Source organism: Silene latifolia, chromosome 10 (genome assembly GCF_048544455.1).
Source record: "Silene latifolia isolate original U9 population chromosome 10, ASM4854445v1, whole genome shotgun sequence".
NCBI classification, from domain to species: Eukaryota; Viridiplantae; Streptophyta; class Magnoliopsida; order Caryophyllales; family Caryophyllaceae; genus Silene; species Silene latifolia.
The window spans coordinates 147,887,634-148,031,812 of record NC_133535.1 but is presented as its reverse complement, the minus strand read 5'-3'; the positions used below and the strand labels follow the sequence as shown (position 1 = coordinate 148,031,812).

Genomic DNA, 144,179 nt, shown 5'->3' with positions numbered 1-144,179 from the left:
AATTAAGTACTTATAAACCGGTGAAGAGTGCTAAAGCTCCAGGGGCTTCCTCGTCAGGGAGTAAGTTTTGTATATTTTTATTTTGAAGATTTTTATTTTGGACATGTGTTTATATTGCTGATGTAGAGCCTCGTCGTGCAGCCACCAGGGCTTCTGCCAGGATATCTAGTTTTGGTCTTTCCCTGGTGAAGGCAGGTGTTTCCCAAATCACAAGGGAGAAGTCTAAGAGTAGTGTGGCCACATGGAGTGACAATGCTGTACAAATTCAGGAGCCTGTGCAGCAAGTACAGTTGTCATCCCCTGAGAAAGTTGTGGATGAGGATGGTCGTCCTGAAAAGAGAAAAAGGGTAGATGAATCATCAAGAGGGGTTTATGAGGTTAGGGGGGTTAGGGCTCGGTTGGATGAGGTTCAGTTTGCTAAGGAACATATCCAAGCTCAACCTTTTATGGTTGATGACCCTTATTACTAGTATCAGGCAGAGGATTCTTCTGCCCGTGCCTTGGTTGCCATGTATCGTACCAGGGATTATGCTGCCAACCTGATCACCATGCTTCAGGAGGTATTTTCTTTTTGTCTAATTTTGTGTGGGTATTTAAGTATTTTTTTTGGTGGCTTAAACGGGTATGTTTTCTTTACCAGAATGTCAATGATATGCTGAGGGGTGCCTGCCAACTGGATTCTGTCCACAGCCTTAAAGATACCTTGAATTGGGAGGTGCAGATTCTGAAGAAGGATGCTGCAAAGTTTAAGGCTGAATAGGAAGCATCAAAGGCAGAGAATCACTCTTTAAAGGAGGATAATGAGGCAGGAAAAGCTCGGTTGGTGGTGGAGTCTTCTAAGCTGAAATCTGCTCAGGATGCCCTGAAAGCTCTTCAGGCTAAATTTGATACTGTTCAGGAAGAGTTGAAGGCTGAGAAGCAGGCTATACAGGAGCAGCTTAAAGTAAATGAGGATCTGGCTGTTGAAAGGGATTTGGTGCAGGTCAGGTATAAGGATGCTGCTACTTATTTCTTTGGCAGGGGTCGTGTGGATGCTATAAAGGAGCCTGTCGAGGTTAGACCTTTTTGGAATCCTAACCAGGAGTTCGCCAATCTCAATACTACTTACCCTGAGCTTTGTAAACTGCACGTTGATGAGGAAGTGGACTCTCCACCATCCAAGGAGAAAAGTGGCGATGCTGAGGAAAGGGGAGATGATGAAGGAGAAGAGGAAGAAGAAGAGGAGCCTGTTGATGAGGGGATTAGTTATGCTATAGCTTCCAAGGCAGGTTGATTTATTTTTTGTTTTGTCATGTTTTGGTTTGTTTGGTTTGGCCCATCCAGGGGGGATGTTCCCTAGACAAACAATTTTTTTGTTTTTGGTTTTTTGAAGCTTGTTTTGTCTTACCCCAAGAGGGATGTTTCCCTGGGAAATTTCATCATTTTGGAATAAATATATCATCTTCTTTTCCCTTAACTTCTTTGAATGGCTTGACTTGTGCCTGTAAATAATACATTTGACGTTTTTTGTTAGAATAATGCTTGTCAGGAGGACTTATGGCCCTCATTCCGTTTTTAGGAAATGATGGCTCTGTTGCCTGTCAGAAGGGCTTTTCTGAGAGGGGGTGGTTGCCAGTAAGGAGGGCTTATGGCCCTCAGCCTGTCAGGAGGGCTTATTTGGACAAGTAGTCTGGTATATTTAACCATTGCACTTGTTTTTTATGTACTGAGCTCAGTTTAGTTTTTAGGTCGGGCAGACAGGTGCCAAATTTATTGTAAAGCATTTCAGGAATGCTTTTCAGGTTGGGTGGAGTGGCCCTCAATCCTGAATATTTGTTTAAGCCTAAGTGCAGTACGTAACTAATGAAAAGAAGGCGTAAAACAAGTTTCCAGGATTCAATATAATAGGATATAAATAAGCAGACTAGGCAGAGCTAAAAATAACAGGCATGTTTTCAGGCAAATTAGAAGATAGCAGGAAGACATATTTTGTAGGGGATTTGCTATAATATTCTAGTTAAACATATAAGGAGTTGATAGTTTTACCTGTTTCTGGTTTAGACGTGAAATAACTTTAAGTGGGAAATGTTCCAGGATCTGGGGATCATTTCTCCGTCCAAAGTTTGCAGCCTGTAAGCTCCTTGTCTTACTATTGTATCAATTAGGTATGGTCCTTCCCATGTGGGAGCTAGCTTGCCTGCATTTTTCTCTCTGGTGTTAGGGAAGACTTTTCTTAGGACTAAGTCTCCTTCCTTGAATATCCTGATGTTGACATTCTTGTTGTAACTTTTGGCTATTGTTTGTTGGTAGGAGGCTATCCTGACCTTGGCTGCATCACTCAGTTCTTCAGTTAGGATCAGGCTATCTTGCAATAGTGGTTTGTTTTCCTCTATGGTATTTAGGCTGCTTCTGGTGGTTGGTACATGAATTTCTGCTGGGATTACTGCTTCACAGCCATAGACCAAGGAATATGGGGTCTGGCCTGTGGTTGTTTTAGGTGTAGTTCTGTCAGCCCATAGGACTAAGGGGAGTTCTTCAGCCCATCTTCCTTTTCTCCTCTTTAACTTTTTCTTGATGACTAATTACTACTTTGTTCTTGGATTCGCTTTGACCGTTATTTTTAGGTAACCTGGTGTGGATGTGACCAGGTTAATATTCCATTGTGCACAAAAATTTGCTGTCCTCTTTCCCACAAATTGTGTACCATTGTCACAGACTATTTTTGAAGGTATTCCATATCTACATATGATATTTCGTTTGATGAATGATATGACATCCTTCTCTTTGACTTGCCTATATGAATCTGCCTCTATCCATTTGGAAAAGTAATCAGTCATTGCCAGCATGAAAACTTTCTGTCCAGGTGCTTGAGGTAACTTGCCTACTATATCTATGCCCCATTTCATGAATGGCCAGGGGCTGAGATGGAGTGTAGTAGTTCTGATGGTTAGTGGATATAAGGGGAGTGAATTTGACAAACTTCACATTTAGAGTTGTATGCTATGCAGTCAGCTCTCAGGGTTGGCCAAAAGTAACCTGTCATGAGAACTTTACTGTCCAGGCTTCTTCCACCTTTGTGATTTCCACAGTATCCATCATGTATATCTTCTATAACCTGTTTAGCTTCGTGTGGTTCCAGGCAACGCAGGTAAGGTCCAGCCTGTGACTGTTTAAACAACATGTTATTGATAATGGTGCAGGTAGAGGCTTTGATTATTAGGGCCCTCGCTTCGTTTTTATCATTAGGAAGTATCCCCTGTAAGAACCAATCATAGTATGGTTTGGTCCAAGAAGTTGTGTCCTCGTGAATGGGATAAGTTTGATCAGGCCTTTCTATGGTTGGTTCCAACAGGTGGACAATGGGTATTTTATTAAACACAGCAGGGCTGAAGTTTGATCCCAGGCTGGCCAGGGCATCAGCTTGGGTATTTAGGTCCCTTGGTATTTGGTCAATGTCAAAGGAATTGAATTTTTTGCAAAGGTTTTTGACATACTCTAAATAAAGTACCATTTTTGAATCCTTTGCTGCATATGTTCCTTTGACTTGATTGGAAATTAAGAGAGAGTCAGTTTTTACCTTGAGGTTTGCTACACCAAGTTCTATGCATACCTTAAGTCCAGCTATCAGGGCTTCATACTCAGCTTCATTGTTTGTAGCTTTGAATTCAGAACTAATAGCCTGTGCAATTAGGTCTCCCTGTGGTGATTTCAATCCTAGTCTGAGGCCAGTCCCTCTCATATTTGTTGCTCCATCTACATGTAGGGTCCATTCCTGGTCTGATTTATGGGTGTCTAGGTGTTTGACCTCTTTTATGAGGTCTGGTTCTAGGGTAGGACTGAATTCAGCTACGAAGTCTGCTAATGCCTGGGACTTAATTGATGTCCTGGGTTCAAAGGTTGTGTCATAGGTGCTGATTTGTACTGACCATTTTACCATTCTGCCTGATAACTCAGGCTTTCTCAGGACATATTTGATAGGCAGGTTGGTTCTGATAATGATTGGGTGACTTTCAAAATAAGGTCTAAGTTTGGTGCAAGACATGACTAAAGCAAGTACGTATTTTTCAAATAGACCATACCTTATTTCTGCATCTAGGAGACTCTTACTTACATAATAGACTGGATGCTGTTAGCCGTCAATCGCCTTGGTCAGGACTCCACTTACTGCTGTCTCTGTGACAGATAGGTAGAGCGTCAGAGGTTCTCCTTTGTTTGGTTTGGCAAGTAGTGGAGGTGTTGTCAAGTATGCTTTAAGATCTTGGAAGGCTGCTTCATGTTCAGGCAACCATTTGAACGATTTGTTTTTCCTGAGGAGGTCATAGAAAGACCTGCATCTTTCTGATGATCTGGATATGAATCTTTTCAGGGCTGCAACTCATCCTGTCAGCTTTTGAATGTCTTTAACTGAGTTGGGATATTCTAGTTCCAGTATAGCTTGTATTTGTTCTGGGCTGGCTTCTATTCCTCTTTTGGTTACCATGTATCCCAGAAATTTGCCTGAAGAAACTCCAAAATGGCATTTGGAAGGATTGAGCTTCATGTTGAACTTTTCCAGGATCTTGAAAGCTGTTTCCGGATCCCTGACATGGTCTTCAGCCTATTTTTATTTGACCACCATGTCATCAATATAAACTTCCATTGTATCCCCTATTTGATCTTTGAACATCATATTGACCAGGCGTTGGTATGTTGCCCCTGCATTCTTCAGGCCAAAGGGCATTGTTGTGTAACAGTATATGCCTCTTTCTGTGATGAGTGTAGTGTGTTCCTGGTCAGATGGGTGCATCTTAATCTGGTTGAATCCACTTGAAGCATCCATAAATGTTAGGAGTTCATATCCTGCTGTAGCATCTACCATTGCGTCTATGTGAGGGAGTGGAAATGGGTCTTTTGGGCAGGCCTAGTTTAGGTCTGTGTAGTCTACACAAACTCTCCATTTACCATTCTTTTTTTGTACTACTACCACATTGGCTAGCCAGTCAGGGTACATGACTTCTCTTATCATCCCAATATCCAGTAGTTTGTCCACTTCTTCATTAATAATAGCATTACGTTCAGAGGCAAACTTTCTTCTTTTCTGTTGCATAGGCTTATAAGATTTGTCAATATTTAGTTTATATAATGATATTTGCATCTATACAAGTCATATCAAAATGAGACTAGGCAAAACATGAAGATTTATTTTTAAGAAAGCTTACTAATTCTGGCCTGATGTTGCCAGGGACATCAGATCCTACCAGTACATGCCTGTCAAGATACTCAGGGTCTAAAATTACTTGATCTGTCTCCATTTTGGTTTTTGCCACATAAGTTGTCCTGACAGGGTACTGTAATTGCTAGGCGAGAGACTTACCTGCCTTGGAGGGTTTCAATGACTCAGTATAACATTCCTGGGCAGGTTTTTGTTCACCTTTTATGGTTGCTACTCTCCATTCTGTTGGTATCTTGATGCATTGGTGGTAGATGGAGGGTATGGCCCTCACATTGTGGATCCATGGTCTTCCTAGGATAACGTTGTAGGAGGACAGACAATCCAGGACTCCAAATCTTTCGTATGAAGAGACACCTTCCACATATGTTGGCAGCTGTATTTCTCCTAGTGTATTCCTTGTTTCTCCACTGAATCCTACTAGGACATTAGACTTCTTTATGATTTGACTTTCATCAATCTTCATTGCTTTAAGGACATCAAGCATGATCAGGTTTACTGAGCTGCCTCCATCCACCGAGATTCTCAGGACACGTGCAATTCCTATTTGCATGGTGAAAACCAGGCTATCATGGTGTAGATCAGGAATACCCTGCATATCAGTGTCATTGATAAGTAGCATTTTAGTTGTATTTTGCCCCGCATTTATACTTTATTCTGACTTGATTTTGTGTGCTTAATTGTCTAATAAGCTCATTTAATTACTAATTTATAATAATTAGTCGTATTAGTTTATAATTAATAATTAATTGTATTTTTGTAAAATATTAGTATTATTATTATATTAATTTAGTGTGCAGGCAAGACGGGAAAGAGCGTCGGAAGAGCAAGACGAGATTATGAGAAGAAATGGCGGAGGTGAAAATAGGCTAAACTTTGGAAAAATAAACTAAGTAAACAATACAACCATAAATTAACCCATCTTCAACTCCACCTTCTAACCACCTCCGGCCACCGTGGACCTCACCTATGACCACCACATCAGCCCATCATCACCAGACCAGAACCGCCATCCACCGACAACCACCACGGCGACACCGACCAGCAGCAGCAGCCCGCATTTCTTCCCCTTTGAAGCCCTCACGCGCCTCCCTGTTCCTCTATGCCAGCCCACCGGTAGCCGACTACCCACACCGGTAGGCACCAACTACAAATTCTCTCTTTTTGCTCAATGTCTCGCTACCGGTGCATCCACCGGCAGCCGTCTCACTGGCACACAACACCTCTTTCATTTTGTGCATCAATTCTATGTGCTCTCTACCGGCAAACCGTCTGCCGGCAAACCGGCTCCCACTACACGCCTCCATTAATTCGCCCTTTGCTCCATGTGCTTGCTACCGGTGCCCAGGCCGGCGGCCGGCGGGCCGGCAGGTACCCCCTTCTCTGTTTTTGTCCTATTTTTGACGGGTTAGAATGTTGTGCGTGATTAGTTTTTTTGCTTGGAGGCATTAGTGAGGCATTATTATTATTATTATTATTATTATTATTATTATTATTATTATTATTATTATTATTATTATTATTATTATTATTATTATTATTATTATTATTATTATTATTATTATTATTATTATTATTATTATTATTATTATTATTATTATTATTATTATTATTATTATTATTATTATTATTATTATTATTATTTTTATTTATTATTATTATTATTATTAGTAGTAGTAGTAGTAGTCTAATAATATTATTAATCTTATTATTTAGTTTGTATTTAGTAGTAGTATAAAACTAGTATAATTAGACCACTACTTATTTACTTACACACATTACCACATGAGAATTAGACTAGAAAATAGAATTAGAATAGTTTAGCTTATTTTCCTCTCTAAATATTGTAGAACTCTAATATTTCCTCTCTCATTTTGATTCAATAAAAAGTTGTAATCTTTCTTCAATTATTAGTTTAATTTTTCTTTTGTTTAAGTAAGTTCTTCAATTTCTCAATAGTATACAATTAGTCATTTGGGTTGTATTTGGAAGACAAGAAGAAATTCATCTTCCATTATTATCCAAGCTTGTTCCTTTCCTCTTTATTGGTATAATTCTCATCTATTGTTTACATTACTTTCATTAGTTTACATTTCTTATGTTGTTTAATTATTATTCATCCAAAGTTACAATCTTTATCATGTTTACCATGTTTGTTTGTATTTTGTTGGAAATTGTTGGTAATTTCTCATCCATAAAATGTGTGAGTAGTCTCATCTAAGGTCATGGGGGAACTTGGGTGATTAAAAGGGGTGAATTTGGGTTGTTAACCTTTTAAATTGAATAATTAATGGGTTTTACTCTTGTGCATATGAAGTGCTCTATGAAATGTTTGAACGAAAGTTTGAGTCTTTTATTGGCATGTTTAACTTATCTTGGTGCATTGTGCTATTAGATGGTTTTAGAAGTGTTTAAATGAGATGCTTAAATGAAAGTTGGAGCCTTTCTTAGACATATTTGATCCATCTTGGTGCCTATGCTATTGGATAGTCTTTATGCATGTTTGTGATGAGTTTATCTCAACTAAGTGAAAGCTTGTTTGTAAACCCTTACTCCCATGCCTATGAAATGTTTGATGGATTGCTTAAATGAGAGTTTGAGTCTTTCATTATCATGTTTAGTCTATCCTAGGTCGAAAGATAATGGAAGGCCTATATGGCATGGTCGAGACGAGTTTTTCATACTAAGTATGTGACACCCCTCGTTGAGGCAACTAGATATAACTAGTAAATCGTGGCGGAAACACGAGATTTTTAAAACTTTTAAGACTTCTAATGAAGTCCAACGCGAGGTATCACCAACACGATAAATAAGTCTAGATAGTTAAGTTTAAGTTTACAACACAAGTCTATTTATTGGGGAAAAGATATCCCACGAATTAACATAAGTTCGAAAAGTAGGTGAGTCTATTATGTGATAACTAAATAAGGTCCGAGGTAAGAACTCGCTAGCTCACACGGTCTTCCCCACTTAAGCTTCATCACAAACCTGTCATTCATAATAAATATGAAAGCCACAGTCAGTGGGGAGTAACTCAGGGTTCTCCCAGCCACAATATGTCAAAATACAAGCAATTAGGAATTTAATCAAATAAACAAGCATGAGAGTAAATACTTACGGCATTACGAAAATCATGATTAGTGGGCACAAGTAAACAGGAATGGTAAAGCACAAATGAGAGAAGAATTATTAGGTCAAACTGTCACATATCAACCCGACTCAAATGTAAGACAATTACAAAGTATAGACTCAAACAAGACAACCCTCTAGACTCCAACCTCTTGGTAGGACGACGATCATAATACGGTCCTAGTCTAAACCTGGCCAGACTCTCGGGATGGACGACACCCGATTCGACAAACGATACCAAATCGTATCCAAGACTCGAAATATGGTACACCTAACCGTGCCCGAAAGTCGAGTAACCTCAAGCGGAACCTTGTCACCTAACCGTGACCCCCGGTCCGAAAAAGGCGGAAGGAAAAATAGCCCAACTCGGAAACAATGGCACCTAACCGTGACCCAATGTCCGAGGGCAAATAAATAGGGAATGTCGAGTAGTCTCACAATGTAAAACGTCACACTCGGGTCCGAACAAGAACCATAACCATTATGCATGATCATAACATTAATGAGTCTTAAAGTAACCAATTATCGATAGGAAAGAAGATGCATGCATAGCTCAATCATTATTAGAAGTCGCAAGTGAAATAGAACAAACAGGGGACTCCCAGCCGGGTGGTGTACCGGCCGCCGGGCCACCGGCTGGGACAACATGCCAAAGTCAAAATTTAAATAAAACTTACAGTGCACTCCCGGTAGGTCAAGAGACCTGGCCACGGTCAAGAGACTCCGGTGCCGGGTCACCCGGCTGGGAATACGGCCAAATTTCAAAAACACATAAAACCTTCAGTGCGCTCCCAGCCGGTCAGTAGACCGGCTGCCGGTCACCCGGCTGGGAATACGCCCAAAACTCAAAATCACCTAAAACCTTCAGTGTACTCCCAGCCGGTCAGTAGACCGGATTCTTCCCGAAACATTTTTCGAATACAAAAATTCAGTATCTTCCCAGGCTGCCGGTCACCCGGCTGGGACTACAGGCTTTCTAAAATGTGCTCAAAATTTACAGGGATCTCCCAGCCGGTCAGTAGACCGGCTGCCGGTCACCCGGCTGGGACTACAAACACGCGGATTCCATGCAAAACACTTCCAAACCATTTGAAACCAACAAAAATCGTTTCCCATCAATTGTTTACGTATCCTAGCATGATTCTAACTCGGAAAAACAACATATTTGAGCATGTGAATGGGTAATTTCGGATTCAAGAGATGTAGCATGAGATTTTCATCCAAACATGTGAGAATTGCAAACAAGCATGATATTCAACATCCAAATTAGCACCAATCATGAAAGATACAACTTTTAACATTCATATGAGATTATAACTACATAAAACCACACAATTCTAACATAAAAGTCGAGTAACCCATCACCGTTACCTTTTTGCACTTCAATCTTCTAAAGACTCGTCAATGATGTAGCTATCCTCCTCCGGGTTGTCCAAGTTCTCCCCTAAACACAAAAATAAAGGTATTAAGTCAAGAATCCACATCCTTGTAAGATGAGAATTTCGAAATAGAGGAAAAGATGGCGACTTTCTTACTTAGAAAGAAGGGAAATGAGAAAAGGAAGAGAATGGCGCGAAAAGGAACGAGATTGGTGAAGAATTGAGTGAGATATGGTGGTTTTAGGGTTAGTAAGGGAAGGTCCAACAATGGAGATGTGTTTGTTGGGAAATTTCAGAAATTAGAAGTGAGGGAGATGAAGTTGTGAGGGTTTAGTTGAGGTTTTGTGTAGAGAAAAGAGGGGGAAAAAGGCCCATGAGTCAAGTTAAGCCCAATAACTCAAAATGAGTCGGTATCCACTAGAATTTTCGTCCCAAGTCTACTATAACTCGAGACGGAGAATAATATTATTAAAATCTACACTATTATTACCGTTACACGGCTATGGCTATATTTTATGAAAATAAGCTTTAAATAATAATTATTTAATAAAAATTACTTAAAAGTTTATTTAAAATATAAGGAAAGGGCGGGGTGTTACAATCATCCCACCTTTTAAAAAGTTTCGCCCTCGAAACTTGAAACGAAAAGGTATTACCTTAAGAAAACAAACTAGGGTACTTGACACGCATGGAAGCCTCCGGCTCCCAAGTCTCTTCTTCTACATCACCACACTTCCACAAAACCTTCACCAAGGGCACCACTTTGCTCCTTAGCTTCTTCTCCTTCTTATCCAAGATACGAATCGGTCTCTCCTCGAAAGAAAGACTAGACTCAAGCTCGGGAATCTCATTTTGCAACACATGACTAGGGTCGCTAATGTATTTCCTAAGTTGAGAAACATGAAAGACATCATGAACTTTACCCAAACTCGGGGGCAAATCCAACTTATAAGCCACGACACCAATCCTCTTTACCACTTCATAGGGTCCAATGTACTTCGGACTCAACTTCCCTTTGACTCCAAATCTCTTTACTCCCTTCATCGGGGACACCTTCAAGAACACTTTATCTCCAACTTCAAATTCCAAGGGTCGACGGCAAACATCGGCATAGGATTTCTGGCGATCTTGGGCGGCTTTCATTCTTTCACGGATGAGCTTCACTTGATCAATCGTCTCGGCTAACTTGTCGGGTCCTAGATCACGGACATCACTTGCTTGATCCCAACAAATCGGACTACAACATTTCCTTCCATAAAGGGCTTCATAAGGGGCCATCTTGATAGAAGCATGATAAATATTGTTGTAAGAAAATTCCACCAAAGGTAAGCTCTTCTCCCAACTAGAATGAAAATCAAGGGCACAAGCACGCAACAAGTCTTCTAGAGTTTGAATTGTCCTCTCGAATTGTCCATCGGTAGCGGCATGAAAAGCGGTACTCATCAACAACTTACTACCCATAGCATCTTGCAAAGCTTTCCAAAATCTTGAACAAAACCTCGGGTCACGATCCGAAACGATCTCCTTAGGAACACCATGGTAACGAACGATCTCTTCAACATAAGCACTAGCAAGACGGTCTAAACTCCAAGTCTCTTTGATAGGAATGAACCTAGCACACTTGGTCAACCTATCCACAACAACCCATACGGCATCCTTTCCACCAACGGTCTTAGGCAAAGCCATCACAAAATCCATGGAAATGGACTCCCACTTCCATAAAGGAACATCCAACGGTTGTAGCAAACCACCGGGTCTCTTATGCTCAATCTTCACTTGTTGACAAGTAAGACATCTTCCAACATATGACACGATGTCATTCTTCATGTTAGGCCACCAAAACTGAAGCTTCAAATCTTTATACATCTTGTCTCCTCCGGGGTGAATCGAATAAGGGGAAAGATGAGCTTCATCAAGAACTCTCTTCCTCAAATCAACGGCATCGGGTACGTACATGCGTCCTCGGTAACGAAGGTAACCTCTAGCATCAATCTCACAATCCTTTGCTTTCCCTTCAAGAAGCTTGGCTTGAAAACTTTTAAAGGTAGCATCGTCCACAAGGCTATCTAGAATCTCACGGTGAAGAACGGGTTCGGCAACTATAGCACCAAGATAATCAAAACCACTCTCTACAAGTTGCAAACTTAACTTACGAAACTCGGCACAAAGGTCATCGGGGAGCACACGAATGACACTCAAGGAATGAGTAGACTTCCTACTAAGGGCATCGGCAACCACATTTGCCTTACCTTCATGATACAACAACTCCATGTCGTAATCATTCACCAATTCCAACCATCGTCGTTGTCTCATATTCAAATCCTTTTGGGTGAAGATATACTTCAAACTCTTATGATCGGTGTAGATACGGCAATGGACTCCAATGAGGTAGTGTCTCCACATCTTCAAGGCATGAACAATGGCGGCTAATTCCAAATCATGAGTGGGATAGTTCACCTCATGAACTCTCAATTGTCGCGAAGCATAGGCAACAACTCTTCTATTTTGCATGAGAACACAACCCAAACCCATCTTAGAAGCATCACAAAACACATCAAAATCAACTCCATCCTCGGGCAAGGTCAACACGGGGGCGGTAGTCAACCTCTTCTTCAACTCTTGGAATGCACCTTCACAAGCTTCGGTCCACACAAACTTGGTCTCTTTCTTCAAAAGTTGAGTCATCGGTCTAGCAAGCTTGGAAAAATCTTTCACAAAGCGACGGTAGTAACCCGCCAAACCCAAGAAACTACGGATTTCACCAACATCGGTTGGACTCTTCCACTCGATCACGGCTTCAATCTTCGAAGGATCTACCATGACACCATCCTTAGATATCACATGGCCTAGGAAAGACACCTTAGACAACCAAAATTCACATTTGGAGAATTTGGCAAACCACTTTTGACGACGGAGGATTCCCAAAATGATACGGAGGTGATCGGCATGCTCGGCTTCGGACTTGGAAAAGATGAGAATATCGTCGATGAAGACCACAACACACTTGTCTAAGAACTCACTAAAGGTCCGGTTCATTTGGTCCATGAAGATAGAAGGGGCATTGGTTAAACCAAAGGGCATCACCTTAAACTCGAAATGTCCATATCTCGTGCTAAAGGCGGTCTTAAGGATATCGGACTCACGAACGGGGATTTGGTGATAACCGGATCTCAAATCAATCTTGGAAAAAGTAGAAGCACCTTTGAGTTGATCGAACAAATCTTCAATTCTTGGTAGAGGATACTTGTTCTTGATGGTAACACGGTTAAGCTCACGGTAGTCAATGCAAAGTCTCATGGATCCATCTTTCTTCTTCACAAAGAGAACGGGAGCACCCCAAGGCGAGGCACTAGGTCTAATGAATCCTTTCTCAATCATCTCATCAAGTTGCTTTCTCAACTCCTTCAACTCGGTTGGGGCCATACGGTACGGGGCTTTAGCAATCGGACCGGTTCCGGGTACAAGTTCGATAGAAAACTCAACATCACGCTCGGGAGGAATCCCGGGCAATTCTTCGGGAAAGACATCGGCGAACTCACAAACCACGGGCACTTCTTCGATCTTTGGTAAGGAAGGGAAGGTAGAAGTCACCACGCATAGAAAGATTTGGTAACCTTTCCTCCTCATACTCATCAACTTCAAAGCGGAAATCAACTTCACACCTTCTTGGGAACGGACTCCTCTATATGACACACGAGTGCCTAGCGGACTCTTGAGGCGAATCTTTTGGTCTCTACACTCGAATCTTGCATCATACTTTGACAACCAATCCATACCCAAAATTACATCGAATTCCTCAAGGGGAAAACGAAGTAGGTTAGCGGGGAATAAGGTTCCCGAAATAGAGATAGGAATGTCGGAGAAAGTGAGGGAACAAGAGAACATTTCTCCGGAAGGTAAGGATATAGAAGTTTCCTCACTAGGAATTGGTTCAATGGCTAGCTTTTCGGAGAATTTGGAAGATATAAAAGATAAAGATGCGCCGGTATCAAATAGAATAAGGCAAGGTTGATCAAAAATTGAGAACATACCCGTGATGATATCGGGATGAGCGGCGGCGGCTCGACTCGACTCATGACAAAGATGGTTCCTCTTGGCCTAGCATTTGGAGTAGGAGCATTCTTCTTCTCGGGGCAATCGGCAACACGATGTCCGGGCTTCTTACAATGAAAGCAAGTCAAGGGCTTGCCATAACATCCAACTCCGGGGTGTAGAGCTTGTCTACAATGGTAGCACTTACGGTCCTTCTCAAGTTCATTGGTTGGTGTGGGAACTTGTCCTCTAGATTCTTGAACTCTTGGTCCTTGTCCTCCATGGTCTTGCATCCTTGGCACAAACCTCCTCTTGTTGGCATAGTTGGAAGTAGAAGGCACAAATGGTCTCTTGCCATGAAAGTTAGAACGATAAGAATGAGAAGAGGAGTGGGTTTTAGAATCTTCCTCAATGGCCTTCAGAGAGCTTTCGGCCCAAATAGCATCATCATAGACTTCCACAAAGGTAGTTGAGCTTCTTCTCACCATGCTTTCCACCTTAGGATTCAACTTGTTCTTGTAGAAGTAGACACGATCCTCTTCATCTTTCACGAACTTGGAGGCATAATGAGCAAGTTCATTAAACTTGTCGGTGTAGGCTTGAATTGATAGCTTCCCTTGCTTGAATTCCATGAATTCCTTCAATCTTTGTTGCTTGAGCTCCTTAGGGTAGAAGCGGGTTTCCACAAGTGACTTGAAGCGGCTCCAATCGAAGTTGGGGTCTTGAGTAGCGGTAGGACCGGTCAAAGTCCACCACCTATCGGCTTCCTTCACAAGAAAGTGAGAGGCTAATCTCACATTGTCCTCCTCTCGGGCATCAAAGAGAGAGAAGTTCTTCTCCATATCACGAAACCACTCCGAGAGAGCAACGGGATCCACTTCACCACCATAGGTCCTAGCCTTGTTCCTTGCTAGTTGACTTGCAATCCAAGCATAACTTCCTTGACGGTTAGCTTCGGGTGCAGGGGGAGCGGGTTGAGCATTTTGTTGATTAGCAAGTACTTGAGTGAGGGCTTGCATGATAGCATTTTCCACATTGGTCGATCGTACCATCTTTTCGCACAAGAGCAAACAAGTTAGAACCTATCACAAAACATACACAAAAAGGCTACCAACTTAGGTCCTTAATTCTACCCATCTCTCATTCATTATTCAAGGTCAAGTAAGAATTTTAAGTTGGGGTACACGTGTGTGCGTCGGGAGCAATATATGCTCTGATACCAACTGTGACACCCCTCGTTGAGGCAACTAGATATAACTAGTAAATCGTGGCGGAAACACGAGATTTTTAAAACTTTTAAGACTTCTAATAAAGTCCAACGCGAGGTATCACCAACACGATAAATAAGTCTAGATAGTTAAGTTTAAGTTTACAACACAAGTCTATTTATTGGGGAAAAGATATCCCACGAATTAACATAAGTTCGAAAAGTAGGCGAGTCTATTATGTGATAACTAAATAAGGTCCGAGGTAAGAACTCGCTAGCTCACACGGTCTTCCCCACTTAAGCTTCATCACAAACCTGTCATTCATAATAAATATGAAAGCCACAGTCAGTGGGGAGTAACTCAGGGTTCTCCCAGCCACAATATGTCAAAATACAAGCAATTAGGAATTTAATCAAATAAACAAGCATGAGAGTAAATACTTACGGCATTACGAAAATCATGATTAGTGGGCACAAGTAAACAGGAATGGTAAAGCACAAATGAGAGAAGAATTATTAGGTCAAACTGTCACATATCAACCCGACTCAAATGTAAGACAATTACAAAGTATAGACTCAAACAAGACAACCCTCTAGACTCCAACCTCTTGGTAGGACGACGATCATAATACGGTCCTAGTCTAAACCTGGCCAGACTCTCGGGATGGACGACACCCGATTCGACAAACGATACCAAATCGTATCCAAGACTCGAAATATGGTACACCTAACCGTGCCCGAAAGTCGAGTAACCTCAAGCGGAACCTTGTCACCTAACCGTGACCCCCGGTCCGAAAAAGGCGGAAGGAAAAATAGCCCAACTCGGAAACAATGGCACCTAACCGTGACCCAATGTCCGAGGGCAAATAAATAGGGAATGTCGAGTAGTCTCACAATGTAAAACGTCACACTCGGGTCCGAACAAGAACCATAACCATTATGCATGATCATAACATTAATGAGTCTTAAAGTAACCAATTATCGATAGGAAAGAAGATGCATGCATAGCTCAATCATTATTAGAAGTCGCAAGTGAAATAGAACAAACAGGGGACTCCCGGTAGGGTGTGTGTACCGCCGCCGGGCCACCGGCTGGGACAACATGCCAAAGTCAAAATTTAAATAAAACTTACAGTGCACTCCCAGCCGGTCAGTAGACCGGCTGCCGGTCACCCGGCTGGGAATACGGCCAAATTTCAAAAACACATAAAACCTTCAGTGCACTCCCAGCCGGTCAGTAGACCGGCTGCCGGTCACCCGGCTGGGAATACGCCCAAAACTCAAAATCACCTAAAACCTTCAGTGTACTCCCAGCCGGTCACCCGGCTGGGACTAAAGGCTTTCTAAAATGTGCTCAAAATTTACAGGGATCTCCCACCGGTCAAGAGACCGGCCACGGATCCACCCTACTGGGACTACAAACACGTGATTCCATGCAAAACACTTCCAAACCATTTGAAACCAACAAAAATCGTTTCCCATCAATTGTTTACGTATCCTAGCATGATTCTAACTCGGAAAAACAACATATTTGAGCATGTGAATGGGTAATTTCGGATTCAAGAGATGTAGCATGAGATTTTCATCCAAACATGTGAGAATTGCAAACAAGCATGATATTCAACATCCAAATTAGCACCAATCATGAAAGATACAACTTTTAACATTCATATGAGATTATAACTACATAAAACCACACAATTCTAACATAAAAGTCGAGTAACCCATCACCGTTACCTTTTTGCACTTCAATCTTCTAAAGACTCGTCAATGATGTAGCTATCCTCCTCCCGGTTGTCCAAGTTCTCCCCTAAGCACAAAAATAAAGGTATTAAGTCAAGAATCCACATCCTTGTAAGATGAGAATTTGGAAATAGAGGAAAAGATGGCGACTTTCTTACTTAGAAAGAAGGGAAATGAGAAAAGGAAGAGAATGGCGCGAAAAGGAACGAGATTGGTGAAGAATTGAGTGAGATATGGTGGTTTTAGGGTTAGTAAGGGAAGGTCCAACAATGGAGATGTGTTTGTTGGGAAATTTCAGAAATTAGAAGTGAGGGAGATGAAGTTGTGAGGGTTTAGTTGAGGTTTTGTGTAGAGAAAAGAGGGGGAAAAAGGCCCATGAGTCAAGTTAAGCCCAATAACTCAAAATGAGTCGGTATCCACTAGAATTTTCGTCCCAAGTCTACTATAACTCGAGACGGAGAATAATATTATTAAAATCTACACTATTATTACCGTTACACGGCTATGGCTATATTTTATGAAAATAAGCTTTAAATAATAATTATTTAATAAAAATTACTTAAAAGTTTATTTAAAATATAAGGAAAGGGCGGGGTGTTACAAAGTAAATGCTTGTTGGTTAGCTCTAATTGACTAAAAAATTAGGATCAATCATAGGCCTTTATCATTACCCATTTATTGTTAACAACCTTCTCTTCCCCGACTTACCCAAGTGAACCCAAGGACCTTAGCTTTCATCCATTTGATTAGAAGTAATTTCATTTAGTTTAATTTTATATCTTATTTTCATCTTAGTTTATAATCAATCAACTTTATTTTATTTGACTAAACTAGGATTTAAACCGACCAAGTATCTAACCTCCGCCATCTTTGTGTTCGACCCCGATTAAATACTACTTTTTAATTGGGTTTTATAAATTGTTTTTGGTACCGGAAGTGACGGCAAAAAAAAAACCCGGTCATCAAAATGGCGTCGTTGCCGGGGATGGCGCTAAGTTATACTTAGTTAGTTAGAGTCTTAGTCTTTAGTTGTTGTTTTCTTGTTTGAGTAGTTACTTGTTTCTTGTAGAGTGAGTGTGTTATTGCTTACCCCTAATTCCTCAAAGCACTAGGAGACTAACGGTTTGTTGAAGTATATGACTAGAGGAAACGGTAATCCTTTGCTTAGTGACCCGGAACCGGTAAGGCTCTTTAGAGCTTTAAGAAGAAGGACCTTGGCAAGGATTGGGAATTCCGACTTGGCAACTTTAAACTAAGCTAGCACATCCACCCAAATCTCACCAAGAAACCTTTACCAAAGAACAACCAAACAACATAATTGATCCCTTATTACAAAATACTTTCACAACATACAAGTCCCTACAAAAATACCCACCACAAAGCCAAACATGAATCAACAAAGCTTCAACCAAGGTTACCAAGACTTTTACCAAGGGAACCAAGCCAATCAAGGGTACCAAGATCAAAATTGCAATGAAAACTATCAAAGTTTTGACCAAGGGTACCAAAAGCAAAGGTACAACCAAGTTTATCAAGACCAAAATTTCAATCAAAACTATCAAGGATTCAACCAAAGCTTTGACCAAGGCCAAAGTTCAAATTTTCAAAACCGGTACAACCATGACTCTCCTTTCTCACTTGCCAACCAATCCTCCAATCAAGAGCCACCACCTCAAGCAAGAAATTTCTTGGGAGATGCTCAATATGACAAATTGTTTAAGATGATAGAAGACTTGACAAGTTCAACTCTACAAAGCATGAATAGCTTCTCCGCCCATCAAAAAATTCTTGAGACCCAAGTCTCCGAACACATAAAGGAACTCTATGCCTCTCAAAGTACCCTTATTCGTCTAATGGGTTCCAAAGCTCTTGTTGACCCTCAAACACCACCGGATGGATTTTTAGGGCAAGAGAAAAATGATAGGGATCCTATGGAGGTAAATGAGATGAATACTATCATTGTGGGAGGAGAGGTGGCAATGGAAGAAGCATGAATGTCCCTTAATCTTGCTAACGAGTCAAGGCCAATATCATTTGAAATGAGTGAAGAGAATGATGACCCGATTGTATCAACTACCCCCGAAATTGGTGAACATAGAAGGAGTGAAATTGATGATGAGTTTGTTCTTGAAGAAATAATGGGGATAGAAGTTGAGAGGCGAAAGAAGTTGAAACCGATGATGAAGAAGAAGAAATGGTAATGTGGGAGGAAAACTCATCGGGAAAACAATAAGTTGGTGAGTTGGTTATTGAGGAACCCAAGGGTACACTGATAAATAGTATTTTAGTCACTTTCTACCCCGCATTTATATCTTATTACGACTCGATTTTGCGTACTTAATTGTCTAATTAGCTCATTTATTTACTAATTTATAATAATAGTCGTCGTTATATTTTTAATTAGTTGGAATTTTTATTCAATGTTAATATTAATATTACTCTATTATAATAAAGTGTAGGTAATGAGGAGAAATGAGACGAAAATTGAGGAGCAAATTGGGCCGAGACGAACAAGACGAGGTTCGAGATAGAAGATGGATCGACAAATACAATACAAATTTAGGGGAAATGGGCCAAGTCAAATTCAAACAAAGCATGACCATATCAAATGAAATCACCCGTCTTCGTGTTTGTTTTCCCTGACCTTCAACACATCACCATTACTCAATTATCCACTCCTCATCACCATTTCACACCAAATTCATAATTAAACACCAATTTTCATTCCACCAATCCATTACCAGTTACCACCTTTGCTACTTTCCGTTTTTCATTCCACCATCATCACCCACCATTCAATTTCTTATACGTCATCATCATTCATCACCATCGTCATCAACTCACAATCAAATCAACATGGATTCGTCATGGCTCGAGCAATGACTCTGTTTCCTCTTCAATTCGACCATCGCAACGACCTCATCCATGATCCATCACCAGACCTGCAACCAACCCGTGCACCACCATCATCATTCCTCATCACCATTTACAACTCCTTTGCTTCTCCTATGAATCCCAACCTCGACAAAACAACAAGCAGCAGCACGCCAAAACCCAACATATCATCTTCATCATCTCTGCCTCACCGTTGTCACCATTTTTTGCAGCAACTCAGAACCGCAACCGAGTCCATCACCATTATTCAACACCGACCTGCTCGTGCTTCCGTCACCATGGCAGCAGCTACAACCCGACTTCTTGCTCAATTCGAGCAACCCAGATCGCACCTGCTCCTAAGCTCCACTCTCCTTCATCATCCCGTATTGCACCACCAACCACCTTCACCTCCATCATCGTCACTCTAATCAACAACAGCAACTCCACCATCACCAAAGCACAATCAGATTCGAACCCGGAATCGAAACGAGTTATTTGGAAACCATTGTTCTCTATGCCGGCCAATCGGCAGTCGACTACCCACACCGGCTGGGAATACATCAGTATTTGGTCCAATTGATTGTATGCGCGCTACCGGTCAAGACCCTGACGGCCGGCCTACCGGCTCGCAATACCAACAAATCACAAATTGTGTTCCCAGACGGTGCCCCGGCTGCCGCCCCCTTCACCGGCTCCCACTACCACCAAATTCATCTCAAGTTTCCAGAGAGCTCCCTGCCGGTGCCATCACCGACCGCCGGTGGGCCGGCTGGGCGTCTCATGCTGCGTGATTTTCAATTCTGCTCTCTTTGTTTTATTTTCGTTTTATTTAATCACTTTTCCCCTTTTCAATTGTTTAACGTGTATTTGTGTTAGTTATTAAGTGAGATTTAGATGATGATGATGATGATGATTATTATTATTATTATTATTATTATTATTATTATTATTACCTCACCTCATATAATATACGTAGTTGCTCATTCATGTACGACTTTTACTCATTCATGGACTTTTTTTCATTATTTTTCCATTGTATGCCCTTCGTCTAGAAATAGAAAAAAAAAACTCTCTAATTCTCTCCCTTACAAAATTAATCAAATCGACAAAATTATTCAAATCCGTCAAATTACACATAATTATGGATGCTAATTCTCGTATCGATCAAGTAATAATACTAATTCTTAATTGTATTAATTATATTATATCTAATTAACGAATTGATTTACACTAATTAAATTAGGGTTTGTCCGTCGCCGGCGTTGGGGCGAGGGACATCGGCCGTCGCCGACCTTGGGCAGAAGTGCGGCATCCGTCGGTTGTTGTGTCGGTTACGATGGTGATGGCTGGGTAGGGGGTAGAGAGGGGCGCCCCAAAATAAGGGTTTGTAACACCGACGCCCACGCCGACGTTGGGGTAAGGGACGTTGCAGTCACGGTGTCTGGTGCCGGTGTTGCTACCTGCTGGTGGTGGCATGGTAGGGGTGTTGAGGGTTGTTGTCAACTTAGTACATGAACAACAGAACGTAGTCTGCTTGTTTGATTTTTTCAGTTTCCTTTCTTTTTTCCTTTTTTGCTAATTGTAATTTTAACTATTTGATCTTTTTTGCTGAAAGTTTGCAACTTTTATGAAGAAGGTGTTTTTTCTGCTACTTAGACAAATTCCACAAGATAGATTTTCATAATAATTTTTTCTTATTGGTACATCGAATTATTACAGAGATAAAATCAAATCACACTTTGTAATATTAATCAAGCATCCAAAAATGGATCATTTACAACCTATGCTAAGAGAATAAACTCTAAGCAAGACAATAACACACTAATGCAACATCAACTGGTTTATTTTCTAGCCAAGTACTATCTCTACTGTTGTCTGTTGACAGGAAGTTTCATCTTAGCTTTGATCCTTTTTCTAATCTCAGTCAGCACCTGCTTAGCAATGCACTTAGGCCGGACCAGAACTGAATCCACTCTACATTTGTTTATTTGCTGCACGATATATGATAAACGCATGCCAGAAAACCAGCCACATTAGTATGTATCTGCAGTTTAGTGCTACTGGCTCTGCACCAGGAAATAGCATTCCTCACATTATCCAAGGACATCAAGACTAGTTAATCAGAAGAGTTAAACTAGATCAGACCAGCAGCAACATTTCAGTAGAAGTAGAAGTAGCAGCTGCATCATTGCATTTCATTTTTAACAGCATATCATATACTCGGCCTTCACCATCATGTCACATTCAGTAACCCAGAATTAGACAAACTTTAACTTCTTTAACCACCCATTATCAGCATTTTTCACAGGGACTTTTATGAGAGATGAACATCTATCTTTCACAGGTAATTTCCAAAGGAGTGGGGATGATCCGCTATCTTTATTCGATAACAACTACTAGTAAGCTTCCTCTATGGATGGAATCGCAAATTTGTAAGGCGCCAATAACAATCTAATTGGTGACCAGATACACCAATAGGAATAATTTTGTAACCCCAATAGATCAATTTTACTTCAAAGTACAGTTTGGTCCGGTTGTGTTATGCATCAATCGCCGTCTCGGGGGTGGCAGGGTGGTCCGGTGGTGTTAGGGAAGGAGATGTATGAGGTGTGAGGCGGATCTGTAAGAGCGTTTGATGGTCGGTCTGAGGAGGTCATCAAGACCGACCGTGGCGCAGGGGAGACGGTGGTGGATGGTGGCTAATGGGTGGTGGTGATTGGATGGTGGAAGTTAGAGTGAGAATATTGAGAGAAAAAAAAAATCGGGATGAATGAAAGGAGGGGTATAATGGTCATTGATGTCCATGAAAGAGTAAAATCCGTCCATGAATGAGCACCACCCATAATATAATACCTCTCATTACTCTACATTACACAACTTAGATTACCTTACATTTACCCTCAATTAGACTACCTTAGAAATTTGACAAAAATTAGTTCATCTTTCTCTCAAATATTTTAGAACCATAGTTAGAATATTTCTCCTCTTTTAATTTTCCTCTTACTCAAGTTGTAATCTTTACTCAAAAATTAATACAATTGTTCTCTTGTTTATCCAAGTTCTTCATTCTTTCAATCCAAGTTTTCACCTTTTGTAATTAAGTTGGTATAATTTATCTTCCTTATTTCATTTGTTTACATTTTGTTTTTCTCTTAATTCTTGTTTAGTTGTTCATGTTAGAATACTAATTCTTGTTGTTTAATTGATGCTAATCTCTTTCTTGTTTATCTTTTCTTCGTTTTCCATTGTTGTTGCTCTCAAAGATTGAGTCTTTAACTTTCTTGTGTCAAAGATGGAATCTTTGAGTTGCTTCTGTTAAAGGTTGTGTCTTTTAGTTTAATTCTCACCCATCTTTAGTTTAATTTGTCTTTGTTCATAATTTGTGTTGGATATTTGCATGATTAGTAATAGAATTTGTTGTTCCACCATGTTTATGCTTGAAGATTCCATCTTTACTATTATCTTGTCTTAGTAGAAATGATTAGCGAGTAGTCTTTTACTAGGACTCGGTTTAAGCCAACATGAGTAATTCCATTAATTGATTCACATAGAGGCTAATTGTTGGGGGAGATTAGTAAGGGTAGTCTAGAGGGTTGAATTGATTTATGGACCGATTTTGGGTAATGTTGATTTAGGACCCTTGTCCACCAACGAGAGTTGGTTAGGTTGGGAATCGGGTACCCGGAATTTGGTCCTATCACTAACCTAGGTTGAGACCGAAAGGGAGAACCAAGGGAGGGTACCTCTAGACTAGCGTTTGAAATCGACCTCCGAGAGGAGGAGTGGGATGACCCGGAAAACGATGAGGGCTTAATGACCTTAGCCATTACTAAGCCACCTTGGGAAAATGCATGTTCTTAGGGTAGCCGGGTGTTAAGCTAGGGATTCCGACCTTCGAACCCTAGAGGGGGGTTGGTGGGTAGTTCTAGTGTCCTATTTCGAACCCGAGAGGGGGGTTTTAGGTGAATTAGAGCCATCTACTCCTTGCTTGTCTACCCGAGTGATTAGCCTAGGGAATCGTAATGTGGAATTATGAATCGTTGTGGGAGAACCGAGTTCTAGGCTTTTCTTATCATTTGATTTACAACTTAATCCTTTATTGCTCGTTGTTACTTCTCTTTTTTAATTACATTTTAATTTGTTAGTTTAGTTGTTAGATTATTATCATTACCTTATTATTGTCGACTTAGCTAAGCCTAAGAATTAGAACGATTAATACTCTTCCTAGCTTCTCGTGGGATCGACCCTCAATAGTGTACAACGACAATCGTGCACTTGCGAGGTATACCTTGATACCATCATACACCAAAACCTTCTTATGTGCCACCTTTGCCTTTTACTCAAAGGGTGGAAGTGACCAATTGAAGACTCATGTGTCGATAAGTTCTTTAACTTGATGAAAACGATGGAAGTCACTCTTCCATCCACGGAAGAGACACCTCATTACACCAACTTTCTTGAGGAAGTTATCTCAAAGCAAAAGAATATTTATGATGATGAGGAAGACCTCCCACCACCAATTCCTTCTAAAATTCATGAAGATGAAGTGTGTGTCAACGACAAGTGTGGGGAAGAGGTTAGGACTTTGGAAATGGAGGTTGATGAATTTGAACTTGCCATACTTGGGGAGTTGAGTAGCCGTGAGAAAAACTATGATATTTGTAGTTTTGACACTAGCTTGGAAGATATTGAAACTCTCCTCTTTGGAAATGGTTCGGTTCATTTGGAGGGTCAAGAAAATGAGGATAAAATTGACAAAATTATGAACCTCAATGTTGAGAAGTTGACTCCTCCACCTCCCACCTCCTACCAATTTACTTGCCTTGAAGAGTGTAGCTCGGTCACTTCATGCAAAGAAACCCCAAAGAAGATTGATGAAAAAGGGGAGGGTGAAGTGTTGATGATAGAAGATGAAAAAGGAAAAGAGGAGTGGAAGCTTGAGGTTGGAGAGGATCACCCAAATGTCATCCCTCCCAAATTTGATTCTAGCACTAATACCCCTCCGAAAATAAAGCCAAGGGTTGAGAAGAAGAAACCAAAAAGATGGAGAAAGAAGGTGAAAAGAAAAGGGAAATTTGAGCCAAACTTTGAAAATGAAGAAGTTCTTGTCCGTGACAAGAAGAAGCTTGAAGAAGAAATTGCTCGGAAATGGTCAGAAGTGCACCATGCCCTAAGCGGTGTACATGAAGTTTTGTCAAAGCTTGGGAGCTATTGCTCCATGGAAAAGTTTGAAGTTGGTAAGGGAATAGCGGGATTCCAAGATGGTGATCCCGGTTGATTGAAGCCTCCTTGATGAAGAGGTTTGGTGGAGTTACTTAAGAACCACCGCATTGTATATAAATTCTCCTCCTTTTTAATTAAGTTTTTACCGCATTTTGAATTTAGTGACATGATCCGATTAGGAGTTAATCTAAATTAGCTCTTTTTGTATTCATGTAGTGTATATTGTATTGTACTTTCAATTTAGCATGTAGGATAGTTCACGCATTACATTCATTAACCAAAAATCACAAAATTGGAAAAATTTCAAAAATATGTATTTACTTTTCGAATTTCCTCCACACATTTATTTTCATCATGAAATATGTAAATAAATAAGTGTGGGGAGGACATTCTCAAATTTTAAAAATACAAAACCATGTTATTTATTTTCAAATATTTAAAATCAAAAAAAAAAAATATGTTCTTTTAATTTCTTATTCTCTCCCTATACTTTGTTCCATTGAGGACAATGTAAATATTAAGTGTGGGGAGGGAAATATTCACTTTGTGAATATTTGTTTATATTTGTATATACTTGCTTGTTAATTTGAAAAAAAAAAAAACCTAAAAATTGAAAATTTTCAAAAATTCCAAAAATATTGCATTGTTTATATTATATATATTGCATTTGTCCTAACCTTTTTTTTATTGACAACACATGAGAGCATCGGAGAAGACATTTGGTAAAATTCTTCCAACCTTTTCTCTTTTATCCTTCCCTTTCTTTTTGTATATATAAGCATGGAGGAGGACGGGATATGTGATGTGGGTGTTCCCTTTGGGAATCGTTTTGAATATGCTTGTGTTGTTGGTGTGCTGTTAGGACTAGATATTGTATGAATTTAGAGTAGATAGAAATATATGTGTTCACTCTTGCATTCACGTAGTTTGTTCATATGATTAGTTGCATCCATACACGTTGCATCTTATTTGTAAATATTTGCATATGGAGTCTTAATGTGGAGGGCATATGTTGTCAATGATGTTAATTTGTTTTGCCCGTGTCATTTCCCTCTTGATAGCTCGTACCTCTTGATGACACATGTTAGAGTTTTTGCTTGCAAAAACCCGGAAGTCTAACTTAACAACCAAGTTGTGACCACCTTGTGAGACCGTATTAGGCCCGAGACTTGACCTAGGACCGACATAGCTACTAAAATGTGAGGATAGAGCCTCCATGTGACCGGTCCATCAAACCGGTCCCGTTTAGGTCATGTGAGTAGTTCTCCTTACGTGGTATGTCATGTCAAAATGCATAAGTATGGTGCTCATTCCTTACCGTAGAAGTGTCGGTGTGCATATTGAGACAATTTTGTTCAAATAAAGTAACCTCACAATAGCCAAATAAGCTTTTGTTATGCCCTTGAGTCAATTGTTTCCTTTTGTTAACCCATTTTGAGCCTAAGCCTTATCATATCTATTGCCAACAAAATAACTACATCCCATAAACAACTCACCTTGGTTGAGTAGTTCGTTATTGTGGTTCTTTTGTGGAGTATATTTCGGTTGAAATTTTGACTCTTCTTGAGGTGTATGATCTTAATGCCACATGAGTGAAATGCAACTTTGGCTACTTTTGTCTAATAAGAGGTGAACAAGTCGTGAACAATGCAAGAAAGAAAATTAAATAGAAAAGGAAAAAATGAAGAAGAAAAACAAATAGAAAAAGAGAAAAATGAAATGAAAAAGCAAAAAGAAAAGAATGTATATTTTTGTCTTAAATAAAGGGTTGGTAATTTGCAAATTGAGTTTGTTTTGAAGAGGATTGAATAATTTTTGGAAATGACAATCTTGTCATATTTTGTGAAGGAATTCATTTGCATTGGTTAAGTTTAGTGAATCGGTTAGATGTGTCGACTACTCAATCTGATAGCCTCACATGTCATAAAACGATGTTTGCACCGATCCCTTTTCACCTAACCCAAGCCCCATTACAACCCGATTGTCTCTTGTATGTGCATCATTTGGCATTTCTTTTGCGGATATTGGATATAGTACCATATTAGATTGCGGGCATGCTTTGTAAGTCGAGTTAGGAGAGTGATTTTGGCTACTTTTTGTCACAAAAATCACCCCGTTCTTTTATTTGAGTGACTAGTGAAACCCGTGAGAGTCGGTCTTTGGTCTCCTTTGGTCAAGGGTTTGATATGGAGTCGAATCTTGCGTGTGTCGTGTCAATCTTGGGAGTATAGCTACGTACTTCCCCTTTCCCGCCTAGAATTTGTTTCTAAGGCACCCCGTGTTGTCAATGTTGGTTACTTGGCTAGAATTAGGAAGTCGGCACCTTGGTAAGACCCGGAGATGGCATCCTCCACTAATGACTCTCTTTGTTCGGTTTTTGAAAACAAAACGGCCGCTTAGATGAGGAAAGCGGTTTGGCTTTTTGTGATGCATCTTATATGTTGATTCGTGCTTAAATGTTGGATGTGTCAAAATTTTCCGCAAGCCCCCACTTGCCTTGCATCAGAATGCATACCTCATTGTGTTTTGGTGTGAGTTGAAGGGACGGAGAAGGCCCGTTAATTTCCTCTCATCGGATATTATTAGTTTAGCTAGTCTTTTATATTAAGGGTCTCAGTTTAGTTTAAATGAGCTTACTCGAGGACGAGTAAGGTTTAAGTGTGGGGAGATTTGACAAGTAGCATTTTAGTCGTATTTTGCCCTGCATTTATACTTTATTCTGACTTGATTTTGTGTGCTTAATTGTCTAATAAGCTCATTTAATTACTAATTTATAATAATTAGTCGTATTAGTTTTTAATTAATAATTAATTGTATTTATGTATAATATTAGTATTATTATTATATTAATTTAATGTGCAGGCAAGACGGGAAAGTGAGTCGGAAGAGCAAGACGAGATAATGAGAAGAAATGGCGGAGGTGAAAATAGGCTAAACTTTGGAAAAATAAACTAAGTAAAGAAGCAACTGCTAAATTTGATCAGAAGGTCTTTGCTGAGCTTTTACTACCACCTCCGGCCACCGTGGCAGCCACCACTCACCACCACTGACCACCCTCCACTTCCAACATCACATCCCAACCATCCACGACCACCATGGACCACCGCAACAGCCACCACGACCTTACCTTTCCCCCTAGCCAAAACATACAATTATAATCATTTCATGCGGCCATATTTCAACCACCACCAAAGCCACCTCCAGCCGCCGTGGGAGCCACCCATAACCACCACTAACATCCTCCCACTTCCAACTTCACAACCCAACCTCCCATAACCACCATTGACCACCGTGGAAGCCACCACAAACCCTTCTTCCACCCCCGTCCGTAAACAATACAACCATAAATTAACCCATCTTCAACTCCACCTTCTAACCACCTCCGGCCACCGTGGACCTCACCTATGACCACCACATCAGCCCATCATCACCAAACCAGAACCACCACCCACCGACAACCACCACGGCGACACCAACCAGCAGCAGCCCGCATTTCTTTCCCTTTAAAGCCCTCGCGCGCCTCCCTGTTCCTCTATGCCGGCCCACCGAGAGCCGACTACCACACCGGCAGGCACCAAATACAAATCCTCTCTTTTTGCTCAATGTCTCGCTACCGGTGCATCCACCGGCAGCCGTCTCACCGGCACACAACACCTCTTTCATTTTGCGCATCAATTCTATGTGCTCTCTACCGGCAAACCGGCTCCCACTACACGCCTCCTTTAATTATCCCTTTGCTCCATGTGCTCGCTACCGGTGCCCATGCTGGCGGCCGGCGGGCCGGCAGACACCCCCCTCTCTGTTTTTGCCCTATTTTTGACGGGTTAGAATGTTGTGCGTGATTAGTTTTTTTGCTTGGAGGCATTAGTAAGGCATTATTATTATTATTATTATTATTATTATTATTATTAGTAGTAGTAGTATAATAATATTATTAATCTTATTATTTAGTTTGTATTTAGTATTAGTATAAAACTAGTATAATTAGACCACTACTTATTTACTTACACACATTACCATCTGAGAATTAGACTAGAAAATAGAATTAGAGTAGTTTAGCTTATTTTCCTCTCTAAATATTTTAGAACCCTAATATTTCCTCTCTCATTTTGATTCAATAAAAAGTTGTAATCTTTCTTCAATTATTAGTTTAATTCTTCTTTTGTTTAAGCAAGTTCTTCAATTTCTCAATAGTATACAATTAGTCATTTGGGTTGTATTTGGAAGACAAGAAGAAATTCATCTTCCATTATTATCCAAGCTTGTTCCTTTCCTCTTTATTGGTATAATTCTCATCTATTGTTTACATTACTTTCATTAGTTTACATTTCTTATGTTGTTTAATTATTATTCATCCAAAGTTACAATCTTTATCATGTTTACCATGTTTGTTTGTATTTTGTTGGAAATTGTTGGTAATTTCTCATCCATGAAAATGTGTGAGTAGTCTCATCTAAGGTCATGGGGGAACTTGGGTGATTAAAAGGGGTGAATTTGGGTTGTTAACCTTTTAAATTGGGTAATTAATGGGTCTTACTCTTGTGCATATGAAGTGCTCGATGAAATGTTTGAACGAAAGTTTGAGTCTTTTATTGGCATGTTTAACTTATCTTGGTGCATTGTGCTATTGGATGGTTTTAGAAGTGTTTAAATGAGATACTTAAATGAAAGTTGGAGCCTTTCTTAGACATATTTTATCCATCTTGGTACCTATGCTATTGGATAGTCTTTATGCATGTTTGTGATGAGTTTATTTCAACTAAGTGAAAGCTTGTTTGTAAACCCTTACTCCCATGCCTATGAAATGTTTGATGGATTGCTTAAATGAGAGTTTGAGTCTTTCATTTTCATGTTTAGTCTATCCTAGGTCGAAAGACAATAGAAGGCCTATATGGCATGGTCGAGACGAGTTTTTCATACTAAGTAAATGCTTGTTGGTTAGCTCTAATTGACTAAAAAATTAGGATCAATCATAGGCCTTTATCATTACCCATTTCTTGTTAACAACCTTCTCTTTCCCGACTTACCCAAGTGAACCCAAGGACCTTAGCTTTCATCCATTTGATTAGAAGTAATTTCATTTAGTTTAATTTTATATCTTATTTGCATCTTAGTTTATAATCAATCAACTTTATTTTTATTTGACTAAACTAGGATTTAAACCGACCAAGTATCTAACCCCCGCCATCTTTGTGTTCGACCCCGATTACATACTACTTTTTTTAATTGGGTTTTATAAATTGTTTTTGGCACCGGAAGTGACAGCAAAAAAAAAAAACCGGTCATCAGTCATCAAAAGTAATTTGGGGTAAATTTCTAGGTTTAAAAGGAGATTTCATTTTTGACTCCCTGACAATTTTCTTTGCAGCTGAACTGGCCAGGCCACAAATCTCAGATCCTCCATTGATGAATTTGACCTCATTGATGGGTGGTGCTGGGGGCAGGTCACGTTGTTGCCTTTCTGGGTTCTTTCTTGTTCCATCATCTTCCTTGTTCTTTGTTGGCGTCAGGTCTTTCAGATATCCCTTCTTTAGCAGGTAGACCACTTGTCTGCGCTTTCCCAGGCATTCTTCTATTGTGTGCCCTATATCCATGTGGAATTCGCACCATCTTGTAGTATCCTTCCTTGAGTTGGGGTTATCTGACTTCTTTGGCCATTTGACAATGTCTCCCATATTGTCAAGTCTCTTGATTAGTCCTGCAATATCAACAAAGAAGTTATATTCTTGGATAGGGGGATAAGTATAGGAGTGACCTCGTTGTTCATGTATGTAGTTAAGTTCTGATCTGTCAGGTCTTGTGTTAGGGGATGGCCTGGAACTGCTCCCTCTGTGGTTGAAACTTTTTCTGTTGACTTTCTCATATCCTGAATTATTGTCATTGTTGTCTGACTTGTAGCTTTTATCTTCTTCCAGCCGAATATAGCCTATGGCTAATGCCTGGACATCTTCAAATGTATGACAGGGCTTCATGGTCATTGCATCGTAGAAGTCACTATCCAGGGGTAGCCCTTGCCTGAAAGCTTCCACGGCTGTTCCAACATCACATCTGGGATTGCCACCTTTTCCTTGTTGAATCTTGTCATGTAGGATCTAATTGATTCACCAGGCTTTTGCTTGATCCTGTATAAGTCACTGGATCTGTTCTCAAGTTCCCTGCTGTTGGCAAACTGATGGTTGAAGGAGTTGACCAGGTTGGCAAAGGACTTGATGCTTCCGTTTGGCAAGTTTATGTACCATTGCAGGGCAGGCCCATTCAGGGTTGTCCCAAATCCCTTGCACATGAAGACTTGTCGTAGTTCACTGGGAATAGATGCTGCCAACATCCTTTGCTTGTAATAGGCTACATGATTTTGTGGATCTGCGGTCCCATCATAGATTCTCATTGAGGGAACCACAAATTTCTTTGGTAGGTCTATTCTTACTATTTCATCCACAAAGGGTGAATCAACATAACTTTCTGGATTTACTTCCTCAATTGGGGTAGGGACTCCAGGGATCTTTTCAAATCTTTCATGGAGTTTTTGGATTTCCTAGAGCATGGCCATCATGATTGCTGTATTGGTTTGATCTGGTGGGGTTTCTTCATTTTGGATTTCCTCTGAGTCTGTCTCTTCTCCTGCTTTGGACTTTGGTGGAGTAGGAGTGCCAAAGTTGGAGAAATCAATGTTCCTGATAATTGAGAAGAATGGTGTGCCAGGTTGAACTTTCAACTTTGATCCCGAAGTTTTCTCTCCTAGCCTTAGTTTCAGGTTGGATTCTGATTCCTTTAATTTTACAACTTCAGCCTGGGCCATTTTCTGTTTCAGCTGTTCCATTTCCAACAATTGTTGTTGGGCGGCAGCCAGTTGTTGTTCAATGCTATCTCCTGTCATTTCTCAAGTTTTTGTGTTATTTGGTTTTTGGGTTTTGATTATTTTTGAGCTAGATGCCCCACGGTGGGCGCCAATTGTTTTGGCGGGGATTTTTCGAATGTAAACGTCCCAGGGGGAATTAAGAAGGGGTGATCTAACTCAAGTAGTTTGCCTGACTAATATTGCTAAGTAAATAAATAAGTAAAAAGAAAAGACACAAAGATTTTATACGTGGAAAAACCCAAGGAATAAGGGAAAAAACCACGGGCACCAAGCCAGGAGAGATTATTACTATGATTTTAAGTAGCCTGGCAGAGTATTTGTATATCAGGCGTGACAGGCTAAGGATATTGCTAAATTATGTTTTGAATACAAGAATGAGAGTGATAGTACGAGTATGCCAGTGTGTCCCTCTTGTTTTTGACTTCTCTTGTATTTATAATAGCCTTAGGAGCGGTTTTTCGAAGCTTGTTTAGGGTTTCCTGGTAAATAGGACTCGTGCCCTATTTACCCGGAAGTAGTTGATTGACCTCTTCAGCATTTCAGCCGTTGCTCTTGACCTTTTCTTCCATTATTTCCTTTTGAATAAGTCTTCTTTATTTATAAGGGCTTTACTTATATGGCCTGATCGTGCCTTCCCTGTCACCTGTCCAGCTTTGATGGTGTTATCCTTACGCTTGACATGGTTTTCTTTCAGGCCAGACCTGGTAGTTGCATGTCCTGTGCTTCTCTCCTGCTTGGTGCCTGTCTATATACTCTCAGTGCCTAACTTGAAGTACTTCCTTCTCAAGTCTTGGCTTTAAACGTTGCCTGGTCTTTGTCAGGTCAGGCAGGATAATTCTGGGCCCAACAATGGTGATGTCCAAACATCAGAAAACAGAATTTGAAGTGGAGCAGTAGTATTAATAGAAGATTCTAAAAACGGAAGTTTGTGGCTTTTGCTAACATTACAAGAGTCACAATGACTAAACTTTAAAGAAGGAATGGCGATATTAAAATTATTGCGTAAAAAATTAAAGATAGTTGCCGACGGGTGTCCAAGCCGATGGTACCACGCATGAGAATCCGTAGCAAGAGCGGAGTGAACAACGCGAGCAGGAGGTGTCCAATGATAGACGTTGTGACTATTGCGGCTGTAGAGAAGGGTTGTGGTTGTCCGAAGATCCTTAATAAGACAAGAAGAGTGTGAGAATTGAGCAAAAACATTATTATCAAAACACAATTTAGAAATTGAAAGAATATTTTGTGAAATTGAAGGTACATAAAGAACATCCTTAAAAACAAGAGTAGAGTGAGAAGTAGTAATAGTGAACGAACCAATATGGGAGATGAGTAAGGTGGAACCATCGCCTATAATAAGCTCGTCGGAACCGTCATAGGGAGTGTGGAAAAATAATTAAATTGGTGAGGTCGTTGGTTATGTGGTGACTGGCACCACTGTCAAGGAGGTACGAATTGGGTTGTGACGGACCGGTGATAGCAGCAGTATGGGCCGAGGCCTGTGGAACACGACCGTGATTGTTTGGGTTGTTGTTGTTGGTGTTGTTGCGGAAGGTGGTAGTGGGTGGTGGGAAGGTCACAGTGGGGTAGAGAGCCTAAAACCTGTAGCACTGGGATATGACGTGTCCTATGGCACGATAAAATTGGCACTTCCCTTTGAATGGATTAGGATTCGGGTTTTGGGAAGGCGATGACTGGTGGGGAGGCTATCTCTGGTAGGAGCGGTTAGATGGTCGATTGTACACAGGAATGGCTATGGCAGGATTGGCTGTGGCTGGGAACGGGACAGCAGGGGTGGTGTGTTTGGGTGAGAGTTCAAAGTTGATAATTTTTTCATGGAGTGCTTCAAAAGTGATGGGTTCATCGCGAGCACGAATAACATCGATGATGGGTTTGAAAAGGTCGTAGTCGAGACCATGAATGGTTTTGTCGATAATATCCTCATTATCCATGGGTTTCCCCATGATGGCGAGTTGGTCAGTACATGCCTTGATACTGTGCATATACTCAGTCACGGTTTGGGTGTTTTTGGCAAGAGAGGAAAGGCGTTCCTGGACTTGCAAGATATGACCGCGAGAGGGGTTGGCATAAGCGGTGGAGATGATGGTCCAGGCATCATGGGTTGTTTTTGCTTGAAGAACAAGAGGAGTGATGGTGGGTGGGATAGTGCCGAGGAGGGCTCCAAAACGAAGCCTATCCTGACGCTTCCAGGCGGTGTAAGCAGGGTTGGGGGTGACCTTTTTGTCAGCGGGGGTGAGGGTTTCTGGTGGAACTTGGGTTTTGCCATTGAGGTAAGAGCAAAGGTCGTAACCAAAAAGGATCGTTTCGATTTGGGTCTTCCATGGGAGGTATGTGAGTGGGGTTAGTTTCTCAACCATGGAGAGGTTGACAAGGATGAGGGGAGTGGCAGGGTCGGCTTTGTTGTCAATGATGATGGACGAGTTGGTCATGGTGGCGAGTGAGGATGAAGATCGGTGATGATTCTAGGGTTTATCGAGTCGGGATCGATGAGAACACTGATACCATATAAAGAAGAGAATTAATTGAAAGATTTTTATTTGATATATAATTGAACAATACAATGGCTCTATTTATACTAGAAATACAATTGAAATATGGAAAACTATAAGATCTAAAATATCTACGGAAACCTAGAATATTTACGATTTAGGAAAACTAATAACAAGGAAAGAAATATACAAGATATTAGAAACCAAATTTACAAGAAAAGTATCTACGAAGATATCGTAGATTTAATATCTCCAATATATTTTGGTGGGACTGCAATTTTCCAAAGCTTTTTCCAAATTGTGGGAGACTCGCTTGAGGACGCCATCCCCTTCTCTCGTTCTTTTAATCCTCTAATAAAATGGTATCCCGACTTAACAGAATATATTCCATTCTTAGCTTGACTCCAGACCAAAACATCACTCTCTTGACCCGAAAAAATAGGGATTTGCATTACCTCATTTACCTCAAACTCGAGTAGATGTTGTCGAAGTAGCGCCTCATTCCAGCCCTGCAAGTTATCGCTTAACCAATCAGGCACTCCGTTATTATCCATACCATTCGTCGGAGAAATGATTAGAGCCGAGGCACCTAGCGTCCATCTATCTTGCCAAAATCGCACCCTTCTTCCGTCATCAATAAGCTCCTAAGTGCCAAATGTTAAACCAAAACGAATGCGGAGTATTAGATTATCAAAATATTTAATTAATTAGTATAAGCTAGTTTTATATTTCAGTGTATTATTTATAGATTTTGAACTGATAACTATTAGTTTTTCAAATTTCTCATCATTACATTTTGATTTAAAAAAATTAATTTGAACGACAAAACTAATCAAGCAACCAATGATATCATTTTGATATTTTAAAGAAAGCATTTTTTTTTTACTATGAAGCTAATTGTATCGTTTCATAAATTTCTCAAATTATTTTAACTATTTTTTGGTCATGAAGCTAGCTAGTAATAATAGTTTATAATTTTGTTTTATACAGAGTATGTATAGTTTATAATTTAATGAAAAAATTATAATTTATATTATTTTAACGAGGAGATTATAATTTTAGTTTAATGAAAAGCTTATAATTTACCATTATTTAATACTCCTTTCGTGCAGGTCAATTATTTACCTATTCCATTTTAGAATATCTTTAATAGGTAGTTCCGCACTCAATTTGGCCATCTACTTATCATTCAATAATGAGTTCACTCCACTTTTCTCGATCTTTTTGCCAAAATCAAGTGTCAACAAATGACCAAAATGAAGGTAGCAACATTGGCTCACCGAACAACTTAAAATCTTGTGGAACATATGAATACATTCAAGTAATTCAAGGAAGTAATTTCAGCAAGGATGAACTTAACAAAACTAAATGTAGTACTCTTTCTTAGTCTGAATGTTGATTTTTTTTTTGGACATCAAAATTAAGGAAATGAATTTGGACCACACAAAATACCCTACCCCACATGGAATTGAATTTGGACCACACAAAACTTACTAAAAAGGGAAAAAGGAACCAACACCCGATTAGCATGATAATGGAAAGGGGAACCAACACTCAAACTAGGAGGAAATAGTTTATTAGTTTATACCAAGTAAGAATATTCAAATTTGAGTATTCCAGTCGTTTACGTGACCTATAATGCCACTCTGTGAAAATTCACATGCAGTATTACCCTTTTAAACAAGTCTTCATGGCAAATTCTCAGACGGTCATTTTTTGTCGGTAGTTTTAAACGGATATATAATGACCATTTTATAGTTAAATATAACTACAATAATATAGTCAGCATAATAACTTATGCTAACTTGTTTTTTTAATAGTGACTACATTAGCTGTAAAATAATTACAAAATTTTGTTTTTTTACTTCAGGACAAAATAACCTATCTGAAACAAGACCAACTGTTATTCGAAGTATTAAAAAAAACAAAAGCTAGTCCATAGTAGAATAAATCAAAGTCAAAGAGTCTAGTGTTTATTTCAGCAAATTGTCTTGGAAAAATCTCCAAGTCAAATAAGGACCTAACTGAGAGCAAAACTTGAATTATCTTTCGCACAAAATTTCTTTGGTACGTGCATATTTTTCTAACGTTTAAATACAACATTGTCAATTTGGTTCCAATTTATTCTCAAAATTCGACCAACAAATTATTTGACATATATCTTGGAATGAGTCCAACAAGAGCACAAGACTATTATTATGACCCAACTTTTCTTCCCTTTCACTATGTTTTACATTTTAATTATAAGACGATTTTATAATAGAATTGCTGAAAAAGATTAGATAATAGTTTAGTTACAAACAGCCCCAAATATGACTTCAATGCATCAAATAAAGAAAAAAAGGAACATCCATTTCGGCACAATACGGATCAGTTGATCACGATTCACGGATTCCCTTGATTTTTTTTTACTATAAACATAACATTTCTATTCATTTTGCATTTTTTTTTGTACTTAATTTAACATGAAAATCTTCATAAAATCAAATGTAAGGATTTTCCAGGGAATTTCTTTAAAATTTCCAATTATCTCCGCGCATCTAATTATCTACATAGTATTCTTATTGGATGTTACAAATTTTCTTTTTTCTTATTATTTTTCTGACGCGGGGACCGCCATGATCTCTACATAATTAATTACACTCTTCTTTACCATCTTAATTTTATTTACTTAAGATTACATTTACACAAAATCATACATTATATAATTACACATTAATAATTTACAACTACGAAAAATTAATAAAATTTTCAAATAATCGTCCTCCTACTTCTAACCTGAACAAATAAAATATGAACAATGCATATTGATTAATCATCCGTAATGAGTACGTAGATAAATTCATTGTGTAAATAAAAAAAAATCAATATAACTATTATATTCCAACATCACAAATACAGAGTATATTATTTCTTAACATTTTAACAACAAAATATATTGATATGTCATTTTTTTAAATTTTCATACATAAACAATGTAGTAGAGGTAGATAAAAAAATCGTAGAAAATAGATTACTTCGTAAGAGAATTTTTTTTTTAAAATCGAAAATATATAAACTTTCAAATAAATAAAAGCAAATATAAAAAGAACTAAATATAACATAACCAGTATAATACAAGTAGATTTGAAAAAGTTCCCGTTCCAAATCGAAAAAAATATAAACTTTAAAATAAATGCACAGAAATATAAAATGGAGGAAATATAAGTTTTGTATCATATTTACAAGAAGTTCTTCCGATTATTCACTTTAATTAGCTTTAATGTTAAAAGTCAAATCCTTTAAATTGAATGAGATGAACATATGAAAAAATACTTAAAAAAACAGAAATAATTAAAGACAACAATATTTAAATAACTTTTTTAAAAAGGTCTAAAAGAATCATAATTATTCATAATAATTGAAGAATAGTGAAAAAAAAAAGGAAAAACAGTGAATTACTGTAAAAAAAATAACAATACTGCATGGAAAAAAAAGAAATCAATAGTCGGAAATACATAAAGATCGATCTTTTTGTATCATACAGATAATTTCGATAATTGACTGCAAATGTCGTTATATAAGGTGTGAAGTAAATTTTGAGGGCAGATTTGATGTGAGAGATTTTTCAATCGGAACTTGAAGGGAATAGAAAGATACCTTCAAGTAAGAATGAGGGTATAAGATGAAATTGAGAGTGGACGGATTTCATTTTTATTTAATATTTGGGGGAGTTGGAGAGATGATGGAGGTGACGGTGGTAGTGAGCCAGGGAGATATTAGACTCTCATGCTTTGGAAAAGCACATTTTGAAAAAAAAAATACTACTCACATATACAACTTACGTGCAATGTTCCTGAGCCCCAACCAGGGTGATATCCTCGTGATAGTGGTTCGAAGAATCGAAGCAACGACTGATAGATTGAATCGATTATTTTAATTACATTAATGATGAAAACCATTGTCGTAGATGAAAACAGTTTTTTCTTTAATTGTACATACGTTATATGTTGGTTAGTTACGTTAATGATGAAAAACAGTATTATGTCATCAGAATGAAGACCGCTACTGAAATTATGAAATTATATTACATCAAATCTTGAATTATGGACTTATTTATAATGTTACGGCATTGCACATTTAATAACACTCATTTATATGATCATGTATCAATAATAACATGTGTTATTACGACCCGTGCATTTTTTGCACGGGTTTAAAACTAGTTTGTTTTATAACTATGAAACAGCCCCACATTACTCTCGTAATAATTTCATAATTTTATACTCGTACGTTAATTATTCATTTCTTTTCAATCAACTAAATCAACCCCACATACATCTACGGAGTAATATTTTGTCTAACTAATCCCAAAACATTGTCCTCATTGAATTGTATTATTACACCTACCAAAACAATCACAACCTCGTTATAAACTTTTGTTGCCTTGCCTTTGACGGTCAAGCTAGACTCCGTACACTAAGTCCATACATGCCGTTGAATATTAAAAATTCCAGCATCCAACTTTGAAGGGAACATTTTCAAGTCATAAATATTGCAATTTTAAGTCCAAATTCCAATATTCCATAGCCACCGCGTGAATGACTTCATGCGTTTTCTACAACTTACCTACTCATTACCCAACTTATCTTGCATGAAACAAACACATAACACATGACACATATTCAATCCATATGATCATGTAAATAGTTTTAATAGGTAATTTGATCCGTCCCATTCATTATTCTCCATTTACCATCCAATAACAATATAGTAAACAGTTCTCTTTTCTCGTTGGTTTTTATGTCAAAAGTAAAAGTAAACAAATAACCGAGATAAAAAGAATAACTCATAAAATTGACGCATTCAAAATCATGAAGTATCCACTTACGTACGTACTACTACTACTACTCATGAAGTACTCCGTATTACTCTTGGTCTACAAGCTAATTAGTCATGCCACTTATTATTTCTCATTTTATTTTTCATAGTCAAACTATATCCACTTAGCTTGTGCACTACGTATATTACAACTATATAAACCGTCACAACTCACACCTCTTGGTAAATAACTCACATAATAACCCATAACCCGTAAAATTTCCGATCCATAAAAACACTCGAAACTAATTAAATATCGTGTTGAGATCCTCTAGAGTTTATAAATATTGTGTTGAAACCTTAATTAAGTAGTATGGAAAGTTGCTTAATGAAATTGATCATCTTCCTAGCATTGTTCACAAGTTTGTACGTTTCATCAGTGGGCGCGACGAGAATACTAATGGAAGATTTCAATAGCCCTGGCCATGATAGCCTTCCTTTGTATGAAACCGCGAAAAGCACCGTTGCTCGGTGGCTTCAACAACTAGCATCTGGTCCTAGTGATGGCGGCGGTGGCCATTGATTTCTAGATGTTTTGAGCTTGGAAGCGTCACTAGTGTCAGATTCAATTTTTATTTTTTAGTTCTTTTATACGTTTGAAAAAAAATATTATTATAAAAATTTCAAAAAATTTTAATTGGTTTTTAGCATAAAATTCAGCACATTGAGTTATTATGTAGAAAATTTTAGTTTTATGATATTTTGATGATTAGGAAAGGTGCATTATTACTTAGCTACATTCATTTTAATTTATTCTTGTATTTTGTAGGAATATTATTTACATAAGATCATGCATATCGATTTATTTGTAAGCACATTTGTAATGTAAATTATGTTACTGAGTAGTATATAAAACCAATCTTGGGACTTCAACCATCGGTTTAAGCTGTTGGTATGTAATTGTTGGCGTACAGAAATATCATCATTAGCAAACTTCTTATTCTTTGCACATTGCTCGCGGGCACACGAAGTATAATATACTGTACTTTTAATTTTTTCGAGATTACATATAGTTTGATCACTCTCACATATTCACAAAGGCTAAAATAACGGAATGAAAACTTTACAAGTATTTGAGTTAGTTTCGTGTATGAGACAGTCTCACACACGACTTAATAATGATAATATAGCTAGCTCACCTTCCCCCACCCATGGGTGAAATGAAGCGAGTTGGATTGTATAAATCCGAGTCCTTACCACCAGTAGTGTTACCATCATCATCTTCTCTAATTCTTACAAGATATTCATTTTCGTCTTGCTGATCAAATGTCGGTCCATTGTTATCCCAAGGGTGCCTTCCCATGCTTTTAATTCGCTCTAGTTCCCTCGCGACTTCCTTCATGGTAGGTCTTTCATCTCCTTTCAACCTCAAGCACCATATTCCTAGATTCGCCACCTCCTTTATTTGCTCCATTTCTAGCTCATTGCTCCCTATGTTTCGGTCAATGATTACAAACAGACGATTCCCTTTCATCCTAAGAAGAAAATGCATAGCAAGACATATCTCTCAACTTCCGGCCTTTGGTAAGATATTGCCTTTTGCCTAGTTAATAGCTCGACCATTACAACTCCAAAGCTGTAGACGTCACTTTTTTCAGTCAGTTCACTAGTTTGCATATATTCAGGGTCTAAGTACCCAATGGTTCCTAAGACCATTGTGGCCAGTTGATCTATAATATAATAAAATAAATTATAATAATTAAAAGATTCTACACTTTATTTTTTGCATCAAAAAATATTATTTATAATACTTTCCTAAATTAATTTTTAAAAACTCTACCTTGATAATCATCTGATGTGGGATAATTCAACTATTTATATGTAGTATATTCACCATCTAAATTATTTTTCAATATGGGACAAATAATATACATAGAAAAAACATCATATCATATATATGTATAGAAAAATTGTACGAACATAGTATAATATAAATTATGCTGAATTAAACATTTATAAAACGATAAACATTTATAAAACTTCAAATTATGTACATATAATTATATTATCTCATTTTCTACTCAATTTTAATAAGTTTAACAATAAGGTATTTGTTTTTTAATATTCAAGCTGGATTTTTAAATAACGAACATATATCAGCAGTATACTCATTATATAAGAGACTTAAATGTAACATTGAAAAATAATGTATGTGTGAATGAGATGGTGTACTTTTTAGTATGAGATGGTGCACATATTATATTTATGATAAAAAATAGAAAGAAAAAAAGTACGAACATATTATAATATTTGCTCATTATTAATCGGATTGGATATCGAACTAGGTGCGAATGAGATGGTGTACTTCTTAGTATATTATTTGTCCCACATTGAAAAATAATGTAGGTGTGATTAATATGTATTGTATAAATAATCGAATTGTTCCACATCGGAAAATTATCAGAAGTTGGGGTGATCCTATGATTATATATAAGAGTCATTTTGAAAACTAAGTATCATTCCAAAATCTTTTGAGTCTCTTAAGTATTATTTTAGAGATCTTTTAATGGAGTTTCTATTATTATATCTACAATAGCGAAATTTATTTATAATCAATAAACGGTAGGTGTGTGTATTTATCTTTTAATTTTTTTGAAAGAGAGATTTTAATCATATGTAAACAAATGATTAGATGTAAACATTAAAGTCTTATTTTTTCCTTTATAACTAAGTTAATTACCCGTTGCAACGCACGGACTTTCAACCTAGTATGTAATAAACATAATTAAACTAATAAAGTAACAAACTTGGATTGAATTAACAAGTAAGACTAACATGAAAACTCTCTCTCTTCCTTTGTTCCCTCTAAAAAACCCTAGCCTTCATCAATCAAATATGGGGCTTCCATCGACTATTGGTCGATGGTAAGCCCTCCAAAAAGCTTTATTTATCAATTTTTAGCATGAAACTTTATGAATTAATCAATAAAAGTCTCCCTTTTGGTGAGATCCGTTTGTCTGTCTCTATTTTCGGAGTTTTTTCCGTCCTTGTTTTTCCAGGTTTTAGTTCTATTGGAAATATAGATAAGAACGGCTTGGTCGTTCCTCATATGGTGAAGATGCGGAAGATCAGTTTTGTAATAGATTGTTATATGGTATTACATATGTTGTCGATTTGTTGGTTGTACTCAATTTGGTCAGATGAAATCGTCTCTCGTCAAGGCTCAAGATCCTACGATTCTCTTGTGAAAAGCTGTTTGCGGCGATATGATAAAGGACGTGCTTTGGAGCAATTCTAGTTTACAGATCTTTCTTTGAACAAGATTTTATTTTATTTGGTTTTAGTCGAGTTGTATCCGTTCAAATTTGACACATGTTGTAGATGTCGTATAACTATTTATTAATGAATTGATCTTTTCTTTCAAAAAAAAAACAAATAAGACTAACATAAATAATGAAATGAAAATGATAAGAACAATAAAAAAAGAGATGAGAAAATTGTACCATATGAAAGGAGATTGCATAGATGGGATAGATCTATAACTTGAATACAAAAAGATTAAACCTTGAACCGAATTGATGAACTAAATTAATATCTAATTAAACTAATAAGGAGGAGAAATAAGAGGAAGATTTTATTTTTACGACCTACTGTTTTTCTAACTACTGCCGTCTAAAATATTGTCTGCCTCCGATTGTTTCGTAAATTCCCACCTTTATACACTCTTTCACAATGCTAATAAAAACAACACATGAAACTACCAAAAAAACCCACTTTAAATGATCTGGGCTTTGTTTTCTTTCTTTTGAAATGCAGGGGCAAGACCGTCAATGAGAAGGAGTAGCTCAAAATAGTTTTTGAACCCGTGCACTGCATGGGTAGCAACGGAAATAATTATTAAAAGTAAAGACTTATGTATTTTTTTTAGGGTTTTTCTACATGATACCCTTGTATTTTTTCAAATTTTATGTGGTACCCCTTGCTTTTTAAAAATATCAATGGTACCCCTAAACTAAATGAAAATATCTTAAAATACCCAAATTCCTCTATTCCGCTCCTTTTAAATGTTTAGTCTTCACATTTTTTATTGATTTTTCGACAATAATTTGTCATATTATTAACATAAACATTGTTTAATCAATCGAAAACATATTTTCTTTGTAAAATTTAACTGTTTAAAAACGTGATTTTTTAGTTTGGGTATTTTTGAGAACATCTAACTAAATTTAGGAGTACCACTGATGTTTTCAAAAATGAAAGGGTATCACAATTCGAAAAAAAAGGGTATCACATAGAAAAAGCCTTTTCTTACTCCCTCCTATTCTACATAAACTTCTCTCTTTCATTTTTCATCTATTCACAATACCTTCCCTATTTCCCTATTTAGTAAAGTTTTATACTTATTTTAATCACCTTACCCCACAACAATACCCCACCTCATCCCACAACAATACTTATTTTAATCACCCACAAGAATACTTATTTTAATCACCCCACCCACAATAATATCGGTCCAGATTCTCTGCATTACTTGAAAAGAAATGGACGTCCATTACTTTCGAACGGTCCGGATTATATCTTGGAATGATCTAATGGTTGTAATTATTTCATAAAAGTAATGTTTTAATGAATGGAGAGAGAAAATATATTAAAATAAGAGTGTATTAGAGAGGAAATGGAGAGAAAGTAATGGAGAGGATCTAAATTGCAATAATACCACGCAAAAACTTCCCTCTCTCAATTACTAAACCCCGCTACAATACTTTACCTTATTTTAATTCATCTCCTTAATTCTAGTGCCCCCACGAATATGGAGGTTTATCTAAAATATGAGGGAGTATTAAATAAGTAAATTTATAAAATTTTAATTTACTTATCCATACATTTTTGATAATTTTATGCTGCTTAATTATATTCGTAGTACTCTACTTTTTTTCCTCGACTTTTTAATTTATGCGACATATGTTATTTTTCTGCCCGTTATCATATCAATGTTTTAGTTCTAATACGCATGTGAGAAAGGATCATTAATATTATACATATCATTATTCAAATGACATCTAAATTCAAAATTAAATTCATTGCAAATTACACGATCAAAACTTATATGAATCTACTTTGTTTTATTCTCGGCCTAAATCCTTTAAATGAAAAGAACGTACAAATTTCTAGCTAATTAAAAAGAACTCTTTGCCTTTGCCTTTGTTCTTGGTTGATTTATCATTTTATATTTCAATTGAAGTTGTCTTTCATCCAGTATTGACAATCGACATCTTAGTGATCTTACTATAGTCCAACAACTCTAGTATATCGTATAATCTTAGGTAAACCAAATAGTAAGATTTTCCCCTAAATTCTCAATCTTGTTTATCCATTAACTTATAACACAAACTAATTGTCGATTCACTTGCTATACACTATCAATATATATCAAATCATTATTAAATTGTTCTCTTACAAACATAATATTGAAGTAGATATTATACTATCAAATAAAGAGCAAAAATATTGGCTTATTTTATTGAGTATTCCATACAATATTGTGAGTAGTAGATATTATACTATCAAGTAGATATTATACTATCAAACCGTTATTATAGTAAAGCAAGCTATTAACTAATTCCAATTTTTAGAAATTTACCAATTTTATCGCACAGTATAAAATGTAAAATTATCATGTACGGAGTATGTTACTACAATGACGGTTAGAGCAAATGTTTCCATATTTCTTATATGAGATTCGAATCACTTAAATTGACATAATTATATTCAAAATTGCATTTAACACATGACAAAATATTTCTTTTTTTCTACTTTCACATCCGAAATATCTTTGAAGCATGTTTAAAAAGTTGACATTTTTATTAAATATATGGAATAAATGTGAACTTTTTATAATAGGCAATCAATCATGAATATATCTTAAAAACTTTATAGTGTATAAATGTACGCATATATTGACATAAATGTGTAAGGAATCTTCTAGTTAAATTTTGGATGACAATTAATAAAATTGTATAATTTGTATTTCCTTATTTATGTTAATCATAATCTTACGGTGCTATGAAATATACTTAGTATGCTGATGTAATTAGGTGTCTAATAACTGTAATTAGCTGGCAATAACAGAATGTTAGAAAGTTGTAGTAGCTTGTATATATAGAATCCTACACTGTATATTTCAGTTTAAGTTAATAATAACACACTCTTTTATTTACCTTTTGTCTTTCTCTCTCTACACAAAATATCCAGATATTATTTCTTCAACATTTCTTGATCTTCAACAATGGTGATCACATCATTCATCAATGGCGTCATGATGATTTTAGCTTCATCAGTTTCACATGGTATCAGAGCAGGTTTTACCTGACTCTTGATCGCCATTTTCATTTTTTTTTCTCAGCGTATTAATTCTTCGTATCGTTTTTCGAATTTTTCTGTTAATTCTCAAAGAAAATACAAAAATATTCTTCTTTTCTTTCAATTTGTTGCTTCCGCAAGTTATTCGAAGTCGAATTTCAGATTTAATTGCGTTTTTGTCTCGATTAATTCAATTAGGGTTTACTAACTGAAAATCCTCTTTTTTTCTCAAATTCTGAAGAATTATCTACTTATTTTCAAATCAATTACTTTCATCATGCCTGATTCGGAACACTCAGCTACTGGTACTGAATACAGTAATCCGTATGACGATCCGATGTTTCTCTCGAATTCGGATTTTCCTTCGATGTCGCTAGTTACTACGCCCTTCGCTGGTAAGAATTTCCTCAATTGGAGTAGAGAAGTATTGATGGGAGTCGGAGCGAAGAATAAACAAGTATTTCTTGATGGAACCACAGTTATGCCGTCTCTTACTTCTCAAAGGCATCAACAATGGTTGCGTTCTGATTATATGGTTAGATGCTGGATTTTACACGCTCTTTCACCTGAGATTAAGGAAGTTTTTGTGACAACAAAATCTGCAAGGCGTTTGTGGCTTGATCTTCATGAAATGTATGGTCAGACGAATGCACCGTTGCTCTACCAGTTGAAGAAAGAGATTAAGAACATTACTCAAGGTTCTGATCAGTCTATTGTTGAGTATTACAACAAGTTAAAGCGTCATTGGGATGATATTGAAGATCTTGAGCCATTTCCTGACTGTTCTTGTGGTGTTATGTCGAAGTGTACTTGCAATATTCTCAAGAAAGTTCTGGAAATTGCCTCTAGGGAAAGAGTTATCACTTTTCTTATGGGATTAGATGATGATTATGACAATCTCAGGACGAATGTCTTGTCCATGGATCCATTGCCTAGCATAAATAAAGCTTATTCTCTGGTGCAGCAGATTGAAAGTCAGAAGTCCTTCACCAAGCTTGTCAATGCTCAAGTTGATTCTAGTGCTATGGCTGTTAATCGTAGCAAATCTCAAGGTGGTTGGAACAAGCTGGCAGATAACAAGAATTGGAATGTTTGGACCAGAGAAAATGCTCCTAAGGATGGTGTCAATGGAAGTCAAGTCAAGAAAGGAAAGCGCTGGTGTGATCGATGTAACAAGAGTGGACACACAAGAGCGACCTGCTTCATTCTTCATCCTGAACAGAGAGAGCAATATAATGCTCGTTTTTCTAATCCTCAGTTCACTCCTGCTGCTGCACATAATGTGCATAAGGAAGATAATCCTCTTACTTATGCTGGTGATAATCAGGCTGTGTTTGCAGCTAATGCTTCATCTGCTGTTTTTCCTAATGTTGATGTGGATCCTAAGCTCGTAGCTGCCATTTATCAACACATGATTCAGTTCAAACAGCAAGGACATATGGGATCAGACTATGTTGCAGTCAATTTTGCAGGTACTTCTATTGTCACTAATGCTTATACTTCTAGTTTACAATCTTCTGCTAGTACTTGGATAGTTGACTGCGGTGCTACTGATCATATGAGTTCAGTCTTAGAATTATTCACAAATAAGAAAGTATTGACTAGACCTATTAGGGTGAGTCTTCCTGATGGTACAGGAAAAATTGTGAATATCACAGGAGATGTGCATCTTAGTCAGCATTTGGTATTGCATGATGTGTTTTACATAGCAGATTTTAAGCACAATCTGTTGTCTGTTGGCAAGTTATTATCCATCAGTGCTTATTCTATAAGCTTTAATATGGATGGATGTGTCATACAGGACCATCAACATAAGGTCAATGTTGCTGTTGGAATAAGAGAAGGTGGCTTATACAAGTTGAAGTCACAAAAGGATTATAGTAATTTGCAACACAGTAGTTTACAAGTAGATGCTATTGATGTTTGTAAGGATAATAATTGTTGTAATTCTGGTATAAATCTGTTACATGCCAGGCTAGGGCATTCATCTTTGTCAAAAATGAAACACTTGAAGTTTGTTAAGTGTAATGGAATGGATAAACTTGTGTGTGAAACCTGTGTTTTGGCTAAAATGCACAAGTTACCTTATAATAGAAGTGATTCTCATGCATTATTCCCATTTGCTTTGATACATATTGATTTGTGGGGACCGTATAAAAGGGCCTCTTTTATAGGGGCAACTTATTTTCTGACCATAGTGGATGATCATACTAGGGTAACTTGGACTTTTCTTCTGAAGGATAAATACCAAGTTCACCAAACTATTAAGGATTTCTTAGTTCAGACTGAAGCTCAATTTGGTTTTAGTGTTAAGATAGTCAGAAGTGACAATGGAACTGAGATAGTTCAAAGAGCATGTGACAGACTATTTTTAGACAAAGGGATTGTGCATCAAAAGAGTGCTCCTGGTTGTCCTCAACAGAATGGGAGAGTAGAGAGAAAGCATAGACATTTAGTTGAAACTGCTAGGGCTCTGTTAATATATGCAAATTTGCTAAAGTTTTTTTTGGGGAGAATGCTTACTTGCTGCAACTTACATCATCAATAAGTTGCCTAGTTCAGTATTGTCCTGGCAGATACCAACTGAATTGTTATTCAAGAAACCTATTACCTATGATGAATTGAGGGTAATTGGATGTATGTGTTTTGCTCTTACACTCTAGGGATAAATTTGATCCCAAGGCCAGAAAGTGCATTATGCTGGGTTATCCTTTTCATCAAAAGGCCTACAAACTTTATGACTTAGAAAGTCATAAGATCATTATAAGTTGAGATGTGGTCTTTCATGAGTCTGTTCTCCCTTATAAACTTGCCTCTTCTCCTTCCAGAGAGCCACTACACAATCCTGTCATTCAGCCTCATTGTGCTGAAGAAGATCTTAATCCTGTTATACCCATGATCTCTAATACCAATATTGTGACAGATACTGCAGTCCATGTTACTTCATAATCTTCACCTATTTCTCATAGTCCCATGTCTTCCATAGACACTGATTTGTCAAATGTACATCAGAATAGGATGCAACATAACATTACTCATGTCCCTCCTAGGACTTCAACTAGAAATGTTCAGGTTCCACCCAGACTTAAAGATTATGTCTGTCCAATTCTTCCTCATAAATCCATTAATCAGGACTCAACTGATCTTTCTTCTGAGCCTACTTCTTTTTCTGCACATCAAGTATTTCTCTCATCTTCACATACGCCCCTCATACCTGAACCAACATCTTACAACCAGGCTAAGAATGACTTAAATTGCGTTAAGGCTATGGATAAGGAGCTGGAAGCCTTAGAGGGGAATGAGACTTGGGAAATTACAACTTTGCCTAATGGTTTTAAACCAATAGGTTTTAAGTGGGTATATAAGGTCAAGTACAAGTCAGATGGCTCTATTGATAGGTATAAGGCTAGACTTGTGGCAAAGGGGTATAATCAGGTTCATGGGAAGGATTATAAGCATACTTTTAGCCCTGTGGCTAAGTTCACTACAGTCAGAGTGTTTCTAGCTATAGCAGCTGCCTATGGGTGGCCTATTCATCAACTTGACATCAATAATGCATTCCTTCATGGATTTCTTGATGAAGAATTATATATGACACCTCCAGAAGGCTATAAGGCACTCTTGCCAGGTCAAGTGTGTAAACTCAAACGATCACTTTATGGTCTTAAGCAAGCCTCTAGGAAATGGAACCTAGAGCTCACTAAGCCTCTTCTTGTTCAGGGGTTTAGTCAGTCAAAGAATGATTATTCTCTATTTCATAAGAATTCTGCCAACAAGTTTACAGCAGTACTTGTGTATGTGGATGATCTATTAATCTTGGGAAATGATTGCTCTTTTATTACATCACTCAAGAAAGCCTTGGACACAACATTCACCATCAAAGACTTGGGTCTCATCAAGTATTTTTTGGGTCTAGAGGTAACCTGAACTGAAGATGGTCTATACTTGAATAAAAAAAAAAATGTAAATGACATACTTCATGATACTGGCATGTATAATTGCAAGCCTACAGCCTTTCCACTTCCAAGAGGATTACAATTGTCTACAGATACAGGAGATGTATTAAAGGATCCTGAAATGTATAGGAGACTGATTGGGAGGTTGCTTTACTTAAACCTCACAAGGTCAGATCTTTCATTTGCGGTTCAGCATCTTAGCCAGTTTGTTTCTTGTCCTAGACAACCTCACTGGCAGGCAGCACTTCATGTGGTTCGATATCTCAAGACTTCTATTGATGCAGCTTTATTTTACCCAGTTGATAATCACTTTACACTCAGAGCTTTTACTGATGCGGACTGGGGTACTTGCAGTTTCAGCTGCAGATCTGTTACAGGTCAATGTGTTTTCCTAGGGAATGCTTTAATTTCCTGGAAAACTAAGAAACAGAAGACCGTTTCTAAGTCTTCCGCTGAGTCAGAATATAGGGCTATGTCCTATACTTCAGGAGAAATAGTATGGCTTCAAAGACTGTTGCAAGATTTTAATATTCAAGTGCCCACACCCATACAACTTTATTCTGATAACAGGGCTGCCCAACACATTGCAGCCAACCCTGTTTTCCATGAATGTACAAAGCACCTAAACATTGATTGCCATTATGTGCGAGAGAAGGTGCAAGAGGGCTTAATTTCTACAGCTTACGTTCACACAGGTTCCCAAATTGCTGACATCCTCACTAAACCGTTGGGCCAGCAACAGCATCAGTTTTTGTCAGGCAAGATGGGCTTGTTGTTTCATACACTACGCCCATCTTGAGGAGGGGATATGAAATATACTTAGTATGCTGATGTAATTAGGTTTCTAATAACTGTAATTAGCTGGCAATAACAGAATGTTAGAAAGTTGTAGTAGCTTGTATATATAGAATCCTACACTGTACATTTCAGTTTAAGTTAATAATAACACACTCTTTTATTTACCTTTTGTCTTTCTCTCTCTACACAAAATATCCAGATATTATTTCTTCATCATTTCTTGATCTTCAACAATGGTGATCACATCATTCATCAATGGCGTCATGATGATTTTAGCTTCATCAGTTTCACAGGTGCAATAAAGGACATTAATAAATATTTTCTAAGATGTCCAAAATCAACCTAAAAATATTTTACGTGATTGCCTCTATTTTTATTTTATTTTTTAGAAATTCGGCAAATTACACGTGGCATATGAATAGGTGTTGACACGTGGCGATCAAATAGGTTGATGGTTGTTGCTTTAATATAATATAATATAGTATATGATGATAAACAAAACGCAGCACTCAGAGTATGAAGAAACGTGAAAACGATTTGGAAGTGAATGATGATTTCTTATTATTCCTCAACCTTGTACAACCTATGCTTATATACATAAAACGTATCTTTTAATATGGTAAAATAATCTCGACATATAATACTACAATATATATTACTTGCTATACACTATACACCATATAATTTCCATAGAGTAGAGGACAAATGAAAGTCAACCTTTTAGGTCGACCATGGTTGTTCAATAAAACCGAGGAGGCTGCAAGTACTAGGTCTTGGAGTCGCCTTCGGACGCTTGATCTGGGATGAAGGAGTTGGCGCCTATATCGCACATGGTGGGCGGTGGTGCTCGGAAGAGGGAGCACGGTGGTTGCGTGAATGAATTGAGAAGAGGAGCTCGGTTGATGACGGTGGATTGATGATGGTGCTTGATTGGTGAATGTGGGGTTGTCATGGTGATGTTGTTCTTGCAGGTTGTCATGGGTTTGAGCTGCTGCTTGTTAGAACACATTAGATTGATGATGCCAAGTCCCCTTGTTATTTGATTGTTTGTTCTTAGTTGAAATAATTAGTGAATGAAGCAATCAAATGGACTTTCAACAATGATTCAAGATGATCAAGTCATTCAAGGAAGTCAAGACAATGATACTTTCCAAAGCCTTAGTCGATATATGTAAGAGTAAGTGTAACATTCTCATTTAAGTCAAGTAATGGCAAAACCATGCAACGGTCTGTTCACTGTCACCGTGGTTTTCGGTACTATCATACGGAGGAGTTTTCGTCCAAATGTTTTTAAGTGTCAAAACTTTGCAAACTTTAAACCTTAAACATTTGAATTTTCAGAAACTTGAAAACAATCTGAAATTTTGGAGTCACAAGCCCACTTGACTAAGCCTCTAGATTTGTGCAAACACCTTTTACCAAAATGGCAAAGAAGACTTGTCAAACTTCTAAAGTAAGAAAGGCTTTTTGCCATTTCGGTAAATTGTCACATGTTGAGTGTAGAAGCTTAAGTTTTCTGATTTCTTAAGCCCCAAGCCTACAAGTCTAACACTTACCATCACTCAAAGCTATCATTTTTATATTGGATTTAATTTTTCAAAGTGTACTTACCTAAGACTAAATCCACTATAAATAGAGTGTCTTAGTCACATTTATTTCTTAAGACTTCCAAAGCATTTATTGTAAAAACCTTGCAAATCATTTGTGCATTGAAAGCTTTGTTCTTCAAGTATTTGCAAAACGTTTTTCTGATTTTAAGTCTTCAAAATTGTTTTCGAAAAAAGCTGTAAAACCTCCAAGTATCAGTTCGCTGTACTGTGACATGATGAGTTTGTTCCATGATTCTCGTGTTAAATCTTCATTGTAATCTCCATGTTCATTTAAGTGAACTCTTGAGATTCAAGATTCTGTAACACCTTGAGATAGAACCCATAAACTCTTGAAGCGGAGTAGCTTTAAGTTTGAGTGCAACCGGAGTAGGTTGGCGAGTTATTTTCATTGTAAGGGGTTTAGTAAGTTTGAGTAAATTTCTAAACAAGCAATAAAATAACGGTTGGACGTAGGCCTCGGAGTAGAGGCTGAACCAATTTTTAAAAATGTCGTTTGTTTGTTCATTTACTTTTACGTTCTTTCACTTTGCTATTTCTCGCATGTACCTAATCAAGTTCTGTGTCACAGTCACCTATACCGTGACATAGAACTGCTGTACCTTCTTGTGAACTTACATTCAATTAAGTCTCTCAAGTTTTGTACTTCTTTATTCTTAGCTTAAAGTGATTAATTAACTAAGTTGAGAGTAAAATTTTTAAAAAGGTACACCTAATTCACCCCCTCCCCCTCTTAGGTGTTAATCGTTCTTAACTCTTCAATTGGTATCAGAGCCTTGTGCTCTTGATATTGGTTAAATCCAAAGAGTTGATCCTATAGTTATGGACGATTCAAAACACACTAAGTATCCCATTTTCAAGGAAAAAACTATGCCTGGTGGAAACATCGCATGGAGCACTATGTCAAAAGTGCGGACTATGAATGTTGGTTAATCATTCAAAAGGGTCCCCTCAAAATCGAAGTGACTAATGCTGATGGCACTAGCTCCTTGAAAAGTGAGGATAAGTATGTTGAGGCCGACTATAAGAAAATCGAGAAAAACTCTAAGGCCATGTCCATTCTTCAATATGGGATCGGTGACCAAGAGATTAATCGTATATCTGGATGTGCTTCGGCCAAAGAGATTTGGGACACCCTAAACCTTGCCTATGAGGGAACGTCACAAGTCAAAAAATATCGTATTGATCTTCTCATGCAACAATATGAGATGTTCAATATGGACCGAGATGAGTCAATTAATAGTTTGTCTTCACATTTTTCTAGTATTGTCAATGACCTTAAGAGTTTAGGTAGGAGTTTTCAATCCGAGGATTTAGTCCGTAAAATCCTTCGTAGCCTAACTGAAAAGTGGCAACCGAAGGTTACGGCTATTGAGGAAGCTAAGGACCTTTCATTGCTCACCCTTGATGAACTTATGGGCTCACTTATGGCTCATGAGTTAACTCTCATGAAGCGTTCTAGTGAAAGCTCTAAAGGGAAAGGACTCTCTCTTAATGCTCTCTCAAGTGATGAGGAGGATGAAGATGATGAGTTTGCAATGTTCACTAAAAACATTGTTGGCATGATCAATGGTCGAAACTCTCAAAGGTATATCAACAACTCTAGTAAACGCCGTTTTCCTAAGAGAAGATCTAACTCCACTGTTGGTTGCTTTAAATGTGGTGATAAAGGTCACCAAATCAAAGAATGCCCAAAGTGGAACGATATCAAATCTAAGGAAAAACGTGACTTTGCAAAACGTGATTACAAAAACAAGGTAATGACCGCTATTTGGGGCATGTCTGATTCTGAAGAGGACGATGTCCTTGAGGATGAATTAGATGCCAAACTTAGAATCTCGTCTAGTTCCTCAAAAAATACTTCCAAATCATCAAAGAAAGAAGACATCAAGTGTCTTATGGCTCACTCCGTGGATTCAGACTCTGATTCAGACCATGAGGTAATTAAGCTCAAGAAAAAGGTTCGATCTTTCTCTAAAGACAAAGTTTGTCTCCTCCTAGATCAATTCATAGATAAGTGTCGTCTCCAAACTAATAAGTTGGAAGCTATGCAAATCGAAATTGAGGACATAGCTGAGGAAAATGTAGTTCTTAAAGAAAGTCTAAATGAGAATGATCAACCTAGTTCCATGTTGGGTCTTGAAAAAGAAATCAAAAAACTTCGAAAACAAAACTTGTTTTTAGCCAACAAAGTTGATGAAACCAGTGCAACAGATCCTTGTACTGTTGCATCCAGTTCTAAAGGAAATGTGTCATCACTAACACAAGAACGTGACCAACTTTTGATTGACTTAGCTACTTGTCACAACGAAAAAGATGATCTTGTTAAGATTGCTGAAATGTTAAATGATGAGTCTAGTCATATCAAAAGTGCCTTAGAACGAGCTCAAAAACTAAATGATGACCTTCTTGCTCAAAATGAGATGTTAAAGAAAGCTGAACAGACTCATGCCACAGAGGTTTCTACTGTGGCATCTGATTCGAGAAAAGAAATAGATACTCTCACGGAATTCGTGTCTTCTTTAACTAAGGAATGTGACACTCTTCTAGCTGACCTCAAATTATGTCAAAGAGATAATAAACAATTGGAACAAATTGGGATGTTACTTAGTGATGAAGCAAGACTTGCAAAACAAGCGTTTGACAATTTAGGTAAATTAAATCTTAATCATCTTGCAAAAATCGAAACATTAACTAAAGAGCTTGATGAGGCTAAGATGTTCTACTTAAAATGGGAAGGAAGTCAGAATGTTTTGGAGTTTCTCTTGAAACAATCACAAGAATATGAAAAATTTGCAAAGAATGCTAGACTTGGTTTCAAATGCAACAAAGAGCACACACTTTGTTGCACTCGAAACCAGGATCCAAGTCAAACCGACTTAGAAGAAGAAAGTATCTTTGGTCTTCCGAGTACATCATTTGTAACTATTGTGGCAAAACAGGTCATGAGTTTAATGGTTGTGACAAAAGAGTCCGTGACTTAGAAAGAAACACTAAGAATGCTAAACAAGTGTGGATAAAGAAAGAAGAAGTCAAAAAGGTCGTTGTCAAGAAGGAGCCCAAACTTGTTTGGGTTCCTAAACTAAATGTTTGATTTCTTATAGGCATTAGTGAGGGGCAGCAGCAATTGGTACTTAGACAGTGGATGCTCTCGTCACATGACGGGAGATGAAAACCAATTCCTCTCGCTAGAAGCCTACGATGGTGGCATGGTGACTTTTGGCGACAACAAGAAAGGTGAAATCATTGGTATTGGAAAGGTTGGTAAGTCAAAGTCATTATGCGTGGACAAAGTGTTGCTTGTCAAAGGTTTGAAACACAATCTCTTGAGCATTTCACAACTTTGTGATCGAGGTAATATTGTTGAATTTCTTGCTAGTGAATGTAGAATCATCAATGGTAAAACTAGAGAACTCATACTTGAAGGTAAACGTGTTAAAGACGTCTATATGACTAACTTGTATGCATTGTCGGGTCAATCACTATCATGCATGAGTGTTCAAAAGAACGACCCTTGGCTTTGGCACAAACGACTTGGTCATGTAAATGCTAAGACACTTAACACCCTTAAGAAACTTGATCTAGTTGACGGCATTCCTAACATTAAATTTGAATTTAAATCACTTTGCGATGATTGTGTTAAAGGAAAACAAGTTAAGTGCTCTTTTAAATCCAAAAAGGTTGTTAGCACCTCCTTACCTCTTGAACTCATTCATATTGATTTATGTGGTCCCATGCGAGTTGTGAGTAGAGGTGGAAGTCGTTTTATTTGTGTCATTGTAGATGACTTCACAAGATTTGTTTGGCTTCTCTTCTTAAGTTCTAAGGATCAAACATTTGATGAGTTCTTAATTTGGGTCAAAAAGGTTCAAAACAAATTTGGATATAAACTTGTCTCCTTAAGATCCGATCATGGAACCGAGTTTGAGAACTCGTCATTTGAGTCCTATTGTAATGAGTATGGTGTTAGTCATAACTTTTCGGTCATAAGAACCCCACAACAGAATGGGGTTGTGGAACGAATGAATCGAACTCTTGAAAATATGGCTCGGACCATGCTCATTAGCTCTAAGGTTCCCAAGAACTTTTGGGCCGAAGCCGTAAACACATCTTGTTATATTTACAACCGTGTCATGATTAGAAAAATCATTGAGAAAACTCCCTATGAACTACTACGAGGAAGAAAACCTAATCTTTCACATTTAAAATGCTTTGGTAGTAAATGCTTTGTGCACAATAATGGAAAAGACAACCTTGGCAAATTTGATGCTCGTAGTGATGAAGGAGTTTTTGTTGGTTATTCCGATCATAGTAAAGCATATAAAGTCTATAACAAAAGGACTATGAAAATGGAAGAAAGCGTTCATGTAATATTTGACGAATCTAGTCTTTTTGTGTCAAACACACAGGTTGATGATGAGGATGATGAATATGATGATGATTTTGAGATTGGTATGATACGGCATGAAATGGATCAAGTGGTAGAAGAAGGTGAGCAACGATTGGAGCCACTTTGTTGCATGAGGAGGATGTGCAAAATTCGGGGGAACTAATCGTCCTCCTACACAAGATGATGCTACCTCATCCAGGGGGAACAAGGATGGTGAAGAACAGCCCAATCTAATCATAAACGAACCACAATCACCTCCTTCAAACATTCCTCATGCAACAGTCCCCTCATCATTGCGGGCATTTAACAAACCGAATCTTCTAACTCACTTATCCCCAAGAAATGGAAACACCAAAGCTCACATCCCCTATCAAACTTAACCAGTGACCTAACCTCTGGAATAAAAACCAGATCATCGCTTCAAAATTTCTGTGCACACAATGCCTTCATCTTAAAAATCGAACCAGACCATGTCACAAAGAGCCTTGATGATGAATCTTTGGATGATTGCAATGCAAGAGGAATTGGAGCAATTTGAAAGGAACAAGGTATGGCATCTTGTCCCTAGGCCCTCCCAACGTACTGTAATGGGTACACGGTGGGTCTTTCGCAATAAGCTAGATGATGTTGAATAAATCGTAAGGAATAAAGCTAGACTAGTGGTGCAAGGTTTTAACCAACAAGAAGGAATTGATTACGATGAAACCTTTGCACCGGTAGCTAGGCTTGAAGCCATACGAATGCTTGTAGCTTTTGCGTCTTTTCAAGGTATAAAGCTTTTTCAAATGGATGTCAAAACCGCATTTTTAAATGGATACCTTGATGAAGAAGTGTTTGTTGAACAACCTCCGGGCTTTATAAACAACGAGTTTCCCAACCACGTTTTTAAACTAGATAAAGCACTCTATGGTTTAAAACAGGCTCCTAGGGCTTGGTATGATAGGCTTTCAAAGTTTCTATTGGAAAATGGTTTCATACGTGGGTCCGTGGATAAAACGTTGTTTATCAAGTCACAAGGAGATGAACTGTTGCTTGTGCAAGTATATGTCGATGACATTATTTTTGGTGCAACTAACAATGTTCTTTATAAGTACTTTTCTGATTTGATGACTTCGGAATTTGAAATGAGTATGATGGGAGAACTTGGATTCTTTCTTGGTCTTCAAATCAAACAATGTGAGAATGGAACGATGATTCATCAACAAAAGTACTTAAAAGAAATGCTAAGTAAGTTTGGGTTGACTAATTCTAATCCCATGCCTACACCAATGGTGTCTAAAGTCAAGCTTGACAAAGACGAAAACGGTAAGAGCATTAGTGAAAAGGTATATCGAGGTATGATCAGTTCCTTACTTTACTTAACCGCTAGTCGACCCGACATACAATTTAGTGTGTGTGCTTGTGCCCGTTTCCAAGCAAATCCTAAAGAATCTCATTTCAAAGCCGTCAAACGGATTTTGAGGTATTTGATTGGAACACAAGGGCTATATCTTTGGTACCCAACTCACTACGAACTTGATCTTGTAGGTTTTTCGGATGCGGACTATGCCGGTGATACATTGGATAGGAAAAGCACCTCGGGCATTGCTACTTTCCTAGGACCGTGTCTCATTTCATGGGCTTCGAAGAAACAAAACACCGTTGCATTGTCCACGGCCGAAAGCGAATATGTGAGTGCCGCTCTATGTTGTACACAAATTCTTTGGGTACGTCAACAATTGCATGATTATGGCCTTACTTTCGAGACTACCCCTATTTTTTGTGACAATACTAGTGCAATTAATATATCAAAGAATCCTATACAACACTCACGAACTAAACACATTGACATACGACATCATTTTTTACGTGATCAAGTTGAGAAAGGTCATATTTGTCTAAGCTTTTGTAAAACGGAAAATCAAATTGCGGACATTCTTACAAAACCGTTAGAAAGAGAACAATTCGAAAGACTTCGGTCGGAAATTGGTTTATTAGGTGACATACCGCTAAATTAAATTATGTCTTTCCAATGATTGATTAGAAGGAGGATTTACATGCAATTAAATGTTAGTTAATATGGTAGAATGCATGCAAATGTCGAACAAATGTAACTGACAACCGTATGAGTGCACTTGAGTTGTTTTTGCATTGAGCTTCCAAAATAACTTTATGTCCCATCACTCCTAAAAACCTACACCCTAGCCTCACTCTATCAACACTCAACCGTCCCTTCACCTAGATTAAATACACCAACCCATCATTTATATCCATGTTTCCACTAATGCTTCCTATTACCCACTAAATAAACAACCAACCCTCACCTTTTTCGGATTCCCAAAAACCGCCATTAACCTCCCTTATGTCCTCTCTCTTAAAATGCCTCCAAGACTTTCAAAAGAATTACTTCAACTCAGAAATACCTTCAATCCAAAATACATTGCCAAGAAAAAGATGGCTCCCAAAACCGCTGCAAAACCTGATGAAATCATCTCTGCCACTGCCAAACCAACTGTTGCACGAAAGAAGACAACCGCCAAAAGGGGCGGTGGTCGTGGCAGAGGAGGAAGAAGTAGGAATCCTCCTATTTCTCTCCAACTTGATGCTGATGTGGATATTGACACCGATGAAGAGAACTCCGGTTCTAAGGCAAACAAAAATGAGGAAGAAATTCAGAAATCAAATGAGGTTGCCAAAACCAATGAAAAAGAAGAACAATCAAGTGAGATTAAAGGAGGGGAACTTGGTAGTGAAAAATCAAAAGAGGGAAATGAAAGTAAGGAAAAATCAAAAAGTGAGGAAAAATCAGAGAAAGATGAAGAGCAATCAAAAGAAAGTGAAGAAAAATTAGAGGGAAACAAAGAAAAGGAAAGTGAAGAGAAATCAGAAGGAGAAAAAGAAAAATTAGATGAGAAAAATGAGAGGGATTCAGACGGAAAGGAAAGGAAGGAGGATAGTGATGTTGTAGTTGAAAAGAATGATGATGATGTGCTCTTAAAGGATTTGGTGAGTGACACTTTAGAAAAGGATAAGAGGAGTGAGATTGATGCAACGGAGGCCTCCACTGTTGAAAAGGAAATCGTTTCCAATACTGAAAAAATCGATTATGAAGTTGTTGATGTGGAAGATCGTGATGATGCCACAGTGGTGTTTGATGATGGGCTTGACCCATTATTCTCAAAACCCGCATCACGAACCCGGTCCAAGAGAAAGATGCTTGAAATATTTGGTGATGATGACGAGGATGTGACCCCGGAGGCATCCCCTCCAAAACCCAAGGTTACCCAAAGAAAAAGGGGATCCGGATCAAAATCAAAAGCACCCAAAAGGGCTCGTTATCAACGGGATTTACCGAGCATAAATGAGGATGAGATCATTGAGGAGAAGGTGCCTCTCAACACATGCATGGACCTTGTTATTGCTCCTTTTGCCGAATCATTCAAGAATGATATCCTCAACCATCTCAATTCTCTTGATCTCCCGGAGGAGATCTTCAAGATATGCCACGGTATGCTGCTTTGTTGCTTCCACAGTGGACGTCGTTATAAGAAATCTTGGTATGACACCTCTCCTGCTTTTAAATATTTCAAAGAGGCCATGTATGCACAGGGTTGGGTGAATCCGTTGGACAAATATAGCCCCATGTACTTGTCCGAAGTCATCCAATTCTATGCAACAGTCAAGGTAGATGTTGAATCTGGAACTCTCTCAGCCTTTATCAATCAGAAACCCTTTGTCCTAACCATCGACCAACTTGCTGCTTATCTTGATATTTGTAATGTCGGGCTTACCTCCTTCCCCAAACGTGATTGGGGTGAAATTGATGAGGTTACCTCTACCCAGGTCATGAAGGTTCTTCGACCTCATGATGATGATGGCCCTACTAACATATATGCCTTTGAATTAACCGCACCCATCCGGTTCATCTTTAACCTGGTTTTTCGTAACCTTGTCCCTTCCAACAACAGCCGTGGGAGATGTTCTCTTCTTGACATGCTCCTAATTCATCACATTGTTAAGCACAAACCCATTAACCTTCCTCGCCTTATGTTTCACCGAATACTTGAGATGTCCACTGAGTTCCAAAACGGCAACTTTGACAAAAATGCCGTGGTCCCTTATGGTATGTGGCTCTCGATCATCTTTATGAGGGAGGGGTTAGTATTGAAAGGAAGCCCTGCAATTGAGAAATTAAGCGATGAAATGACAGGGCCTTCTTTCTCGGATGAACTTGGAGATTAAGAATGGCAAATTGGAAAGGAAAAATCAGTCGGGTTCTACAGTGGGTTCTACCGTTGAAATGGGTGTGGTACTAGCCAAGTTGGATGAGCTCCTTGGGATTGTGAATCGGCTGGTCAAAGAACAGGGCAAGTTGAGGGATGAAGTTGGTGATCTTCGCACCATGAATGAAGATCTTCTTGAACGTCTTCAGAATGCGTCCTAAACTCATGCTTCTTTAACCCGTCCTTCCTTTTGAACTTTGGCTCTTTGTTGCGTTTGTTTTAAGACACTCTCTTGCACCTTCGGTTGTTTGTTTTTTATCTTGCTTGAACTATTTGCGCGTGTTTTAATCGTGTTGCTTGCCTTTTGAACATGTTTTCTCCTCCTTTGACGATGTCAAGAGGGGGAAGTAGTTTAATTATGCCATGTGTGATCTTCTAACTCTTAGGCTAACGTCCACCTTAATTATGTCTTAGCTTCCATGATTAGATGTTTTACTTTGGCCAAGCATGTTGCACCTTTCGAATACCTTGATCATGTTTATTAATTATGTTTATGTTGAAATTGACCAAAGACCGACTAACCATGGGCTAAGGGGGAATATCACACATGTTTGGACTTGTCATCATCAAAGGGGGAATTTGTTAGAACACATTAGATTGATGATGCCAAGTCCCCTTGTTATTTGATTGTTTGTTCTTAGTTGAAATAATTAGTGAATGAAGTAATCAAATGGACTTTCAACAATGATTCAAGATGATCAAGTCATTCAAGGAAGTCAAGACAATGATACTTTCCAAAGCCTTAGTCGATATATGTAAGAGTAAGTGTAACATTCTCATTTAAGTCAAGTAATGGCAAAACCATGCAACGGTATGCATTGTCACCGTGGTTTCGGTACTATCATACGGAGGAGTTTTCGTCCAAATGTTTTTAAGTGTCAAAACTTTGCAAACTTTAAACCTTAAACATTTGAATTTTCAGAAACTTGAAAACAATCTGAAATTTTGGAATCACAAGCCCACTTGACTAAGCCTCTAGATTTGTGCAAACACCTTTTACCAAAATGGCAAAGAAGACTTGTCAAACTTCTAAAGTAAGAAAGGCTTTTTGCCATTTCGGTAAATTGTCACATGTTGAGTGTAGAAGCTTAAGTTTTCTAATTTCTTAAGCCCCAAGCCTACAAGTCTAACACTTACCATCACTCAAAGCTATCATTTTTATATTGGATTTAATTTTTCAAAGTGTACTTACCTAAGACTAAATCCACTATAAATAGAGTGTCTTAGTCACATTTATTTCTTAAGACTTCCAAAGCATTTATTGTAAAAACCTTGCAAATCATTTGTGCATTGAAAGCTTTGTTCTTCAAGTATTTGCAAAACGTTTTTCCGATTTTAAGTCTTCAAAATTGTTTTCGAAAAAAAGTCAGTAAAACCTCCAAGTATCGATTCATTTGATCTTTGTGACATGATGAGTTTGTTCCATGATTCTCGTGTTAAATCTTCATTGTAATCTCCATGTTCATTTAAGTGAACTCTTGAGATTCAAGATTCTGTAACACCTTGAGATAGAACCCATAAACTCTTGAAGCGGAGTAGCTTTAAGTTTGAGTGCAACCGGAGTAGGTTGGCGAGTTATTTTCATTGTAAGGGGTTTAGTAAGTTTGAGTAAATTTCTAAACAAGCAATAAAATAACGGTTGGACGTAGGCCTCGGAGTAGAGGCTGAACCAATTTTTAAAAATGTCGTTTGTTTGTTCATTTACTTTTACGTTCTTTCACTTTGCTATTTCTCGCATGTACCTAATCAAGTTCTGTGTCACAGTCACCTATACCGTGACATAGAACTGCTGTACCTTCTTTTGAACTTACATTCAATTAAGTCTCTCAAGTTTTGTACTTCTTTATTCTTAGCTTAAAGTGATTAATTAACTAAGTTGAGAGTAAAATTTTTAAAAAGGTACACCTAATTCACCCCCTCCCCCTCTTAGGTGTTAATCGTTCTTAACTCTTCACTGCTGCTGTTGTTAGCATGGTGATGTTGATGCGTATGGTTGTAAGGGGTTGATGCAGAGGAATGATGGACTGAACTCAGTCGTACCGCTGCCGGTTGTCAAATTGAGGTGATCCGACTTCCGAGCTCAGGGATACGGTGATGATGGTGGTGAAAATACGAAACTGGTGAATGATTGAATGTTGAGGTGTGAGTGATGATGAAATGGTAAGTTCGAAAAGGACGGAGGGGTACTCGAGTCAACTGATTGTGGTTGATTAATGGTGATGGGTTGAATGGTAGTGATGATGTAGAGGTATGGTGAATGTTGTTGGAAATGCAGGAAAACGAAGCAGCCAGGGAGCAAAGTGTGTGATTTTGGTCAAGTAAAAGGCAAGCTTTAACTTGGCCTTGGTTGCCTCATTTGCTTTACACGATTACTCAAACCCGCCTTAATTCCATCTCAACCCGATTTACTCTTTACTTTCCGCCTCATCTACAAATTGAATTATTTAAATAATAATAATACTAATATCATATAAAAATCCGACTAACTATTAAATATAACTAAGACGACCAATTATTATAAATTAGTAAATAAATGAGCTATTTAGACGTTTAAGCACACGAAATTGAATCGGAATAAGGTAATAGGACGGGGCTAGATCGTCCTAAATTAGGACGATATCAAATCTCCCCACACTTAAACGTTACTCGTCCTTGAGTAAGCTCATTTAAACTAAACTCTGACCCATAATATAAAGGACTAGGTAAACTAATAATATTCGACAGAAGGCAATTAACGGGTCTTCTCCGTCCCTTCAACTCACATTGAAATACAATGAGGTATGTATTCCGATTTAAGGCAAGTGGGGGCTTGCAGAAAATTGGACACATCTTGACATGAAGCACATAACAAATTACAAGATGCATCAACAAAAGGAATAGCCACTTTCTCATCAAGTGGCGGAGTCGACTAAAATTGTGGCGGAGCCAGGATTTGAACTCAGGGGGGGCGAAAAATTTTAGGGGGGGCGAACGACTAATTTTATAAGACACCCCAAAAAAAATTCGAAAAATTTAACTAAAAACTTCGAAAATTTCATCCGCCAGGGGGGGCGACCGCCCCTGCTAGCCCCCCCCTAGCTCCACCACTGACTAAAAAGGAACAAATTTAAGAGCACATACTCCATCGCAAATACTAGTTCAACAAATCACTAAGGCTAAGAGGATGGTACTAAATTACCTCCAAATTGTGTTAAACTAGACTACTTTCGTCCTCAATTTCCAAATACTTTCGTTAAGAGCGATCAGATGGCATGGAATGATGATCCCCATGATGCTAGTGAACATATTAAGTACAAACTTGTCGCCCACCACATTGTTCCTCTGATAGTTTCAAAACAGAGAGGGACATTTTATATTTGCAGGTTAGTTCATCATTATTTAATACTCGGTATTTCTGTAATACTGAGTACATTAAACGGTGTTTTCAACAATTTAATATAATTGAAATTTAAAACCCCTTATACAAGTACGTTGAAGCATTGACCTTCATGAATATCTAGAACTACAACTCTGAGAATTATTAATAGCAGGAGGATCTCCAGACGTGACATTTACCATAATACCCTTACAATCCACTTCGAAATTTTGTGCATTCAAAGATGACGTCATAAATACGTCAAAAATAATATACCCCATCCCACTCTCAACCGTAAAATCAAATATAGGACCTTTCTTGAGAGACACGTTAAGTGCCACCGGTTGCACGTTCAAAACGGTAACGTTATGTTTCCGTTGTGTGAATCCGGGAAACGAATCCGTGGCCAGACGTTGCTTGTCCTTGTAGATGTACACCCGAATACGTCTGTACTTGAGCTTCAATTTGTGGTTCGGGTTGTCGGCCGAAGGCCGATGTTAAAGAAGGCGGTCAGGCGTCCGTCAGATGTTAGATTAAAGCCGTTGACCGAGGCGTGATTGACGGTGAACGTTGGGCTCTTAGGCTTGACCACTTGGCGGTAGATGATAGAGGGCATGAACAAAATAATGAAAAATACAATTAGAGATAAGATGGTCCATTTCCAGCAAGACATATGAAACAAACTCCTAATTTTTTTTTTGCAGAATTTGTGTTGGGTTGAAGATTCGGAGATATAAGTATACCCTTACATGTTACGGAGTATATAATGTAGGAAATATTATAGTATTGGATTGGTGATTTATGAGATAGAGAATGTTAATAATTTAGTGGCTTTCAAGAAAGAATGAGTAAATGCAAATTAGTGGAAATGTTTGGCTGGAAAAAGAGGGAGATGTACTACTTACCTACATTTATCATTTTTAGCGCAAATTCTTATTCGTAACGGCAATATTCGCCACAAGTTTGTGACATATCGAATAAAACTCATTTGTATAAATAATGATACTGAGTAAGTTATTTGTGACTCCCTAATTCCTATGGACTTTAATTTTTATCTTATCTACTCATGTGGGTAATAATTAATCCGTCACAATATACATTATTTTTTTAGGATTATTTAATGTCAATAATCCATCCTAAGCCTCTTCTTCCCCATTTAATACATCCTATTAATTATCCTATACTTATCCTATCTTTACTACTCCCTCCTATTCTACATAAACCTCCCTATTCATGGGGGGCACTAGAATTAAGGAGGAGGATTAAAATAAGGTAAAGTATTGTAGTGGGGTTTGATAATTGGAGAGAGGGAAGATATTGTGGGGTATTATTGTGGGTGGGGTGATTAAAATAAGTATTTTTGTGGGGTAAGTTGATTAAAATAAGTATTGTTGTGGGGTGAGGTGGGGTATTGTTGTGGGGTAAAGTGATTAAAATAAGGTATTGTAAATAGATGAAAAAGGAAAGAGGGAAGTTTATGTAGAATAGAAGGGAGTATCATTTAACTTATGCTACTATAGTGAAAGGGCAACCTGTTACAAAGGTTACCCTTCATTTTAAACTCCCAAAGACTTCTTAAACACAACTTTCACCCACTTTTGTTTACTTTTAACCTTTCACCTCCTTTTTTCATTTGTCCCTTAATTTCTCTTCCGTTTTCATCTTCTTCATTTTCATTCAAATGAATCCCCATTATCGTCAATATTGAAGACGCATTGAAGGTTGATATCTGCACATTCAAGCTGCACCATAGATAAGGTATGTATATCTTACTTGAGAAATATTTTAGGGTTTCCATTTAAATATTGCGCTTACTTTTTTAGGGTTTCTATTTAAATACTCTGTTTCCCTTTTTTGTTTTTCAGTTACTTTACACTTAGGTTTAATTATATTTTTATTTTGTACCAAATGGTTTAGGGTTTCTGAATTGATTTTCATTTTTTGTTTAGGGAAATCCAATTGATTTTGCAAATGTCAAATTATGGTATGGAGGATCATTTGCTAGGAATGAAGTAGGACGGTTGTATAGGGTAAGATATTTAGGACGACTGCTGTAGATGAAGATGAATTTTGTTAGTTTACAATATTGAATTGAAGAGGCAGAAAAATGTGGTAGGTTTAATAGAAATTCTGATGCAATTTTTTGGTTTATTCCTGAAGTGGGATTACAAAGGATATAGTTGATGACATTGGTGTTGGCGGTATGTTTAAATATGCTGCTGAACACAAGTTTGTTGAGTGCTATATGGTCCCGATAATGAACTGGCCCACTTAATACACATGCTAGAGGTGGTTAGAGGGGGAAGAAATGCTGTGTAACACCCCCTTCTTACTAGGCCAAGGTAATGGGAGGATGTTATCATCTCGGTTTCTCGAGGCGGTGAAATCGAAGTTGTAATTAAGAAAAAATTAAATATAAATAAGGTATTTAGTGAATTACATAACCATAAATGAAATAAACGATAGAACTCATGACTACTCTATTCTTCTAATGAAGTGACACTCGGCTCCAAGTCCAAGGCTCGTCTTCCACGTGACAGTAACTCAACCTGCTCCCCATATGATCAAAAATATCATATGGATCGACACACGCCACCTCGGAAATAGGTGACAATTACACAGACACATAACACGCCAGTTTTAATACTTTAATACGAGACACAACATAGTATATAAATATGCAACAAGCTAAGATGTAAATGAGATACAAATACCATGTCGGTACCGGGACATGCCCAGACGTACCGGGTCCGGAAGCCAACCGGATCACCTGCCACAGACGTCGTGTCTCACCCACATGAGTCCCTCCTAACTCAAGCCATTAATGTGCACACCCCACATGGAGTGGAAAGCTCCAAAAGGCGACCCAAGCGTAAGACGGTTTCCCAACCGCCTTACATCTCCTCAAAAACCAAGTACCACAACCAATGACCTCCAACACAACACAACTATAACCACAAATGACAAATGGAGAATAACACTAAGCATATAACCAAATCATGAATTCAATCCCAACATGTTTTATAACCATTTTTTTGTTATAACCAAGTTAATTAACCCGTTGCAACGCATTCTACCCTACAATAATATGAAACCCTTTATTATTAGTTACTAATTACTCATATTACATAAGTTAATTACTAATTAATCTCCCCTAGTAAAAGTCCCAAATTGAGATTAACATAAACAAAGGAAATCATGGTGAATTTGGTGGGTTCAATCGAAGTAATAGTTGATGAACAAGAGGCTTGAACCAAGCACGCAACCTATCACGCATCACATTACCGACTTGAGCTCAAACGACCCTATAATATTTCCTTGTTACCCATCTCGACCTTGATTATACCCACTGAATTCAACCATATTAAAAAATAGAGTTGTTCATTTAAGAGAATGTTATACTATGTTGTATGATTTTTCTATACATATATATGATATGATGTTTTTTTCTATGTATATTATTTGTCCCACATTGAAAAATAATTTAGATGGTGAATATACTACATATAAATAGCTGAATTGTTACACATCTGATGATTATCAAGGTAAAGTTTCTAAAAATTAATTTAGGAAAGTATTATAAATAATATTTTTTGATACAAAAAATAAAGTGTAGAATCTTTTAATTATTATAATTTATTTTATTATATTATATTATATTCAAGTGATATTTCTAATTTTTATATAAAAACATACATTTTATTTGGTAAAAAATATCGTTAAAAAAATTATGAAAATAATATAATTTTATTTGTGGTAACAAATATTATCATTAAAGTATAGATTTCATATAATTTGTTAATATATAAAAGAATGTGTACTTCTTAGTATGTTATATGTCCCACATTGAAACATAATCTATTGTGATGAATATACTACATATAAATAATAAAATTGTCCCATATCGAAAGATTAACATAAGTTGGAGTGATTTGAAATGGAGTTAGATAATTAATGGATCTTAGAGCCAGACAACGGTGCGGTCTGGCCCAGTCCGGCCTAAATTTTCGGGCAAAAGTATGGCAGCCTGTCCAGCCCATGTATATGTATTAAAACATCATTCCTAACTAGCTAATCCCAAGTATATGTATCGAAAATAAGGGAAATTCCCACTAGCACCCCTCTACTATGGGCTAATCTCACTTGTACCCCTACTTTTATGGAATGTCCACTTGTACCCTCTAACTTCCTAGTTATTCTCACTTATACCCTTTAAGTATAGTAAATGATGAATATTGAGGATTAAGTGGGGAAGAAGGATAAAAGATGAATGTTGAAGATGAAGTGGAGTCATATAAAATGAATTTGGAGGAAAAAATTTGTTTGTTAGAGAGAAAACAAATATTTCAATTAGGTTACTCTTCTCCATATTGTTTACGTAGCCCTTAACATACGGTACTTAATACTTCTTCCCCATTTTATAATGACATGAGAGAATTCACTTAACATCTTAATTATTGGTGCTAATTACTATGGTCACGATTCCTATGTAACTAGAATGTTGGGGTGTGATACAAAATAAAGGTTTCCATAAACCATTAGGACTAGTTTATTTTCTAGTTAGATTATTACTAGTTTATTTATTTCCTAATTCCAGTTAGAATAAGTAAGGTAATTCTATTAGATTTAGGAAATAATTAGAGTCGGTTTAGGCAAGTGTTTTGATAAAATTTAGCTAGTATTTTAGGTAGGTTTGGCTTGTTTAGCAAGTCAGTCTATTAGTATAAATAGGGAGTCGGTTGTATTGTTTTATTTATAGATTGAGAATTAATAAAAAAAAAACAGAACTTTGCTTTGCTGCGTGCAATTGTGAATTTCGGATCCACGCGTTCGTTCCAAGCTTTGTTATTGTTTGACGCGTTTTCAAAGTCTTAACCCGATTGATAGCAATAGGTCTTGCGATTCAATCACCATTGTTCGATCTATAGGTCTAGATTGCGCAAATATCTCATTGTTTTGATTTCAAGACGGATTTCGAAGCAAATATCCTTTTTAATTATTGTTCGTTATTCTATTAAATCGCTTCCGCACAAATTTTTGTATCATAAATGGTATCAGAGCTTCGACTCTTGATTTTCCTAAATCTAGACGGTCCTAGGCGTGTCAAAGCCAAGTTATCAGTTGAATTTCTGATTGCGATTGGAGTTCAAGGGTTAAACTTGAACAGGTAGTTCGAGGGTTAATCGGTTTTGCATCTCAGGAGCAAGGTTCTAGTAACTTGCTACTTAAGGCGTGACGGTTTCAAAAAAAAAAAAAAAAAAAGGAAGAAGACATGTTAGGAGCGAGTATTCTCGTTTGAAAGCACCTACGAAGAGAATGTTAAGTTTGATCCAAGATTACCTCCTATTTTCGACAAAAATAATGATAATGGCAGCAATCAAATTGAGTCGAATTCAGAAGAGGAAATATCAGAACCTCAAGAACTTAAACATGACGGAGTCGAGTCGGATTTCCAGATTCGGAAAAAACAACAATCGAAGACTTATCTCCTTACTTGTTTTCGGAATTGAGGTCAATTCCTTTTGAAGAGGGAGGGGATGATGCGATAATGGATCGGAACGATAAGGCTAAAATAGACATGAAAGATCTAAATGCCGAGACAAGTCAGTTTGGTGTGATTGGAGCCAGAAGAAAGACGCATAGATTGCTATTACAGAAACGATTCGAGATAAAGGCTAAGGATAAAATAATTGTGCTAAACACTTTAGGAGAAGAGGCGTTACTTGGTGGTCAAGGTGGCGAGGGAATAGGAATCTTACAAGTATTAGCATTGTACTAGTCCTAATTTATTTAGGAGCGAGTATTAAAATTTTCTTAATCCTAGTAGCGATAGGTTTATTATTTCCTAGTCGTAGTAGAATATTTATTTCCTAGTTCAATTAGAAAGTCTAGTTTATTTACTAAATCTAGTCAGATTAAAATAAGGCAATTATGCCATCTAGTAGTCGGTTAAGGAGTTGTTTCCTTATTCCGTATAGGAGTCGAAGTAATTAGCTATAAATAGGAGTAATTGTATTCTTATTTTCATAAGATTGATATTGAATAAAAACAGTGAGTTTTTCGTTTACAGTTGTAAACATCGGTTCAACGAGTTCGTTCCAAAGTTGTTATTGTTTGACGCGTTTTCAAGCATTAACCCGAGTTATAATCAATAGGTCTTGATTATAGTTCACCATTGTTTGTGTTATAGGTATAACCCGAGCAAATATCCCATTGTTTCGATTTCTAGACAGATTTCGAAGCAAATATCCTGTTTTCATTATTGTTCGTTATTCTTTAAACCGCTTCCGCGCAAATTTTCGTATCAGGGTGTGAATTTTCCTTAAAACTAGAGGTTAAAGTGAGATTAGTCTATATTATAGGGGTATAAGTGAGAGTAACTAGAAAGTTGGAGGGTACAAGTGGACATTCTTGAAAAATAGGGGTATAAGTGGGATTAACCCATACCAGAAGGGTACAAGTAGGAATTTCCCAATAAACAAACTAGTTTAGATCCTGCGCAATAAATGCGCGATATTTAAAAGTTTTATTTTTAGAAATATATAAATAAATTTAACTATAAAACTATTCAAAAAAAAATTGAGTAATGTTATGAAATGTATATATTTATAAACAAAATTAATGAAATTGTTTATAATTTTTTTTATTAGCATATCATTTGGTTACAATTTAACATACAAAGAACGGATTTTTTATCACAAATATTTTAGAGACAAATTTTAAATAAGAGATTATATGAAAATAGGAAAGTAAATATGAGATTTTATCAAAATAGGAAATGAAGTTTAGACGGGAAAACTTGAAGCTTTTCCTATTCATTTAGTAAATAGGGGATGTTTGAGACAAAGGGAGTAGTATGTATATACGGAATATTTCTTACCTGTGCAGCCGTGAGGAAGGTACGGATTGCCAGTAAAGCCAGCTTTGCAATCGCAACGATAGCCATCTTGGCCAGGCTTTAAATCCGAGCAAATCGTATTGTTCTTACACAAGCAGCTTCCCTCCACTTTAGCAAGCGACTATTTTGTGGAAATATATTATCCATATATTACCTAAATATATTTGAATATATCTTCCATATTTTCTATCATATTCTTGTGAATATTATTGTATTTTGTATCATTGTAATATTATTGTATTACGTTTCTTATTCATTCAATAATACCCAGGCATTCAAGCCTTTCCAATCTCTCTGTTTCTACCCTTTATCATGGTATCAGAGGAGCAGGTTTGGTCCTAGCATCCGTCACATTTACAAACCCACGAAACAATTCTTTTTTCGATGACGAAAATCGGAGGAGATTCTGATAGAGGAATGGGTGGCGAAAGTACCTTAGACAAGATGACAATACCGCTTTCGTCGCCTCTGTTTCTTCATCCCTCCGACAGTCCGAGTCTCAAATTGACTCAGACCGTTTTTAATGGAGACAATTACGACCTCTGGGCTGACGCGGTATGCAACGGACTTGATGCCAAGAATAAGTTAGGGTTAGTTGACGGTACCGTCGCAAAACCTGACGGGTCAGAAGATAGTAATTATGAAGTCGTGGCATGGCGTCAATGCAACGCGATGGTGAAGGCTTGGCTCCGCAACGTGATAGACGAGAAATTACATCCAAGTATCACCTTCTCGGCCATAGTACTCGAAATTTGGAAAGAGTTGAAGGAACGCTATTCGGCAGGGAATGCCCCTCGTGTTCACCAACTCAAAAGTAAACTGACGGAATGTCGTCAAGGGAATCGTTCTGTCGCGGATTACTATACCCATCTCAAATCCATATGGGATGAGTTAGCGAATTACAGCCGTGTACCAACTTGCACCTGCGGTGCCGCCGCTGCTCTTGCCAAAGAGAAAGAAGAAGAGAAAGTGCATCAATTCATTATGGGACTCAATACCGCTTTGTATGACCATCTTCATTCCAATTTGCTAATGGAGGATAATCTCACCTCCTTAAGTCGGGCCTATGCTCTCGTTCTAAGGGAAGAGCGGCACAAGGCAGTTACTCGGGTCCGTGAAGAACAGGCTGAAGTAGCCATGGCGGCTTGCACTGGTGGTGGTCGTGGCAAAGGAGCTTCTTCGGAAGAGGAATCACATGAGTATGAACCACCGCGCTGCACCCATTGCAAAGAGTGGTACCATACGGAAGAAAACTGTTAGGAAAAACTCGACATTAATGGTAAAGGAAGAGGCAGAGGACGACGAGGTGGTCGTGGCAATGGTCGTGGTGGACGAGGCAGTGGCTATTCCAATTCTAATTCCAACCAAGTTGTCAATGCCGCCACCACGAGCGAAGGGGAGTCATCGAAACGCGATTTGACAGTAGATGAGGTGGAGCAGCCACGGATTCTTCTCGCTGCCAAGGCTGATGGTAAAGAAAAATTAACAGGTACAAATTATATAAAATTAAATGAATGGATGCTTGACGGCGGTGCCTCACACCATATGACGGGATGTCGAGACTTGCTTAAGAATCAATGGCAAAGGGAGCCATCTACGATAGGATTGCCAGACGGATCCACTATTATAGCTCGAGTACATGGCACGGTTTTGTTAAATAAATCGTTCGATCTAAAGGATGTCTTATATGTTCCGAATTTAACTTGCCATCTCATTTCGATTCAGCAGCTTATTCGTGAAAATAATTGCTTTGGGACTTCTAATTCTGATTGTTGTATAATACAGGACCGGTCTTAGAAGAAGGAGATTGGACGAAGTGAGCAGCGAGACGGAGTTTATTACATGACACGAGTTGAGGAAAGAGTGGCACGGACAACTGTCGATGAAGGACGGGTATGGCATAGAAGACTAGGTCACCCTTCAAGAAATGTTTTACTGCATTTAAGAACTTTACTGAAGAAAACTTTGCCTTTTAATTCTGACTTTATTTGTGATCCTTGTTGTCGAGCCAAACAGACCCGTTCCCAATTTCATCTTAATAAAAAGAGACATGACATTTTGTTCCATTTCATTCATTGTGATATATGAGGGCCGTATCATGCTAGTAGTTTGTCCGGGGCAAATTATTTTTTAACCATCGTTGATGATCACAGTAGGAGTGTTTGGGTGCATCTTATGAAGGATAAGGGGGAAGTCGGAGATTTGATAAAATGTTTTTGCAAAATGGTAAATACACAGTTTGGGAAACAAGTCAAAATTGTTCAAAGTGATAACGGTACTGAATTTCTTTCGGGTCATTTAAAACAATTTTACAGTGAGAATGGCATGCTTTTCCAAACTAGTGTAATTGCACCCCTCAACAAAATGGAAGGGTGAAGCTTAAACATAGGCACCTCTTAATAAAAGCTCGGGATCTCCGTTTCCAAGCTAATTTACCCATTGAATTTTGGGGGGAGTGTGTCTTAACCGCAGCCTACCTCATCAACCGAACACCCACCCAAGTCTTGCAAGGCCGTACTCCTTACGAGCTCTTGCACGGCCATCCACCGGACCTCGACCATTTACGTGTCATGGGATGTCTTGCATATGCTCACAATAAACAACGACCGAAAGATAAGTTCCAAGAGCGAGGGATACGATGTGTCTTTATTGGGTACCCTAAGACACAAAAAGGATGGAGGTTATTTGATTTAAAAACACGTCGTCAGTTTGTTTCATGTGATGTTAAATTTTACGAACATGTCTTTCCATATACTATTGAGAATGGTGCATCTCATAATGAGCCTAAGATAGACATGGAAAGCACACAGGAAGAAATTATTACTTATGATATTGAACAAATGACTTCTGACAACGTACCAAACAATCCAGCAACTCCTTCGATGGATGAAGAATTTATTCCTCAAACAAACGAGCCCATAAATGAAGGGGCCGAGGAGATTGACAGTTCAGTGAATACCGAGACTGATCACGGTGAGAGTGAAGTCACCAGGGAGGAACCGAGGCTTGGGAGAGGAGAAAGGGAAAAGTTTGAGCCCGCATGGAAAAAGGATTACATATGTAAATCAACTCGTGTCATACCTGCTAAGAATGCTCACACGTCCCAAACTCCGTCTTCCACGAAAGGTACTCGTTATCCAATAATCGATTATGTCACAAGTAGTTGTTTTTCAGTTTGCCACAGGAATTTTATAGGAGCTATTGATGCGGTCAAGGAACCACGAAATTATTTCGAGGCCGTAAAGAAAGATGAATGGAAGGTTGCTATGGCAAACGAGATCGATGCACTTGAAAAGAATGGCACCTGGAGAATTGTTGACTTGCCTAAAGGAAAGAGACCCATTGGGTGCAAATGGGTCTACAAGGTTAAGCATAAAGCGGATGTCACCATTGAACGGTACAAGGCTCGATTAGTGGCGCAAGGGTTCACTCAAATCGAGGGAGTAGATTATCACGAAACATTCGCGCCAGTAGCTAAGATGACCAGCGTTTGACTCTTGTTAGCCGTAGCAGTAGCAAAGAGATGGACAATTGCTCATTTAGACGTGAATAATGCTTTTCTTCACGGTGACTTGAGTGAAGAGGTTTACATGAAATTACCGCCAGGATTTGAAGCCAATGGTTCAGGTAAAGTATGTCGACTTTTGAAATCTATTTATGGTTTAAAACAGGCCTCGAGGAATTGGTTTGCCAAGTTGACGAATGCGTTAAAGGGCTATGGTTTCACACAATCAATGGCAGACTACTCGCTTTTCACTATAAGGAAGGACGGTCTTTTTCTTGCTGTTTTAATCTATGTTGACGATATGACAGTTGTAAGTGATGATGCCAAAGTTTGTGACGATCTCAAATATTTCCTCGATCAAAAGTTTGGGATTAAGGACCTTGGTCGACTTAAGTATTTTTTGGGTATCGAAGTTGCACATGGAGCCACGGGTTTATTCCTTAGCCAACGAAAATATGCTTTAGAGATCATCAAAGAAGCTAAAATGGAGGGAGCCAAACCCGTGAGCATCCCCATTCCCCAGAATCATCAACTATCTCTCGCCAAGGGCCAAATTTTGAAGGATTCAATTATGTATCGAAGATTAGTTGGGCGTCTTGTCTACCTCACCATTACCCGACCTGATTTGGTGTATGTGGTGCATACCTTATCTCAGTTCGTTCAAGCTCCACGAAAAGAACACTGGGATGCAGCACTACGAGTAATCCGTTACATAAAAGGCAATCCAGGAAAAGGTATTGTGATGCACAAAGACGCGGTGTTCCAGCTACATGGTTATTCGGATTCTAACTGGGCACGGTGTCCTTTGACAAGAAGGAGTCTCACGGGGTATTTTGTTTCGTTAGGCAAGACACCAATATCATGGGGAGCTAGAAAGCAGCCCACGGTGGCTTTGTCGAGTGCCGAGGCAGAATATAGAGCGCTTGCAGCAGTCACACGTGAACTCATTAGGGTTAAATCCTTCCTTGCCTCTCTCGGAATTTCCCACAAACATCCAATGAAAGTTTTGTCTGATAATAAGTTAGCTTTACATATTGCTAAAAACCTGGTTTTCCACGATCGCACAAAACACATTGAGATCGACTGCCATTTTATTCGACAACATTTGGTTAACACAAATATTTAAGCTATTCATGTGCCGAGTAAGGAGCAAATAGCGGACCTTTTCACTAAGGCTCTTGGTGGTGAGGCGTTCGACTATTTACAGGGTAAGTTGGGCATTCGGTTACCCAATGCTCCAACTTAAGGGGGAGTGTGGAAATATATTATCCATATATTACCTAAATATATGGGAATATATCTTCCATATTTTCTATCCTATTCTTGTGAATATTATTGTATTTTGTATCATTGTAATATTATTGTATTACGTTTCTTATTCATTCAATAATACCCAGGCATTCAAGCCTTTCCAATCTCTCTGTTTCTACCCTTTATCACATTTCTTGGTTCTGATTCCCCAATTGAACACTATTGGAAGCTTATGATAATCGGTATAGTACCCGGAATTTTGAGTCAAATTACTTTTCTTGAAAACGAACGCATCATTCGCGACAGGATATGCTACACTACATGGGCTGAAATCAACCAAAGTATGGTTAGAAAAGCTCGCAACTGTGATCTTAATGTTGGTAATAGCATCGGGTAATGAAGCTTCACAACAACCAATGCCATTACAGTCATCATCGACTACATGTCGTAAATTGGCACACTCTGTCATGCAACCGATGGAGTATGACTCACCATGGCGGATACCGTAGAACCATGCATACGTGTCGCAACCCGTGGCAATCAATTTGTTTTTGGTACTAGAAAGTGTGAGTATTCCCAACTCTACCCGTCTTTCGTATCTCGATGTTGACACGCCTCCATCATAACAATTGAATGAAATTTCGTTATTGACCCGTATTTCGGGATCTTGAAGGGAAATGTTTAATGTTTCAAGGTTTGTACCTGTTGAAGATATTATTCCGTCCAAATCTCACAGCTAACTCCTACCTATAATTATGCATACAATATTGCACATATTATCTCTTTTCCTTATTTATCTATAATTTAGTATTAGTCAAATGTAGTTATTTTGTTACCTTGCTTAGCTCCACAATTAGTGGGATTTATATCTTATTCACATTGTAACTATTAGTATAAATAGCCTTGTAAAATACTCTTATATTCATTCAATACAAAACCAATCTTCTTCTTTACATGGTATCAGTTTCTATATCGATCCTAAACCTCGTCTTCCTTCTTGTTGTACTCGGCACCATACCCATGGCCAACCAATCAAACGCCCTCATTCCCAATACAGACGAACCCACAAAACCCTTCCTTTCTGTCGCATTTCCTAATTGCACCCGTCTCACCAAAACCAATTATCGTTCATGGAGGTTCCAAATCATACGGTTTCTTCAAGGTCTTGGCCTATTTGCCTTCCTTGATGTATCCACCCCACCACCACCTCAAACCATCACGCCAGAACCCACCACCACGAAGCCTAACCCTGAACCCATTCCAAATCCCGCCTACAATACATGGTTCCGACAAGATAATCTCATTCTTGGAGCTATTGCAGGCACACTTCACGATGCTATCGCTCCCATAATTCTCGATGCAAACACCTCTCGAGAAGTATGGACTCTCCTTGAAACCACCTATGAAAATCCTTCGAGGGGTCATATCCTTCAATTGAAGGATCGTTTTCGCAGCATTACCCATGGAGACAAGTCCGTTTCCGACTACCTCTTATCTATCAAGTCATGCGCAGCCCAACTTGCCCAACTCGGAAAACCAGTTGATTCCGAGGACATAACCCATCAAATCCTCAATGGCCTAGACCAAAACCTTTATAAATCCGTCATTGATTCAGTTCGAGCCCGTGATACACCAATCACATTTGAAGCTTTACACGAGAAGTTAATCCAACACGAACTTCTCGTCAAAAACCAAACAACCAACACACCCTTCACTCCTTCGGCTCACGCTGCTACCACACGACCCTACTACCAACAACCTCGCCATCACCAATCCCAATATCAATCTCGAACCCCAACCCACCAAGCACAACAACCTCGATTTCCTACACAAAACCAAACTCCTACCCAAGACAACAAACCTTTTCTTGGACGTTGTCAGTACTGTCGAAATAAAGGGCATGTCATCAGTGATTGCCCCGATTTTCGACGGGATTACCCAATGGTCAAATTCCCACCACCACTTACCAAACAACCTCGACCCCATGCCTACACCGCTACTGTCCCACCGCCCTCCTCCACTTCCTTTCTCATCGACAGTGGTGCTTCTCACCATGTCGTAGATGACCTCACCAATCTCTCGCTCCACGCACCATATGACGGAGCTGATGACCTTATTATAGGGGACGGTTCTTCTCTGCCAATCACCCACCATGGTTCTTTCTCTTATAATAATCTTTTATTTAAAAATGTTTTAGTTGTTCCTACCATTTCCCGTAAATTGCTTTCCGTTTCACAATTTTGTAAAGATAATAATGCGGTTGCCTTATTCTCACCCGATTCTTTTTGTTTTAAGGCACTAGCGACGGGAACCATCCTACTCCAGGGCCGATTCCATAATGGCACCTACGAATGGCAACCACAACTTCGAGCCTATGCCGTCACCTCCACCACTTGGCACCATCGACTTGGGCACCCATCCACTGCCACGCTCAAGCTTTTAAATTCCAATTTTAATTTTAGCATTTCCGAATTCACTCATTATACGGCATGCCTTATGAATAAAAGTCACAAATTACCTTTCTCCGTCACCACAATTCAATCTCACGCCCCTCTTGATGTCGTGTTTTCTGACGTTTGGACGACACCTCTCTTATCTCATGACAATTTTAAATATTACATAATATTTGTTGATCACTTCAATCATTATTTTTGGATTTATCCGCTTAAAAACAAATCCGACACTCACATCACTTTTCATCGATTTAAAGCCATTGTTGAAAATTTTTTTAACAAACCAATTCGCCAATTTTATTCCGACAATGGCGGGGAATATAAGAAATTAACTCCCGACCTCCTCAATGATGGAATTACTCATCTAACCTCTCCACCTCACACGCCCGAGCATAATGGGTTTGCGGAGCGCTGTCACAGACACATTGTCGAAACCGGGTTGGCTCTCCTCACTCAAGCTCAATTACCCACTACCTTTTGGCCTTATGCCTTCTCCACTGCCTCTTACCTCATAAATAGGCTCCCTACTCCTACCCTCAACAACAAGTCACCTTACGAAATCCTTCACAAACAACCGCCCAATTACATGAAACTTCGTCCTTTTGGTTGTCTCTGTTTCTCGTGGCTTCGACCATACACAAACCATAAACTTGATAACCGGTCCACACCCTGTATCTTCGTAGGTTACTTTACAACACAAAGTGCATATCATTGTTATGATCCATCTCTCAAAAAGCTTTACACATCTCGACATGTTCGTTTCGTCGAAACCGAATTCTCATACCCCTCCCTATCGAACACTGCCGTCAACCCCACTCCCACCCCTGATCGTTGGTGCACACTTGCCTTACCCCTCCTCGATACCTCTCTGCCTCCCATCGAACCCTCTCCAATCCCAGCCACTGACCCCATCACTCCTCCCACCTCTCCTCGTTCTCCCACATCACCTCCCTCCACATCCACTGCCCCTATTGACACACCTATTTTGACCCCTGTCCAAACACCTCCTACTACCGCAAACTCACCTCCCACACCTCCACCACCCCCTCCACCACCCTCTCACGGTCATGGAACTCGCCTATCCCACAACATCATTAAACCCAACCCCAAATATGCAAAGACCGCTGTCTCAACCGTCACACATGTCACCCCTAATACCACCAAACAAGCTCTCATCGACCCTCGTTGGCATGCTGCCATGATCGATGAATACCAAGCCTTACTCAAAAACCAAACCTGGGTTCTCGTTCCTCGATCTCAAGCACAAAATTTGATTGGTAGCAAGTGGGTATTTCGCGTCAAGTACAACACTGATGAAAGTCTTAAACAATATAAGGCCCGTCTAGTAGCTAAAGGCTTTCACCAAAGACCGGGTATTGACTACTCGGAGACCTTTAGTCCCGTTATTAATCCAACCACCATTCGTTTGATACTCACCATAGCCGTTACACGAGGATGGCATCTTCATCAAATCGACATTAACAACGCATTTCTTCAAGGTACACTTACTGACACCGTTTTTATGTCACAACCCACAGGTTTCATTGACACGGACAAACCGAACCATGTATGCAAATTACAAAAAGCCATTTATGGCCTCAAACAAGCACCGAGAGCATGGTATACTGAACTCAAAACTTATCTCACTCAGTTCGGGTTCACCAATTCCATCTCCGACCCTTCATTATTTATTCTTAATTCACCACAAATTAAATTATTTGTTTTAGTTTATGTAGACGACATAATCGTCACTGGACCAAATCAAAACCATATTACCCAATTTATCACTCAAATATCGACCAAATTTTCGTTAAAGGACCTTGGCCCTCTATCCTATTTTCTCGGCATTGAGGTGACCCCTAAAAAATCCGGCCTTCACCTAAAACAAACAAAATATTTGTCTGACCTGCTTCACAAATATAATCTCCAAGATTGCAACCCAGCTACAACTCCCATGCTTCCGCACCCGCCACTGATAGCTGACTCCAAAAACCCCATTGTCGATGAAAGTGATTATCGTGCAATCATTGGTAGTCTCCAGTACCTCTCTCTAACCCGTCCCGATATATCCTTTCCCGTCAACAAACTTGCACAATTTCTTACCCACCCAACTGCTTTACACTGGACTGCCCTTAAACGACTACTCCGATATCTTCGTGGCACGCTTCACATGGGGATTCACCTTTCCAAATCCTCTCCACTCTCATTACATGCCTTTTGCGATGCTGACTTAGGTGGCGATAACTCTGACTATGTATCTACATCTGGCTACCTAGTCTATCTTGGCTCAAACCCCATTTGTTGGTCATCACGCAAACAACGAGCTGTATCTCGTTCATCAACCGAAGCCGAATTTCGAGCTGTGACCGATGCAACCGCTGAATTACTTTGGCTACTGTCTCTTCTACTTGAACTTGGAATTACAGTTCCTCACTCTCGTTCCATCTATTGTGACAACCTTAGTGCTACCAACTACTCCTCAAACCCCGTCTTTCACTCTAAAATGAAGCATCTTGCGCTATCCTTTCACTTCGTCAAAGAGCAAGTCCGTCTTGGCAAAATTCGTGTTCAACATATCAATGGTGACGATCAGCTTGCAGATACACTCACTAAGCCGCTCCATAAGGCCCGTTTTCTCAATTTATCTCACAAGATTGGCCTTCGCTCTCGCCCGTCCATCTTGAAGGGGAATGTTGAAGACATTATTCCGTCCAAATCTCACAGCTAACTCCTACCTATAATTATGCATACAATATTGCACATATTATCTCTTTTCCTTATTTATCTATAATTTAGTATTAGTCAAATGTAGTTATTTTGTTACCTTGCTTTGCTCCACAATTAGTGGGATTTATATCTTATTCACATTGTAACTATATATTAGTATAAATAGCCTTGTAAAATACTCTTATATTCATTCAATACAAAACCAATCTTCTTCTTTACAGTACCAAGGATTAGCTATGGCGGATCGTAATGAGTATCATTACATGTTAATTTCATTACAGGATAGAAGTCTGGATTATCCTCGTCAACAAAATAACAACCATCTTCTATACCAAAAGGGTATGGAATGGTGACGTTTCCACACTTAGAGGTACAATGTGGCGCGATCACAAGTGACGAAGGCGACCCCACTTCATCGCCTGCTATAAATGGTGTTAATACCAAAGTAATGAAGATTTTCAGGGCAAGGTTTTGAATTGCCATGAGTAAAGGGTTTGAATTTGATATGTTGGTTTGGGTTATCATACAAATTTTAAATTTATGTAAGGTGAAGAGATGGTGGACTTTGAACAAATCCGACTTGGCAAACGGGCAACCAGGTCGGGGTGTTTCAGGTCAGTTCGGGTGGGTCATTTCAGGTAATTATCAAGTTTTTCAAGTATAATGGTCAGTACGTGTACAACAATAAACATTCTGGTAGGGTTAATTCGGATTCCGAGTAATGATTGAGTCTTCAGTTCAGGTACGAGTTTAATTATTCGAGTTGGTTCAGTTTTATCAGGTCTAATTGCACGGAGAAGAGCTGGTCATTAGCGAAACTGCGAAACAATAACAAATGAAGCAACTTGGCTATGATGTTAATAGTACAGTTGAATTATTATCTTGATCAAACTGATTACTAATTCTGTAGGAACTAGGTACAAAGTTTGATGAAGTCTTATACGGAATTCGTCTCCTTTTAAAAAGTCCACTTAGCCTATGCCAGACAGGGCTGAGCAAAAACGGATATTCGATCCGGATTTTAAAACCGGATCGGATATCCGAATTTAAATTTTTCATTTTTCTTGATCCACACCCGACCCGAATAATTCGGATATCCGAAAATCTGGAATCCGAAAATTCGGATATCCAGATTACGAAAACCGGATTCGATCCAGATTTAAATGTATAGTAAAAATTCCACCGAGGCAGGTGGGATTGGGCTATTGGCAGACTAAAACTAAAGGCAGTTGCGGTCCATTTCGCATCTTGCAACCCACTAAAAAAAACGTGTTCGATCGCATAAACTACAAGTCTTAATTGCATAAATTACAAGTCTTTATTACAAATTTCAAAACTAGTCTAAAAACTGCATAAACTAAACATAAAGTTTTCCTTTTTTTATATATATAAATTTTTAGAATTCGGATCGGATATCCGGTTTTAAGAAAATCACAATCCACATCCGATCCAGTTTATTGGGGAAAAACCGGATCGGATATCCAATTTAAATGGTATCCATATATTCAGATTTTTTTTCGGATTTCGGATCGGATCTGGAAAAAAATTTGGATCGAATATTTTTTACTCAGCCCTACCAGACTGCCAGAGCAACATTTTAAGGTTTCTACGATCTAATTTACCCCGTTGGACAATGAAAAATTCAAAAGTTCTGGTTAAAATTTTCGATTTTTTTTTCAATGTTGTCTTGTGTATTTTTTTTTTCGAAATTACCATGAGTTTGAGCGTGTATAAGGTAAATACAATTAGAAATACCATTACTTTGTGTATTATCAAAGCTTAGAAAAGATTGCTAGGATCCTTAAGAAACATTTTTAGGATCCTTTATGTTATAAGCTAAGATACTACAATATAATCAAGTGATTTATGTATTTATACATCAAAGAAATCAAAGAATTCAATACAACCGGAGTTTTCATACGAGACATTCTCCCTTTAAATCTTATTACCGCGATTTTTAGTAAATAAACCTTATCTACCACCACCTAGGGGAGAAACGAAGCTTGGTGGATTGTATAAATCGGAATCAGTGCAACCGGTATTTTCATCGTCGTTTTCATCAATTCTTAGAAGGTATTCACGTTCTTCTTCATGTGTTTGTCTAACATTATTTTCCCAAGGGTGCCTTCCCTTTCTTTTGATTCGATCTAGTTCCATCGCGGCTTCTTTCATGGTAGGTCTTTCCTCACCTTTCAACCTCAGGCACCATCTTCCTAGCTCGGCCACATCTTTAATTTGATCCATTTCTAGCTCGTCGTTTCCTATGTTTTGATCAACAATGTCGAACAAACGATCCTCTTTCATTTTAAGAAGAAAATGCATAGCAAGACATCTCTCAACTTCCGGTCTTTGATAAGATACTGCTTTTTTCCTAGTTAAAAGCTCAACCAGCACGACTCCAAAGCTGTAGACATCACTTTTTTCAGTCAGTTCACTCGTCTGCATATATTCAGGGTCTAAGTACCCAATGGTTCCTAAAACCATTGTAGCGAGTTGATCTTGATCAACAGGACACAATCTTGACGCCCCAAAATCGGCCACCTTAGCCGTGTAATATTCATCTAAGAGTATATTCATCGTCTTCATATCTCGATGAATAATAGGGGTTGAAATGGTAGTATGTAGATACGCCAAAACTTCAGCAATTTCCGAGGCTATCCTAAGACGCATTTGCCATGTAACATGGTATGCTTTTGAATCATCGTTTAAGTGATCATATAATGTACCATTGTTGATAAATTCATACACTAGTAGCGGTACTTCAGTCTCCAGACAACATCCTATCAACTTAACAACATTCCTGTTGTTGATTTGCGACAACACGAGAACTTCATTGATGAATTGCTCAACTTGATTCGGATCCACCTTCAGAGATCTTTTGATTGCAACATGCTGGTTATTTGGTAACAATCCCCTGTAAACAACGCCGTATCCACCTTTTCCAATTATGTTCATGTCGTCGTAATTTTGAGTTGCATCTTCTAAATCCTCTGCTGTAAAAATCTTTAGAGCATCCATCCTAGCATGCTTTTCGCTTAAAATTAGGCCTCCATTTTGACGGAAGAAACTTTGGCGTAGTTCTTTAAGTTGTATTACTCTGCGTCTCCAATATAAAAGAAACCCAACCACAAGCGAAATTATGATTCCGCCACCAACACCCACAAGTTTAATCAAGTACTCGGATTAAGTAAGTACCTCACTGTAGTACCTTCATTTGACTTTACACGGTCTCCGAGACAACACTCTGACTGTACTTTTGTATGTGTATACACTAATTACACCTTTTGTTGTAAATATATATTTTCTTGTAAGATATTTTGATGATAAATATAAACATATTAGTTTGAGAATAAAGTTTTTTATATTTTTCTATTTAATTATGGTCAAAGTTTTACAACTTTGACCCTGAAAAGTCAAATAGGAAGGTTTTTGTGAAACGGATAGGCTATTACTATTTATTCTCCTAGAAGTAGGGATGGTTGACAGGCTAGCCGTATACCTACCAAAAATAATCAACTGGGCTAACTAATATAGCTAGGGAAGTCGGATCGATCTCCACAGAGAGGCAAGATATCTGTAAAAGGTCCGTCTATTTGGTCACAAATGGGGGGGGGGGGGGGGTTGTAATTTGATTTTCTAAACTAATAAAGGCTAAGGGAAAGAGTAGTAAAGTAAGAGCAGTAAGGCAAGAAAATGTGAATAAGGTGATCAATAAAGAGGGAACATGTCGGGATTTCGGTTCACTACGGTAGTCTAATGACTCAATTGCAAATAGTCTAGATAATTTACTGTGAGACGGATGTTGAAAGGTCCTTCCGGTTCACTTTCTATCCTAGATTTCCACTAACTTAACTTCCGTCCTCGTCAGGGTGGTCTACTGTTCATAGCAGGTCTATTTAGTCCAATCTTCTGATCCATGATTAAATTCAACCAGATTAAAAGGTAACTTAGAAGCGTGCACTCAATTAAGTCGGTATTATAATTAAATGGCCATGGGTACAGATTCTCACAAATAAGTCATCTAGCCTATTCGCTACATCATCACAATTCTACCATAGATCCCCAACATGAATGAATTTAGCTACTCATGCTATTAATGTTGTCAATATTAATAATAATGAAATAACTAACAATAAACATGTTGCAATAATAATGAAATCGCATAAATAAAACTAGGGCAGAAATTAAGGAAGAGAGAATAAGGGAATTAAAGCAATAAATGATGAGATTAAGACTAAAAGGAGAAAAAGATTACAATAACAAGAATTCCGGCGTAAAGAACAACGAGATCCAAGCAAAATAACCCAAGAGCAAAGTTTACAGTAGAAAAGTTTAGGGAAAGATTAAGAGAAGAGAGAGTAGCGTAATAAAAGTGTTAAGCAGCAAAGAGTGATACTAATGACCTAATTATTCGAAGCTTAAATAGAAAATAACGAAATCCACTAACAAAAATAAGCAACACGGGTTAATTAAGGCCCGTGAAACTCCAAACCTCTCGATCGAGTAGTTTGTGACAACTCGATCGAGGACTTCAGCATATAAAACACTCGAACGGGCATAAATGTTACTCGATCGAGGAAACCTGATATCCAACATTTCGATCGAGTGCAATAAAGTACTCGATCGACCTCCTCAGCGTATAAAAGCACTCGATCGACTAAGAAAAGCATCCGATCGAGTGTTCTTCCTCCAAAATCAGCTCCACCTCGTTGCCGACTGCTTCGTTGACCATTCCTTCACGCATCCCAATGCAATGTCTCGCTCTAAAATTCCCGAGTCCTCAAAATGCATGCAAAACGGGACGAAAAGGGTACGATTCCACCACTTTCAGGTTCATTCCTACAAAATAGACAAAACAACCCAAAGTAGCCATTTCGGGGCATAATGGCATAATGCAATATAAAACAGTACAAAAGTACATAGAAATACGTGCAAAAATAGACTAAAAAGACTATATAAAATGCACGTATCAAATCTCCCCAAACCGAACCTTTACTCGTCCTCGATTAAAATAAATGCAAACTAATGGAACGGAAATGAAAACTCAGAGCTAGCTATAACTTGTCTACTTGAACCAATTTAATGCAACAAAGAGAAATGGTTACAGCGACAACAGTCAATACGCAAACGAGTTATAAAATATCCAGAAATAAAGCTGACCTATCGACCTTGTAAGACCAACAAAATCGGACTCTCACGTGGTCACTCTTCTCTCATGAAACAAAGGGTGAATTATATGTAAAAGAGAGAAAGAGAATCAATCACTCACCTAAAATGCGACCTACATAGCATGCATGCAAAAAAAAATGAAAGACGGTTCGAGTACTAATGCACACATTCCAACCAACAATGTCTGTCACAGCCGAGGGCTTCCAAATAATATAGGAATAGTGAGGTTCAGGTGAGAAAAGGCGAAATCAATTATGGAAGTGTGGAGGTAAAAGCGTCAAGCTAGTTCCTAAACAGGACCATATAAGACCGTCCGAATCTCAACTGGCTGAAAATAAACACAAGTGCCCTTCACTTGGCACACAACTCACCATCCAAAATACACTATCTCCTCAAAAAATGTAAAAATAAGACGGAGGAGTGAGACCGTCACAAGATAAAAGTGAACAAAAACGGTCTCAACTAGGCAGACGATATAAACAAATGATAATTTTTCATACTTTTCTTTCTTTTCTTCCTCTGCCTTCACGTGAATTTTGATTTTTCATTTTTTTTCTTTTTTTTCTTCATTCATGTTTTTCATCTTTTTTTTCAATCTCTCTTTTTTTTTCATTTTTTTCTTTCTTCATCCTCCACCAACTCCAACAATGAAAATAGGCCAAACCGCAGACGGAATACTCATACCACAAAAGACATACTAAACTAGCTTGACTAGGCAGGCTCAGTTTTGGATGTAGCTAATGGGTCAAAAAGGCTAAATTTGGCTTAAGTGGAGCTAAATGGGCGAAAAATGTAAGAAAGGGGAAAATTTGCAAGCACCTCCCTGCATGTGACACCGACCACAAACCCGAATGTATGCATTTTAACAAGAAATCGAATGTCATAAATGTGCAAAAATAATGAACATGCTATGCAAGGAGTACTACTCTCAATTCCTATGTAAACCGGTCATGAATGTCACCAGTTATTAGGCTTTAAAACTCATAATTTATGGAGTAGTTTGCCAATTTATCAGGTCAAGTCTAAACGGTCAGCTAAATTTGAACAAAAACTCGTAGATTATGTGTAAGCTTTAGCTAATAACCGTCAATGAAAGTGCAAGGCTCAAGTAAAAAGACAAGTTAAAGTGCAATATCATCACGGAAATCAACCGTTCCGACTCAACCTATATGCAAAAATAAACGTGAATATTTTATTAATTTTTTGAAATTTTCTAATTTTTTATCACTTTTTTGAAATAAATAAATACAATGCAAGCTGAAAATAGAAACGTGAATGCAAAACAAATGCAAATGCAGACTCAAAGGATGCATTACCTTCCCCAAACCAAAACGGACAACGCCCTCGTTGTCCTCCAGCATACACCAGTAGATATATACAGGGGAACGGGAATATACAACCAATAAATGAATGAAAACAATAAAATAAAAAGGAGACAAAAGAAAATAAAAGAGCGATAATGAACATACAAAACACGAACTTCTCCAAACCAGCCAGAAAATTGGGGAAGTGAGTAGACCAGTAGCTACTTGTCAGCCTCCTCTGTCACGTCCTCCACCGTCACTGTGAAGTCCGGGTCCTCCTCATGCTCTCTCCTCCTCACCTGCTCAGCCTGAGCTCTCGCTGCCGCCGCTGCTGGGTCCTCCTCCTCCTCCTTCTCCTCCTCCTTCTCACTACTAGCTGACTCAGGGTACCACTCAGCTGGGTACCTGTAGAAGGACGGATGTGGCCAACCCTCTGGAATTTGGTACTCATATAAAGGAAACATAGCAGGAGCTATGTCCCTCTCCATACGAGCCTGTCTCTCTACAAGCTCAAGCAACAAACTGTCACGGCGCTCTTGGTCCATGACCGCGGACGCCTCAAAGGGTGGAGGAGGTAAAAAATTAGCCGGGAAGACCGGCGGTGTCTATGTCTGATCGGGTGCAGGAGTAGGAGTAGGGATCGGGGTAGGAATGCCCATGGAAGTCTGGCCACCCATGGAAGGTGTGGATCCCTCTCCGGTCTCAGGTCGATGCTGCTTCCTAGAGGTGGCTAAAGTAGGAGGTGGTCGGAGCGGTAGGTGAAACGTGGGTAACGGTGGTGGTAAAACACCCTGTACAACAGTGGGCAAAGGGGCGAGACGAGGAAGGGTGGTGCAAAGAAGGTCTACAGACAAGGAACCAGAAATCTTCAATGTCTGGTAGTCGGAAGTCAGCCAAGTCATGGATAACATAGAAGCTAGGTCCAGGTACCTATCTCCAGGTATGTACGGTAAGTCACGAGGGAAGGCAGGGAAGAAATAACGGGCAAGAAAGGTGGCTATGCCACCGCAGACAATGGTGCCCGTGATCTTCTCCCCCTGAGTCTGAAAGTACTGGGCGGTCAGGTAAGCAATGTTGAGGGCAAAGGGGCCCTCGCTGTCAATGTTCAGGTACCCGCCCAGAATAGAAAGCTCGGTGTTAGTCATGTTGTTTGGCTCCGTACGGCCAAAAACAGTACTCCCCATCAGACGTAGGAAGTAACGAGCAGGGGGAAGGTGGACCTGAACGAGCCGACGCTGCTCGTAGGTAGTCTGTGCCAAAGTCTGCCATAACTGACGGAGAACCTTCCTAGGGGCAACAATGTCGTCCGTAAAGGAAAGTCCAAGTCGAGTCCCAAACTCCTCTAAAGTAAACGAAAAGGTCCGGTTAAAAAACCGGAAAGACACAAAAGCACAAGTAGGGGCAGCGTCGTGTGCCCCCGAGGAGAAGGTAAAGGAGCTGAAAAACTCAAGAGTCAGCTCCCTATAGGTGTAGGCACTCATGGTCGCAAGCCCAGACATCCCCGTACCCCGTAAAAGCTCACACATCGGCTCGTAAATACCGAGCCTCTCAAGTGACTGACGGTCACAAAAACGAGTAGGAAGAAGGTCACAGACAAGCAAAGAATAAAATATAGTGCGATGAATACCGTTAACAAAAATTACCTGGGGGTAGTCGGGGTGCGAGTCGAGGGAGTTGTCCCCTCGAATAGTAACACGGCCAGCAGAACGGCCACCGGTAGGTGTAGCTCGTGCACGACCCCGACCTCTAGAACCTGAAGTAGAAGTCCGTCCGCTGACGGAACGAGGTACTAGAGCCGCCCGGAAAGCAACTGTGACTGCGGGTGACCACGCAGCATGGGTGGTCACCGTACCTGAGGTACTAGCTGTAGCTGCAACATAAGAAGTAACAGAGACCGACACAGTAGAAGAGGAGCTAGCAGCAGTGCTAGCAGCGGTGGCTGTGATGGAAGTGGAGGCTGAGACGGAGCTAGCAGCAATGCTAGGAGCAGTAACAACGGTACCAGCAGCACTAACAAGGAAAACAGGAGTAGCAGCTGTGGTACTAGCAGGTGTGGAGATGGTAGTGGCAGCAGGGACCACCGTCTCAGTCAAGGACGGACTAACAGTCGAACTGGAAGAGGACATTGAGCTACTGTCCATCCTAATCAAGTAAGGAAGGGGAGTGATAATGAATTAGCGAATACACAGCGGAATTCCCCAAAACAGTCGAAATGTTCGACTAAACAAACCCTAATTCCCAATTTTACCTCAAAAACTCGAAGCAAACAGATAATCAACGATAAGGTAAAGGGAAACAATCATCAATTGGAGCAATTTAGATAGAAAACCCCAATTTCAGTCGAAATTTTCGACTAGCATAAACCCTAATCGCAAATTACCTCAATAATTCGAAATAAAAACAATTAAACAACAATGAGGCAAAGGGAATACTTACTTGATCAAAGAAACCTACAAAGAAGCAATTAATCGACAAAGGACGATGCAAATTAAGCGATTTTCGAGCAAAAAACCGCAAACCCTAACTCCTCAATTGACCGCAAAAACCAACGATAATCAAAGGGAAAATAAGGGGGAAATGACGATTAATTAGCAATGAAGAGTTTGTAGGTGTTTAATTTGGCAATGGGCAAAGATTTAGAGGGAATTTGGGGGTTTTTAATCGTGCAAAATGATGAACAAAGGAAATAATGAAATTAGATTAAGGAAAATAGAAGTTAAAGAGAACTTCCTGCGCAGGATTTTTGATTTCACTCGATCGAGTGATTTGAAATCAGTCGATCGAGAGACCTGTCTTCAAATGACTCGATCGAGTAAAATTCCACTCGATCGAGAGATCCCTCTTTTTGCCAATTCGATCGAGCCTTTTGAAACCACTCGATCGAAGCTTTTCCTACATAATCCTCTCGATCGAGTACAAAATGTACTCGATCGAGTGCTTTTCCTCTTATAGTTCATCCAAATGCGTGATTATTAGCCCAAACCTGCATAAAAACACTCGCAAACATATCCCGATATACCAAATCACAAAATTAGCAGTCTATAGTCTTTCTAACTATGCTAAAAATTATCTAAATTCTAATAGTCCTAAAAAATGCAATAAAGAAATCCAACGGAAATTTAAAAATAGTTTTCACAATTTGTTACATGGGGCATTCCCCGCTCATTTCCCAAGACAATTCAGTAGCCCTATGGAGGGCTTCTGACTGGAGGACGTCCCTTCAGCATCATTGACTTTCCTCTTCATTCTCCACGAGTTTGAATTTGAACCAGTAGGAGGAGAATAGTTGACGTCCACATACGCACGCACTTTTCTCGTCCCTTTTTCCTTCTCACCAGCTTTGACGTTGTCACCCCCAATTTGGTTGATTTTATTTGCACAACGACCTTTGACAGCTCCTACATCTTTTTTATCTGTGCCTGCAGCAAGGAAAACAGACGAATTCTCCTCCTTTTTGCTCTCAATCTGAGGCGGAGGGGTCACAATAGCAGCACAAAATTCCAAATTTTCATCTGGAGTGTCAATAGGGGAGTAAGTAGAGGAAAGGGCAATTCAAGGTTGAGCTTGCATGAGAGCCCTTCGAGACTTGGACTAATGGAAAATTAATTCCTTGTCTCCTACCTGAAATGTTAATGTCTTGCCCCCCGACATCTATCACTGCACGGGCAGTGAATAAAAATGGCCTCCCTAAAATAATAGGGGTATGAGTGTCCTCGGGAATTCCCGATCTTAACAGGTATGTCCTCTATGACACCTAACGGTCGTGATATGCTACGGTCGGCCATCTGTACAGTCATGTTCGTGCAATTAAATTTAGTCAAACCAAGTCTCTTGGCAAGGGACAAAGGTAAGACGCTCACGCTAGCACCAAGATCGCATAGTGCGTTATCAATCAAATGGGTACCTATGTGGCATGGAATCGAGAAACTACCCGAGTCTGACTGTTTAGGAGGTAACTCTAGGGCAGTCCCTACCTCGGTCAAAGCTACCGTCTCGTGATCATTAATATGCCTCTTACGTGATAAAATTTCTTTCATAAATTTAAGGTAAGAGGGTACCTGTGTCAGCAACTCGGCGAATGGAACAGTGACTTGTAAGCTTTTCAGGAGCTCGGCAAATTTACCGAACTGTTGATTGGCCTTCGTGTTCTGTAATCGCCTCGGGAAGGGCACGGTAATAGGTATCTCGAGCCCTTTGTTTCTCTCTTCCAACGTCTCGGCTGGATCAAGCTCCTTATCACTCGATCTTGACTTTTTACCTCTCGATCGAGTCCTTCTAGGTGAGATATCACTCGATCGAGCACTAGAAGGCTCTCGATCGAGGTCTTTATTATTAGCATTGTTCGATCGAGTAAAATTGCCACTCGATCGAACAGTTTCCTCAGCAATATCACTCGATCGAGTGGTTTGGACTTCTCGATTGAGTTTTTCATTATCCAGTTCACTCGATCGAGTAATATTTCCACTCGATCGAGTCCTTTCTTCATAAGGTTTTCTCGATCGACCCCCTGAAACCAGTCGATCGAGTATCTTCTTCGTGGTTAACTCCTTTTCAGCAACGGTTGACTGTTCATCACCATGAGTATCCTTCCTCGGGTCTGAATTCAACAACTTAGGAACGACCGCTTCTCAAATTAATTAAATTCACCGTCTCATATGGATTCTTATCAGCCTGGGACGGCAGATGACCTTGTTTCCTCGTGAACTGGTTCGCGGCTAACTGAGCAACTTGAGTTTCAAGTGACTTGATGGATGCATCTTTTTGTTGGTCATTTAATTGCCATTGCTTTGTCAACGACTGCAACATGGTCTTTAACTCAGCTAACTCACTTACCCCACCTGAAGATGATGCACCTTGATTGGGAGGAGGAAAGGAAGGAGGCTTTTGGAAGCCTTGTTGAGCCTTGTGAGAAGGGACATATGGCTGTTGCTGCTGTTGCGGTGGAGGAGTGGGATTGAGCACATTTTGACTTGTCCACCTCAAGTTGGGATGGACTGCCCCTTGGTTATTATAGTAAGAACCTCCTCCTTGCCTGTATTATTGGAAGGCAAGAACTTGTTCTTTCTCTGTAAGACAGTCAATATCAGTATGACCGTCATTGCTTCCACACCTCTCACATGTGACAGTTTCCTATAGTCAACAGATGAACTGTCTGTTGTTCTCCAGCATTTTGCAGCTCCAATCGATCAAACCTAGCATTCATGGCTTTCAACTGAACCACAACTGCCTTATCAACCGCGTGAACCGTCCGAATACCGTCCTGATGGGTTCCCATATTCAGCACAATGGGTAGCCATCTCCTCAATAATGCCCCATCCCTTATCTTCATCAACGTTTTTCTGAAATCTTCCTGATGCGTGTCCTAAATATGATGTTATACACCCTCTTTTACACGCATTTCAGAGCTCAATTATGTAGTTTATGCTACTATTTTCCCTATTTCCGTTTACTTTCGTGTTTTTGTGTAATATTGCAGAAATGTGAAGAATCCAGCGGAAATTGAGCCGAATCCGTCCCCGAGTACTTGGCATATTATTTGACATGAAGTACTTACTCAAGAAATGAACTTGGCGCGCATTTCAAGGCCTGGAAATAGATTTATGGAGAAATTAGAAGCGGATTACCAGCTACAGTGGTCTATAGACTGACCTACATGGTCTATAGACTGTCAGAATGCTGAACAAAAGTCTGCAGGAAAGAGGAGCAGTCGATCGACCGGTCTGTGTGGTCGATCGACCACCCCACGATCTGACGCGCAAGATAAAATTAGAATTCCGAAGCCCATTGTAATTAGGTTTTGGGAATAAAAGTTATGTGACACTTCTATATAACGTAACTCCTTCCTACTGTTAGAGATATCGAATTAATTAGGGTTCAATACACAGAGAAGTTGAACTTTTGATTATTTCATGAGTTTAGATTAATTTTCCGTCAATAAAGTTTTCTTTTGCATTGGGTTTGATCTTTTCTCTTCAATTCTTCTTTACGGTATTCTCTGTTCCTTTGTTCAATTTCGCTGCTTTAATTCTTCCGTAGTTTAGAATTGCTAGTTTAGATTTCCCAAAGCCAAATATTCATTGCATGTTAGTTATTTATTTAGTTAATTTAAGTATGAATTTGTTTGCTTTATTTGTTAATTTTCGTGCTGTTATTATCACCATCATGAGTAGCTAAATCCTTTGTGCTAAGATGTAGGGGATCTGTAGGTTAGACGGTTTCGACATAGGCGACCTGTTATCGGGCTCTGGTCGATCGACTGACATACATGGTCGATCGACCACCGCGTGTTAGATTTGCTTCGACTTAATTAATTTAATTGCTATATTTGACGAATCGAGTGCACGCGACTAGTTGAATGCTTAGTAATTGACCGACCTGATAGATCGAAAGATAGGGGAGGGAAATAGACTACTTAATTAAGACGACTAAATTAGCAAGATCGAGAGATAAATTAATTTAGATTTTAAGTTTCATTAATCAAGAACGAAAGTTAGTATTAGTGAGAATTAGGGACCCGTAGCTTAGGCCGAAAGGTTTCTACCTGTTAAATTGGACCGAGAGGACGTTTTATTTTCCCGTCTAACATGTTTAAAACAGTTTACTTAGAGTTGCCGCCGTCGAAACTACAGTGAACCGACCATCTTAGCATCCTTTTTATATTTGTTTTCATCTATTTTCATCTATTGCTCATTTATTTACTTTAGTATAGTTTTAATTCGATTGCTTTTAGTTATAGAATCGTTCAAATCAATCCCCCCCAAAAAAACTGTTACCTTAGACTAAAATTAGACAGCTATTGATTGCATCGCCTCTCTGTGGTTCGACCCTGACTGCCACTAGCTTCTGTTAGTAGTATTTAGGTTATAAATATTATTTTTGATACTAAACGACGGTATCACTTCCATTGGATGAGGCGTCCAGAATAGGTCTATGGTCGTCATATAACCCATTATAAAATTGGTTACATAAAAACCATTGATCAAACCCGTGATGAGGAAGAGACCTCACCAATTTCTTGAACCGACACCAAGCTTCATAGAATGTCTCGTCAGGTGCCTGCTTGAAACTTGTAATTTTTCCCCTCAGCTGATTAGTGCGTTGTGGAGGGAAATACCTTTTGTAGAAAGCAAGTGCGAGAGTCTCCCAATTGGTAATACCAGCAGCTTCTCGGTCCAAATCAGTCAACCACTCACGGGCTGAGTCAGTCAGAGAAAAAGGAAAGAGCACCTCTTTAATCTTGTCTTGAGTTACTCCCTTTGTAGCGGGAATAGTAGAGCAATAATCAGTAAAGACCTCCATAGGCTTCCGTGGGTCTTCACTTGCCACACCCCTATACATATTCATCTCCACCAGATTGATGTAAGACGAACGGATATCAAAAGTGTTGTCGTCCTCAGTCTGGAGATTGAACCCCTTAGGAATAGAAGATGCTTTAGGCTCCGAATGACTTGCAATATTCGGCAACTTTACTGGTTGGTTAGCAGGAATGAGAATGTCTTCTTCTAAAGACTGATCTTCTGCAAATAGAAAATGTTGTAGCTCGGGTTCAAAAGTACTCAAGTCTTCCTTTCGGCGTTCTTTTTGCAGACATAGTCTATGCCTAAAGAGTCTCTCTGGCTCAGAATCAGCTGGAACTGACTCCAACCTGTTTGACCTGGGCATAAACAGCACTGAAAGAGATAAATGAGAACTGTCTCAAGGAATAAAAATTCCCTGAGACGGATAAAAATAAACAAAACAGAAACATATAGGGCTATTGTCTCCCCCCGCAACGGCGCCAAAATTTGACAGGCTAGTCGTATACGTACCAAAAATAACCAACTGGGCTAACTAATATAGCTAGGGAAGTCGGGTCGATCTCCACAGGGAGGCAAGATATCTATAAAAGGTCCGTCTATTTGGTCACAAATGGGGGGTTGTAATTTGGTTTTCTAAACTAATAAAGGCTAAGGGAAAGAGTAGTAAAGTAAGAGCAGTAAGGCAAGAAAATGTGAATAAGGTGATCAATAAAGAGGGAACATGTCGAGATTTCGGTTCACTACGGTAGTCTAATGACTCAACTGCAAATAGTCTAGATAATTTACTCTGAGACGGATGTTGAATGGTCCTTCTGGTCCACTTTCTATCCTAGATTTCCACTAACTTAACTTCCGTCCTCGTCAGGGTAGTCTACTGTTCATAGCAGGTCTAATTAGTCCAATCTTCCGATCCATGATTTAATTCAACCAGATTAAAAGGTAACTTAGAAGCTTGCACTCAACTAAGTTGGTATTATAATTAAATTGCCATGGGTACAGATTCTCACAAATAAGTCATCTAGCCTATTCGCTACATCGTCACAATTCTACCATAGATCCCCTAATCCCAACAGCTACTCATGCTATTAATGTTGTCAATATTAATAATAATGAAATAACTAACAATAAACATGTTGCAATAATAATGAAATCGCATAAATAAAACTAGAGCAGAAATTAAGGAAGAGAGAATAAAGGAATTAAAGCAATAAATGATGAGATTAAGACTAAAAGGAGAAAGAGATTACAATAACAAGAATTCCGGCGTAAAGAACAACGAGATCCAAGCAAAATAACCCAAGAGTAAAGTTTACAGTAGAAAAGTTTAGGGAAAGATTAAGAGAAGAGAGAGTAGCGTAATAGAAGTGTTAAGCAGTAAAGAGTGATACTAATAACCTAATTATTCGAAGCTTAAATAAAAAATAACGAAATCAACTAACAAAAATAAGCAACACGGGTTAATTAAGGCCCGTGAAACTCCAAACCTCTCGATCGAGTTGTTTGAGACAACTCGATCGAGGACTTCAGCATATAAAACACTCGATCGAGCAGAAATGTTACTCGATCGAGGAAACCTGATATCCAGCATTTCGATCGAGTACAATAAAGTACTCGATCGACCTCCTCAGCGTATAAAAGCACTCGATCGACTAAGAAAAGCATCCGATCAAGTGTTCTTCCTCCAAAATCAGCTCCACCTCGTTGTCGACTGCTTCGTTGACCATTCCTTCACGCATCCCAATGTAATGTCTCGCTCTAAAATTCCCGACTCCTCAAAATGCATGCAAAACGGGATGAAAAGGGTACGATTCCACCACTTTCAGGTTCATTTCTACAAAATAGACTAAACAACCCAAAGTAGCCATTTCGGGGCATAATGCAATATAAAACAGCACAAAAGAACGTAGAAATACGTGAAAAAATAGACTAAAAAAACTATATAAAATGCACGTATCAATGGTCATTAGTGTGGGTTGTCTGGGTCAGGGATGGGCCAGGTCAAGGTTTGGGAGACCCGGAACTGGCCCGGGTCGGGGCGGTCGGGCCGGGTCAAAAGTGACCCGTGAGGCGGGTCTCGGGCGGGTTTTTGGGCAGGCCGGGTCTAACATTTGGGGACCCGGAACCGGTCCGGATATAGGACGGGTCGGGCAGGGTCCGGGCCAGTCGGTGTCGTCAACGGGTCACAGACCGGCCGGGTCCGTATTAGCATGGCTGACCCCACTAATGACCAGCCCTACCTAGAAGTCATATCAAGATCTATATGGTCTAACGGAAAAAACCTTCATAACTCAATCGCGTTACCAATTGACACCTTTGGTTATCTTTGTGAACGCGTTGTCACGTGAATCGTGATTAAATATATTACATAATACAGTACCGTTCTTACCTACGGTGATGATTGAGGAATCTATTGATCGAATACGAAAGAGGGGGGGTGAATTGAGTATTAAAAACGATGCCCACTTTTTTGAGATATATGATGTAAAATTAATTATTTGATTTTATTGGTTAAAATCAACTAATTAATTATACTAATAAGCGTAAAATCGAAATAACAAAAATAAAGAAAGAGAGAAAGAGAGACACACAGGATTTTTGAAGTGGTTCAGTTTCACAAGTCGAAACCTACGTCCACTATTCTCGATTAAAAATTTTTAGTACCTTTCTACGGATTACAAAAATTATCAATCCACTCGTATAATCAACTATATGATTATAACTCAGATTGAGTATCGCTAAATACTCTAGATTACTCTTACGTTAATAAGAAAAGTACAACGATAAATACTAATCTCACGTTATGCGAGTGAGTATAATATCTTTGTGTACTTAGTATCCTATAACGATTTCTCTTTGAGTGATTGACAAACTTGATGCGCAATTTTTGTATAAGCAAATTGTAAAATAAGTAAGGCTCAAATAAATTTTGCTTAAATATTTTTCTCTTTGAAAGTGTATATGTGTGCCACTTTTAATTGTTGAATGAAGAGAGGTATTTATAGTTGTAAGGAATTAGGGTTTAGGAATATTCTGGAAGGTGCAAAACCCTAAATGACTTGACGAACAAGTAGGAGGCTAGGGTTTAGGAGTGGAGAATTCGGCCTCTAGGGTTTCGGCCCTTAGGGTTTCCATTCGGTCCATTCGGCCTCCATAGCCCACAACAAATCGAGATAGAATTTAGTTGAAACCCTAGGTTGCATGGCGACATAAATATCGTGTTACAAACCAATAGTTTATTCAACTTAAATTCTTATTAAATAATTCCAATTAAATAAATACTCTCTTATTCTTATAAAACATTAAAAATATATTTTCCAAAAATTAACGCATCATTTTTGTCTAGCAATGAAGTTATGGCTATGAAGTCATAACTTCACTAACTTTTAAATCAAACAAAGTAAAACCATTACCGGATGACGACCTATACTATCTAATCTTCAGTAGATCTTCAGTACACGAATCGTCTCTTCACAAGTCTCTCATCTTGAGTCTCGTGGTTGATTTCTGATCTTGATCTTGCTTGAATACAACGATCAAGTGTCTTTGAAGTCGTACCTCCTTGGTCCAAACTTCAAGCTTGCGTCATCGTAATTGTTCCTTTCTAAATTAAGACTTAAGCACACAATTACACGCATATGTTTATAATATCAAGTCCACACACAAATCATTACTGTCATTATCAAAACAACTAATTAGGACTAAAGGTCCAACAATGATAACAGGGATGAGCCAAGTATTTCGACTAGAGAGACATCCATGGGTTTTTGTGCCATTTCCATGGTAGCCTTTTGGACATTTGCAAATGTAGGTTCCCTTGGTGTTTGTAGAATATTCCGGTTTCTCACAGTCGTTCGCTTGATCACACTCATTAATATCTGATCAGTTATCACAGCAAAACAAATTGTTAAATACGAAACCAATAAATTTTATCTTATAAATCAAACGAAGGATCCTTTAAAAGCTACATGAAGATAGCGATAATAGCACGAGCCGAATTGTCAGATGCTATTTTGAGATCCTTAGTTTATAAGAAAATTATTTTTTTTGGTTTCCATTAGATTTGTTTTCTATTACCCGTTATCCTGTAAGTGTCGTGTGACGTTCTATTAATGAATTGTTCTTTTCTTTTAAAAAAAAAATTCAAAAGCAGAAGGTCTTTCTTAAATGGAGTGGATAAAAGATATCGCTAATTAAGTGAAATAGACAGGGTGCGATTAATCTTACCTTTGCAGCCGCGAGGAAGGTACGGATTCCCAGTAAAGCCAGGTTTACAATCGCAACGATAGCCATCTTGGTCAGGCTTTAAATCCGAGCAAATCGTATTATTCATACACAAACAACTTCCCCCTTCTTTAGCAAGCGAACAATTCTTCGTTCCGATTCCCCAATTGAAAACTACCGGATACGTAGAATGCTCAGAATAAAAATCCGTATTCTGAGTCAAATTACTTCTCTTAAATTTAAACTCGTCTTTCGCCACAGCATACCCTACACTACAAATTAATTTAGGAAAGTTTTATAAATAATATTTTTGATGTAAAAAATAAAGTGTTAATCGTTTAATTACTATAATAATATATATTTTCTATTTTATAGTCAAGTGATGTTTCTAATTTTTATATAAATACTTTTACATTGCATTTGGCAAAATAATGTCGGTAAAAAAACTACGAAAATAATATAATTAGATTCGTGGTAAAAAATGTTATCATTAGACTATAGATTTCATATAATTTGCACATATTTAAGATGGTGTACTTCTTAATATGTTATATGTTCTACATTGAACGTATAAATATTTTCTCCCACATCGAAAGATTAATATAAGGTGAGCTGATCCTATGATTATAAATAGAAGACATCTTTGGAACTCAGATATCAATCCAAAATCTTTTGAATCTTTCAAGTATTGTCTTAGAGAGTTCTTAAGAGTTAAGAGTTTGTATCATTGTCTCCATAATATGATATAAAAAATAATGTGGAGGATGTTTTCTATATTATATTCAGTGATGTTTATAATTTTTAAATAAAAACTTTTACATTTCATTTGCAAAAGTATCGTTAAAAAATTATGAAAATTATATAATTAGATTCGTGATAAAAAATGCTATCATTAGAGTATAAATTTCTTATCATTTGCACATATTTTAATTATGATAAAAAAAGAAAAAAAAACGTATGAACATAGTATAGTATTAATCGGGTTGGATGTCGAACTAGATGCGGAAAAAGATGATGTACTTCTTACTTCTTAGTATGTCATTTGTCCACATTAATAATTTAGGCGGTGTTAATATATAATGTATAAATAGTAAATTGTCTTGCATCGGAGAATTACCATAAGACGTGGTGATCCTTTGATATGGTTACAAAAAATTATGAAAATAATATAATTAGATTCATGGTAAAAAAATGTTATTATTGGAGTATAAATTTCATATTATTTGCATATATTAAAGATGATATACTTCTTAGGGTCGTTTGGTTCGAGATGAAGGAATGAAATGGAACGGAGTATGATATCATAGATGTATAAGATTTCAACTCCATTCCATCTCAGAGTTGTTTGGTTCAATCTAAGTAAGTGGAAGGAATGACGTTTATTGAAGGGGGAAGGTGGGCGTGAGTTTCCAAGGGGTTGAGATGGAGTTATAATCTATTGAGTATCTAACTCCTCCAAAATCACCCAACCAAACACTTTATAGATTCAATCTATTCCATTCCATTTCATTCCAAACTAACCAATCAGGTACCCATTAGTATGTTATATGTACTACATTGAACATATAAATAATAGAATTGACCCATATCGAACGATTAGAAAAAGGTCGGGTGAACCTATGATTATAAATAGAAGGTATCCTTTGAAGTTAGATATCAATCCAAAATCTTTTGAGTCTCTCAAATATTATCTTAGAGAGTTCTTAAGAGTTTATATCATTATCTGCATAATATGATATTAAAAATAATATGGAGAATGTTTTAATTATTATAACACATATTTCTTATATTATACTCAAGTGATAGTTTATAATTTTTATATAAGAGCTTTACATTTCATTTGACGAAAAAGTATCTTTAAAAAAACTATGAAAATTATATAATTAGATTCGTGGTAAAAAAATGTTACCATTAGAGTATAGATTTCTTATCATTTGCACATATTTATACGTTATATATAATCTAAATTCCAGGATGGCTCCTATTTATAATCATAAGATTACTCCACCTTATGTTAATCTTTCGATATGAGACAATTTTATTATTTATATGTAGTATATTCATCACAATAGATTATGTTTCAATGTGGGACATATAACATACTAAGAAGTACACATTCTTTTATATTAACAAATTATATGAAATCTATACTCTAATGATAGTATTTGTTACCACAAATAAAATTATATTATTTTCACAATTTTTTTAACGATATTTTTTTACCAAATGAAATGTATGTTTTTATATAAAAATTAGAAACATCACTTGAATATAATATAATATAATAAATTATAATAATTAAAAGATTCTACACTTTATTTTTTGCATCAAAAAATATTATTTATAATACTTTCCTAAATTAATTTTTAGAAACTCTACCTTGATAATCATCTGATGTGGGATAATTCAACTATTTATATGTAGTATATTCACCATCTAAATTATTTTTCAATGTGGGACAAATAATATACATAGAAAAAACATCATATCATATATATGTATAGAAAAATCGTACGAACATAGTATAATATAAATTATGCTGAATTAAACATTTATAAAACGATAAACATTTATAAAACTTCAAATTATGCTTTTGAATTTGGTGGTTTCAAAATTATATAATTACATATAATTATATTATCTCATTTTCTACTCAAATTTAATAAGTTTAACAATAAGTTATTTGTTTTTTAATATTCAAGCTGGATTTTTAAATAACGAACATATATCAGCAGTATACTCATTATATAAGAGACTTAAATGTAACATTGAAAAATAATGTATGTGTGAATGGGATGGTGTACTTCTTAGTATGAGATGGTGCACATATTATATTTATGATAAAAAATAGAAAGAAAAAAAGTACGAACATATTATAGTATTTGCTCATTATTAATCGGGTTGGATATCGAACTAGGTGAGAATGAGATGGTGTACTTCTTAGTATATTATTTGTCCCACATTGAAAAATAATGTAGGTGTGATTAATATGTAATGTATAAATAGTCGAATTGTTCCACATCGGAAAATTATCAGAAGTTGGGGTGATCCTATGATTATATATAGGAGTCATTTTGAAAACTAAGTATCATTCCAAAATCTTTTGAGTCTCTTAAGTATTATCTTAGAGATCTTTTGATGGAGTTTCTATTATTATATCTACAATAGCGAAATTTATTTATAATCAATAAACGGTAGGTGTGTATGTATTTATCTTTTAATTTTTTTGAAAGAGAGATTTTAATCATATGTAAACAAATGATTAGATGTAAACATTAAAGCCTTATTTTTTCCATTATAACTAAGTTAATTACCCGTTGCAACGCACGGGCTTTCAACCTAGTATGTAATAAACATAATTAAACTAATAAAGTAACAAACTTGGATTGAATTAACAAGTAAGACTAACATGAAAACTCTCTCTCTTCCTTTGTTCCCTCTAAAAAACCCTAGCCTTCATCAATCAAATATGGGGCTTCCATCGACTATTGGTCGATGGTAAGCCCTCCAAAAAGCTTTATTTATCAATTTTTAGCATGAAACTTTATGAATTAATCAATAAAAGTCTCCCTTTTGGTGAGATCCGTTTGTCTGTCTCTATTTTCGGAGTTTTTTCCGTCCTTATTTTTCTAGGTTTTAGTTCTATTGGAAATATAGATAAGAACGGCTTGGTCGTTCCTCATATGGTGAAGATGCGGAAGATCAGTTTTGTAATAGATTGTTATATGGTATTACATATGTTGTCGATTTGTTGGTTGTACTCAATTTGGTCAGATGAAATCGTCTCTCGTCAAGGCTCAAGATCCTACGATTCTCTTGTGAAAAGCTGTTTGCGGCAATATGATAAAGGACGTGATTTGGAGCAATTCAAGTTTACAGATCTTTCTTTGAACAAGATTTTATTTTATTTGGTTTCGGTCGAGTTGTATCCGTTCAAATTTGACACATGTTGTAGATGTCGTATAACTATTTATTAATGAATTAATCCTTTCTTTAAAAAAAAAAACAAGTAAGACACTAAGACTAACATAAATAATGAAATGAAAATGATAAGAACAATAAAAAAAGAGATGAGAAAATTGTACCATATGAAAGGAGATTGCATAGATGGGATAGATCTATAACTTGAATACAAAAAGATTAAACCTTGAACCGAATTGATGAACTAAATTAATATCTAATTAAACTAATAAGGAGGAGAAATAAGAGAATAATTTATTTTTAAGACCTACTGTTTTTCTAACTACTGCCGTCTAAAATATTGTCTGCCTCCGATTGTTTCGTAAATTCCCACCTTTATACACTCTTTCACAATGCTAATAAAAACAACACATGAAACTACCAAAAAAACCCACTTTAAATGATATGGGCTTTGTTTTCTTTCTTTTGAAATGCAGGGGCAAGACCGTCAATGAGGAGGAGTAGCTCAAACTAGTTTTTGACCCCGTGCACTGCACGGGTAGTAACAGAAATAATTATTAAAAGTAAAGACTTATGTATTTTTTTTAGGGTTTTTCTACATGATACCCTTGTATTTTTTCAAATTTTATGTGGTACCCCTCGCTTTTTAAAAATATCAATGGTACCCCTAAACTTAATGAAAATATCTTAAATACCCAAATTCCTCTATTCCGCTCCTTTTAAATGTTTAGTCTTCACATTTTTTATTGATTTTTCGACAATAATTTGTCATATTATTAACATAAACATTGTTTAATCAATCGAAAACATATTTTCTTTGTAAAATTTAACTGTTTAAAAACATGATTTTTTAGTTTGGGTATTTTGAGAACATTTAACTAAATTTAGGGGTATCACTGATGTTTTCAAAAACGAAAGGGTATCACAATTCGAAAAAAAAATAGGGGTATCACATAGCAAAAACCCTTTTCTTACTCTCTCCTATTCTACATAAACTTCCCTCTTTCATTTTTCATCTATTCACAATATATTCCCTATTTCCCTATTTAGTAAAGCTTTATACTTAATTTAATCACCTTACCCCACAACAATACCCCACCTCATCCCACAACAATACTTATTTTAATCCCCACAAGAATACTTATTTTAATCACCCCACCCACAATAATACCAGTCCAGATTCTTTGCATTACTTGAAAAAAAATGGACCTCCATTACTTTCGAACGGTCCGGATTATATCTTGGAACGATCTAATGGTTGTAATTATTTCATAAAAGTAATGTTTTAATGAATGGAGAGAGAAAATATATTAAAATAAGAGTGTATTAGAGAGCAAATGGAGAGAAAGTAATGGAGAGGATCTAAATTGCAATAATACCACGCAAAAACTTCCCTCTCTCAATTACCAAATCCCGCTACAATACTTTACCTTATTTTAATTCATCTTCTTAATTCTAGTGCCCCCACGAATATGGAGGTTTATCTAAAATATGAGGGAGTATTAAATAAGTAAATTTATAAAATTTTAATTTACCTATCCATACATTTTTGATAACTTTATGTTGCTTAATTATATTCGTAGTACTCTACTTTTTTTCCTCTACTTTTGAATTTATGCGACATATGTTACTTTTCTGCCCGTTATCATATCAATGTTTTAGTTCTAATACGCATGTGAGAAAGGATCATTAATATTATACATATCATTATTCAAATGACATCTAAATTCAAAATTAAATTCATTGCAAATTACACGATCAAAACTTATATGAATCTACTTTGCTTTATTCTCGGCCTAAATCCTTTAAATGAAAAGAACGTACAAATTTCTAGCTAATTAAAAAGAACTCTTTGCTTTTGCCTTTGTTCTTGGTTGATTTATCATTTAATATTTCAATTGAAGTTGTCTTTCATCCAGTATTGACAATCGACATCTTAGTGATCTTACTATAGTCCAACAACTCTAGTATATCTTATAATCTTAGGTAAACCAAATAGTAAGATTTTCCCCTAAATTCTCAATCTTGTTTATCCATTAACTTATAACACAAACTAATTGTCGATTCACTTGCTATACACTATCAATATATATCAAATCATTATTACATTGTTCTCTTACAAACATAATATTGAAGTAGATATTATACTATCAAATAAAGAGTAAATATTGGCTTATTTTATTGAGTATTCCATACAATATTGTGAGTAGTAGATATTATACTATAAAGTAGATATTATACTATCAAACCGTTATTATAGTAAAGCAAGCTATTAACTAATTCCAATTTTTAGAAATTTACCAATTTTATTGTATAGTTAAAATTTATCGCACGGTATAAAATTTAAAATTATCATGTACGGAGTATGTTACTATAATGACGGTTAGAGCAAATGTTTCCATATTTCTTATATGAGATTCGAATCACTTAAATTGACATAATTATATTCAAAATTGCATTTAACACATGACAAAATATTTCTTTTTTTCTACTTTCACATCCGAAATATCTTTAAAGCATGTTTAAAAAGTTGACATTTTTATTAAATATATGGAATAAATGTGAACTTTTTATAATAGGCAATCAATCATCAATATATCTTAAAAACTTTAGAGTGTATAAATGTACGCATATATTGACATAAATGTGTAAGGAATCTTCTAGTTAAATTTTGGATGATAATTAATTAATAAAATTGTATAATTTGTATTTTCTTATTTATGTTGATCATAATCTTACGGTGCAATAAAGGACATTTATAAATATTTTCTAAGATGTCCAAAATCAACCTAAAAATATTTTACGTGATTGCCTCTATTTTTATTTTATTTTTTAGAAATCCAGCAAATTACACGTGGCATATGAATAGGTGTTGACACGTGGCGATCAAATAGGTTGATGGTTGTTGCTTTAATTTAATATTATGATGATTATGATTATGATTATGATGATAACCAAAACGCAGCACTCAGAGTAGAGGACAAATGAAAGTCAACCTTTGACCCCTAAACAAGGAAACAAAACCAACCAAATTTCTTCTCATACTTCAGAATTCCAATAACCCCATTTGAATACTGGCGTCTGACGATGGAAGCTCGCTGCTTGAAAATGTCCTTGGAATCGATGGGTCTTGGTTAAGCATATAGCTGCTACTGCAATTTGGCGACGGAAATGCAGCAGATTAGAGGACGCATTAGGTCGACCATGGTTGTTCAATAAAACCGAGGAGGCTGCAAGTACTAGGACTTGGAGTCGCCTTCGGACGCTTGATCTGGGATGAAGGAGTTGGCGCCTATATCGCACATGGTGGGATATTGTGCCATTACCGCCTGGAAAACGACCCATCGGGTGTAAGTGGGTCTATAAGATTAAGCACAAGGCGGATGGGAGTATTGAGCGATATAAGGCTCGCTTGGTGGCACAAGGCTTTACCCAAGTTGAGGGGATTGACTTTCATGAAACATTTGCCCCGGTAGCAAAGATGGTAAGTGTACGTTGTTTACTCACTGTTGCGCTTCATAAAAATTGGTTGATTTCGCAACTGGATGTAAATAATGCTTTTTTACACAGAGATTTACATGAGGAAGTATACATGAAATTGCCACCGGGAGTTGAGGTATGTAAGTAATGGCGGTAAAGTATGTCAATTGTTGAAATCCATTTACGGTCTCAAACAAGCGTCAAGAATGTGGTTTACTAAACTCGCAGAGGAATTAAAGCAATATGGTTTTGAACAGTCATTGGCCGATTACTCTTTATTCACATACAACAAAGGGGGAGCGTATCTAGCTGTGTTGGTGTATGTGGATGACATGATTTTAGTCGGAGATTCGCAAGAAGCTTGCACTAAGTTCAAATTATTCTTAGACAAGAAATTTGGGATAAAAGACCTAGGAAAATTGAAGTATTTTCTTGGTATAGAGGTTGCTCATGGAAAGAAGGGATTGTTCTTGAGTCAACAAAAATATGCTCGGGAAATTATTCAAGAAGCCGGACTAGAAGGAGCGAAACCAGTAGGATTTCCGATGGAGCAGCAGCACGGTCTTGACTTGGCCAAATGATATGTTTTACGAGATTGCACCAAGTATAGGAGACTTGTTGGGAAATTGGTATACTTGACTATTACAAGGCCTGAGCTTGTGTATTCTGTCCATGTATTGTCACAGTGTCTACAAGAGCCGAGAAAAGAGCATTGGGAAGTGGCTTTGAGGGTTGTGAGATATGTCAAGGGAACGGTGAATCAAGGAATTGTATTGGCAAGAGGACGGGAATTAGAGATGATTGGATCTGCAGACTCGGATTATGCTCGTTGTGCGTTAACGAGAAGGTCGAGAACAGGGTACTTTGTTAGCTTAGGTGGATCACCTATCTCATGGAAGACGAGAAAGCAAGTGACGGTTTCATTATCTACGGCAGAGGCGGAATATAGAGCAATGACAAATTTGACATGTGAAATTATATGGCTGAAGTCGTTTCTTCGTTCATTGGGTGTGGAATACACTCAACCGGTGATGGAGTAATGAGTATTGTGATAATGAGGCCGCAATGAAAATAGCGAAAAATCCGGTATTTCATGAAAGAACGAAACACATCGAAGTGGACTGCCATTTTGTCCGGCAACGAATGATGGATGGGACGATTCAAGCATGTTGGGTCCGGACGGGTGAGCAGCTAGCTGATATCTTTACAAAGGGATTAGGAAAACAACAGTTCAATCATATCGTTAACAAGTTGGGCGTTTGGAACGGAGTACTTCCAACTTGAGGGGAAGTGTGACGATATGGTAATATTTAGTAAATAATATAATACCTTAGTCTGTATATTCCTAATATTAGTTTTCCTAATATGATAGATTTACCTTGATGAGCAAGCCAATGTAATGTATATATAGGACGTATGTTGTATATTGATTCATTGAATAATAAGAAATCTTTCCCATAACAAGTTTTACAGTGGGCGGTGGTGGTCGGAAGAGGGAGCACGGTGGTTGCGTGAATGGATTGAGAAGAGGAGCTCGGTTGATGACGGTGGATTGATGATGGTGCTTGATTGCGGGTGGGGTTGTCATGGTGATGTTGTTCTTGCAGGTTGTCGTGGGTTTGAGCTGCTGCTGCTGTTGTTAGCATGGTGATGTTGATGCGTATGGTGTTGGAAGATAAATCGTAACAATGAAAACAGACAGACACTTGAACAGAAACAAGAGACAGAAAAAGACTTATCGGAACGGAAATTGCAGCGCCGTGGTATGGAGGCCACTGACTTGAAAACTATATCGGCACGACCGTGGTGGTAATCGTCTCTCGCCGGTAGTTCCCCAAGGTTAACACTGCGACACCCGTACACAACCACTCGTGTATGAGAGCCTTGGAACTAACAGTACCGAACCCAGAAATAAAACTCAGAAGCAGAATATTATCATATAGAGAGATGTAGAAGAAATTGTGTGAATCTGTGTGTATCAAGTGATGAGAGAACAGCTCTATTTATAGTCGAAAATAGAGCTGTTACAGGCAAACGGAAGGATCAAAAACGGAGGAAATAAAGGAGAAAATAAATCTCCTTAATGACAGTCAAACGGGATTAATGGAGAATAAATCTCCTTAATCACCGAGATATTGTTTGACTAAGATCCGTTACTGGACTCCAAATACACACACAAGCCAAGCCCAAAAAGAAAGATAAAAGGGGGCCTTTGGCCCGCACCGCAGGTGCTCTACCCAAACCCAAACCCGAGCCCGAGCTCGAGCCGGGCCGGGCCGGCGCGCGCGCGCGCGCGTGTGTGTTTGGACCCAAACCCACAAGCCCAACAATCACCACAAAAGCCTCCTTGGTCCAATCTCTTACCCAACATTGAACCAAAGGCAATATAAACACATAACACACAACTCTCCCCACCGATGTGGGAGAGTGTATGAACCAAAAAACCAAAAAGAACTTTGGCTTTACTTTGGCATCACACCAACAATCCCCCACTGATGATAAGGAAAAGCTAAAGAGAATTTCTAGGTAAGGAAGGACTGGATACTTAAACGTTCAATGTCTTTCGACTTGAATTGACGTATTAGTGAAATGAGGCAACAACTTACTTTTAACAAGAGAATATCTTTCGATTTGAATTCCTTGTCGGTCTTCGGTCATTGATTCCCCCACAACACATATCATACCTTCAAAGACTGTTTTGTTCCGCGATTTCAAGTGCAACGCTTTTAAAGCCATGCGTTTACCCTGGTTTAGGTGAGTGCTCTAGTGAGAATTTTCATATTCTTACATAGATGGTGGCTAAACCATCACACCCCCAAAGGTAGCTCAAGTGCTTCTCAGTAGCACTTCTCATAAGAGCTATTAAGGACAAAGTCCAACCTCATATAAAAACACAATCCATCAAGTGCGTCTCAAAGCACCACCAAAATTGGCTATGGATATCAAATGCCATAGGAATAGGCTATAGAGTCCATCAAGTATCACACTCAAACTTGATTTAAGGACTTAAGCCCCATTCCCCTCGACATGTCAAGGACTACTCTCCTTGTTAACCCTTTAGTAAAGGGATCGGCAAGATTACGTTCGGACTTCACATAGTCCAAAGCAATTACTCCATTTTTCAGAAGTTGTTTTACCACACCGTGCCTGATTCGAATATGTCGTCTCTTACCATTATAGACATTATTCTTAGCAACACCGATAGCTGCTTTACTATCACGAGTAGGGAGACGGTGCTACTGTCCCCCCCACATGGGCACGTCGCTAGTAAGTTCCTCAACCAATCTGCTTCTTGACCGCCAACTCAAGAGCAATGAACTCGATTCCATGGTAGAGCTAGCTATACAAGTCATTTTTGAGACTTCCACGATATAGCTCCTCCACCCAAGGTGAACACGTAACCACTAGTGGAATGAATTTCATCATTACCTGCAACCCAATTTGCATCACAATATCCTTCTAACACAGCAGGAAATTTACCATAATGCAAACACATATCAACTGTTCCTTTCAGGTATTTAAGTAAACGATGAAGTGCATTCCAATGCTCAAGATCTTTGGGGTTATGTGTATATCGACTCGATCTACTAACAAAGATAAGCAATGTCCGGTCGAGTACAGTTCATGAGGAACATCACACTTCCTATAATTCTAGCATATTCTTCTTGTGAGACACTATCACCCAAGTTCTTACACAAAGATATACTAGCATCATAAGGAGTTCTAGCAGGTGTAACATCAAAACTGTTAAACTTCTTCAACACTTTTTCAACATAATGAGATTGACTAAGGGATATACCACTTGGGGTTTTCACAACTCTAACTCCAAGGATAACATCAGCTTCTCCTAAGTCTTTCATCTCAAACCGTGATGACAAAAATTGTTTGGTTTTATTTACAACAGATAAATTATTACCAAGAATTAACATGTCATCAACATATAAGCATATAATCACACAATCTGATCCAAACATTTTAGAATAGACACACGAATCAGAATTGTTAGTTATATAGCCATCGTCAGTCAAAGTGTTGTGAAATTTCTCATACCCACTTTGTTTAGGTGCTTGTTTCGAGACCATATAGTGATTTTCTCAGTTTACACACCTTACTCTCTTGACCCTTTACCACAAACCCCTCGGGTTGCAACATATAGATCTCTTCATTTAGGTCACCATTCAAAAAAGCAGTTTTTACATCCATTTGATGTACTACAAGATCATGAATAGCAGCCAAGGCAACAAGAGTTCTAATGGTGGAGATTTTAGTCACAGGTGAGTAAGTATCTAAATAGTCAATATCTTTCTTTTGTGTAAACCCCCTCACCACAAGTCTGGCCTTGAACCTTTCTATTGTTCCATCAGGTCTCATTTTCTTTTTAAAGATCCATTTGCTACTAATGGGTTTACTACCTTTAGGCAAATCAGTTAACTCCCAAGTCTGATTAGAAACAATAGAATCTAGTTCATTTTTAATAGCTTCTTTCCAAAAAACAACATCTATAGATCTTATAGCCTCATCATATGTTTTTGGATCATCTTCTATTAAAAAAACAGAAACAAGCTCATCAAAAGCACAAATATCACCTGCGTTTTCAGATAAGTGAAGTCTGATAGCATCAGTTCTGATGAAATCACTCCCGTAGCTCTTTTCAACCCTGGGCCTTTTGCTCCTTCTTGGTTCGACTGCATGATCCACAGAAATACTAGTACTCGCATGCGTAGAACTGTCAATAGGGTTAGCAGCACAAAGAGAAACAACAGGGCATCGGGTAGTGATCTTGTTTCCTTCTTCAAAGGAAATACCGCTCAAAAACTCGGCATCTCTAGCCTCGGATATAGACTGTCACTTAAAGACATGAACCTATAAGCGAACTGTTTTCAAAGATAACCAATGAAAACGCAGTCATAAGTCTTAGGTCCAATGGTTGGCCTCCTAAAGCTAGGTAAGCCTACCTTAGCCAAACACCCCCACACTTTAAGGTAACTTAAGTTAGGAGCATAACCTTTCCACATCTCATAGGGTGTCTTGTCTAGTTTCTTATGAGGTACCCTGTTAAGAATATGACAAGTTGAAAGCACCGCTTCCCCCACATATCATCGAAAAGGCGAACTTAAAAGCATAGCATTCATCATTTCTTTCAAAGTTCTATTTTTACGTTCAGCTACTCCATTCGATTGAGGTAAGTATGGTGGGCTCTTTTCATGTATTAAACCATTTTTCTCACAAAAATCTACTAAATAACCAGAGCCATACTCTCCTCCTCGATCGGACCTGACTCTCTTAATCTTCCTATCAAGCTGATTTTCTACCTCAGTTTTGAACTTTATAAACATGTCCTCAGCTTCACTTTTATTTCTAAGCAAATATACTTTGGTATATCTAGAAAAATCATCAATAAAAGTGACATAATAATGTTTACCACCTCTGCTCATGGAGTTTTTAAAGTCAGCTAAGTCGGTGTGAATTAACTCAAGAAGACTCGTTTGCCTAGTTGTAACAGGTCTACTAGGTTTCTTAGCAAATTTGGCCTCGACACAACTAGGACACTTCTCATGAGTTTCTGAAGATAACGAAGGAATAAGCGACATAGATTTGAGCCTTTTAATCGAATCAACATTCACATGACCTAATCTACCATGCCAAACATCAATAGACTCAAAGAATATAAGCGAAGTAGAAGCATTATTATTAATGATAGAAGAATCAACATTCAAAACAAATAAACCCCCACAGAGATAACCCTTGCCCACAAAATCCCCATTGCGCGACATTACAACCTTGTCAGCCTCAAAAACAAGTTTCACTCCAGCTTTGTTTAGCAAGGCACCAGACACGAGGTTTCGACGCAAAGTAGGAACATACAAAACATTATTTAAAGCAAGAGTTTTCCCTGAGGTTAGTTTGAGAAAGATCTTGCCTTTCTTGGGTGATAACAATGAGAAGAAGAGTTACCCATGTAGACACATTCACCATCGGCAACATCTTCGAATTCAAAGAAAGAGATCCTTGTTAGCACATAGATGCCTTGAAGCCCCTGTATCCAGAATCCAATCACTAGCATTTGCAACAAGATTAGCCTCAACCACTACAAAGAAAGAATAATGTCATCCTTTTCAAAGCAACATTAGCTTCAAGAAAGCAACTTTCTTTTGAGGACATTGATAAGCTTTGTGACCCGATTTCCCACAAACATAGCACACCGATTTGGTTTACGGATCTTTGAGGCGAGGTTTGGTGAATTTCCACGACCGACTTTCTTGGCATTCGACCCTTGGATTGACCCCGACCGACTTTAGCCTTTCCCTTACCCTTGAACCTATCTTCTTTTGAAGACCCACCAGTTTCAACAAGATTGGCTTTGACAGTAGTAAGAGACAATTGGACTGACTTATCTTTCAGACGATTAGCTTCTTCAGTCCTCATGTGGCCTACTAGTTCTTGAAGGGACAAATCTTTCTTCTTATGTTTCAAATGGTTCCTATACTCATTCCGGGAAGGGGGAACTTTTCTAGCAAAACATTAGCCAAGAAAATTTCATCTAGTTTCATTCCCTCATTAGTGACATCGGCACACAAGTTCTCATACACATGAACTTGCTCCATAATTGGTTTGTCATCTACCATTTGAAACCCAAGCCACTGCCCGACAACATATTTTTCCTTACCCGCATCGTCAGCCCCATATTTTTTCTCTAACAATTCCCATATAGTCTTAGCAGATTTATGGACCGAAAATAAATCAAAGAGGGTATTCGACATATGAGTAAGGAGATGGAACTTAGCGGATTTTGTTATCCTTATCATGTTTCTTAATAGTCTCCTCATTCGACTTAACGAAAGAAGAGACGAAGGTGGGGTAGTTTCTACACTAGCAAATGAAGAATAAACGAAAGCAGTGGGTCGAAAAATAAAACATAGTCGATTTCTAATTGTTCAAAATACATAAGCAGTTTCTGTGACCATCTTTTGTAGTTCATACCGTCTAAGGGTTCCAATTTCGACAATTCAGACAGAATTTTGTTTGAGACGGCAGCCATTGTTACGACAGAAATATAGTTTTCAAATTGTTGGAAGATAAATCGTAACAATGAAAACAGACAGACACTTGAACAGAAACAAGAGACAGAAAAAGACTTATCGGAACGGAAATTGCAGCGCCGTGGTATGGAGGCCACTGACTTGAAAACTATATCGGCACGACCGTGGTGGTAATCGTCTCTCGTAGGTAGTTCCCAAGGTTAACACTGCGACACCCGTACACAACCACTCGTGTATGAGAGCCTTGGAACTAACAGTACCGAACCCAGAAATAAAACTCAGAAGCAGAATATTATCATATAGAGAGATGTAGAAGAAATTGTGTGAATCTGTGTGTATCAAGTGATGAGAGAACAGCTCTATTTATAGTCGAAAATAGAGCTGTTACAGGCAAACGGAAGGATCAAAAACGGAGGAAATAAAGGAGACAATAAATCTCCTTAATGACAGTCAAACGGGATTAATGGAGAATAAATCTCCTTAATCACCGAGATATTGTTTGACTAAGATCCGTTACTGGACTCCAAATACACACACAAGCCAAGCCCAAAAAGAAAGATAAAAGGGGGCCTTTGGCCCGCACCGCAGGTACCCAAACCCAAACCCGAGCACGAGCCGGGCCGGGCCGGCGCGCGCGCGCGCGTGTGTGTGTTTGGACCCAAACCCACAAGCCCAACAATCACCACAAAAGCCTCCTTGGTCCAATCTCTTACCCAACATTGAACCAAAGGCAATATAAACACATAACACACAACTCTCCCCACCGATGTGGGAGAGTGTATGAACCAAAAAACCAAAAAGAACTTTGGCTTTACTTTGGCATCACACCAACATATGGTTGTAAGGGGTTGATGCAGAGGAGTGATGGACTGAGCTCAGTCGTACCGCTGCCGGTTGTCAAATTGAGGTGATCCGACTTCCGAGCTCAGGGATACGGTGATGATGGTGGTGAAAATACGAAACTGGTAAATGATTGAATGTTAAGGTGTGAGTGATGATGAAATGGTAAATTCGAAAAGGACGGAGGGGTACTCGAGTCAACTGATTGTGGTTGATTAATGGTGATGGGTTGAATGGTAGTGATGATGTAGAGGTATGGTGAATGTTGTTGGAAATGCAGGAAAACGAAGCAGCCAGGGAGCAAAGTGTGTGATTTTGGTCAAGTAAAAGGCAAGCTTTAACTTGGCCTTGGTTGCCTCATTTGCTTCACACGATTACTCAAACCCACCTTAATTCCGTCTCAACCCGATTTACTCTTTACTTTCCGCCTCATCTACAAATTGAATTAATTAAATAATAATAATAATACTAATATCATATAAAAACCAGACTAACTATTAAATATACGGAAAATTCACGTGGTACCCTCAAACTTTGCCATTTTGTACGTGGTACCCAACTTTTTAAGTTTGTGCACATGTTATCCTTGAGATTTGATTTTGAAGCACAACGTACCCTTTTTATCGTTATTAAAATTTTCAAGTGAGCATAAATCATAGACCAGAAATCGGAATTGACTAATTTTTTTTTCAAACTAATTATCTCTTCGCGATCTATAGATTGATAAAATGAAAATGGTCATTCGGAAATTTAAGATCAAAAATATGGTTGATTTGAGATTTTCGTTTAAAAAAAATCCTATAAAATGTCAGTCGACAATTTTTTTCTCTCAAATCGTAGATTATGAAGAGATAATCATTTTAGGAAAAAAACCTGTCAGATTCTGAATTCCGGTCTAGGAGTTATGCGCAATTGAGTTTTTTTATAGCGACAAAAAGGGCATGTTGTACATGAAAATCAAACATGGAGGGTATTATGTACACAAACTTAAAAAGTTGGGTACCACGTGCAAAATGGCAAAGTTCGAGGGTACCACGTGAATTTTCCGTTAAATATAACTAAGACGACTAATTATTATAAATTAGTAAATAAATGAGCTATTTAGACGTTTAAACACACAAAATTGAGTCGGAATAAGGTAATAGGACGGGGCTAGATCGTCCTAAATTAGGACGATATCAAATCTCCCCACACTTAAACGTTACTCGTCATCGAGTAAGCTCATTTAAACTAAACTGTGACCCATAATATAAAGGACTAGCTAAACTAATAATATTCGACGGAAGGCAATTAACGGGCCTTCTCCGTCCCTTCAACTCACATTGAAATACAATGAGGTATGCATTCCGATGTAAGGCAAGTGGGGGCTTGCGGAAATTGGACACATCTTGACATGAAGCACATAACAAATTACAAGATGCATCAACAAAAGGAATAGCCACTTCCTCATCAAGTGGCGGAGTCGACTAAAAAGGAACAAATTTAAGAGCACATACTCCATCGCAAATACTAGTTCAACAAATCACTAAGGCTAAGAGGATGATACTAAATTACCTCCAAATGGTGTTAAACTAGACTACTTTCGTCCTCAATTTCCAAATACTTTAGTCAAGAGCGATCGGATGGCGTGGAATGATGATCCCCATGATGCTAGTGTACATATTAAGTACAAACTTGTCGCCCACCACATTGTTCCTCTGATAGTTTCAAAACAGAGAGGGACATTTTATATTTGCAGGTTAGTTCATCATTATTTAATAATACTCGGTATTTCTGTAATACCGAGTACATTAAACGGTGTTTTCAACAATTTAATATAATTGAAATTTGAAACCCCTTATACAAGTACGTTGAAGCATTGACCTTCATGAATATCTAGAACTACAACTCTGAGAATTATTAATAGCAGGAGGATCTCCAGACGTGACATTTACCATAATACCCTTACAATCCACTTCGAAATTTTGTGCATTCAAAGATGACGTCATAAATACGTCAAAAATAATATACCCCATCCCACTCTCAACCGTAAAATCAAATATAGGACCTTTCTTGAGAGACACGTTAAGTGCCACCGGTTGCACGTTCAAAACGGTAACGTTATGTTTCCGTTGTGTGAATCCGGGAAACGAATCCGTGGCCAGACGTTGCTTGTCCTTGTAGATGTGCACCCGAATACGTCTGTACTTGAGCTTCAATTTGTGGTTCGGGTTGTCGGCCCGAAGGCCGATGTTAAAGAAGGCGGTCAGGCGTCCGTCAGATGTTAGATTAAAGCCGTTGACCGAGGCGTGATTGACGGTGAACGTTGGGCTCTTAGGCTTGACCACTTGGCGGTAGATGATAGAGGGCATGAACAAAATAATGAAAAATACAATTAGAGATAAGATGGTCCATTTCCAGCAAGACATATGAAACAAACTCCTAATTTTTTTTTTGCAGAATTTGTGTTGGGTTGAAGATTCGGAGATATAAGTATACCCTTACATGTTACGGAGTATATAATGTAGGAAATATTATAGTATTGGATTGGTGATTTATGAGATAGTGAATGTTGATAATTTAGTGGCTTTCAAGAAAGAATGAGTAAATGCAAATTAGTGGAAATTAGTGGAAATGTTTGGCTGGAAAAAGAGGGAGATGTACTACATACCTACATTTATCATTTTTAGCCCAAATTCTTAGAGCATCCACAATGGTAAGCTAGTTGCTATTAACTTACCTTTGCCACATAAAATTTTCACGCTAGAATATTTGTAAGCTACAAACTACTACAATGGTAAGATACTAGCTTAGTGTTGTGATTTAAATGCACCATATGTCAACTACCTTCCACAACACTCTTTTAATTAATACATTTACTTATTTTACCTATAAAATAAAATTAAAAATTAAAAATATTTAGTGTTATTTTAATTGGTAGATTTTTTCTTGTAGGCTCATTTGAGCGCTATTAGCTCAATTTAAGCTAGTACATGTAAAGTACTCCAATGGTTAAGCAAGTAGCTTGAAAACTTTTTTTATTTGCAAGCAAGTCATTTTGCTTAACCATTGAAGATGCTCTTATTCGTAACGGGCAATATTCGCCACAAGTTTGTGACATATCGAATAAAACTCATTTGTATAAATAATGATACTCAGTAAGTTATTTGTGACTCCCTAATTCCTATGGACTTTAATTTTTATCTTATCTACTCATGTGGGTAATAATTAACCCGTCACAATATACATTATTTTTTTAGGATTATTTAATGTCAATAATCCATCTTAAGCCTCTTCTTCCCCATTTAATACATCCTATTAATTATCCCATACTTATCCTATCTTTACTATCATTTAACTTATGTTACTATAGTGAAAGGGCAACCTGTTACAAAGGTCACCCTTCATTTTAAACTTCCAAAGACTTCTTAAACACACCTTTCACCCACTTTTGTTTACTTTTAACCTTTCACCTCCGTTTTGCATTTGTCCCTTAATTTCTCTTCCGTTTTCATCTTCTTCATTTTCATTCAAATGAATCCCCATTATTGTCAATATTGAAGACGCATTGAAGATTGATATCTGCACATTCAAGTTGCACCATAGATAAGGTATGTATATCTTACGTGACAAAAATTTTAGGGTTTCCATTTAAATATTGCGCTTACTTTTTTAGGGTTTCTATTTAAATACTCTGTTTCCCCTTTTTTTGATTTTCAGTTACTTTAACTTAGGTTTAATTATATTTTTATTTTGTACCAAATGGTTTAGGGTTTCTGAATTGATTTTCATTTTTTGTTTAGGGAAATCCAATTGATTTTGCAAATGTCAAATTATAGTATGAAGGATCATTTGCTAGGAATGAAGTAGGACGGTTGTATAGGGTAAGATATTTAGGACGACTGTTGTAGATGAAGATGAATTTTGTTGGTTTACAATATTGAATTGAAGAGGCAGAAAAATGTGGTAGGTTTAATAGAAATTCTGATGCAATTTTTTGGTTTATTCCTGAAGTGGGATTACAAAGGATAGTTGATGACATTGGTGTTGGCGGTATGTTTAAATATGCTGCTGAACACAAGTTTGTTGAGTGCTATATGGTTCCCGATAATGAACTGGCCCACTTAATACACATGCTTGAGGTGGTTAGAGGGGGAAGAAATGTTGTGTAACACCCCCTTCTTACTAGGCCAAGGTAATGGGAGGATGTTATCATCTCGGTTTCTCGAGGCGGTGAAATCGAAGTAGTAATTAAGAAACAATTAAATATAAATAAGGTATTTAGTGAATTACATAACCATAAATGAATTAAATGAAATAAACGATACAACTCATGACTACTCTATTCTTCTAATGAAGTGATACTCGGCTCCAAGTCCAAGGCTCGTCTCGTCTTCCACGTGACAGTAACTCAACCTGCTCCCCATATGATCAGAAATATCATATGGATCGACACACGCCACCCCGGAAATAGGTGACAATTACACAGACACATAACACTCCAGTTTTAATACTTTAATACGAGACACAACATAGTATATAAATATGCAACAAGCTAAGATGTAAATGAGATACAAATACCATGTCGGTACCGGAACACGCCCAGACGTACCGGGTCCGGAAGCCAACCGGATCACCTGCCACAAACGTCGTGTCTCACCCACATGAGTCCCTCCTAACTCAAGCCATTAATGTGGACACCCCACATGGAGTGGAAAGCTCCAAAAGGCGACTCAAGCGTAAGACGGTTTCCCAACCGCCTTACATCTCCTCCAAAACCAAGTACCACGACCAATGACCTCCAACACAACACAACTATAACCACAAATGACAAATGGAGAATAACACTAAGCATATAACCAAATCATGAATTCAATCCCAAAATGTTATGAATAACCATCCCTCAAATACCAACATGATATATCAACCGACTCACAAATGTAATAATGAGAAAAGACATACGAATAAGCATACAAAATATTGAAACCGAGTAGAATAACCTACCTTTTCGCATTCTTCACAAATTACTCGAATCCGACTCGATTCTGTCTCAACCGTATCATATGACCATCTCATCCTAAAGAAATCATACAACATTATCATAATGCATTCTACCCTACAGTAATATGAAACCCTTTATTATTAGTTACTAATTACTAATTAATCTCCCCTAGTAAAAGTCCCAAATTGAGATTAACATAAACAAAAGAAATCATGGTGAATTTGGTGGGTTCAGTCGAAGTAATAGTTGATGAACAAGAGGCTTGAACCAAGCACGCAACCTATCGCGCATCACATTACCGACTTGAGCTCAAACGACCCTATAATATTTCCTTGTTACCCATCTCGACCTTGATTATACCCGCTGAATTCAACCATATTAAAAAATAGAGTTGTTCATTTAAGAGAATCGGTCTCTTCAAAACTACGAGTAAATTTTAGCAGCCCTCTCGCACTGCTAACATCATAGACCAAGTTGCTCAATTGTTTTAGCTAATTGACCAACTATCCAAATTATTGAGACTAAGACTTTAGAACATACCTTCACTTGCTTAAATATCGAAATTTTCTTCAAAATAAAATAACTACTAATACCAATTACAAACATTTTAATCATCACAAAATATTTAATCATGAGATATCGAAATCATTCTCTAATAATAATTATCATAATTGTGTTAATAACACAATTGATAGATGGACTTGAACAAGGACCAGCCTCGGCCTCGGTCCTTATGATCGCGCCACATTGTACCTCAAAGTGCAGAAAAATTAACATTCCATACCCATTTCGTATAGGAGAGGGTTGTTATTATGTTGACAAGAATAACCTGGACTCGTACCCGATTATGCAAATCACATGTAACAAAACTAATAATTCTCCACAACTAATTCTTGGTTCGAACCTTCAAATATTGAACACTAGGTTTAAAGCCCATGCGTTGCAACAGGTTAATTAACTTGGTTATAACAAAAAAATGGTTATAAAACATCAATGTTAATGGTTATAAAACATCAATGTTTACATCTAATCATTTGTTTACATATGATTATAAAATATCTCTTCAAAGAAAATAAATGATAAATACATACACGTCTACCGTTTATTGATTATGCGAGAAAAATAAATAATAAATAAATTTTTCTATTAAATAGATTATAATAGAACTCTAATAAGAGTTCTCTAATAATACAATGCTTAAGAGACTCAAAAATTTTTGGTTGATATTTAAGTTTCAAAGATGACTCCTATTTTATAACCATAGGTTCACCCCACCTTATAGTAATTTTCCAATGTGGGACACTTCGACTATTTTATACATTATATATTTATAACACCTAAATTATTTTTCAATGTGGAACAAATAACATTGTCAGAAATACACTATCTTTTTCGCACCTAGTTCGACATCCAACTTGACTAATAATGAGAAAATATTATACTATGTTCGTATGATTTTTCTATACATATATATGATATGATGTTTTTTTCTTGTATATTATTTGTCCCACATTGAAAAATAATTTAGATGGTGAATATACTACATATAAATAGTTGAATTGTCACACATCTGATGAGTATCAAGGTAAAGTTTCTAAAAATTAATTTAGGAAACTATTATAAATAATATTTTTTGATACAAAAAATAAAGTGTAGAATCTTTTAATTATTATAATTTATTATATTATATTATATTCAAGTGATGTTTCTAATTTTTATATAAAAACATACATTTCATTTGGTAAAAAAATATCGTTAAAAAAATTATGAAAATAATATAATTTTATTTGTGGTAACAAATACTATCATTAGAGTATAGATTTCATATAATTTGTTAATATAAAAGAATGTGTACTTCTTAGTATGTTATATGTCACACATTGAAACATAATCTATTGTGATGAATATACTACATATAAATAATAAAATTGTCCTATATCGAAAGATTAACATAAGTTGGAGTGATTTGAAATGGAGTTAGATAATTAATGGATCTTAGAGCCAGACAACGGTGCGGTCTGGCCCAGTCCGACCTAAATTTTCAGGCAAAAGTATGGCAGCCTGTCCAACCCGTGTATATGTATCAAAACATCATTCCTAACTAGCTAATCCCAAGTATATGTGTCGAAAATAAGGGAAATTCCCAGTAGTACCCCTCTACTATGGGCTAATCTCACTTGTACCCCTACTTTTATGGAATGTCCCCTTGTACCCTCTAACTTCCTAGTTATTCTCACTTATACCCTTTAAGTATAGTAAATGATGAATATTGAGGATTAAGTGGGGAAGAAGGATAAAAGATGAATGTTGAAGATGAAGTGGAGTCATATAAAATGAATTTAGAGGAAAAAAATTGTTTGTTAGAGAGAAAACAAATATTTCAATTAGGTTACTCTTCTCCATATAGTTTACATAGCCCTTAACCTACGGTACTTAATACTTCTTCCCCATTTTATAATGACATGAGAGAATTCACTTAACATCTTAATTATTGGTGCTAAGTACTATGGTCACGATTCCTATGTAACTAGAATGTTGGGGTGTGATACAAAATAAAGATTTCCATAAACCATTAGGACTAGTTTATTTCCTAGTTAGATTATTACTAGTTTATTTATTTCCTAATTCCAGTTAGAATAAGTAAGGTAATTGTATTAGATTTAGGAAACAATTAGAGTCGGTTTAGGCAAGTGTTTTGATAAAATTTAGCTAGTATTTTAGGTAGGTTTGGCTTGTTTAGCAAGTCAGTCTATTAGTATAAATAGGGAGTCGGTTGTATTATTTTATTTATAGATTGAGAATTAATAAAAAAAACAGAACTTTGTTTTGTTGCGTGCAATTGTGAATTTTGGATCGACGCGTTCGTTCCAAGCTTTGTTATTTTTTGACCCGTTTTCAAAGTCTAACCCGATTGATAGCAATAGGTCTTGCAATTCAATCACCATTGTTCGATCTATAGGTCTAGATTGCGCAAATATCCCATTGTTTGATTTAAAGACAGATTTCGAAGCAAATATCCTTTTTAATTATTGTTCGTTATTCTATTAAATCGCTTCCCCACAAATTTCCGTATCATAAGTGGTATTAGAGCTTCGACTCTTGATTTTCCTAAATCTAGACGGTCCTAGGCGTGTCAAAGCCAAGTTATCAGTTGAATTTCTGATTGCGATTGAAGTTCAAGGGTTAAACTTGAACAGGTAGTTCGAGGGTCAATCGGTTTTGCATCTCAGGAGCAAGGTTCTAGTAACTTGCTACTCAAGGCGTGACGGCTGCAAAAAAAAAAATGAAGAAAAACAGGAAGAAGACATGTTAGGAGCGAGTATTCTCGTTTGAAAGCACCTACGAAGAGAATGTTATGTTTGATCCAAGATTACCTCCTATTTTCGACAAAAATAATGATAATGGCTGCAATCAAATTTAGTCGAATTCAGAAGAGGAAATATCAGAACCTCAAGAACTTAAACATGACGGAGTCGAGCCAGATTTCCAGATTCGGAAAAAACAACAATCGAAGACGGTCCTAGGCGTGTCAAAGCTTTTCCTATTCATTTAGTAAATAGGGAAAAAACATGACAGAGTCGAGTCAGATTTTTTATCACAAATATTTTAGAGACAAATTTTAAATAAGAGATTATATGAAAATAGGAAAGTAAATATGAGATTTTATCAAAATAGGAAATGAAGTTTAGACAGGAAAACTTGAAGCTTTTCCTATTCATTTAGTAAATAGGGAATGTTTGAGACAAAGGGAGTCGTATGTATATACGGAATATTTCTTACCTGTGCAGCCGTGAGGAAGGTACGGATTGCCAGTAAAGCCAGCTTTGCAATCGCAACGATAGCCATCTTGGCCAGGCTTTAAATCCGAGCAAATCGTATTGTTCTTACACAAGCAGCTTCCCTCCGCTTTAGCAAGCGAGCATTTTGTGGAAATATTTTATCCATATATTACCTAAATATATGAGAATATATCTTCCATATTTTCTATCCTATTCTTGTGAATATTATTGTATTTTGTATCATTGTAATATTATTGTATTACGTTTCTTATTCATTCCATAATACCCAGGCATTCAAGCCTTTCCAATCTCTCTGTTTCTACCCTTTATCATGGTATCAGAGGAGTAGGTTTGATCCTAGCATCCGTCACATTTACAAACCCACGAAACAATTATTTTTTCGATGACAAAAATCGGAGGAGATTCTGATAGAGGAATGGGTGGCGAAAGTACCTTAGACAAGATGACAATACCGCTTTCATCGCCTCTGTTTCTTCATCCCTCCGACAGTCCGAGTCTCAAATTGACTCAGACCATTTTTAATGGAGACAATTACGACCTCTAGGCTGACGCGGTACGCAACGGACTTGATGCCAAGAATAAGTTAGGGTTCGTTGACGGTACCGTCGCAAAACCTGACGGGTCAGAAGATAGTAATTATGAAGTCGTGGCATGGCTTCAATGCAACGCGATGGTGAAGGCTTGGCTCCGCAACGTGATAGACGAGAAATTGCATCCAAGTATCACCTTCTCGGCCACAGTACTCGAAATTTAGAAAGAGCTGAAGGAACGTTATTCGGCAGGGAATGCCCCTCATGTTCTCCAACTCAAAAGTAAATTGACGGAATGTCGTCAAGGGAATCGTTCTGTCATGGATTACTATACCCATCTCAAATCCATATAGGATGAGTTAGCGAATTACAGTCGTGTACCTACTTGCACCTGCGGTGCCGCCGCTGCTCTTGCCAAAGAGAAAGAAGAAGAGAAAGTGCATCAATTCATTATGGGATTCAATACCGCTTTGTATGACCATCTTCGTTCCAATTTGCTAATGGAGGATAATCTCACCTCCTTAAGTCGGGCATATGCTCTCGTTTTAAGGGAAGAGTGGCACAAGGCAGTTACTCAGGTCCGTGAAGAACCGGCTGAAGTAGCCATGGCGGCTTGCACTGGTGGTGGTCGTGGCAAAGGAGCTTCTTCGGCAGAGGAATCACAGGAGTATGAACCACCGCGCTGCACCCATTGCAAAAAGTGGTACCATACGGAAGAAAACTGTTGGGAAAAACTCAGCATCAATGGTAGAGGAAGAGGCAGAGGATGACGAGGTGGTCGTGGCAATGGTCGTGGTGGACGAGGCAGTGGCTATTCCAATTCTAATTCCAACAAAGTTGCCAATGCCGCCACCACGAGCGAAGGCGAGTCATCGAAACGCGATTTGACAGTAGATGAGGTGGAGCAGCTACGGATTCTTCTTGCTACCAAGGCTGACGGTAAAGAAAAATTAACAGGTACAAATTATATAAAATTAAATGAATGGATGCTTGACGGTGGTGCCTCACACCATATGACGGGATGTCGAGACTTGCTTAAGAATCAATGGCAAGGGGAGCTATCTACGATAGGATTGCCAGACGGATCCACTATTATAGCATGAGTACATGGCACAGTTTTGTTAAATAAATCATTCGAGCTAAAGGATGTCTTATATGTTCCCAATTTAACTTGCCATCTCATTTCGATTCAGCAGCTTATTCGTGAAAATAATTGCTTTGTGACTTTTAATTCTGATTGTTGTATAATACAGGACTAGTCTTCGAAGACGGAGATTGGACGGGATGAGCAGCGAGACGGAGTTTATTACATGACACGAGTTGAGGAAAGAGTGGCACGGACAACTGTCGATGAAGGACGGGTATGGCATAGAAGACTAGGTAACCCTTCAAGAAATGTTTTACCGCATTTAAGAACTTTACTTAAGAAAACTTTGCCTTTTAATTATGACTTTATTTGTGATCCTTGTTGTCGAGCCAAACGGATGACATTTTGTTCCATTTAATTCATTGTGATATATGGGGGCCGTATCATGCTAGTAGTTTGTCCGGGGCACATTATTTTGTAACCATCGTTGATGATCACAGTAGGAGTGTTTGGGTGCATCTTATGAAGGATAAGGGGGAAGTCGGAGATTTGTTAAAATGTTTTTGCAAAATGGTAAATACACAGTTTGGGAAACAAGTCAAAATTGTTCAAAGTGATAACGGTACTGAATTTCTTTCGGGTCATTTAAAACAATTTTATAGTGAGAATGGCATGCTTTTCCAAACTAGTGTAATTGACACCCCTCAACAAAATGGAAGGGTGGAGCGTAAACATAGGCACCTCTTAATAAAAGCTCGGGCTCTCCGTTTCTAAGCTAATTTACCCATTGAATTTTGGGGGGAGTGTGTCTTAACCGCAGCCTACCTCATCAACCGAACACCCACCCAAGTCTTGCAAGGTCGTACTCCTTATGAGCTCTTGCACGGCCTTCCACCGGACCTCGACCATTTACGTGTCATGGGATGTCTTGCATATGCTCAAAATAAACAACGACCGAAAGATAAGTTCCAAGAGCGAGGGATACGATGTGTCTTTATTGGGTACCCTAAGACACAAAAAGAATGGAGATTATTTGTTTTAAAAACACGTCGTCAGTTTGTTTCACGTGATGTTAAATTTTACAAACATGTCTTTCCATATACTATTGAGAATGGTGCATCTCATAATGAGCCTAGGATAGACATGGAAAGCACACATGAAGAAATTATTACTTATGATATTGAACAAATGACTTCTGACAACGTACCAAACAATCCAGCAACTCCTTCGATGGATGAAGAATTTGTTCCTCAAACAAACGAGCCCATAAATGAAGGGGCGGAGGAGATTGACAGTTCAGTGAATACCGAGACTGGTCACGGTGAGAGTGAAGTCACCAGGGAGGAACTGAGGCTTGGGAGAGGAGAAAGGTAAAAGTTTGAGCCCGCATGGAAAAAGGATTACATATGTAAATCAACTCGTGTCATGCCTGCTAAGAATGCTCACACGTCCCAAACTCCGCCTTCCACGAAAGGTACTCGTTATCCAATAATCGATTATGTCACAAGTAGTTGTTTTTCAGTTTGTCACATGAATTTTATAGGAGCTATTGATGCGGTCAAGGAACCACGAAATTATTTCGAGGCCGTAAAGAGAGATGAATGGAAGGTTGCTCTGGCAAACGAGATCGATGCACTTGAAAAGAATGGAACCTGGAGAATTGTTGACTTGCCTAAAGGAAAGAGACCCATTGGGTGCAAATGGGTCTACAAGGTTAAGCACAAAGCGGATGGCACCATTGAACGGTACAAGGCTCGATTAGTGGCGCAAGGGTTCACTCAAATCGAGGGAGTAGATTATCACGAAAAATTCGCGCCAGTAGCTAAGATGACTAGCGTTTGCCTCTTGTTAGCCGTAGCAGTAGCAAAGAGATGGACAATTGCTCATTTAGATGTGAATAATGCTTTTCTTCACAGTGACTTGAGTGAAGAGGCTTACATGAAATTACCGCCAGGATTTGAAGCCAATGGTTCAGGTAAAGTATGTCGACTTTTGAAATCTATTTATGGTTTAAAACATGCCTTGAGGAATTGGTTTGCCAAGTTGACGGATGCGTTAAAGGGCTATGGTTTCACACAATCAATGGCAGACTACTCGCTTTCCACTATGAGCAAGGACGGTCTTTTTCTTGTTGTTTTAATCTATGTTGACGCTATGATAGTTGTAAGTGACGATGCCAAAGCTTGTGACGATCTCAATACTTCCTCGATCAAAAGTTTGGGATTAAGGACCTTGGTCGACTTAAGTATTTTTTGGGTATCGAAGTTGCAAATGGAACCACGGGTTTATTCCTTAGCCAACGAAAATATGCTTTAGAGATCATCAAAGAAGCTAAAATGGAGGGAGCCAAACCCATGAGCATCCCTATTCCCCAGAATCATCAACTACCTCTCGCCAAGGGCCAAGTTTTGAAGGATCCAATGAGGTATCAAAGATTAGTTGGGCATCTTGTCTACCTCACCATTACCCAACCTGATTTGGTGTATGTGGTGCATACCTTATCTCAGTTCGTTCAAGCTCCGCGAAAAGGACACTGGGATGCAGCACTACGAATAATCCGTTACATAAAAGGCAAGCCAGGAAAAGGTATTGTGATGCACAAAGACGCGGTGTTCCAGCTACATGGTTATTCGGATTCTGACTGGGCACGGTGTCCTTTGACAAGAAGGAGTCTCACGGGGTATTTTTTTTCGTTAGGCAAGACACCAATATCATGGAGATCTAGAAAGCAGCCCACGGTGGCTTTGCCGAGTGCCGAGGCAGAATATAGAGCGCTTGCAGCAGTCACACGTGAACTCATTTGGGTTAAATCCTTCCTTGCCTCTCTCGCAATTTCCCACAAACATCCAATGAAAGTTTTGTGTGATAATAAGTCAGCTTTACATATTGATAAAAACCCGGTTTTCCACGATCGCACAAAACACATTGAGATCGACTGCCATTTTATTCGACAACATTTGGTTAACAAAAATATTGAAGCTATTCGTGTGCCGAGTAAGGAGCAAATAGCGGACCTTTTCACTAAGGCTCTTGGTGGTGAGGCGTTCGACTATTTACAGGGTAAGTTGGGCATTCGGTTACCCAATGCTCCAACTTAAGGGGGAATGTGGAAATATATTATCCATATATTACCTAATTATATGGGAATATATCTTCCATATTTTCTATCCTATTCTTGTGAATATTATTGTATTTTGTATCATTGTAATATTATTGTATTACGTTTCTTATTCATTCAATAATACCCAGGCATTCAAGCCTTTCCAATCTCTCTGTTTCTACCCTTTATCACATTTCTTGGTTCCGATTCCCCCAATTGAACACTATTGGAAGCTTATGATAATCGGTATAGTACCCGGAATTTTGAGTCAAATTACTTTTCTTAAAAATGAACGCATCATTCGCAACAGGATATGCTACACTACATGGGTTGAAATCAACCAAAGTATGGTTAGAAAAGCTCGCAACTGTGATCTTAATGTTGGTAATAGCATCGGGTAATGAAGCTTCACAACAACCAATGCCATTACAGTCACCATCGACTACATGTCGTAAATTGGCACACTCTGTCATGCAACCGATGGAGTATGACTCACCATGGCGGATCCCATAGAACCAAGCATACGGGTCGCAACCCGTGGCAATCAATTTGTTTTTGGTACTAGAAAGTGTGAGTATTCCCAACTCTACCCGTATTTCGTAGCTGGATGTTGATACGCCTCCGTCATAACAATTGAATGAAATTTTGTTATTGACCCGTATTTCGGGATCTTGAAGGGAAATGTTTAATGTTTCAAGGTTTGTACCAAGGATTAGCTGTGGCGGATCGTAATGAGTATCATTACATGTTAATTTCATTACAGGATAGAAGTCTGGATTATCCTCGTCAACAAAATAACAACCATCTTCTATACCAAAAGGGTATGGAATGGTGACGTTTCCACACTTAGAGGTACAATGTGGCGCGATCACAAGTGACGAAGGCGACCCCACTTCATCGCCTGCTATAAATGGTGTTAATACCAAAGTAATGAAGATTTTCAGGGCAAGGTTTTGAATTTCCATGAGTAAAGGGTTTGAATTTGATACGTTGGTTTGGTTTATCATACAAATTTCAAATTTATGTAAGGTGAAGAGATGGTGGACTTTGAAGAAATCTGTAACACCCCGTAAATTTGAAGACCTTTATTATATTTTAAAAGTAATATTTTAATCTATTTTAATTTTATATTAATTTGTTTGAAATAAAATTTATTTGATAAAATATAATCTTATTTTATTTTGAAGAAATGTAATTATTTTTTATAGTTTAGAAATGTTTAAAAGTGATTTAAACTATATTTAAACCTTTTCCTTTGATAAAATAGATTTCGGATAAAACTCGTAAAATTGGGATTTTCCCATTTCTTACGGTCGTTGGATAAACGAGTTTGGATATTGGGCATATGAGTACTTAATCTTTTAGTAAAATCGTGTTTAAGAACTTTAATTTTCTCGGAAATCGCGTTCGACGAATATTTCTAATTTCCGTCGAAACGAACCAAAACGTAAACAAATGACCCATCTCCCCATGCCTTTTGGCTGGCCACCTACCCTCCATTTGTCCCTTCTTCCAATTTTCATTTCCTCCATAACTCAATCTATCTCCTCCTTCTCTCAAACACCAAAAACCCACTAAAAATCCTCCTCACAATCCCTAAATTCACCATAAATCCTTCATTTCTCCACCAAATCTCATAAAAATTATATATTTGTAATCCTCTCTTCAATCCTCATCTACTAGTAAGCTTTATTTTCATTTCCCCCAATTTTTGTTTAAGACACTTTTTTTAGAGTTTCGAATTTAAGCTTAATAATTGTGTTTTTGTTGTTTTTATAGGTGAAGAATTTGAAGATTAGTTAGGTGACTCATATGTTATTGAAGATGAAGAGTAATTTTGGGTTTTAGAAGCTTTCTCAAGTTATTACTTATCTTTTTGCTAGCTTAAGGTAACTATTTCGAGTTACTCAACGAATTAATGTCACATTAGTAGTTGTATTTGTTGTTTGTTGTTGTTTGTTGTCGTTTGTTGTTGTTTGTTGTTGTTTGTTGTTGTTTGAGACGATCTTGTTGATAAATGAATGAATGGAGTAAGATGAGTATGTTTATGTTTAATTTATGTTACCCATTTGTATATTATTGTTTGGAACAAATTTGGGTGAGGAATTATGTGTTGTGACAAGTCCGTGTTTTGGCTGGAACGCGTCAGTACCGGACCGAGACGGTTTCCAATGTTTCCAAAAATATGACAGATTGAACAACATCGAAAAATTAGGTGGTTTAGCCACTTGAATCACTCAATTCGGAGTCCGTATGAGTAAATGGCGTCGTTTTATCGATTAAAATTTATAGAAAAGTTTACCCTTGTGTGAGACGGTTATTTATGTTGTTTTTTTATGCGAGAATTTTGTGGAATTAGTTATTTTGTAAGTTGAAATGTTTTCTTTATGTTGATACTGTTCACATGATAGAAATTGGAAATAGCATGAGAATGATATTGTGATGAATTTTGTGATTTGGGTCAAAGTAGGCCAAGACTCTGAGCTGGGCCAGTTTGACCGAATGAGTTTGGTCAAACTAGGTTTAAACCGGCCAGCCTCGATTTGACCAATGACCGGTCGCGGGACTAGGGTCGAGGGTTTGTCTTTGAGGTTAGATTGGTTGTTATTGGATGTTTTAGGTTGATGCCTTGATATTTGTGATTATCATTTCACATGTTGGTTGTTGGATGCTTTGGATGCCTTATGCTTGAGTCTTGTTGCCTCTCTGCCATTTTAGCTTGTTCTCATGGATTATGGTACTGTTGGTTAGCTGGAATTTGGATTATTATTGATATTGGAGATATTGTTGGATTGTCAGCTGAATATGCTCTTGCGTAGTCTTTCATATGTTAGGGTGTGTATGATCATATGTGTGTGTGTCCAAGTTTGGACTCTTTTCCCCTTTTATGGTTAATTGGGTGTCCTACTTGTCTTGTGTGCAGTGGGCTAAAGTATTCAAGCTGGGACTAGGTCCTAGGTGAGTATTTCGGCCTTCGTCATAGATAGGCCCTTATAGTCTTTGACGAGTGTATGTTCACCGCTTAATAGCCTTTGTGTCTTAGCTTGGTGGGCTTATATCCAAGTTAGGGCATGACCTCCTGACGTACTCTTAGAAGTATGTGGTCAGCTTAAGTACTAGCCAACCCTTTGGTGGACTCCTTAGGGGTACTCATGTGTGTGATCATGGGTCTTGGATGCGGTATTTTCCGCATGTCTCTAGGTCTGCGCAGGTTTAGGACTATGGTGTTTACCTTACCTCGTGGTATAGACTCGAGTTACAGAGTGACTATTGACTGTCCTAAGAACTTATACATGTCTCTAGATATATTGTCCTTTCTTGTTTGAGGATTCTATGAATCATAGAAGGTGAGATGTAAGCCGGCTATGGTTGATAGAGTTTGGATTCCTGGATGTTATGTGATTCACATGATAGTGTAGTATGAGTCGGTCTAGTATTCATATGCTAGGACTATGTGTTGTTATATTGTTGTTCACATGATGAGTACGATTGTCTAGCATCTATATGCTAAGGCTATGTGTTATTCATATTCATATTCTTATGTTTACATGTTATATTAATTATGACATTTCGTGGCTGGGAGAACTCGGAGTTACTCCCCACTGACTGTGGCTTTCGTATTTGTATAAAACGCGATTGACAGGTAGGTGATGCATATATGGGGTACATGGACGAGCTAGCGAGCAAAGTAACCTTGGGACCTAGATTGGCTTTATTTTATTGTGACCCTTAAACACTTTTTATGTTATATACTTTTCAGGGACATATGTCTCCCTTTTTCATATTTGGGTTGTATAATTTTGTTTCGCGACTTTAGCGATGTTTTATTTATGAGATTTATTTTAGACCTTGCATGTTTGACACCTTCCCATGTGGATATTTTTATAACAGGTTCAGGTTTTTAAAAATTACAGGTTTTTACCCAAATGAACCTATTACAAACATATCCATGCAGTTTTTATCTAGAATTATGTGTTTACTTTTTCGCAATAAATGAGGGTGTCTCAGTTGGTATCAGAGCATATTTTCTCCCGACGCACGTTTGTGCACCCCAATATAAATAACTTGACCTTAAAATAATAAACTTGAGAGATGGGTAGGAAGGGTAGACTTAGGACCTTATGTTGTAGTCTCTTTGTGAGTGCTATTTGTTAGGTTCTAACATGTTTGTTGATTGCCATTTAATAATTGTTGTGCCCTTGGATCAATGACCGTGAACTTACCAATGTGGTGATCAAGATTTGGTGCCTATTGTCGAGCATTGAAGATTGGTTCAACCTTTGAAGAATGCTTCTACTTCCTTGAAGATATTTCTCATTCTTGGTGTACCTTGCCTTATTCGTTATCTCTTGGTGCTTATCCTTCTTCTAAATTCTCTTCTGTTCTACTTTAAAAGCTACTCTTATACCCCTAATTAACTTGTCCTTTGTTCCTTGCTTATCCTCCCTTTTAAGCCTTTCGATAGTACTCTTTCTTTTGAGGAATGTTGACCTTGGTTGGAAAATTCGACGTTTGAGGAGATTGTTGTGTTTGACCCTTAAACCTGGTTTTGAGAGGATTTGATGTTGGAAAGACTTAGGTAGTGTGTTGAGACATACTTGATGGTTCTTATACCTAGATCCTTGATAAAGGGAGTATATTTGATTGGTGGATTTTGTGTGTCAAGTGTGAGTTGCATTGGTTACTAAGGTTATAGAACTTGGCTTTGTTGTTTATGTCTGGGATACTAGTGCTTAGTACTTGACCTAAGGTGGATGAAATTTAATGGTAGATGTTTGAGGATTTGGGTAATGAGATTACACTTATAGTGGAGTACCTTGTTTCAAGGAATAGCTTAAGATGAAGTAACGTACGTAAATTGAGGAAATCCTTGGGAGTGTTTTGGTAATAAGTTTTGTTACTAGGAAGTTTTCAGAATCGTTTAGGATGATGTTGTTGTTCGAGGTTGAGTGCCTGGCGTTTCCTTGTTGTATAATTCATCCTCTTCTTTGACCATAAGCGTTACCGTTCACACCTCTCTTCCTCGCTTCATCTTGCTCCTCCCTTAAGTTTGATGCTAGCGACCTATAAAAACTCTACCCTTGACACTCTTATTGTTTGACTTCAATTCTTACCCCTACGATGTTTATTGTGATGCTTCAATAAAGCATGGCCTAGGTTGTGTCTTGATGCAAAACCGAAGGGTTATTGCTTATGCTTCTCGACAACTGAGGGTTCACGAGGTGAACTATCCAACTCATGATCTTGAATTAGCCGCCGTGGTACATGCCTTGAAGACATGGAGGCATTACCTTATTGGAGTTCATTGCCGCATTTATACCGATCATAAGAGTTTGAGGTGTAATTTTACCCAGAAAGAATTGAATATGAGGCAAAGAAGATGGCTAGAGTTGGTGAATGATTATGATGCCGAGTTGATTTATCATGAAGGGAAAGCAAACGTGGTGGCCGATGCTTTGAGTAGGAAGACTAGTCACTCTTTGAGCACTATCCGTGTGTTACCTGATGAACTTACCACAGAATTTCAAAAGTTAGGGATAAACCTTGTTGGGAAGGGCTTTGACTATCTTAGTGCCCTGAGTGCAGAACCCGACTTTTACCGTGAGATCCGTACTTGCCTACCTGAGGATGCTACTTTCAAGTCCATTCAAGCAAAAATCCAACTTGGGCAAGCTAAGGATTGTGTGGTGGTTAGTGATGGATACCTTCGTTACCAAGGTAGGATGTATGTTCCGAGAGTAACCGAGTTGAGGAAGAAGATCCTTGATGAAGCTCACCTTTCTCCTTACTCTATTCATCCTGGTGGTGACAAGATGTATAAAGAATTGAGATTATAGTTTTGGTGGCCTAGGATGAATATTGATGTCCTAGAGTATGTTAGCAAGTGTCTTACCTGTCAGAAAGTGAAGATTGAGCATCAGAAACCCGGGGGTTTGCTACAACCTTTGGATGTTCCCCTTTGGAAATGGAAGTCCATCTCCATGGACTTTGTGATGGCTTTACCTAAGACTGCTAGCGGAAAAGATGTAGTTTGGGTGGTTGTAGATCGATTGACCAAATGTGCTAGGTTTATACCTATCAAGGAGACATGGAAATTACATGTCCTAGCTGAGGCCTATGTGAGGGAGATTGTACTCTACCATGGAGTGCCTAAGGATATAGTTTCAGATCGTGACCCGAGATTCTGTTCCCGTTTTTGGACTGCTTTGCAAGAAGCCATGGGTAGTAAGCTACTGATGAGTACCGCTTTTCATGCCGCTACGAGATGGGCGATCGAGAGGACTATCCAGACTTTAGAGGACCTCCTCCGTGCTTGTGCTTTAGACTTCCACACTTCTTGGGAGAAGTGCTTACCTCTTGTTGAATTCTCCTACAATAATAGCTATCATACTTCTATCAAGATGTCACCTTATGAAGCTTTGTATGGTAGGAAGTGCCGTAGTTCGGTCTGTTGGGATCAAGTCCAAGATGCTCATGTGTTGTGATGCGTGTCTTTTATATAAGGTTTTCACCTCATTTTTACACGCATTTCTGTACTTTTTATGTAGCATCTGGCTACAAATACCCCCGAATATTCTACTTTGGTTCGTTTTATGTAATTTGCAGGAATTAACCCAAGAGGAGCTAAATCGAGCCTAAATTGTCCTAATTGTATGCATTCATGGAGAATAAGGAACCGGAGCTTGGAAATCCAACACTTGGAAGACGCGTGAGCTGGATTCGGGAAGCATTTCAAGTTTAACGTGCCTATATAGCTCGATCGAGTGGTTTTCTACTCGATCGAATGCTCAAATATACTCAAGGTTGGTCGATCGAGCTGTTTAGAGGGTCAACCGAGGAGTTTTGCAAGAAGTCCTCGATCGAGTGGTTGTTCTTACTCGATCGAGTGATTTGGTGATGATCTTGCTCGATCGAGTAGATTATTTCTACTCGATCGAGGGGTTTCGTGTGCTTTTGCCAATTTTCGCCTAATCATATTATGGGCTTTTGTAATTAGTCCATAGATTAGGTTTTAGGATGTTTTTCTAGTATAAGACTGAGAGTAACTACGTTACTCCGATCTCATCTTTTCTTCCCTCTCACGTTGATTTTCACTGTATTCCTTACTACTGTTCTTGGATTTTTGCACTCTTTTTATCTTCAGTTACTCGGATTGGATTTCGCAATTGGTACTATCATTCTACTTTTATTCTGCATCCTATTATTTGCTTGAGTTCCTCTCTATTTATTGTTATCATAATAGTTGCTTGATTCAATCTTTGTCAGTTGTTATAATGTTTAATCCCAATTGCCTATTTGTTGTCATTGTTAATTCAACGATTATGAGTAGCTAATTTTCTCATGCTGAGACTATAGGGGATCCGTAATATGAAGGGAGAGTAATCGATTTACTAGGTTAATGCTGGTACCGTCTTTGTTGCTTAAATGCTACAATTAATTATAATTGCCTAATTGAGTCGACGCAGTTAGACCTTTATTCTTAGTGATCCTTGACCTGGGCCGAAAGGTTGGAAAAAGTAGACTAGTAGCGAACAATAGAGTATTGCAGTGAGGGCGAAAGTTAAGCTGTTTACACTTTAGGGTGAATTAAGGACCGAAAGGTGACGTTCGCTACCCCTTAGACCGTATTGCATTGACCTGAGACCTAGATTACTTGACCGGATGATTATGGTGAACCGATTGTCTTAGCTGTTCTTCTTTATCTGTTTAATTCCTTCCTTTTATTTCTCTTCTCCTTGTTCTCTTTAGTTTAGAAATCACAATTTATAAACCCCCAATTGGTTACTTGACGAACTTAGATTTAGCCGACAATTTCCTACCTCTCTGTGGATTCGACCCGACTTCCCTAGCTATATTAGGTAGAGCCAGTTGGTTATTTTTGACAGGTACGCGACAGCCGTGTCAAATTTTGGCGCCGTTGCCGGGGAGGTGGCGCAAACTTGTTGCTTTAATTAAGTTTGTCTCTCGTCTCAAGGAATTTATTCCTTGAGGCCGATCTCATTTCTGCAAAAGTTTTGGTTAGTTTTGCAGGTTAGTTGATTGATTGAAAGTTTATCTACCAAGATGCCTACTATTACGGAGCATAAAGAACCATGTGGTAGATGTGGCACGGAAGGGCATGACCCTATCTTATGCATGGAAAGTGTTGAGCGCGTTCTTGCTTACCAGAAATACAAGCAGGGAGTTCCATTCTCCCAGCTGTATGAAGAAATCAAGAATGATTCTACTCCTTCTACGCCAGTACCACAACCGGTCTCTCCTTCTGCAAGAGAAGAAATTGTCGAATTAAAATCCATCATGTTGAGTATGTCAAAGATGTCACGGCAATCTGAAACGGTTATATCGGAATTGAAAGAACAAGTCGCGCAGTTAACACTCGCGACAGACCAAGCCAAGCTTCTTCCAATTTGCGATCCAGTCAGTGCAACGAATTTTCAAAATGACCTTACTCATGAAGAAGACGAGGTTTTGATAGCTGACGATAACTCGGATGATGATTTAGACGAGTTTTTGAAGGAAATACTTGCTGCGTGTGCTGTAACCACTCGATCGAGTGACTTTTGTACTCGACTGAGCAGTTTAAACCATCCTATCACTCGATCGAGTGAAAATGGTGGTCGATCGAGAAGCGCAGAATTCCATGTTGGTCGATCGAGTGACAATTGTACTCGATCGAGTAACTATGCTGATGAAATCACTCGATCGAGTGATAAACATGGTCGATCGAGTGATACAGGAAAGGCAATAGGTCGATCGACTGATAAAAGTACTAGATCCAGTACTTTAAGTGGCGGGGATTCTAATTTACTATCTAATACCGCCACCGTGTCATCTTCCCCTGCTGTGGAGACGTCACGCATTGATAAGGGTAAAGAAAAGGTTGCGAGGGCACTCATCGCTACCAGGGTACCCTTCCCAAGTCGTCTGAAGGACGCAAAAATCAAGCAGCAGTACGGCAAGTTTGTGGACGTTGTGAAGAACCTCCAGGTAACTGTCCCCTTCTCCGAACTTGTTACTCAGGTACCTACTTACGCTAAGTTCATGAAGGATATTGTGATGCGTAAGAGGAATTTGAGTGAATTCGAGACAATTTCATTTATGGAAGAGTCTAGTAATTTGCTGTTGAATAAGGCCCCTCCAAAAATGAAAGACCCGGGCAGCTTTTCTATTACCTGTGTCATAGGCAATATGGTTATTGATAAGGCCCTTTGCGATTTAGGTGCCAGTGTTAGTGTCATGCCCCTTCCTATCTGCAAGAAACTGAAGATGAGTCATTTCAAAGTGACTAACATTACCCTACGGATGGTCGATAGATCTCGTTAGGAGGCCCTTAGGTGTCTTAGAGGACGTGCCTGTGAAAATAGGCAAGCTTTACATCCCAGTAGATTTCATTGTTTTGGATATAGCTGAGGACACTCGGACCCAAATTATCTTAGGAAGACCATTCCTTTGTATAGCTGGGGCTGTTATTGATGTCAGACAAGGGCGTCTGACTCTTGCAGTAGGGGATGACGCTATCACATTCAGTCTGCCTAGTACTTTAGCTCACCCAATGATAGAGGACACTTGCTATTCGGTCGAAATCATTGACGAGTCTATTTATGACTTCTGGTTGGGTTCTTTTATGAAGGACCCACTAGAAGCTCTTATGCTTTTTGATGAGTGTGCGAGATAGCCCAGGCATTTACGATGACGCTGCGTTGGATTTGCTTGTTGATGATTTAGATGAGCATGAGGGAGAACAGGTGGAACAAATGATTAGCACTCTTTGCTCCATTGAGGTAAAGGTACCGGAACGTAAGCCTCTCCCTTCTCATCTTAAATATGCTTTCTTAGACGATACAGAGCAATATCCAGTCATTGTTAGTGCCAAGCTTAGTGATGATCGGTGACTTCTTTGTTAGTTTGTACTTAAGAAAAACAGGAAAGCAATGGGCTATTCACTGGACGATATCACGGGGATTAGTCCCGATATTTGTATGCACAGGATAGAGTTGGAGGAGGATCACAAACCTTGCGAGACAGGGGTCGCGCCAGGTGAACCAGAAGATGCAGGATGTCGTGATGGCTGAGGTAATGAAGCTGCTGGATGCAGGTATTATTTATTCTGTCGGTAACTCTAAATGGGTGAGTCCAGTACAGGTAGTCCCGAAGAAAGGAGGGACAACTGTAGTTAAGAACGAGAAGAATGAATTAATACCTACTCGAGTAGTGACTGGTTGGCGGATGTGCATAGATTACAGACAGCTGAATGCCGCCACTAAGAAAGATCACTTCCCCCTTCCTTTTATTGATCAAATGGTAGAAAGGTTAGCTTCCCATAAATTTTTCTGCTATTTAGACGGGTATTCGTGGTTCTTTTAGATCCCTATCCACCTGCACGATCGGCTAAGACTACATTTACCTGTCCTAAGGGCATTTTTGCGTATCGCAGAATGCCTTTTGGTTTGTGCAATGCCCCTGCTACCTTCCAAAGGTGTATGATGGGGATATTTTCAGAGTACATTGAGTTTATCATGGAAGTTTTTATGGACGATTTTAGTGTATATGGAAGTGATTTTTCTGACTGTCTGTCTAACCTTGAGAAAGTGTTGTTATTTGTATTGAGGTTAATCTCGTCTTTGAATCGGGAGAAGTGCCACTTTATGGTCAACGAGGGAGTTGTCTTAGGGCACTTAGTTTCTGATAGGGGAATAGAAGTTGATAAAGCAAAGGTGGAAGTGATTCAGCAATTACCGCCTCCTGTTAATGTTAAGGGGGTGAGGAGCTTCCTTGGTCACGCCGGCTTCTATCGACGGTTTATCAAGGATTTCTCCAAAATTGCTAAACCACTTACACGATTCTTTGCGCTTAAGGATGCCCCTTTTGTGTTTATCGATGCTTGTCTTTCTGCTTTTAACAGGTTAAAGCAGGCCTTAGTCTCTGCGCCGATCATACAGCCTCCCAACTGGAACCTGCCGTTTGAGATCATGTGTGATGCGAGTGACTATGTACTAGGAGCGGTGCTTGGCTAGAGGAAAGACAAAGCCTTGATGCTATTTACTATGCGAGCCGAACTCTGGATGAGGCTCAAGTGAAGTACACTACCACTGAGAAGGAGCTGTTAGCTGTAGTTTATGCCTTAGAGAAGTTTCGTACTTATTTAGTTGGGTCAGAAGTCACTGTTTTTACTGACCATGCAGCTTTGAGGCATCTCCTTGCTAAGAAGGAGGCCAAACCACGGCTACTGAGATGGATACTCCTCCTTCAGGAGTTTGATTTGCAGATCAAGGATAAGAAAGGAGCTGAGAACGTTGTAGCTGATCACTTGTCGCGACTGATGCGATAAGAAGGGGAAGATTCTCTACCTATTGATGATTCTTTTCCGACGATACTTTGATTCTTTGTTATATCGTCTATTGTTAACCAAGAACCTTGGTATGCAGATATAGCTAACTTCGTTGTCGGTGGCAAGCTGCGCTTTGACCTTTCTCATCGACAAAAGAAGCGTTTTACGTATAACGCTAAGCAAGATATCCAGGATGATCCTTATTTGTTTAAGGAATGTGCAGACGGTCTCTCTGAGACGGTGTATTCCGCAGTGGGAGACCAAAATAGTCCTGGAAGGCTGTCACTCCTCTTCATATGGTGGTCACCACGGTCCATCGCGCACCGTGGCTAAGGTACTTCATCCTGGTTTTCTTGGCCTTCTTTGTTTCCGACGCTAAGTCTTTTGTTTCGACTTGTGATGCTTGCCAACGATCGGGGAACATTTCAAAGAGACATGAGATGCCACAAAACGGCATCCTAGAGGTTGAGGTTTTCGATGTCCGGGGCATTGATTTCCAAGGACCGTTCCCATCCAGTAAAGGTAACAGTACATCTTAGTAGTGTGTAGACTATGTGTCAAAATGGGTTGAGGCAATTGCTTCACCTCATTGTGATGCTAAGACCGTGATAAAGATGTTTAAAAAGATCATATTCCCCCGTTTTGGTGTCCCTAGGGTCGTCATTAGTGATGGGGGGATGCATTTTAAAGAAAAGAAACTCACTTCCATACTGTCTAGAGTCGGTGTCCAACACCGGCGTGGTTTCGGGTATCATCCCCAAACTAGTGGTCAGGTAGAGGTCTCTAATCGCGAGCTGAAAGAGATCTTGTCTAAGGTAGTTTCTAAATCACGGAAGGACTGAAGTCTTAAGCTAGATGACACATTATGGGCTTACAGAACTGCCTTTAAGACACCAATTGGTGCATCACCTTATAGGCTAGTTTATGGGAAATCGTGTCACTTACCTGTTGAATTGGAATGTAAGGCTTGGTGGGCAATTCGCGAACTTAACTATGATCCTAAGTTGTGTGGTCAGAATCGTCTTTTGCAGCTAGATGAATTGGAAGAGTTTAGGCTTAATGCCTATGACAGCTCGCGCATTTACAAGGAAAAGACGAAGAGATGGCATGACAAGAGAATCTTACCTCGTGAGTTTCATGTTGGGCAAAAGGTGCTGCTGTTTAATGCCCGGTTGAGACTATTTCCTGGCAAGCTGAAGTCCAGGTGGAGTGGTCCTTATACGGTAACAGCTGTTACTAAATTTGGATCCGTGGAACTTGAAGATTCCGAGGGGCGTAGATTCAAGGTGAATGGCCAATATGTGAAGCATTACCACGAGGCAACTGAAGCAGACAATCGTGTTGAAGTCTTGCGCTTCGACGAGCTCGACGCGCCAGTCAATTGATGCCAGAAAGGTCGTGCGGGACCTCTTAAACCAGCGCTCTCCGGGAGGCAGCCCGGACTGTTTTTATTGTACTTCTGTTGAACTCTTTATTTTTCTTTAGCTTTACGTTGAACTTTAGACGCTGTTTTATGAACTTCCTATGCATTTCCCTTGCTTTATATGCGTGTCTTGCAGGTCACGGTACTCGATCGAATGGTTTTATGCTCGATCGAGCACTTTTTGAGGAGGGTTTCACTCGATCGAGTGATATAGTCCTCGATCGACCAGAGTCAAAAACCATGCCCACTCGATCGAGCGGTTTTCTGCTCGATCGAGCACTTCCAATGCACTGGTTCACTCGATCGAGCTGTTCCAACTGCTCGATCGAGTAGTTTTTGACTTCCAGCTGATGTTTTCCGTCTATGGAGCTACTGCTTGACTTTCTTTGACCTCCCATGTTCATGGTCGGTTTGGGGAGGTCCCTCCTTATGACGTTTTGTAAGTTTTCCGACTCCACTTCTCCTTTTCCTTTCAGTTTGCATTTCTTTCCCTATTTTTGGTACAATGAGGGCATTGTACGGTTTGGTTTGGGGAGGTATGCATCCATATCTGTGTCTGCATGTTTTCTTGCATTTTTGCTTCCATGTTTATTATTTCCGCATGCATTGTTGTTTGTTTTACTTCAAAAAAAATCATATAAAAATCAAAAAATTTCAAAAATTTTCATGTTTAATTTTGAGTCGGAACGTTTGAACATTGACGCTACTTTGAACCTTTACTTGAGCCCTGCATATTCTTGACATTTAGTTGGCGTGATTATGTGCATAATCTACGAGTTTTTGTTTCTTCCTTATCTGAACGAATAGACTTGATTCAGTATGTCGGCAAGCTACATTACATTCTGAGGTTAGAGTTTTTTTAAACTGATGACATTCATGACCGGTTTCATTTAGGATGTGAGTAGTACTCTCTTTAAGACATGTAACATCAATTTGCATAAGCATGAGTCTAGTCTTCTTAATACATGTATGCATTCGGTCTGTGGATGGTGACACGTGTTAGGAGAGGCAGTCCCCTTTATTTCATTCTACCCATGAGCCTCACATAGCCAAATTGCCTTTTTGTCCTATCAACTACTTTCTATAATACTTCCTACCCTAGCTGAGCTAGTAACGAGTAGTTCTTGGAATATTTTACTGCAATATGGTTATTTCATCTGATTTTAGAGGATGATGGAAGAATTGAAGGGAAAGAAAGAAAGAAAAGAAAAAAAAATGTGTTGAATTGAAAAAAAAAAAAGAGAATGAAAAGCGAAAAATGCGAAAAAGAAAAGAAGAAGAAAAAGAAAGAAAAATTACATATGAAAAAGAATGAGAATTTTATAATAATTTACACTCCCATGTCTTATCTATATTTTATGGGGAGTTGACGATTTCTGGTGTTTGTGAGTTTAGTGCATATATTTTGCACCGTTTCATCTTGCTGTTATGAGTACGAAGTTGGGATGCAGTTTATATTTGGATCCGATGTTGCTAGCCTGGCTAATAACCCCACATATCCAAATTCATTTTAGCCCCTTCTTACCCATTACCTCACTTACCCAAATGTAAGTCCTCGGCATGTGTCTTGGTCATTAGTATGGTTGGAATGCATATGTACGGTTGTAGAGATTTTATTCATGTTAACTGCATGCATGTTCTTATAGGTCGAGTTAGGTGAGTGTCTGATTTCTTCCTATCTTTCACACATATATTCACCTTGTTCCTGATTTTGAGTGACGAGCGACCCGTGAGAGTCCGACATCTTTTGAGTCTTGCAAGGTCGACGGTTCAGTAAGTTTGAAACATTGATTTAACTCGTTTGCACTTCTCACTTGCCACTTGTCATTTTGTTGCATTAAATTGGTTTAGTGGGTAATTTGTAGCTGATACGTTGGTCCCGTTCCATTGTTCAGCTTTAGTTGCATTCATATTTGCTTGGGGACAAGCAAAGGTTTGGTTTGGGGAGGTTTGATGCGTGTCTTTTATATAAGGTTTTCACCTCATTTTTACACGCATTTCTGTACTTTTTATGTAGCATCTGGCTACAAATACCCCCGAATATTCTACTTTGGTTCGTTTTATGTAATTTGCAGGAATTAACCCAGGAGGAGCTAAATCGAGCCTAAATTGTCCTAATTGTATGCATTCATGGAGAATAAGGAACCGGGGCTTGGAAATCCAACACTTGGAAGACGCGTGAGCTGGATTCGGGAAGCATTTCAAGTTTAACGTGCCTATATAGCTCGATCGAGTGGTTTTCTACTCGATCGAATGCTCAAATATACTCAAGGTTGGTCGATCGAGCTGTTTAGAGGGTCAACCGAGGAGTTTTGCAAGAAGTCCTCGATCGAGTGGTTGTTCTTACTCGATCGAGTGATTTGGTGATGATCTTGCTCGATCGAGTAGATTATTTCTACTCGATCGAGGGGTTTCGTGTGCTTTAGCCAATTTCCGCCTAATCATATTATGGGCTTTTGTAATTAGTCCATAGATTAGGTTTTAGGATGTTTTTCTAGTATAAGACTGAGAGTAACTACGTTACTCCGATCTCATCTTTTCTTCCCTCTCACGTTGATTTTCACTGTATTCCTTACTACTGTTCTTGGATTTTTACTCTCTTTTTATCTTCAGTTACTCGGATTGGATTTCGCAATTGGTACTATCATTCTACTTTTATTCTACATCCTATTATTTGCTTGAGTTCCTCTCTATTTATTGTTATCATAATAGTTGCTTGATTCAATCTTTGTCAATTGTTATAATGTTTAATCCCAATTGCCTATTTGTTGTCATTGTTAATTCAACGATTATGAGTAGCTAATTTTCTCATGTTGAGACTATAGGGGATCCGTAATATGAAGGGAGAGTAATCGATTTACTAGGTTAATGCTGGTACCGTCTTTGTTGCTTAAATGCTACAATTAATTGTAATTGCCTAATTGAGTCGACGCAGTTAGACCTTTATTCTTAGTGATCCTTGACCTGGGCCGAAAGGTTGGAAAAGGTAGACTAGTAGCGAACAATAGAGTATTGCAGTGAGGGCGAAAGTTAAGCTGTTTACACTTTAGGGTGAATTAAGGACCGAAAGGTGACGTTCGCTACCCCTTAGACCGTATTGCATTGACCTGGGACCTAGATTACTTGACCGGATGATTATGGTGAACCGATTGTCTTAGCTGTTCTTCTTTATCTGTTTAATTCCTTCCTTTTATTTCTCTTCTCCTTGTTCTCTTTAGTTTAGAAATCACAATTTATAAACCCCCAATTGGTTACTTGACGAACTTAGATTTAGCCGACAATTTCCTACCTCTCTGTGGATTCGACCCGACTTCCCTAGCTATATTAGTTAGAGCCAGTTGGTTATTTTTGACAGGTACGCGACAGCCGTGTCATGTTGGGACCCGATTTGGTAACTGAGACCATCAATCAGGTTCAGATCATTCGAGAGCGTATGAAAGCCGCTCAAGACCGACAGAAATCGTATGCCGATGTCCGTCGTCGACCACTTGCCTTTGAGGTTGATGATCGAGTGTTCCTTAAAGTATCACCTATGAAAGGGGTAAAACGGTTTGGTGTGAAAGGAAAGCTGAGTCCCAAATACATTGGACCTTTCCGTGTGCTTGAGAAGATTGGTCCCGTTGCTTACCGTTTAGAGTTGCCCCCGAATTCGAGCAAGGTTCATGATGTCTTCCATGTATCTCAGTTGAGGAAGTACATTAGTGATCTGAGCCATGTTATTCAAGAAGAAATCCCAGATTTGGAACCTAACTTGGCTTTGGAAGAAAGGCCGATCCGAATCCTCGAAAGGGCAAACAAGCAACTTAGAAACAAAGTTGTGCCCCTAGTTCGTATCCTTTGGCGTTGTGGAAATGTCGAAGAAGAAACTTGGGAGCCTGAATCTTCTATGTTAGCTAAATATCCCGAACTTTTCTCGTGAGGTGATTCTCTTTCCTTTATCTAATTCTTGTGAGTTTTAGCTATCATTTCGAGTGTTCCTCTCCTTCTCTTAAATACTCTCCGCGTTAGTAGTCCTTGCCTAGTTGTTTAAAAGTCGTAGTTAGAGTTTGGTCATAACTAGTGGAGTTATTATCCTTATTATAGAGTTTCGAACTAAAGACTTTTGGAAATGTTTTAATGTTTTCCACTGGTTTTAACGTCAATGAGTGGTAAA

At 38.3% G+C, this 144,179-nt stretch overlaps 2 protein-coding genes, 1 non-coding gene and 1 pseudogene across 3 annotated transcripts; 2 read left to right on the top strand and 2 right to left on the bottom strand.

Moving 5' to 3' along the window:
• Nucleotides 1–40,136: 40,136 nt before the first annotated feature.
• Nucleotides 40,137–40,657, bottom strand: LOC141608465 (putative wall-associated receptor kinase-like 16; annotated as a pseudogene).
• A 30,294-nt stretch (nt 40,658–70,951) lies between these two features.
• LOC141608463 (uncharacterized) lies at nt 70,952–71,827 on the top strand. The gene has a single exon (XM_074427815.1). The coding sequence runs from the start codon at nt 70,952–70,954 to the stop codon at nt 71,825–71,827; it is 876 nt and encodes a 291-aa protein (XP_074283916.1).
• A 10,647-nt stretch (nt 71,828–82,474) lies between these two features.
• LOC141608462 (wall-associated receptor kinase 2-like) lies at nt 82,475–128,239 on the bottom strand. The gene is made up of 5 exons (XM_074427814.1): nt 127,583–128,239; nt 119,097–119,106; nt 98,499–98,744; nt 97,986–98,149; nt 82,475–83,680 (listed from the first exon to the last, which is right to left on the bottom strand). Exons 1-5 carry the CDS (start codon nt 128,237–128,239, stop codon nt 82,475–82,477), a joined length of 2,283 nt encoding a protein of 760 aa, XP_074283915.1.
• Nucleotides 93,959–94,064, top strand: LOC141609819 (small nucleolar RNA R71). Its single transcript, XR_012527728.1, has one exon. It is a non-coding gene; the product is annotated as a small nucleolar RNA R71 (small nucleolar RNA).
• Nucleotides 128,240–144,179: the final 15,940 nt, after the last annotated feature.

Coding starts and splice junctions, on each gene's coding strand:
- LOC141608462 (XM_074427814.1), bottom strand. CDS start 128,239: ATGGAAATTCAAAACCTTGCCCTGAAAATCTTCATTACTTTGGTATTA. Junction 98,150..98,498: donor CCTTCCTCGCGGCTGCAAAG/GTAAGATTAATC, acceptor ATAACTGATCAG/ATATTAATGAGTGTGATCAA. Junction 83,681..97,985: donor GGCTCATCCCTGTTATCATT/GTTGGACCTTTA, acceptor ACTTAATCCGAG/TACTTGATTAAACTTGTGGG.
- LOC141608463 (XM_074427815.1), top strand. CDS start 70,952: ATGACGAAAATCGGAGGAGATTCTGATAGAGGAATGGGTGGCGAAAGT.